The sequence below is a fragment of the Salvelinus alpinus genome, chromosome 1, assembly GCF_045679555.1.
Source record: "Salvelinus alpinus chromosome 1, SLU_Salpinus.1, whole genome shotgun sequence".
Lineage (NCBI taxonomy): Eukaryota > Metazoa > Chordata > Actinopteri > Salmoniformes > Salmonidae > Salvelinus > Salvelinus alpinus.
The window spans coordinates 51168212-51277216 of record NC_092086.1 but is presented as its reverse complement, the minus strand read 5'-3'; the positions used below and the strand labels follow the sequence as shown (position 1 = coordinate 51277216).

Sequence of the window (109005 nt, the reverse complement as noted above, 5' to 3'; positions counted from 1 at the left end):
TAGAATTGTATGAAATTAGTAATACAATTGCAAAATCTTCTCTCCGCCCAATGGCAAAAATGTGAGGAATTGCCGCAAACTTGCTTTAAAACAGCAACATTTTCTCTCCGCTGTCAACAGAGGGGCCGCTAAAATGTTTTGCTCGCAAGGTGATGGGGCCAAATAAAATTTCCCCCCAAAAGCTAGGGCCAGTTCTGACTGTATGTGTGGATATGGACGTGGATATACAGACTGGCAAGCCACTGCGGTCCATCATGATGAGTTCAGATTTTTTGTGGCCTCCAACCTCATCAAAGTTGCTAATCCCTGACCTAAATAATAAGGATAAACAATAAGAAACAAAAAAGGTTGATTGTTAACATTTATTCATTTATTTTTCTTACACTAAGTACCCAGTTGTTATTTTCTAAATATGTATAACACAATGTCACATTGCCTATATAATTACATTATCTTGGCAGAGTTGACTTGGCATGAATGACATTTCAGAAGTGCTCTCTTGTTTTTAAGAAATCCAGAAACCAAACTACTTTACAATTTGGCAAAATCTAGCTTCAGCGTGCCAAATTATAAAAGAAATACAGATATAGGATCTTCATTTGATCACCCTGTTGCAGGATAACTTTCTTGCAATGCAGGACACTTAAAACTTGTCGATAATTTGAGGTGTAAAAAGGCTTCTGAAATTTGTAATTTCCACTTTGAAATTTCCAACTTGATTTTCCCCCATGAAAAATGTATCAACCCCTACAAAAATGTCCATTAATTATAATCCACATAATAATTCAAATTTCCTGTTGCTGCAGGATTATTTTCCTGCTGTAGCAAACTGGCTCAAATTAATATCCTACATCTGTATGTCCTACAATCGATCACATCTTATCAGAATAGAATTGAGTAAAGAGCTAAAACTAGAACAATTTAACAATGTCACAAATGGAACATAAAATAAATAAAATCCTTAACTGAAATAATTTTAGAATTTGGATGTCAACTTGAAATCTGCACGTTCCCTGGATTAAAAACATAATTCTAATACTTCTAAGAAATAAAACATACAACCAAAATCACAAATTCGAAAAACACATAAAATATGTCTACTCCCTTTAATTACCTCTTTCAATTCATCACAATTCATTTGAAGTCCCTTCTTTAATCATTTTGCGCCTCCTCCTTCACGTTTGGTTCAAATGAGGATGAAGAGGCTTTTACTCAGTTCATATTACTTTTAGAAGGGAACCACTCAACCACTTTTCAGGAAATAGCCTGAATACATATGTCTAGAAGCAGACCCCACAAGATTTCTATACCATAATGCAATGCTCGAGTGAATGCACTTCTTAATGACGACCAAACTCTGTCTGCATGCTCTTAGTAGTCTATAACTATATCCCTCTATTACATGCATACGGATAGAACACTATATCTGACTAAATATAAAACATATTAATAAGGCCGCCATCTTTCTGCACATCTTATATTGTAATTGTACAGTTGTGCAATTGTAACAAATAGTTGTCTCTGTGACAAATGTGTATGGAATTAAATGTCCTATATTTCTTGCCAGGTAACTAAATAAAATTAATTCTGTGGTACCATCAATGTTTGCAACCTTACAAACAGGTAACTGCCAAAATAAAGGAAACACCAACATAGTGTCTTAATATGTTGTTGGGCCAACACAACCCAGAACTAGATTCTACAAGTGTCGGGAACTCTATCGAAGGGATGAGACACCATTCTTCCATGAGAAATAATTGTCCAATTGGGTTGAGATCTGGTGACTAAGACAGCCATGGCATATGGTTTATTTTCATGCTTTCATGCTTCAAACCATTCAGTGACCATTCTTGCCCTGTGGATGGGGGCATTGTTATCCTATGGGGGCATTGCCATGGTAGCCAAAATAGTGTTCTATTATGCATTACCCTAAGCATGATAGGTTGTGAATTACCTGCTTTCACTATACTTTGTATCCCTCATTTACTCAAGTGTTTCCATTATTGTAGCAGTTACCTGTATGTCCATGTGACAAGGCAAGAGAATATGCTAAATAGTGAACTGTTTTGGTAGGAATCCTTAAGGTTGTGCCAGTTAACACCAGTCAAACACTATTCTACTGTCATGCAGACAAATATTAATATTTGTGATAATATTGTAATAATATTGAGGTAATGTTGTTTCCAATAACCAATTTGCTGTGTTTACTCTTTTCTGATATTCAACATGAGGTACGGAGGTCTTGTAAAGTAACGGAAAAATAACAAAGACGAAAACATGTCAGTAGGCATTTGAAGAAAAGTGGCTGGGTGATTCATTAGCAAAAGCAAAAACAACTAAATGAGTTACCTGTTGAACACAGTCGTCACAACTGTTTCAAGAGGTGGATTGAGGAGACAAAACAGCTGAATGCGAAAGCGAAGTGCTAGATAGGAGAAAGACAGGAGTGGGTTATGGCTAACATAGAAAAGCAATACACAAATTCAGCACTGTTCAAGGTTAGCTTACTGCGGAGCACAAACGTGTTTTGAGTGGTGATGTGACTTTACAAGACACCGCTTTTAGTGGGAATGAAGTGCACTATGTGAGTTCTAGATACTAGGACAAAGCATAGGCTAATAATCAATAACAATACATTAATTGAAAGTGTGCAGCACTGGCTGCAAATACAATCAGCAACATACATTTTCTACCACTTAAAGCCTTTGAGGTTTTCTACAATGTTTCAATCTTAGGCTGTGTTTACACAGGCAGGCCAATAATATTTGTCCAATAATCAGTTCAGCTTTTGCCAATAATTGGGGAAAAGATCAGAATTGGGCTGCCTGTGTAAACGCAGCCTGAGAGACAAGTCTTTAAAAAAACACTTCAAAATCCTAAATTTGCACATTGGCTACAACCCTGAAGACACGGAGGGAAATTCTCTCTCTCCTTATATTTTACCTTGTGAAAATGTGAAGACGTTGCATGCAATTTCTTTAAATTGGTTACAGTTGAAGATGAGAGGTTGTGTATTAAACCATTTTTTAAATTGTACCCATGTAAACTTTAATGCTGGTTTGACCTGAATAAAAGACCCAAATCTTTTGGAATCCATTGTCTTCTCAGATTCTGATAGAACACATGGTCCTGATACATAGTAATTAAACAATCTACACTTATGTCAAGGACTTACATGAGGCAAAGCACAAGGGAGTGTAAACTAAAATGTAATCTGTGGCTACAATTAACCAAAACACAAAAAGATGGAGAAAAAAAAGAGGAAAAATTCAAAACAGCGTAAGTACGACTACTTTAACAGAAAAAGTCCGTGGGCACTTTTTTATATATTTTTTTACAATGGATTGGGACGTTGCCATGGGTTTCCCGCTCTGGTGTAGAAGTGTGACCTGATATCTTGGAAACAGAGCCACAGAAACAACCTTCCCTGAGGAAGACAAAAAAAATCCTGTGGATTACAGAACCGATTTGAGGATATCTTCCCTCGATTGTTGTTTGAAGTACAGGTACATCTTCAACAATAGGTTACTGGCTTTGCCACAAATAGGTAACATCACCATGTTCTCAATGGTACACAGTATTGCTTGCTATTACATTAATGCTTTGTGCAGAGCGATTAACCATAATTTCAGTTATTTTGACAGATGCTAAAATTGACCGATGGTAAAATTATTTGAATTCCATTTTTTTCTGTGAGCTCAATGTGCACATTGCAACGTTAATCTACAGATCAATCAGATCAAGCCTAAACTGTGCAATATAGTAGGGAGTAGCAGTTTCAAACAGGCCAATATTCTACATTGTTTAGGTGCAGAAAATGTGGTAATTAACTACTATGGCCAAAATACAAAATACATGATCTTAAGTGATTGATAGTTGGTATTTAGCAGTCATAAAATTATACCTTACTTAGAACTACTAAAATATTAATTTTGTCAAACATCTTAGGCAGCAGCTCTATAGAGATTTGAGATGACTTGGAATTAAATAATAAAGCCATCAAATAAAACATGTAATATACACACACAACTGAAATATTTTATTAAAGTAATGTGAATAAATTATGGTTAATAATGGTTAAGTGATAAATGGGCAGTCGCTACCATTATGGGACTTTTATTAATTGTTTTATTCTGTGTTACAGCAATCAACCTACATAATGCATGTAATGTTATTGTCTTCCAACTTAAAACCGTGATTATTTTTTCATAATCGAACCGAAACCGTCCTCAAAAAGCACTAATCACTCAGCACTACAAACTGCAGACGCATCTACAAGAGACAAAGCACAATCAAAATGGGAAGACGCTACGATACTTAAGGAATCTGGCGGAGGGGCGTAAACAGTGTTTGCCTTTCTACAAATATATTTTCGGAGGGAAAGAGCAGTCCTGCAAACACGTGTAAGTCTCCAAAGTTTTTACAACCCTGCCCCTCAACCCCCCACCCCATCCATCCCTTATTTGAATGGCCCATACCTTCAATATTTTATGTTCCAACAAAGTATTCTGTTAGGCATGGCCATATGAGCAGAAACAATATTCCCGATGTCCAATCAGATGCTCCACATCCATTTGACTCATCCGGAGGTCAAACAAGACAAAGCAAACCAAAAAGTGTTTCTCATCAATGTGGTATTTCTCTACTTCGCATGACACTTGAGAATCCAGCCTTCCACAATCAGCACGAGGGCAAGATTCCATTCTCTACCTCACTATCTTCTTAGACTTGTCAGGAATGGTCCTTCCAGGGCAGACAGGATATACACAGACAGGATATACACAGTTTGTGCTAGTCATCAACTAGAGGTCTGCAGACTCTGAATCTGTGGTTCTTTATAAAAACAAAAAAAAGGGCTACCAACGTAACAATACCTTTATCAAACATTATTATTTGAGTGTTTTTAAGGAGGTATTTATGTTGAGTGAAAAATAAAAATACTGCCAAAGTGAGTGAGGACTGTAAATAGTGAATTGCATGAAGGTAAAGAGAAATACCAGGTTATTTCCATCTGTACAGAGATTCACATTCAGAGGTAAGCAAAACAAAGGTATTACATCTGCTATTGACTCCAGCAGTCCATCTCTCTCCCCCTTTACCCTGGGCACATAAGCCCTTTGAAAGTGAGTCACTGCTTGTAGCACCGGAAAAAAGACGAGTTGCGATTCACATTCGACTTGAGACAATGCCTCTGCCACTGAAAGATACAATTCTCACAAATCAGTGTAATGTTTATTGAAATTGCAGTCCACAAAAGCCAAGATTATGGCCTCTGGTATAGCAAATAACCTTGATGTGAAATAATAAACCACAAAGAGACCAGTTTGATATTCCCCCCAAAAATGTAGAAAAGTATACTGGGGAAACTAAAAAGACCACTTAAAAAGGTCACTTCATTGCTTGTTGTGAGCGCCACTGTCCCATGCTATACATAATGTAAAATTGTGATACTAACCACAACTACCAGCCAGATCCAATCTCAAATGATTACAAAGTATTTACCTTGTCGCCACATGTAAGGAATCAAAATGGTGGTAACAAATAAGAAACATACAGCAAAACTGTACCTTCAAATCAGCAACATGAAAAAAAATGCCTCTGATTCCCGACTTGTAAGGTACTTAAAGTGAACTCAAATGTATGAACTCGAATACCGGTGACCATCCTGCTACTAATATGGCTATTTGTGAGATATGGACTGAAGAGCGACTGATTCCAATTCTCTTTTTTTTCTCTTCAATCTTCCAATTCACTTCTCCATCTGCTCAGGACTTTTTCCCGGTGTGAGTTTGTAGGTGCGCCTGTAGCCGGGATGCCTGGGAGAAGCGTTTCCCGCACTCTGAGCAGCAAATCGCTGGCGTCATCGCCATTGCTGTGGTGATATGAGTCTGCTGGTGAGCTTTCAGGAGCGGCGCCCGGCTGAACTTCTTGCCGCATTCTTTACACTCGTGAGCCTTCCTGCCTTTGAGAGGCACGGTCTTCACCTTTGAGTCCAGCGTCATCGTCGCCTTGTCTTCCTTCTCTTCGTCTTCCTCCTCTTCCTCCTCCTCCAGTGAAACAGCAACCTTTTTCTTGGGAGGAGATGGGCAGCTCTGGTTAGGCGATTCTGTGTTTTGCCGTCGCACAGCTGCTCTGCCAGGGGAAGCTTCGGCGGGCAGGGGGATGGTTTCCATTGCGCTCTCATCCTCGTCTTCCTCTAGGAGCTGCGCGGGGAGTGTGAGGAGCCGGTGAAGCATCGACGGAGACCTGAGGGACTCCTCAACTGAAACACAGACAGAGGGATAGAAATAAAAGACAGCAAGTGAAATGAAGATTAAAGGCAATAAAGGCTGACAGAGTTTTTAATAATAGGGAAGGAAATCCAATTGGTCCAGGACGATGTGACAAGGAAGCTACAGCTGTCTTGTTTTGTACTAGACTAAGAGAATACACATTAAGGAGAACACGTATCTAAATATAATACAAAATTAAGCATAAAGAGTCATGGGACTTAAGAGTAAGCATGCACGCAACTGGCCATGTCACGTAGGGACATCAGTTCAGTAGTTCCCATGCACACCTGTAGCTGTGGTGCTTATGGTAGCAGGAGGGTCTTGCGGAGTGTCCAAGGTCGAGGAGAGGACCTCCATGTCCTCCAGAGGCATCCACTGGGGGTCCTGCAGGGGGCTAGTGGGGGAGGGCTCCAGGTTCTCACGGATCAGGGCGTTCAGACTGGGGAAGGAGCCCACAATTCCCAGCCCAGATCCCCCAGTCCTCTCCTCACCCCCCTTCCCTGAAGCCAGCTCTTTGATCTGCCACAGGTCGCTGCACCACTTCTGCCCAAACACCTTGTCCAGGATGGGGACCCAGTCCTGGGCTACGGTCAGGACAGCCTGCTTGTCACTGTCTACACACAGAGAGGGAGAGAGAGCAACAAATCTGAGAAGACAAACCTGAACTAGAAAACAAGTACAATTCATACGGGCTGTGGTCAGGACAGATTTCTTGTCAATGTCTGCCCAGAGAGAGAGAGAGAGAGAGAGAGAGGGAGAAAGAGACGAAACACGCTTGAGTACAAGACAACTGAACTGGAATAAAAGTGCAAAACCTATCCATGATGTGGATACAAAAACTGACAAATATTTATAAAAACAGCATGCGTGCATGTTTGTGTTCCTACATCATTGCACCTGAAGAAGCAGTTAACACATTCAGTGATTATTTCCATCATTATAGCAGTTATTTCTAATGCAGCACATTTTAATACTGATCCATTTTACAAAAATGCTTACATTAAGAGACCCAAGGCAATATACACATAGGAAGTGTTTGCTTATAGTGAACCGGCTTAATAATATCTAAGCAGTATTACCAGCACAAGTATAAGACTGGACTCTTAAGAGTAGAGGGAAACCTATATCTACTGTACATGGCATACCTAACATGGCGCCATATATACGTAACAGATTGCAGGGGTTTAACTGGAGCAACTATTTGGCACTGACACGGTTAATAGTTAACTATAACAGGGGAGCTTCACCATTTTGACAGCTACTAAATAGGTCAATTGACCAGTTCAAGTGATTCAGAGGACTGGTGTGTGAAAGTCATGGCTTACATGGTTATGAAACACATGAACATTTTTATTTTGAAAAATGGGGCCTCGGTGCTCTGGTTAGTCCATACTGACTACTTAGACACAAGCTTATTTTCAGCACCAGAAATGAAGGGAACACTTGATGTGTTTCAACTGATAATTACCATGTTATGTCTGAGTAAACACTTGGCAAATATGTGTACTTTCTGGCAATTCAAAGAATTCCACACAATTGGTAACCAACTGGTATGTACTGGCACTTGTTTCAATATAGAATGACTCCCAAAATAACCTTCATTATTAGGTCATTACCAATCTATCAATCAAGAAAAATAGCAGCTCGTAAAATGAAGTGTGCCCGAGATTAACAATACCCTTCTATTCATTTTAGTATGTTGTGTAAATCCATTTGAATTCAATCACTTTTTGACAGCATCCCTTTTAATTTAAATAAAACTTTCCATACATGTTTGCCCAAGGATGAAGTGGTCAGAAAGTAACTTTTGCGACGTGAATGCCAAAACATTCATGAGATAAAAGGTGCTCAAAGTTGACCCATTTTGCATACCATGAGACATCCATGTCTTCATCACTGGAAAAGATAAATGGTTGAGTTTGATATCATTTAGAACCTTACAAAAAACTATTTTACAATTTCTCGATAACAAATGTCAACAAAAAGAAGTTTTTAAAATGTACCTTTAAAGTCAATTATATAAAAGCGTGTGCCAATTTTTTTCTTCATATTAGCATATGTTGTAACTTAGACCCGACTTTACATTATCTGAGGTTTTTATGTTGTGCCCGCCATCAGTTGAGACACAACATGCTCTGTAATTTCAATCATAGAAATCAGAATGGACATGTCCCTTCAGATCACTGCAATTTAGCTGCTACACCATTGACATTTAAATGGAATGTTTTACTTCTAATTAGTACCAGAAAGACTGCCGCCGGTCCATCCACTGTCAAATTAAATGGTTATGTCTATTAACTATATTTCTATGATTTCAATAGGTCTCCTATGAAGGATTGACAGTATAATTTAAAACAGATATTCCCATTCAAGTCAACATTCTCTGATGTGTGGACCTCCAACCATCTTTGTGGTACCAGTTGCATGTTAGAAATGTCAATTTTATTCCAGTTTTTGTACATTTATCAGCTAAAACATGACACCCATGCTGTATTCAAGAGCATGTTGTGTCTCAACCGATGACGGGCACACTACAAAAACCTCAGATTATGTATAATAGGGTCTAAGATACAACACGAGAATTTGAAGAAAAAAATATATATTTACGTTTAAAGTTACAAAAATATACAACTTTTTCCACAGGGAATTATCAAATTGTTTGACAACCCTGTTTGTAAGCTTTTAAATTAAACTCAACCGTTTATCTTTTCCAGTGATGAAGACATGGATGCCTCATGGTATTTTCTTAGCACATCTACAATGGGCAAATATGTATGGAAGGTTTCATTCAAATCAAAAGGGTTGCTCTCAAAAAGTGATTGAATTCAAATGGATTTACCCTGTGGGATTGAGTTGCAACTTGAAAACATATGAACAGGAAGTTACTGGCCTCTCATGAGTAATTGAATGTATAGGCAGAGGAGGTGCCGTGTCCTGGCACTTTCCATAAGAAAACATAACCTCCAGTGCTGTGGAATTTGACTGGTATCATAGCAAGCATCCCCAATTTCTGTGTGTGTTACATTTGGGACTGTAAATAAATCATGGAGTTGATTATCATGTTGACTAGAACATCATGTTAAGGTTAAAACACAGACCGTTTGTTGTCTCCGTTTGCTCTCTTTGTCCTCGGACAATTTTGACTGTGACGTTTCTGGATTCCTGCCGGGTGTCCTCTGAGCCGCTGGGGAACGCTGTGTTGTTTTCCGACCCACTCCTCCTCGACACCCCGCCCTTCCTGTTCTCCTGGTGCGCCAAGTGGCGCAACTGCTCCTCCAGAGCGATGTGCTCCCGCTCCTTCCCGGTCAGCTCCAGGAGCAGGTCATCGAAACTGGCCTCCACAATTTTGGTCAGCTCGCACACAGCAAACTCCAGCACATGCTCCATGACCATCTTGAGCTGACCTGCAGAGAAGGACATGGAGACAAAATAGTCATCAGAATTTGTCTACTGTCTTTAATGATAAGGAAATAGTTATGTAAATAATGGACAGGAAAGTAGAAATAAAAACCTGTTGTGTGTAAAGAGGAAATAATGAGGCATAGGTCAATGGCTGGTATGTTTGTAGATAAAGTGACACATTTGAAAGCTGCCACTGATCAAGGTTAAAAAATTAATAAATGCGTTGTGCACAATGCTGTCATTACAGGATATTTGTTGAACACAGTAGGCAAAAACAACCCTGTATCCTTACAAGGAAACGTCTCTCCAAACGACTCTTTTTACTATGCAAATGACTAAGGCTGCAATTATTTGTGTAGCGGTTTTAATCAAACACAAAAGTGCATTGAGCAATGAAATTACAAACCACACTATTTCCAAATTTGGTTTGGATAAAATGGTGCCTCATCCATTTAAAATGTTAAGGTCTATTTTAGGCTCAGCCATTAGAATTGGAAAAACAACAGCCATTGAGTCCTTTTGAATGTCCATGCCTGCTTTACACAAATTAGCCCTGAGAGCCCTTGGTTGTACAGCATTGTTATCATAAGCATTTCTCTAGCCTACATATGTTACACATACACAGTGCCCCTTTTTTGGGGGGGCCCAAAACACTAAGAAAAACATTGTCATCCCATAATGAATTTTACTTGGCATCCTTTGAGATGAACCACTTTTTAGCAACCAGCAATGGGCATTAATTTTCGCCTACGCAATACAACGACTCAAAAGTTACAGATCTCAGCCATGGCTCTTGATTGAATTGTTGTAGCACTGCCAGACTGAAAATCACTTGATTGATAACAACCATATGAGACCCAGAAAAGACATATTTGAGCTTTCCTTATAAATGCCAATTTCTCAGTTTGGGACTGGTGTATTTGTAACAGCAACCAATCAAAACAGTTTACAATGTGAGGCAGGTTTTATTAGGCATTTCATCCATGGCGGGAATGACAATAAATTAGTTATATTCAATATGAGTGCATTACTATAATTAAATCTACTTACATAGAGCAGTAAAATATTGAAAGGAATTATTTATAATACCACAAGAAGGCTTTATTGCTCAGATAGCTCTGTCATGTCCCCCTTTGCAATAGGTATAATTTGGGAGTGGTAAACATTTCCCTGAAATAGTCGAGAAAGTTCTCACCGATCCCATAATGGTTTTGAAGCTAAATCAATTACCACACTTGATATTTTCAAACATCTCTAACCAGAGAAAATTATTTATCACATACACTGTAGTGCAAATATCTCCATGATGATACCTGACAAATGAGCCAGGCTACTCTAAGAATTAACACCTGTGTAGTAGAAAGCCTAGGCCTAGCCGACATGCTGAATCACACAATGGCCTACACACACACACACACACACACGATGACTCCCACCCCATTCTTAACCACAAGTTGTAAATGTAGAACAAGTTGTGCAAAACATGGTGAGAAAACATTTTACAAATCTATCGCCACACGTAGATGGTGTTAGGTCTTAGTTACAGATAAAGCTGAGAATAAACTGAACTAAACTACTTAGTCATTAATCACAGTTTCATGCACACAATAATAAGATTGTGGATAGTCAGATTAATAGAATAGATTTTTTAAAGATGCACTATGCAGAAACTGCTCTGCCATTTCCTGGGTGCTGGAGAGAAGAAGAAAAAAAGAAAAACAATTTTTTTGAATAGTTCGCCTAATTTCAGTTTGTGACAAAACAAGCAACCATAGTGTAGAGAATAATTGTATCATCCAAACCGCTGTGAAAGATATTTTCCATAACGCAAAAATATTGTATTTTCAGCTTTTTGAAGCTGGTGTACAAAACCAAAAGACACAAAAATGAAACTTAAGAATGGGAAGCATAGAAATAATGCACATGGAACAGATCTACCACTTTTTTAGGCTTTCAATATGAGTGACAGATAAGTAGCTCACATTTCTATGTGAATTTGGTCGGGACGCACAAGAAGTTAAATATTGCAGCTTTAAAGTGTTTACATGCTTTGCAATGAAGAACAATTTCACTAATAATGTTATTTACATGACATCTGAAATCAGACAACAACAAATCAGCAATCAAAATAAAAGTTCTACCACAGTGACCATGTTACTTTTGTGAAGACTTGTTCTAAGTTTGGACATATAAAGTTTGTATGTGAAAACAATTTCTAAGATGCATACTTTCAGTTTTTCCAAACTCAATTCACTTGCGCATAAAAAGGAGGCTTGCGCTACCGGTGCTGGCAAATGCGTAGCCCAAATACACTGCTGGAACGCCGATTACGCTGTTGACATGTCCTAAATATTCAGATTGCTCAGAAAACCAGGTGTTTTAATCAACGCATGCTTACTTCGATTATGACCGTACACCGATTAAGATAAGTAAAGTAAGGTGTTTACATGATTAATGCTTCTGCCATAAATCAGTTTAATATAAAATTTGTGTGCATGTAAACGTACTCATTGATGTGATTTAACTAGAGTAGGAGTGGGATGGCAACTGCTTGAAAGCTGTTGTGAGCAGCAGAGCACCAAGCTGCTGCAGACAATGACAGCATAGGCCTAGTTGGTTTCTGGCAACCTTAGATCTACAATGTCGTTTTGACAAAGCAAACAGGGTTTTACACACACACACCTGGTTTGTTTTACAAACACACAGGGATTGATAATAATAAGAACTTGTTCTTAACTGACTTGCCTAGTTAAAGGTTAAATAAAAATGTAACTTACATAACTAGAAAAGAGAATGGATTACATGTCCAAATCCCCGAGGAAGAAAACAAATCAAGTTGGAAATCAATAGTGAAAACTGTGTGCAGCATGGTCTCTATAAATGCCCCTTTCGTTAAAACCACAGGATATAAATAGTAATTGAGCCGAGTCAGAGAAGAAGAAGCCTACTAGCCTAATTGTTGTGTAAGTGTGACATCATGCACGGTATGAGGAGCTACCTGTGTGGCTGTCTGAAGTATGAATGTTGCTGCCAGGATTAATTTACCTACATCAAAATGGCCTCCCTGGCCATCACAACCTAAATAAGAGCCACGGCTATATGCTAAGTGGCGAGGCACAGCTCCAGCCTCAGCTTTGTCCAAAATGTGCAAATTGAGTTGAAGGCCTGCCAATGGCCTCAGCATTTTGGGGCACAATGACACACAGCTTGCCCAGTGTCTCCTCCTGCCCCCTTTTATATCTCACACCCCTCCTCTCCCTAAATGTATCCCCTCTAAGAACTGAGTGGGTGTGGTTTGCACTTGTGACTTTCATTGGAGAATTATAGGGGGGGCATCCATTCCTTTGCTGCCAGCACTAAGGAGAGGCTCAACAACAATAACGTCACTGATAGTCCTCTCATCACAACCCATCTTCAATTAGAGAAGAATGTTTTAAGGGGTAGTCAATAATAGTCAATAAAAATCGGTCAATAGTCAATAAAAATGATTGAGGATGGATGTGCTGCCTTTCAGTGAACCGTTTGCTCGACACAACCAGTGACAAGGTTGGTGATGTTGTCACTGGTTGTCATCCCACAACTGTACATTGTAACATTCTCAATGGCAACAATGTCACCACAGATAACAATAATTAAGTGTCAGGAGGCCAATTTTGTCAAATGTACACCTCTTGAGACAAGAGACCATTGTTCACAAGGACACATGCCTGAGTCAAACAGAACTCAAGTGAAACAAAAACACCAAGGTAATAGAACCAAAATAAAAACAGCCGTTTTTCATATCCTGAAGATTTTACCACAGGTCATTGATTCTCAGTGTGTTACAGGCTACTACTGCACGTCATCTTAACATATCAACTCTGCTTATTATCATCATCAAGACTTGCCGCTCTATGCGGAAACCCATATCAAGATTCTGGTGCTTTGTCCTTTTTGTGGTTGACTTCAACACTATGTAAACGAAGTGTGTGGATACGTTGTGCCACAGAAACATAAACAAAAGGTCTACGATCAAACAGACTGTAGGGCTACATAATGGTGTTATTGTCTTGTGTTTCAAACGTATAAAATGAAACCTCTAGGTGCCATGGTAGTAATCTAGCCTAGCTAGTAACCTTACCCACTACTCGACATTTTTGATCCAGTCTTAGAGTGTTTGCGTGCACGCCGCGCTCTGCGCTGTGGCTGGGGGTGTGTGTCTCGGGCTTTGTTTGATCCGTGGCGGCGTTGTCTTCCCTGCCACGGTTGAATTCGGCTCCTTTTTCTACCCCATTAGATTCAAACTCCAGTGATTGAAGCTCTAACTTAAGTCGTTGGTTTTCTTGTTCTTTGACGGCCGTTTTCATTAACATAGAAGTCAAGCTTGACCCAACAGTCTTGGTTATTTCCTGTACTGCGACTTGCACTACTTCCTCTAGTGCAGATTCCAGCTGACCTTGAAAAAACGAAATGTATACGGCGCCGTTCATGATTTCGTCCGTTTTGGTGGAAGACCTCTTTCATTCTTCCCCCAACGCCCCAAAAATATTAAATAGAAGTCAGCACACAATTGATTTACACGAGAAGTAGCTACCTCTATCAACACATCGTGTGTACGCCCCTTGGATGCTACCGTAGTATCACGAGTGCAAACGCAATAAAGTTCCCCCATCTCATTAATACCAATTGTGTTTCCAGTCAGGCGGGGGTATAGGGACACGCCTGGTGCCCACATTTATGACGTAGGATATGTCGTGCACGTGAGAGTGCAGTGTGGAGACGATTCAGTTCAGTCAGTCGTCCTGATAAACCCTTCCCAGCTAGTTTATGCTGGCTAGATGGCAACTGCAGCATGCAGCTATACTGAACAAAAATATAAACGCAACATGTAAGTGGTTAGTCTCATATTTCATGAGCTGAAATAAAATATCCCAGAAATGTTTCATATGCACAAAAAGCTTATTTCTCTCAAATTTTGTGCACAATTGTTTCATATGCACAAAAAGCTTATTTCTCTCAAATGTTGTGCACAAATGTTGTTTACATCCCTGTTAGTGAGCATTTCTCATTTGCCAAAATAATCCACCCACCTGACAGGTGTGGCATATCAAGAAGCTGATTAAACAGCATGATCATTAAACAGCTGCACCTTGTGCTGGGGACAATAAAAGGCTACTAAAATGTGCAGTTTTGTCACACAACACAATGCCACAGATGTCAAGTTTTGAGGGAGTGTACAATTGGCATGATGACTGCAGGAATGTCCACCAGAGCTGTTGCCAGATAATTTAATGTTAATTTCTCTACCATAAGCCGGCGACAATGTCATTTTAGAGAATTTGACAGTACGTTCAACCAGCCTCACAACCTCAGACAGCGTGTAACCATGCCAGCCCAGGACCTCCATATCCGGCTTCTTCACCTGCGGGATCGTCTGAGACCAGCCAACCGGACAGCTGATGAAACGGAGGAATATTTTTGTCTGTAATAAAGCCCTTTTGTGGGGGAAAAGTATTCTGATCGGCTGAGCCTGGCTCCCCCAGTGGGTGGGCCTGGCTCCCAAGTGAGTGGGCCTATGCCCACCCATGGCTGTGACCATGCTCAGTCATGTGAAATCCAGTGCCATTAAGGTCTAATGAATTTATTTCAATTGACTGATTTCCTTATATGAGCTGTAACTCAGTAAAATCGTTGAAATTGTTGCATGTTGCGTTTATATTTTTGTTCAGTATAGTTAAGAAACTAAAAGAAAGTCATGTTTATTTCGATGGGCAAGGATAAATAACATGTAGAAACGTCACCATCTCCAATTTGGTCCATCCCACTTGATTTTATTTCGAGTAGTAGGATAGCAGCCTCCACAACAAGTAACTTGTAATATTGGTCGTAACCATTTGGATGCCACCGTCATACAGTCTACACTGCTCAAATGGGAGTTTGCTCTGCAAGCCAACAGACAACACAACTACACCGGGCACAGTGTCCTTCACTCCCGCAGTAAGGAGACGGAAATAGCTAGATAGTGTACGCAATATCAGGCCAGGTTGACGGCTGAACGTAATTTATTGTTATTTTCACCGAAAAAATATACATCTGTGGGATTAATGAGATTTACATCTAATGTTAATTTTTTTTTAAACACTCTGATATTAAACGAATGATTCGGAACACTCCCAAGTTCCAACTTCGGCTGACAAGTTAAACATTCTCTCTAGAGTTTCTAGCCACAAGCATTATTTTTATGTTTTATAAACTAGAAGGGCTCATCAGAACTACTGACTGAAGTGAACCAAATAGTCATAGCCATCTCGAGACAATTCCGATATAGTGTTATTTTCTTCTCAAAGCTGACGGGATGTCACGTGTCCTACTTATATCAGTACACTAGTGAAACCTGAAGCATTACGAAACTTCATTCGATCAAATAAACCACACGTAGCAAATAAACCATGAATGTATATGTTGACCTAATTCCACATTCTCATTGACGTCCATACGAAAACTCATTGCTTGATGGGCGAAACAACGAAAAAATGCCACCTGCTGGAGGGAGATAGATTTCCCGCCGAGTTGAGCCTCAATTCAAGGGGCTTTATTGGCATGAGAAACATATGTTAACATTGCCAAAGCAAGTGAAGTAGATCATATACAAAAGTGAAATAAACAATAAAATAAAAAGTAAACATTACACTCACAGAAGTTCCAAAAGAATAAAGACATTACAAATGTCATATTATGTATATATACAGTGTTGTAACGATGTGCAAATGGTTAAAGTACAAAAGGGAAAATAAATAAACATAAATATGGGTTGTATTTACAATGGTGTTTGTTCTTCACTGGTTGACCTTTTCTTGTGGCAACAGGTCACAAATCTTGCTGCTGTGATGGTACACTGTGGTATTTCACCCAGTAGATATGGGAGTTTATCAAAATTGGGTTTGTTTTCAAATTCTTTGTGGATCTGTGTAATCTGAGGGAAATATGTTTCTCTAATGTGGTCATACATTTGGCAGGAGGTTAGGAAGTGCAGCTCAGTTTCCACCTCATTCTGTGGGCAGTGTGCACATATCCTGTCTTCTCTTGAGAGCCAGATCTGCCTACGGCTGCCTTTTTCAATAGCAAGGCTATGCTCACTGAGTCTGTACATAGTCAAAGCTTTCCTTATGTTTGGGTCAGTCACAGTGGTCAGGTATTCTGCCACTGTGTACTCTCTGTTTAGGGCCAAATAGCATTCTAGTTTGCTCTGTTTTTTTGTTAATTCTTTCCAATGTGTCAAGTAATTATCTTTTTGTTTTCTCATGATTTGGTTGGGTCTAATTGTGTTGCTGTCCTGGGGCTCTGTGGGGTCTGTTTGTGTTTGTGATCAGAGCCCCAGGACCAGCTTGCTTAGGGGACTATTCTCCAGGTTCATCTCTCTGAAGGTGATGGCTTTGTTAAGGAAGGTTTGCGAATCGCTTCCTTTTAGGTGGTTGTAGAATTTAACGTCACTTTTCTGGATTTGGATAATTAGCGGGTATCGGCCTAACTCTGCTCTGCATGCATTATTTGGTGTTTTACATTGTACACAGAGAATATTTTTGTAAAATCCCATTTTGTGAATTCTTGGTTGGTGAGCGGAGGGCCCAGGTCTAGCAAAATCTGTGCAGAAGATCTAGGTGCTGCTTGAAGCCCTCCTTGGTTGGGGACTGAAGCACCATATCATCAGCAAACAGTAGACATTTGACTTCAAATTCTAGTAGGAAGGGGGCCCGGGTGCTGCAGACTGTTCTAGTGCCCTCGCCAATTCATTGACATATATGTTGAAGAGGGTGGGGCTTAAGCTGCATCCCTGTTTCACCCCACGGCCTTTGTTTTGGTTTGTTTGTTTGTTTGTCAATTAGGGTGTGCAGGGTGAATACGTGGTCTGTTGTACGATAATTTGGTATAAAGCCAAATCTAGAAGACTGATTTTTGAATAGGCCTATTGTCACAAAGTAAGCTGGTCCGGCCAGTCTGTAAGTAAACAAGCAACTTTCCAGCTTCAAATAATGTAAAATGTTTTTCTCTCAAGGAACTTCATTTATATGCTTTTACAGCTACAAATAATGTAAAATGTTTTTCTCTCAAGGAACTTCATTTATATGTGTTTACATAGATGCTATGATAGATCACCTTTAACTTCTTTCCCTGTTCCTATGTCTAACACAATAACTCAATAATGCGTTAAGTCAGTGAAGAAGATATAGGCCTATAGCCTATGTTACTATCATAATTATATCACAATATATTATTATTATTATATAAGGCCTGCACTTAAATGATTCCCTTTTTCTTATTTGAATTATAGATTCCTCATTGCCCTTAAAAGTTACATGGCATTTAATGTGCTAAACTATGGGAATTTTGTAATTAGTCTACTACACTACAGTCCCTGGTTCAAATCCGGGCTGTATCACATCCGGCCGTGATTGGGAGTCCCATAGGGCGGCGCACAATTGGCCCAGCGTCGCCCGGGTTTGGCCGGGGTAGGCCATCATTGTAAATAATAATTTGTTCTTAACTGACTTGCTTAGTTAAATAAAGATTAAATAAAAACATTTAAAACAATTAAATACTAAACGATCCTTGACTGCGTTACATAAGTGCGCGCCACTTGCAACTAGAATTTATCGCGCTCTTCTCTCTACCCTACAGTACAACAAAAAAACGACCATTCACAACCGGAAAACAGGGCTAGGATCATGGTAGATCATTACACTCCCTCGTCTTGGTTTCAATAGGATCTGGCTCCAGCAGATACCTTCTCACGCCACAGACGCTGTGAGACATAATAGATGAGACAGGATGTCGGGTGGTGAAATTACATTCATCATTAGAAGCTAGAGTAATAGCGCTGCAAAATTAACAGTGGATAACATAACAACCTGGACCAGAGCAAATGCGCCGACTGGTATGTGCATAGCACACTAACGCCTTGGAACAAAGCTACAGGCTCACTCGATACAGGGAACCAAAACGTTTACAGGTTGCGTGCGCACATACCGTTTGAAACGCATGCGTATTGTAGACCAAACAGCCTCAGAGCAGACTGCAGCTGGATGCTTCTACTTTAAAGCCGCTGCATGGTCAATCCGACCCAGCATTTATGGTGATATGGCCTCTGCAGAAGTCAGGGCATTCATACTTCTTGTACTTTGTTGAGCAGCGCAGAGCTGTTGTCAAGGAAGTGTGTGTTTATACAGGACCTCCTGCCGCCAACCAATCATGTCAATGCGAAGCTATACGAGCTATATGGAGCACTCCGCATTGTTATACAATTTGGGAGGCGCATGGCGATGCAGTACGGAGCTCAATTTGTGTGTGGTAGTATGACAAAATAACAAGTCACCCTTCCTGAATCAAATCCGTCTGAAGAAGGAGGGGCCAGTAGAGGAAAATGTTCATGCTAGTCTTTAAAAAAATCTTGGTTCTTGCAAAAAGTAGGCATCTCACGTGATGTTGAAAGATTTGATTTGAGTTTTAAAAGGGTGTGTTCACAATTTTTGCCATTTCAAATTGTATTGGTCAAATACACGTGTTTACCAGATGTTATTGCAGGTGTAGCCAAATGCTTGTAAATCTATGTGGTAGTAACTGTATGCTACCAGACGGGCCTTTCCTCATTTGGGCAAAAGTCCTTCCTCTCTCCTCCATGACCTGGAAACTGATAAGTGGCCGAGGAGAGTAAACAAAGATGATCTATTATCTATTGTGATCTATTATAATCGAGTGACCGCTCTAAGGGCTCAGACATACCAATAGGATTTGCTGGCCTCGAGTACTTGGCACCTCTGAATGTAATTTGTGCACCGATTTTACATGTAGAATCATGTTAAAAATGTTGGCAGTCAGACATATACAATACAGCGTGTGATCCCTAGATCACAGGGCACTGAACGATCTCCGGATGAGCTCTAGATCCACATCCGGTGCGATATGTGTGAGCCTTAACAATGGAACTACATGTCCTCAAAGATGGGAGGAGGCGAGATCAGGTGGGACCATTCTAGCCAATGAGAGAGCAGATATGCTTGTGAACAACAGGCAAAACTCCGATATAAAGTTGTTGTTTTTTCAAAGTTGCCGAAATGACACGTTCATCCACCTATCAGTGCATTCATAACAACAATTCATAACAACCTTCATAACAACCTAACCGTAAAATAAGCCTCACGTAGCAAATGAGCAACTACATTTTTTGTTGACCGAATTCGATACACTCATTGACCTCAATGCAAAAATTCCTCACTTTGTGGTCATATTTTGGACGGAGTAAACCCTTACGCTTTGCCACTTCCTCTCTGGTGTAAATGTGTTTGTGGGTGGACCAAAGAGTGTTCTCTCCAATAGCCACATTTCATTAGGATTGTCATGTGTATCCTACCTGAGTCCTTTGTGAAATAATTTTGATATTTGCCACACCCCATTTGAAGCAGATATTGTTTTCTCAAAGTAGAAAGGCATGCAAACATTTTAAAACGATATGCTACTTAACCTATCCTTTTATCTATACAATGTCTTTCACAACTAGCTAAATTAGTTTTATAATTGTACACATTTATTTTGGGATACCACCCCTGTAAACATCATTTGCCTGATGACACGTGAGTGGAGAGGTGTGTCATTTCATACAAGTGCATTTTCATCCACGTTCCTTTTAATCGTTGCCTCTCCTCGATTGCCTTTGACCTTTTTCAAAAGTATGTGAGAGAGGACACAGGAGTTGAGCAAACCAATAGAGAAAAGGCCATTGTTTTTATCCCTCAACATGCCTTTTGTACCAAAACTTTTACTTTCATTCAATCAACTTCACTTTCAAATGTAGCCTGCCTGCCTGCCTGTATACAGTTTGTTTTCAAGAGAAGAAACTGTCTGTTAAGTTGCAGAGTGCACACAGGCCTACCCTACACAAACATTATTGTGCAGATGTGTTTGGCTACTCCCCAGAAATGTCACACAGCACTCCCTCAGCTATACTTTGGAAAGTGCATGAGCAATTAACTATCCAATACAGACTATAGGGGAGGGGGGGTTAACAACAAGGATTATGCAATAGCTTATTTCCTATAATCTGTATCACCAACAAAATGTTTATTACCAACACTGCAGCAAACTGATAAAGAGTCAAATCAATACCAGTGTTGGGGAACTACATAATTTAACAACTTTTTGCAGTAGCTTGGTGGTAGTTTAACTAAATTAAAATACTGGTAGTGTTTTCAGTAGTTAATAACTTTTTTTTGTCATGTAGCTGTGTAGCTAACTACTGGAACTACACATCACTTTTTTTTTCTAAAATAAAATATGCGGGAAGTAGGCAAGAATTTCTCACTTGAAACAGTTTCTATGTTTAATAGACAAAATTCCACATTCTGTTAACATCTGACTCCAGAGTGATCAGTTATTCCAATTTGTAGTCTATGACATTTCAGATTTAGATATGATAATTTATCACGAAGTAGTGTGGATGTGGTGAACTACTTTTTCAAAATAACGCTAGTTAAGTGAACTGCATTTTTCAAAGGGTATCTTTAGTATAGCTTAACTTCCACCAGTGTGAAGTAATTGGTAGCTTGGTAAACTACACCGAGTGTACAAAACATTAGGCACACCTTCCTAATATTGAGTTGCACCCCTATTTGCCCTCAGAACAGCCTCAATTCGCCCGGGCATGGACTCTACAAGATGTCGAAAGCGTTCCACAGGAATGCTGGCCCATGTTGACTCCAATGCATCCCACAGTTGTGTCAAGTTGGTTGGATGTCCTTTGGGCGGTGGACCATTCTTGATAATCTAGAGGCGAAAGAAACGCACACCTATTTAGGCGAGGTGCCGGCTAGCGGAGTGGATCACTTAAAAGGAGAACCGCACACTCTATGAGCTCAGATGCAAAAATATTTATGTCCAACGTTTCGACAGACAAGCTGTTTTCACCATTCTTGATACACAGGGGAAATTGTTGAGCGTGAAAAACCCAGAAGCTTTGCAGTTCTTGACACACTCTAATCGGTGCGCCTGGCACATACTACCATACCCTGTTCAAAGGCACTTAAATCTTTTGCCGTGCCCATTCACCCACTGAATGGCACACGTACACACTGGTGGAAGTTAAGCACACACAATCCATGTCTCAATTGTCTCTAGGCTTAAAAATCCTCTTTAACCTGTCTCCTCCCCTTCATTTACACTGATTGAAGTGGATTTAACAAGTTAAATCAATAAGGGAGCATAGCTTTCACCTGGATTCACCTCGTCAGTCTATGTCAGGGAAAGAACGTTTTGTACACAGTGTGTATATTTTCAGAGTAGCTTCCCCAACACAATACAAACTTGGAATATTTTTAAATTCTCCATCATTAACTAAAACTATTTAGACCCCTTGACTTTTTCCACATTTTGTTACATTACAGCCATATTCTAAAATGTATTAAATGTTTTTTTCCCCTCAATCTACACACAATACCCCAGAATGGCAACGCAAAAACAGGTTTTTAGAAATGTTTGCTATTTTATAAAATAAGAAAAACAGAAATATCACATTTGCATAAGTATGCAGACTCTTTACTCAGTACTTTGTTGAAGCACCTTTGACAGTGATTACAGCATCGAGTCTCCCATTCTTCTCTGCAGATCCTCTCAAGCTCTGTTAGGTTGGATGGGGTGCGTTGCTGAACAGGTATTTTCAAGTCTCTCCAGAAATGTTAGATCGGGTTCAAGTCCAGGCTCTGGCTGGGGAACTCAAGGACATTCAGAGACTTGTCCCAAAGCCACTCCTGTGTTGTCTTGGCTATCTGCTTAGGGTTGTTGTCCAGTTGAAAGGTGTACCTTTACCCCAAACTGAGGTCCTGAGTGCTCTGGAGCAGGCTTTCATCAATCATTTCTTTGTACTTTGCTCCGTTCATCTTTGCCTAGATCCTGACTAGTCTACCAGTCACTGCCGCTGAAAAACATCCCCACAGCATGATGCTGCCACCACCATGCTTCACCGTAGGGATGGTGCTAGGTTTCCTCCAGACATGGCTTGGCATTCAGGCCATGGTCTGAGAATCTTTAGGTGCCTTTTGTCAAACTCCAAGCCGGCTGTCATGTTCCTTTTACTGAGGAGTGGCTTCCGTCTGGCCACTCTACCATAAAGACCTGATTGGTGGAGTGCTGCATAGATGGTTGTCCTTCTGGAAGGTTCTCCCATCTCACCAACCTCATGGCTTGGTTTTTGCTCTGACATGCACTGTCAACTGTGGGACCTTATATAGACAGGTGTGTGCCTTTCCAAATCATGTCCAATCAATTGAATTTACCACAGGTGGACTCCAATCAAGTTGTAGAAACATCTCAAGGATGATCAATGGAAACGGGATGCACCTGAGCTCAATTTCGAGTCTCATAGCAAAGGGTCTGAATACTTATGTAAATAAGGTATTTCTTAATTTTTTTATATAGATTTGCAAACATTTCTAAAAACCTGTTTTCACTTTGTCATTATGGGGTATTGTGTGTAGATTGCTGAGAAAAAAGTAATATTTTATCAATTTTAGAATAAGGCTGTAACGCAACAAAATGTGGAAAAAGTCAAGAGGTCTGAATACTACGACCTGTAGTAGTGTTTAGCTGTTGAATGTGTCATTTGTCTCTATAGAGTTGTCTACAACTTTATACGTTTGTGTGATTTAATTTGATCAAATCTGTCATTTAGGAAATTAGGAGTCACATTTAATGTAGATCCTATAAATATTCAAATGGTCAACTAGATTTTGATTTAATAACATATTTTTTTCAATCAGGCTTGAGGAATGTTTCTTTGACATACCATGGCAACTACTCTGTTTCCTCTTTTGATTAATAGGGTATTACAGCCCCTCATGCAATATACCCATTCCCAATCTAGTATATTTTGTCTCTGTGGTGGACAGATGGCATTTGGCATTTAAATAGTCTCTCAGTAGGCTCAGTGAGAGCAGTGGAGTGACTGCTAAAGAACAATCTGTGACTCAGTGGAGGTCAGATGAGGAAGACCTATTAATATAGTCAGTTTTCTTCATTTACGATAACCACATATTTACATTTTATTGGTTATCCTAAAGTTTCCTCGAAAAAAACCAATTCAAACACAGAGTAACTTTTTTTCATCATGTATTTTAATGTGATTGTTATGTTTTTTTCCCCCACCAGAAGACTTGACCCACTTAGTTTTTAGTATTTTATTAGGATACACATTAGCTGTTGCCAAGGCACCAGCTACTCTTCCTGGGGTTCAAACAGAGATAAAAACATTTAATCAAACAAAGCAAAGAGCATTATACAAATTTACATTGCTCCATTATAATATTACAACACTACATTACATTGCTAAGAATAATGTGTGGGTGTGTGTTTTATAGTGTGTGTTTGTGTGTGTGTAAGTGTGTCTCTTCACAGTCTGCGTTGTGCCGTTTTATCAGTTTTTTCAGTTAAATCAGATTTTACTGCAAGCTTGAGTTACCTGAGGTGGAAGAGAGCTCCATGTAGTCATGGCTCTATATAGTACTGTGCGTTTCCTAGCCTCTGTTCTGGACTTGGGGACTGTAAAGAGACCTTTGGTGGAATGTCTTAGGGGGGTATGTATGACAGTTTGGTACTTTAAACACGTTAATACCTCTCACAAAGACCAGTAGTGATGCAGTCAATATCTCCTCTACTTTGAGCCAAGAGAGATTAATATGCATTCTGTTGATATTATCCCTCTGAGTACATTTAAGGGCTAGATAAAACTACAACCCGCAGGACTTGTTTTGCTGATTGTAATGTCAAGAAAGCAGAACAGAGCTTTGTCACGGGTAGACCTCTCCCCATTTTAGCAACCGTTGAATCTATATGTTTTAACCATGTCAGCTTACAATCTAGGGTTACACCAAGCAGTTTAGTCTCCTCAACTTGCTCAATCGCCACATTATCCATGACTAGATTTAGATGAGGTTTAGGGTTTAGCGAATGATTTGTCCCAAACACAATGTTTTTAATATATTTAGGTCTAGCATATTACTAGCCACCTATTCAAAAACTGACTGCAGCTCTTTGTTAAGGATTTCACTTGCTGGGGTAGTTGTTGTGTACAATGTTGAGTCATCAGCATACATAAACACACAGGCTTTATTCAAGGCTAGTGGTAGGTCATTAGTATTAAAAAAAAGATAACAGTAGCGGGCCAAGGCAGCTGCCTTGAGGTATACCACACTCTACCTGGTTTACGTTAGAGAGGATTCCATTAAATAAACCCCTCTGTGTTCTATTAGATAGGTAGCTCTCAATCATTAATATGGCAGAGGATGTAAATCCATAACATATACATTTTTTCAGCAACAGATTATGATAAAAAATATCAAAAGTCTAACAATACAGCTCCCACAATCTTCTTATTATCAATTTCTTTCAGCCAATCATCAGTTATTTTTGTCAGTGCCGTACATATTGAGTACCATTCACTATAAGCATGCTGAAAGTCTGTTGTTAATCTATTTACAGTGAAATAACATTGTATCTGGTCAAAGAAAATGTCAAAAGTTTACTAAGAAGGCTGATTGGGGCTGTTTGAACCGTTAAAGAGTGCTTTGCTACACTTATGTACACTTATGTAATGTAAGTGCAAAAAGACTAAAGGAATAAGGTAAAGTCCTACGAGATGATGGCAACGGATGAATGGCACAACAATGGGCCTCGGGATCTTATCACAGTATCTCTGTGCATTCAAATTGCCATCAATAAAATGCAATTGTGTTCGTTGTCCTTAGCTTATGCCTGCCTGCCCTTACCAAAACCCTACCGCCACCATGGGGCACTCTGTTCACAACGTTGACATCAGCAAACCGCTCGCCCTCATGACACCGGTTGGTTGGACATACTGCCAAATTGGGGCAAATTCTCTAAAATGACGTTGGAGGCGGGTTATGGTAGAGAAATTAACGTTCAATTCTCTCACAACAGCTCTGGTGGACATTCCTGCGGTCAGCATGCCAATTCCACGCTCCCTCAAAACTTAAGACATCTGTGGCATTGTGTTGTATGAAAAAACATTTTAGAGAGGCCTTTTATTGTCCCCAGCACAAGGTGCACCTGTGTAATGATCTTGTTGTTAAATCAGCTTCTTGATATTCCACACCTGTCAGGTGGATGGATTATCTTGGCAAGGGAGAAATGCTCACTACCGTGGATGTAAACAACCTTTTGCGCAAAATGTTGTGCATATGGAACATTTCTGGGATCTTTTATTTCAGCTCATGAAACATGGGACCATCACTTTACGTTTATATTTTTGTTCAGTTTTAATTGCAATCCACACTGCGCTCACCCACCTAGACAAGAGGGGAAATACCTATGCGAGAATGCTGTTCATTGACTACAGCTCAGTGTTCAACACTATAGTCCCCTCCAAGCTCATCACCAAGATTGGGACCCAGGGACTGAACACCTCCCTCTGCAACTGGATCCTGGACTTGCTGACGGGACGCCCCCAACTGGTGAGGGTAGGTCACAACACCTCCGCCACGCTGACCCACAACTTAGTGTGTACTTAGTGTGTCCTTAGTCCCCTCCTGTACTCCCTTTTCACCCATGACTGGGTGGCCAACTCCATCATCAAGTTTGCTGATGACACGGCGGTAGTGGACCTGATCACCGACAGTGATGAGACAGCCTACAGAGAGGAGGTCAGAGACTCTCCATATTAACGTCAGCAATACCAAGGAGCTGATTGTGAAAAGGAGGCACCACCATCCACACCGACAGAGTGGAATGGAAAGGAGAGGGTCAAGCGCTATAAGTTATTTTGTATCCCCATCACTGATAACTTAACATGTTCCTCTGACATCGGCACAGTCGTGAAGAAGGGGCGACACTGCCTCTTCACCCTCAGGGGGCTAAAGAGATTTGGCAAGGCCCCTCAGATCTTCAACAGATGCACCATTGAGAGCATCTTGACTGGCTGCACCACTTCCTGGTATGGCAACTGCACCACCCTCGTCCACAAGGCCCTACAGAGAGTGGTGCAGAAGACCCCAGCACATCGAGCTCCCACCCATTCAGGACATACACTCCAAGCAGTGTCTGATGAAGGCCTGAAAAATGTCCAACGACTCCAGTCACCCCTGCCATGGACTGTTCTCTCTGCTTCCGTCCGGTAGGCGGAACCAAAGTATCAGGTCTCGGACCAACAGGCTCCGAGACAGCTTCTACCCCCAAGCAATGAGAATTTTAAACAGATAGACAATAGATGCCCACCCCCACCAAGAACTGTATGCATACTCACAGGTCTCCGCCCACACACACCTAAACTGACACTCTTGCACACACACACAGACTCACCCACTCACATACACTCATGTGCCTTCAGAAAGTATTCACACCACTTGACCTTTTACACATTTTGTTATTGTGAATTAAAAAACGATTACATTTAGCTTTTTGTAAATGACCTACACACAATACCCGATAATGTCAAATTGGAATGATGTTTTCGAAATTTTAACAAATTAATAAGAAATTTAAAGCTTTAATGTATTGAGTCAGTATGCAACCCCTTTGTTAGGGCCAGCTAAATAAGTTCAGGAGTAAAAAATATGCTTAACCAGTCACATAATAAGTTGCATCGACTCACTTTGTGTGCAATAATACTGTTGAAACATGATTTTTGAATGACAACCTCATCTCTGTACCCCACACATTTCAAACACAGATTCAACCATTAACACCAGGTAGGTTTTCCAATGCCTTGCAGAAAATGGCACCTGTTGGTAGATGGGTAAAACGTAAAATAAAAGCAGACATTGAACATCCCTTTGAGAATGGTGAAGTTATTTATTACACTTTGGTGTCACGGCTGTTGAAGGAAGTGGACCAAGGTGCAGCGTGGTGAGCGTACATTTTCCTTTATTGAATAAAAATGACGCCGAACAAAACAATAAACACTATAAAAACAAACCATGAAGCTAAAGGCTATGTGCCCTAAACAAAGTCAACTTCCCACAAAGACAGGTGGAAAAAAGGGCAACCTAAGTATGGTTCTCAATCAGAGACAACGATAGACAGCTGCCTCTGATTGAGAACAACACCCAGCCAAACACAAAGAAATAGAAAACATAGAAATAAAGAAACTAGAATGTCCACCCTAGTCACACCCTGGCCTAACCAAAATAGAGAATAAAAGCCTCTCTATGGCCAGGCCGTGACATTTGGTTAGTGTATCAATACACTCAGTCACTACAAAGTTTCAGAGTTTAATGGTGGTAATAGGAGAAAACTGAGGATGGATCAACAGAATAAAAATATTTAAAAACGTCCATCCTGTTTGCCATAAGGCACTAAATAAAGTAGTAAAACTGTAAAACTGCAAAAGGTGTGACAAGGAAATTAATACAAAGTGTTATGTTTGTGGCAAATCCAACACATCACTGAGTACTACTCTTCATATTTTCAAGCATAGTGGTGGCTGCATCATGTTATGGGTATGCTTGGCAAGGACTAGGGAGTTTTTTAATTATAAAAATTAATGGAATAAAGCTAAGCACAGGCAACATCCTAGAGGAACACCTGGTTTAGTCTTCTTTCCAACAGACACTAGGAGACAAATTCACCTTTCTGCAGGACAATAACCCAAAGTCAAATATACTGTACACTGGAGTTGCTTACCAAGATGACATTGAATGTTCCTGAGTGGCCTAGTTACAGTTTTGACTTAATAAATCGTCTTTAAAACCTCTAGCAAGACTTGAAAATGGCTGTCTAGCAATGATCACTAATTTCATAAAGCTTGAATTTTTTTTAAGAATGTGCAAATATTGTATAATCCAGGTGTGCAAAGCTCTTAGAGACTCACAGCTGTAATCACTACCAAATTTAGAATTAGTCTTCCACTTTGACATGAGTATTTTGTGTAGATCGTTGACAAGAAAAAAGACAATTAAATGCATTTTAATCCCACTTTGTAACACAACAAAATGTGGAAAAAGTGTGAATACTATCTAAAGGGACTCACCACCACGCACCCACCCACCCTCCAACCACGTATGCTGCTGCTATAATGTTAACTATATTTGTATTCTTTATCCTGCTAGAACTGTAGCGGAGAGGGAAACTGTGTCAGGCAAGGAAAACAGGCACAACAGGCTCTAAATAGTAACAAACGGCTAGAACTGTAGCCTGACTGAGCAAAGATTACGATCTGGCAGTGTGGAAGTGGCAGGACTGAGTATTTGTAGAGGTCTTGATTATGGAACAGATTGCAGCTGGTGGGGATCTGCTCTGACTCCAGCACACCTGTCTCCGGCCCACACAATCACACACACAGAGGGAGAGGGCACTGGGGGAGTGGCGCAAGGTCAAGGAGTTACAGAATGAGCAGTAGAGGGCGTGGCAGGAGCAGATGTAACATACTTGGGTAAAGGTAAAGATACCTTAAGGGAAAATGACTCAAGTTAAAGTTAAAGTCACCCAGTAAAATACTACTTGAGTAAAAGTCTAAAAGTATTTGGTTTTAGATGTACTTAAGTATCAAAAGTAAAAGTATAAATCACAAAAAAATTCCTTGTGTTAACCAAACCAGACGACACGATTTTCTGGTTTTTTTAATTTACAGACAGCCAGGGCACAGTTCAACACTCAGATATCATTTACAAACAAAGCATTTTGTGTTTAGTGAGTCTGCCAGATAAGAGGCAGTAGCGATAACCAGGGATGTTCTCTCGATAAGTGCGCGAATTAGACAATTTTCCTGTCCTGCTAAGCATTCAAAATATACTTTTGGGTGTCAGGGAAAATGTAAGGAGTAAAAAGTACACTGCTCAAAAAACTAAAGGGAACACTTAAACAACACAATGTAACTCCAAGTCAGTCACACTTCTGTGAAATCAAACTGTCCACTTAGGAAGCAACACTGATTGACAATAAATTTCACATGCTGTTGTGCAAATGGAATAGACAAAAGGTGGAAATTATAGGCAATTAGTAAGACACCCCCAAAAAAGGAATGGTTCTGCAGGTGGTGACCACAGACCACTTCTCAGTTCCTATGCTTCCTGGCTCATGTTTTGGTCACTTTTGAATGCTGGCGGTGCTTTCACTCTAGTGGTAGCATGAGACGGAGTCTACAACCCACACAAGTGGCTCAGGTAGTGCAGTTCATCCAGGATGGCACATCAATGCGAGCTGTGGCAAAAAGGTTTGCTGTGTCTGTCAGCGTAGTGTCCAGAGCATGGAGGCGCTACCAGGAGACAGGCCAGTACATCAGGAGACGTGGAGGAGGCCGTAGGAGGGCAACAACCCAGCAGCAGGACCGCTACCTCCGCCTTTGTGCAAGGAGGTGCACTGCCAGAGCCCTGCAAAATGACCTCCAGCAGGCCACAAATGTGCATGTGTCTGCTCAAACGGTCTCCACGGCGTCTCCAGACTCTGTCACGTCTGTCACATGTGCTCATGTGCTCAGTGTGAACCTGCTTTCATCTGTGAAGAGCACAGGGCGCCAGTGGCGAATTTGCCAATCTTGGTGTTCTCTGGCAAATGCCAAACGTCCTGCACGGTGTTGGGCTGTAAGCACAACCCCCACCTGTGGACGTCGGGCCCTTATACCACCCTCATGGAGTCTGTTTCTGACCGTTTGAGCAGACACATGCACATTTGTGGCCTGCTGGAGGTAATTTTGCAGGGCTCTGGCAGTGCATTGATGTGCCATCCTGGATGAGCTGCACTACCTGAGCCACTTGTGTGGGTTGTAGACTCCGTCTCATGCTACCACTAGAGTGAGAGCACCGCCAGCATTCAAAAGTGACCAAAACATCAGCCAGGAAGCATAGGAAAAGAGAAGTGGTCTGTGGTCACCACCTGCAGAATCACTCCTTTATTGGGGGTGTCTTGCTAATTGCCTATAATTTCCACCTTTTGTCTATTCCATTTGCACAACAGCATGTGCAATTTATTGTCAATCAGTGTTGCTTCCTAAGTGGACAGTTTGATTTCACAGAAGTGTGATTGACTTGGAGTTACATTGTGTTGTTTAAGTGTTCCCTTTATTTTTTTGAGCAGTGTATATATATATATATATACATATAATCTGTATACGTCCAAAAATGGATGTAGCAACTACAGATTGCCCCTTTAAATCTTTCAAACGTGTGCGAGTTTGAGTATATGTCCACTATATATTTCTTTATTTTATCAGCATGAATTAGATTGAGCAATAAAAGCCCCACTTTTTTTCCATAGGCTGGGATCCGCACTATGCAGCTGCCAAGCGTTTATTCATGTTGGACAATCTTTGGATGCCGACAGCAGTCGCAACATTGGAAGACATAGTTTAAATTTGCGCCTTTTTTCAATGCTGATTTGAATGTCATTGAGAAAACAGAGAAGATTTTTTTTTACTCGCAAACATCCTTTCTGAATTTCAAGGTAATCCAACAAGTAATCATCTAGTTTTTCAAAAGTATCTGTAATCTGATTACAATATTTTTGCTGGTAATGTAACAGATTACAGTTACCGTTTTTTTGTATCCCTTACATGTAATCCGTTACTCCCCAGCCCTGACAACAAGCACGGTAGCCGTAGTGGTATTATGTTTAGGTCTGAATCCGGATTGATTAACATTAAGAACACCATTTAAAGATAGATAATAATGTAGCTGTTTGTTGACAAATGATTCTAGGATTTTCGCATGACAAGGGAGATTGGAAATGGCTCGATAATTATCAGATCACTACTATCCCCGCCCTTATGGAGTTGAGTGGCAACACAAAAGCTGCCTTCCACACTTTTGGAATATTTCCTGATACTCAAGTTAAATAAAAAATGTGTGTTACTGAGCCAGCAATGGGGGGTGCTGCATACGTAAGCAAAGACGGATCCAAATTGTCAGCCCCTAATGACTTCTTGGTGTTAATAGCTAATAAGGCAGTAAGAATTTCTGTTTCTGTGAGTTGCCAAAAAGAAAAACCCTGATAAAATGTCCTTGCTAATCAAACATGAGATGGACACCACAATTTCCATCTAAAGCTATCGCCCACTCGTCCTGAACTTAAACCTTCAAACCCAAGGTGAAAATCTCAATTTTTAGCACATGCCAGAGCGTGTCTTTGCCCTCTTTAGCCTCTAGGTGGAGCAGGGCCTGCAGCAGCATGATTTGGATGGACTTTTGACTTGAAGGGCCAGAGGAGTGGAGGGATGGAAAGAATGACTGTGACCAAGGAGGCGTGCCAGGGAGCTGTAATGGGACAATATAACACCATTTCACCCACACATACAATTGGCCCGTTGGTCAGTTAAGCTTAACGTGTTGCAGTGCATTGTGGGTCCAGCTGGCCTGTGACTACACTGTGGAGAGGTGATAAGGGATTAGACAAGTATGTTGACATCGGCCCTAATTTGGTGTTTACAATCACTAATTGTTATTCGGATTTAGATGGGGAGGGCTTAAAAATATATCCTTAATTTCTTCTCATTCTTTTGCATGACAAGTATTATTTTCAAGGCACTGTTCCATCTTGCACTGTCACAAATTAACAGTTTTGAATTCTCCCGTTCTCGTTCCCTTTCTGAAGACGTTTTGGAATAAATCCAATGAGACTAAGGCTTTTTTTATAGCCTCCCATTTCTGCCATGACTATGTCAAATAGTACATCATCATAGCAGTATCAGGGATTTATCTGAACGCATGTTGAAGAACTAAGAATAGAAGTCTCATTCTGGATTTTTCCATTCACTTCCTGGTTTGTTTCCTTGTCTTGGCAGCGTCTTGCGCAGAGTGCTGAGGTGTCAATAAAGTACTGCAGTGGGCACCAGGCCCTGGCCTTTATTTTGGCATTCTGTGACATTGTTTGATGGCTTTGGCTTCCACCTGAAACTGAAACAGTAAATCTATATGTCCGTCATCAGTCCCCTTACGCCTCTGCGTCCTGCCGGTTAGACTGAACATAATTTGATCTCTCAGAGGCCCCGTGTGCTTATGTGTCAGATTCGGATCTCGGTTTAATCTGTAACCAAGTACAATTCCTCACGTTAAACATAGTTTACCTTTAATTACGGCAGATTTAACAAAAATATGTACGTTTATAAATAGACATATTTATCGTAAATCTGCTGAGGTCATATCTCAGGCCATGTAAGCATCTATGATTTCCTCTGGCTGCTCAGACGGTTAGAGGATTCTCCTGTGATAAAACTGTTGCGTTAATTAGTTCCATGACAAGGGCTGCGGTGCATATGTAGTTCATATTTTAAATTGCTTACAACATTGTGGTATGAATTTGAATGTAGCTTATATACTGTACATTTGGAAGTCTTTGAGGTCTTCAATCATCAGTCTTGTATCATCATAGAACGTGACAAGCTTCTCCCCCCACAAAAGGATTGAACAACCCATTTTACTAGGCTACATATCAATAACCACTACTGCAACAGACAGACTACAATAGACGGACATGGAAACATGGAAACCCACACCCTCGTTCAAACCAGGCCAAGCAGACAGCAATACCCAACAGGTATTACAGCATGCTCAGCAAAAACCATGCTGGCAGGCAATTTGTTCGTTGGCTGACAACCCTGAGGCCACTTGGGGTGAAGTGAGAAGTAAAGACAAGCAGATGAAGCTAATTTTGACCGACTTGCCATAAAAAAGGGGAACTAAGTTCCTCTTTCTGTTATAAGAGAAGGTGCTGTCTCGGCAGAGCCATTTGAGAGGTGTGACTTTTCCCAACTTTTCTGCTGAGTCATGTATTTGTCTTCTTCCCTTTCAACACATCTGAGACTGTTCTGTACACACACACACATGCAAATTCTCACACACACAGTTACACTCTTACAAACATACCCAAGCAATGTGTCGACTGTAGTCATTTCTACTACTAGTACAACTAATACTACCACTACTACTTCTTCTACTACAACTACACTACTAGGCCTACTAAATAAATGAAACAACCATTTTGGAACCTAACAATAAAACTCTTATCTCTACTGTACCAGCATCACAGCTGCTGTAATGAGCCGATGGAAACAAGTTGTACCCCATCACTAATGGTGCTTTTCCATTGAAACTTACCCCCACACCAGTGTTTCATGTTAATGTAAGCTCTAGTGTTATTTTGGTTCCATCAGGAGTGTGATCGAGCAGAATCAGCAACTGCATCATGCAAGACTGTTGCTTTCTGAGAAGGTGTTAACATTCACAGTTAGCCATTGTTATGTAATTTTTTTATTTTGTATTTAACCTTTTTTTAACTAGGCAAGTCAGTTAAGAATTTTATTTTATTTACAATGACGGCCTACCCCGGCCAAACCCTAATGACACTGGGCCAATTGTGCGCCGCCCTATTGGACTCCCAATCACAGCCAGTTGTGATACAGCCTGGAATTGAACCAGGGTCTTTAGTGGCACCTCTAGCACTGAGATGCAGTGCCTTAGACAGCTGCGCAACTCGGGAGCCAGCTGAAAAGTAACCAGGGCCTTGCCTTGGCTCCTAGATAGAGCAGGTCCGCAGGAGCCAAGGCCCGGTGAGACACGGATGACATCACGCGTAGACGGAAACAGAAAAGTCTGAGCCTTTTGGGTTAAACACTGGGGAAATGCACCATGAGTGAAAATGACTCAAGGATATATCTGCTGCTCAACAAACCCTGTTTCTGAAATCAATGTTGAGAGCCATATTCAATTCATTTTCTGTATATTAGTTGCGTAATTCATGTAAAACATTTATAATAGTAACACAATTTAATACAAAGTTGTATTACGTGTTTGTGTGTGCGTATTAAACAATGTGTGGAATAATTTGTCACACATACAGGACAATCTGTCTAAAACATCTACAGTATTTACGCAAGTTCACTACAGACACAACATTAAAGTGCCAATATGCAACTTTTTGGGTGACCCAACCAAATTCACATAGATACAGTATGTGCATTATAGATCTATCATTCTACTTGAAAGCAAGTCTAAGAAGCGGTGGATCTGTTCTATGTGCACTATTTCTATGCTTCCTGTTCTTAAGTTTGGTTTTTGTTACTCGTTTTGCACATCAGCTTCAAACAGCCGAAGTAACAATATTTTTGGTTACGGAAAATATATTTTAAATGGAACAATGATTCTCTACACTATACCAGCTTATTTTGTCACATAAACTGAAATTAGGCGAACTATTAGAGGTTTAGCAACCAGGAAACGGTGGAGCGATAGTGCATAGTGCAATGGATTGGAAAGCAACAGTTACTGATGTGCACACTCCAAAGGTATCTTGAAGGATGCAACATTAATGTAAATTTGGCACGTCTGGTTTTATACTGCTGAGCATTCATTTTTCATCAGATAAAAAACCGAGGGTCTGATCGAACTCTCAATGTTCAGGGCTGGGACTGTAATAAAATATGCAGTTAGAGGGAACAAGAAAGAGTGTGTGTCAGAACTATTTTACTGGTCTGTCAATGGGAAATAGTCAAACTAAATAAGGCTAAATAAAGCAGTGAAGTGAACGTTTTTTTTTATTAAGTATGCCTGTTCCCTTGTATTTGCGTTGTGTGAATGGGTATATTTGGGTGTTAGAGAGGTTGTGAGAAAGTGTGTGTGTGTGTGTGAGTGTGTGTGTGTGTGGACGTGTTTAACTATTCTTGTGGGGACCAGAAGTCCCTACAAGAATAGTAAACAAAGTAAAAATTGACCAACTGGGGACATTTTGTTAGTCCCCACAAGGTAAAATGCTATTTCTAGGGGGTTTAGGGTTAAGGTTAGAATTAGTGTTAGGGTTAGAATTAAGTTAAATATTAAGGTTAGTAGCTAGGGTTAGTTGTAGGGTTAGGGTTAGGAGCTAGGGTTAGGTTTAGGGTTAGGATAAAGTTTAGGTTTTTGGGTTAGGGTTAGGGTTAGGGTTAAGGTTAGGGTTAGGGGAAGAGTACGGGTTAGGATTAGGGTTAGGGGTTAGGGAAAATAGGATTTTGAATGGGACTGAATTGTATGTCCCCACAAGGTTAGCTGTACAAGACTGTGTGTGTGTGTGTGTGTGTGTGTGTGTGTGTGTGTGTGTGTGTGTGTGTGTGTGTGTGTGTGTGTGTGTGTGTGTGTGTGTGTGTGTGTGTGTGTGTGTGTGTGTGTGTGTGTGTGTGTGTGTGTGTGTGTGTGTGTGTGTGTGTGTGTGAGTTTGTGCTTAGTTGGTTGTTTGGTTTGTCACAGGCTACTCCATAAATGGGTATATCTCTGTTAGCCACTCCCAATTCACCAATCTGTATGTTGGTATATAAAGATATAAGTAGTTTTACTGTCCAATATATTTCACCTCAAAATACCAACGTCTCTGTGTAAGGTGAGTCCAAATAATTTGATTGCATTCCTCTTGTAGAAAACGCACCATTGTTGTTTCATTGCCACTCAATGTACATATTTTCTGAATCATCACACTTGATATAAAGTATTAGAAATTAAGTAATGTTATTCTGAATTTCAGTTCTATTTTCGTCATCTACATGATGGTCATATAGTCACTATTGTGAACCCTTGAACTATTGCTTAACTCACTTGACTATTTCCAACAGTTAATTAGAGAAATACTCCCAATCCAAAGAATTAAAAGAGCTTGATTGTCCAAAAGGACATACTGCCTAATATAAGGTTTAGTTATTTGGATTCTTAAAGACAGTTCAAATGAGAGAGCCATTCAGTCAGTGAAGAGTATGAATACTGTAATCATTGTTGCACAGTACGGAGAAATTGAGAGATAGAAAAACAATGTTAGAACTAAATCGTTATTTATAAAAAAAATTACGAGAAAGTCCTCTTTAGGATATGATGGAGGCTCAGTAAATCAAATAACAATCCATTTGCTCCTCAAATTAACATGAGTTCTAAAAGAACTTATATTCACTGTGAAACTGATTGTAAGATATACGTTCTCAAAATGATTCTCTCATATGTACAGCAAACTCTTCTCATTAAATGTCAACCTTTGCGTGGCTTTAGATCTGAATCCAAGATCTTTGCATCAGTAACTCCTCTTATATCCAATGTATGATCTATGTTATATTGTTTTCCAATTCATTAACTTGAGTGACCTTTTAAAGGCAATGTGGGAAATACAAATCTTGGAATGCCTGACTTTCCGTGTGGTTTTCAGTGACCTGAGACGTTTGATAGATTTTGTCCTTTAATAATACACCCAAATGTAGTAAATACACCCGTTTTTGTGATGCTGATGTGACGTCTTTGCACAGTGGGATGGCAATTGCAAAATCTTATAATAACTTTATTTCTAAAATCCCTCATGATATTCTTTCTATGTCTATCCCCTGCCTTTGTCACACCACATTTGCCAATTTTCTCTCTTCCCAGCACCTGCCATGCCTGTCAACCTTCTACTCTTCCTCATCCTCTTCCTCCCTGTGTGTCATGGCTGCCACACTGGCTCCTTCACCGACTGCCAGAAGGCTCCGTTCGTCCCCGGCCACAACCTGGCCGGAGAGGGTTTCAACATTGTCAAGATGCAGACCTCCGGCGCCTTTGTGGTGGATGTGCGGAAGTTCATGGTCGGTGGGCACAATGGTAACTGCACCCTGTGCACCAACACTCTGATGGACAACCAGGTCCAGAAATTACCGCTCTCCGTACTGGACTGGCGCACAAAGGTGACGTGTCGTCGGAGCCTCAGCAGCCAGATGTATGACTCGAGCCTCTCCGTTCTGAAGGAGACCGCTAACTCTGCCAGCATCAGCTGGAAGGTTGGCCTGGGAATCAAGGGCATTGCTGGGGTTGCTGTTGGAGGCACACACTCCAAAACTGCCATGTTCGCAAAAGGCCACTCCACCAAAGACAAGTTCTCTTTCACCAGCCATGAATTCAAATGCGAATATTACACGTGAGTCGAGATTTTGATTTTAGTGCCATAGGATGTAAATTAAGGCGGTCTAAAGCAAAAAAAAAGCCAACAGCTATTTATATAAATTGTGTACGGAAAGAAACAGTGTTACCCATGTTGTTGAAGTTGTTTTTATTCATCATACCTCTCTCCCTGTCCTTAGCTTTCGCCTCCGAACCCAACCTCCCCTGAGCCAGGAGTTTCATGACTCCCTAAAAAAACTCCCCTGCACATACACTCAAAAGACCGCCCCTGCCTACAGCCACTTCATCTCCATCTATGGCACCCACTACATCCGCAAGGTGCACCTGGGGGGCCGGGTGCACTCCACCACAGCCATACGCACCTGTGAGATGGCCATGAGCGGCCTCTCCCTCCATTCTGTCAGCAACTGTCTGGGGGTGGAAGCCAGTGGCACCATCAAGGGTGTCACGATCAGCGCCGAGACCGAGTTCTGCAAGTCCCAGAGCAAAAAACTGAAGAAAGGCGCAAGCTTCGGAGCCACCTTCTCGGACCGCGTCACCGAAGTGCAGGGCGGCAACTTCGAGGACGAGGACATCCTCTTCAACCCTGACAAGAAGTCTGGCTATAAAACCTGGCTGAAGTCCCTGACTAAGGTCCCTGGTGTGGTCTCCTACCAGCTCAGCTCCCTGCACTTCCTGGCCAGAGACAACCCCATCCTTAAGACCAACCTGCGCAATGCCATCAGAGACTACATCCAAAAGTACGCTGTGTCCACCTCCTGCCCTTCTGCTTGCAAGACAGGGAGACGCAACAAAGACTGTGCCTGTACGTGTAGCGGTCACAGGAATGTGGACTCCAACTGCTGCCCCAGTAAACCGGGCGTGGCCAGGATGAATGTGACGGTGGTCCGAGCTACGGGGCTCTGGGGCGACTACTTCTCTAAGACAGACGGCTACGTCAAGGTCTTCTACGGAAAGCAAGGCGGTTCCACTCCTGTGATCTGGAACAATGACTTCCCCTACTGGAACTATATGATTCAGTATGGAACGGTGGATTTGAATAGTAAAGAGTGAGTTTTTTTCAATTTTTATGTTAAATAGTCAGATCCGTCTCTTGAGAGTTACTATGTATAGGCTTCCTGTACAAAGGAATAAGTAGAGCAACAAGACATATGATAAGGGTGTTTTGGCCTCTCTGTGTCTTTGTCGGTGGGAACTCCAGGGTAGGTGCCAGTTTGCTAATTATGCTCCCTATTCTATAAAACCTTGTAAGAGTAAAAAAACAAAAAAACATTTCGATTCTTTTTCTCCTTTAGCCAGCATTGTGAATATTTTGTGTATTACCACTGCTCTTACTTAGAGTGCTCTCTCTCATTCACCCACTCTATGTGTTCCCTAACAGAACCTTGTACTTTGAGGTGTGGGACCGCGACAACAGATGGAACGATAACCTGCTAGGAAAGGGCTCCATAACCCCTCAAAGGGGCATGAAAGTCAATCAAGGGTTCAAGTTGAAACACGGCACGCTTTATGTCTCCCTGTCTGTGGTTTGTGGCCCCAGCCTTAAAGGAGCCTTCTGTGATCAGTATGCACCCTCCCCTGGGTCCCAGGGTAGGCTGAGTTACGTCCATGACCGGGACAGAGAGACAGAGACGTTACCCACCCTCTTCCAGGGTTCTCACAGTACCCGGAACAGGACCTTCCTGTGAACGGTGCCCCTCATGTTAAATGACTTACTTAATTATAATAATATAATAACATATGCCGTTTAGCAGATGCTTTTATCCAAAAGGACTTACAGTACAGTGCATATATTTTAGAATATCTGACCCCAAGCGGGAATCAAACCCACAACCTCTAACCAATGCTCTTACCATCTGAGCCTCATAGGACGATTTACTCTTCTCCACTCTCTGTGGAGCATAAGGCCGCAACAACACATGCCATGCCAGACGGTCCTTTGCCGTTTTCTCTCTGCTTCACCTTTGTGACATGAAGCTAATGGTAAATCAGTTTTTAAGAATGCATTAAATCGTTAGGTCAACCAATTAGCTTGCGTTGACAAGCTCAGTCTTTCCTTTCCAAGGCGATAAAATGATTCATTGCTTCAGGGTTGCCTCTACATTCATATCTTTTTTCTTTCTGTCACAAAACTAAATAATTTCTCAATATTGACCTTTTTCTTTGTGTATTTTTTGTTGTACAATTCTATGTAATGTCTGATACATCCAAATAGTTGGGGTTTCAGTATTACTCGTATAACTGTGACACACAAAAAAACTTCTTGAAAGTGATGTGAGAGGAGGGATTTAGGTCTACTTGCGGCCTGCATGAACATTACCCAAGTGCTTTTGCTGATTCATTACCACCCAGATGAAGTGGGTGAGACCACTGACTCTGGATGCGTCGCAAATGGCATCCTATTCCATTTATAGTGCATTACCTTTGACCAGGGCCCATAGAGCTCTGGTCAAATGTAGTGCACTATATAGGGAATAGGGTTCCATTTGGGACCCATGCTCTGCATTAGACCAAGGTAACAGGAACATGACCACATTCCTCAACTGACATGACACTTGGCAATAGCTGAGAAAGCAAATGTGGCTTACATACAGTAGGTCACTTACATTTAGTTTTCACTGTATTTTTTTTGTTGTTGTATGTTTATGTTCCTTTCCTTTCACATTTGTTTAAACATTTTATCATTGCATTTTCTATTTTCTGCTTGTACTGTCATTCAATAAACTGAGTAGACCTATCGTGGTGCCAGTGATTATTTAACTACTCAATAATTTGATACCTGTGGGCTGAATCCTACCTGTGGGCTCAATTTACACGCATTAACCCATACTTTCATGTAAACCATGTATTGGGGTCAATGGTAGATGTGTCTGTATATGGTATGTATGTATGTATGTATGTATGTATGTATGTATGTATGTATGTATGTATGTATGTATGTATGTATGTATGTATGTATGTATGTATGTATGTATGTATGTATGTATGTATGTATGTATGTATGTATGTATGTATGTGTATATATACAGTGTGTATGTATGTATGTATGTATGTACAGTGGGGAGAACAAGTATTTGATACACTGCCGATTTTGCAGGTTTTCCTACTTACAAAGCATGTAGAGGTCTGTAATTTTTATCATAGGTACACTTCAACTGTGAGAGGCGGAATCTAAAACAAAATTCCAGAAAATCACATTGTATGATTTTTAAGTAATTCATTTGCATTTTATTGCATGACATAAGTATTTGATACATCAGAAAAGCAGAACTTAAATATTTGGTACAGAAACCTTTGTTTGCAATTACAGAGATCATACGTTTCCTGTAGTTCTTGACCAGGTTTGCACACACTGCAGCAGGGATTTTGTCCCACTCCTCCATACAGACCTTCTCCAGATCCTTCAGGTTTCGGGGCTGTCGCTGGGCAATACAGACTTTCAGCTCCCTCCAAAGATTTTCTATTGGGTTCAGGTCTGGAGACTGGCTAGGCCACTCCAGGACCTTGAGATGCTTCTTACGGAGCCACTCCTTAGTTGCCCTGGCTGTGTGTTGTTGGCCAAGATCTCGCGATACATGGCCCCATCCATCCTCCCCTCAATACGGTGCAGTCATCCTGTCCCCTTTGCAGAAACGCATCCCCAAACAATGATGTTTCCACCTCCATGCTTCACGGTTGGGATGGTGTTCTTGGGGTTGTACTCATCCTTCTTCTTCCTCCAAACACGGCGAGTGGAGTTTAGACCAAAAAGCTCTATTTTTGTCTCATCAGACCACATGACCTTCTCCCATTCCTCCTCTGGATCATCCAGATGGTCATTGGCAAACTTCAGATGGGCCTGGACATGCGCTGGCTTGAGCAGGGGGACCTTGCGTGCGCTGCAGGATTTTAATCCATGATGGCGTAGTGTGTTACTAATGGTTTTCTTTGAGACTGTGGTCCCAGCTCTCTTCAGGTTCTGGGCTGATCCCTCACCTTCCTCGTGATCATTGATGCCCCACGAGGTGAGATCTTGCATGGAGCTCCAGACCGAGGGTGATTGACCGTCATCTTCAACTTCTTCCATTTTCGAATAATTGCGCCAACAGTTGTTGCCTTCTCACCAAGCTGCTTTCCTATTGTCCTGTAGCCCATCCCAGCCTTGTGCAGGTCTGCAATTTTATCCCTGATGTCCTTACACAGCTCTCTGATCTTGGCCATTGTGGAGAGGTTGGAGTCTGTTTGATTGAGTGTGTGGACAGGTGTCTTTTATACAGCTAATGAGTTCAAACAGGTGCAGTTAATACAGGTATTGAGTGGAGAACAGGAGGGTTTCTTAAAGAAAAACGAACAGGTCTGTGAGAGCCGGAATTCTTACTGGTTGGTAGGTGATCAAATACTTATGTCATGCAATAAAATGCAAATTAATTACTTAAAAATCAAACAATGTGATTTTCTGGATTTTTGTTTTAGATTCCGCCTCTCACAGTTGAAGTGTACCTATGATAAAAATTACAGACCTCTACATGCGTTGTAAGTAGGAAAACCTGCAAAATCGGCAGTGTATCAAATACTTGTTCTCCCCACTGTATGTATGTATGTATGTATGTATGTATGTATGTATGTATGTATGTATGTATGTATGTATGTATGTATGTATGTATGTATGTATGTGTATATATACAGTATGTATGTATGTATGTATGTATGTATGTATGTATGTATGTATGTATGTATGTATGTATGTATGTATGTGTATATATACAGTGTGTATGTATGCACAGTGGCACAAAAAAGTATGTGAACCCTTTGGAATTACCTGGATTTCTGCATACATTTTACATAAAATTTGATCTGATCTTCATCCAAGTCACAACAATAGACAAACACAGTATGCTTAAACTAATAACACACGAATTATTGTATTTTTCTTGTCTTGTCTATATTGAATACATAAGTTAAACATTCACAGTGTAGGTTGGGAAAAGTATGCGAACCCCTAGGCTAATGACTCCAAAAGCTAATTGGAGACAGGAGTCAACTAACCTGGAGAAGAATCAATGAGACGAGATTGGAGATTTTGGTTAGAGCTGCCCTGCCCCATAAAAAACACTCACAAAGTTTGAGTTTTCTATTCACAAGAAGCATTGCCTGATGTGAACCATGCCTTGAACAAAAGAGATGTCAGAAGACCTAAGATTAAGAATTGTTGCCTTGCATAAAGCTGGAAAGGGTACCAAGTATCTCTAAAAGTCAGTCCACGGTAAGACAAATGGTCTATAAATGGAGAAATTTCAGCACTGTTGCTACTCTCCCTAGGAGTGGCCGTCCTTCAAAGTTGACTGCAAGAGCACAGCGCAGAATGCTCAATGAGGTTAAGAAGAATCGTAGAGTGTCAGCTAAAGACTTACAGAAATCTCTGGAAGATGCTAACATCTCTGGTGACGAGTCTACAATACGTAAAACACTTAACAAGAATGGTGTTCATGGGAGGACACCATGGAAGAAGCCACTGCTGTCCAAAAAAAACATTGCTGTGTAACGGATGTGAAATGGCTAGCTAGTTAGCGGGTACGCGCTACTAGCATTTCAATCAGTTACGTCACTTGCTCTGAAACATATTAGTAGTGTTGCCCCTTGCTCTGCAAGGGCCGCGGCCTTTGTGGAGTGATGGGTAACGATGCTTCGTGGGCGACCGTTGATGTGTGCAGAAGGTCCCTGGTTCGCGCCCGTGTCGGGGCGAGGGGACGTACTAAAGTTATACTGTTACAGCTGCACGTCTGAAGTTCGCAAAAGAGCACCTGGATGCTCCACAGCGCTACTGGCAAAATGTTCTGTGGACAGATGAAACTAAAATTGTGTTGTTTAAGGAACACACAACACTATGTGTGGAGAAAAAAAGCACATCAGACCAACATCAAAACATCAGCACACCAACATCATCCGAACTGTAAACTATGGTGGAGGGAGCATCATGGTTTGGGGCATCTTTGCTGTCTCAGGGCCTGGACAGCTTATTATCATTGACAGAAAAATGTATTCCCAAGTTTATCAAGACATTTTGCAGGAGAATGTAAGGCTATCTGTCCGCCAATTGAAGCTCAACAGAAGTTAAGTGATACAACAGGACAACAACCCGAAAGACAGAAGTAAATCAACAACAGAATGGCTTGAACTGTCACGCTCGTCTGAAGAAGAGGACCAAAGTGCAGCGTTGTACGTGTTCATGATAATTTATTCAAACTGAACACTGAAACAAAATAACAAAATAGAACAAAACGAAACAGTTCTGTCTGGTGCAGACACAAAACAGAAAACAACTACCCACAAAACACAGGTGGGAAAAGGCTGCCTAAGTATGATTCCCAATCACAGACAACGATAGACAGCTGCCTCTGATTGGGAACCACACTCGGCCAAAAACAAAGAAATATAACACATAGAATGCCCACCCTAATCACACCCTGGCCTAACCAAAATAGAGAATAAAACCCTCTCTATGGCCAGGGCGTGACATGAACAGAAGAAAATACGCCCACTTGGAGTTTCCCAGTCAGTCCTGACCTCAACCCGATTGAGATGCTGTGGCATGACCTCAAGAGAGCAGTTCACACCAGACATCCCAAGAATATTGTGGAACTGAAAAAGTTTTGTAAAGAGATATGGTCCAAAATTCCTCCTGACAGTTGTGCGGGTCTGATCCGTAACTACAGAAAACGTTTGGTTGAGGTTATTGCTGCCAAAGGAGGGTCAGTCTGTTATTAAATCCAAGGGTTCACATACTTTTCCCAACCTGCACTGTGAATGTTTACACGGTGTGTTCAATAAAGACATGAAAAAGTATCATTGTTTGTGTGTTATTAGTTTAAGCAGACTGTGTTTGTCTATTGTTGTGACTTAGATGAAGATCAGATAACATTTTATGACCAATTTATGCAGAAATCCAGGTAATTCTAAAGGATTCACATACTTTTTCTTCCCACTTTATATATGTTTGTAGATTATTTTACTGCTCTAGGGATGTAGTTATTGTTTGGATAACCTTATTTACTAATATGTATTGATTTTCTTTCTTTCTTTTTTTCTCTCTTTATGCAATGCACAGTGAGTGCAGAGAACACCGGAAGAAGAATGATCATTTAATTATCATAGTAAATGATTGTAATGTTTGTTTATGTGTCAATTAATCCCATAAGGGATGGGTTGCCAGTTGGCGATTTGACACGTAAGAAGAAAAATAATAATAATAATATATATATATATATACTGTAACTTGGTATCCATGAATAAATTGAATTCTCATGGCTACCGAAAGGAAAGTTATATATATACATATATATATATATATATATATATATATATATATATAACTTTCCTTTCGGTAGCCATGAGAATTCAATTTATTCATGGATACCAAGTTACAGTAGGATTTGGCCCTGTAATCCTTTACAGAGAAACTCAAATATTTCACATGTGGAAAATCACATGATTTCACCTGAAATTTCACAAGTGAAATGATGTGAAAACATGTTTTTGGAACACTTCACATGTGATCACGTTTTCACATGTGCAGTTTCATGATATCGCGTTGCTTTACATGTTGTCACATGTTATCACATTAACTTCACATAAGATCATGTGTTCACATGAAATTCATGTTGTTTTTCCATAAGGGTTTTGTGATGACAGTTTAGAATTCTAATTATAACGGCTGATTATTTGGAAAAGGATAATCACCTCTAAAGATGAATTCCTGGAGTGAAATGTTTTTTCGACTTTTTGAAGGGAGCACTTAAACTTCCAGAGATATTTGGGGTGTATACGACAGGTATAATCTCTGACTTAACTTCCTCCAGATCATGGGTTTTTTATTTCAATTGTAGACCTTAACTCCGAGTCCTTTTCAGCAGGCCTGGTTTTGTGAGGACAGCTGGGAACTTGTTAGAAGGGAAAAGAGCAGGTTACCCAGTTACCCAGTTAAAACGGAGCAATGTGCACAATGGATTTCATTACTGTATCTATTTCAGCCTACTCAGACAAACTGAGCAGAGCCAAGCCAAACTGTACTGGGCTGAACTGGTTACACATCCACCATAGTTACTGTAACTCTGCAGGGCAATGTGAAAATAAATGATCCGAGCCGGAGTTGAGGTCTACAATTGAAATAAAAAACCCATGATCAGCAGGGTATAGTTCAGGTCGGCCCTATATAGTGTGTATCAGGCATATGTGACATGGAGACCCTGATAGTCATTACTTCAGGATATATCCCCTTTTTAGTGAGATGGACCCCCACTCTATCGGCTATGTTTTAAACCTGCCTCATCTCTGCTTTTTTCTTTCTACTCTATGCCAGCTAAATGGAAGACATCAAGGTGGGTTATACAGTACAAGACTGTTCGTTACTGGGCATGCTGCCACTTCCAAGGAAAATAGAGTAGAGCGTGAGTTCATCACAATCATAAAATTCTTATTTGAAATGACTCTAGGTCATTTCAAATGACTCTAGGTACTGATTAATTTAAATGACTCTAGGTACTGATTAATTGGTAGATAGTATATGTTTATCCTTTGAATTTCTCACGTGTAATATTGGTAGCCTAACAACTTCGCTCTAACCTCAGTGCTTGCTACTGTACATTGGTTGTAGAGTTAAAACTGAGAAGTATCCAGTATAGTACTGGACCATGCCAAGCCACAGGTCGGGTCATCTGGGCTAGACTAATGACTCCACTGAATGAGGATATCGTGTGCATTATTAGGACATGAAGTCCATACATTGCCTTGAATACAGGCGTTGAATAATGTTAGGAGCTCTTATTGATTCTTCTTTGCAGGAGGCTATGCTCAAACAGGGGCCATTCAGGGATACTGTCAATATGGAATGTGAGTGCACAACTCTGATCAATTGAGTCAACATGTGAGGAAATGGAATTGTAACACAAGGTTGGAGACAATATTCATGTTATGTTTAGTAATATGACCCCTTCTGTTGGTTTGGGGGGAAAGGCCACTGAATACGGTATACAATAAGATAACTTTGACACAAGATGTAGACTCATAAAGAAATCTAACACGGTAGCCTAGTCTGATTGAATTAAACAAAGATATCTGACATGTTGAAACAACTTTGATGTAATTTGCCTCAGGTTATAGGCTATTAGAATGCAGGTGTAGATGTATAACAATCTAATAACTTTTACATTTTTTTTTTTACCGTATACAACTATGTTAAGGTTTTCAAAATCTAGGCCTATCAGTAAAATAGTCTGCTGTAGCCTAATATTAAAACAGAAAGTAAAGTCTGATATTGAATTCTCTAAATCATTAGGCTACATTGCCTTTTAGCCTACAGCTGACTTCTATTCCAGTCATTATGATGGCGTTTGCCAGTTTGTGGTGGACAGCTCATAAATAGAGCTCTTGTGCATTGAAGTGGGTGGCTTCCGATAAAAAAAAAACGTGTTTAATGGGGGTAACATCACCTCATCCTCTGATTATCTCACTTCCTTCTGCCTGCCACTATAGACCACCCTGAGCCCCTTGAGGAAACCGCTCCTTTGGGAAGGGGGGCTGGGGTTTCCGTTGCCCTACCCAGTCTCCATGCGCGTGGATTGAATTCCACCAAATTATTTTAATTCACCTAAAACAAACTACAGTTCACTGGTTGGCTTGGAGCGCCGACCGATTACGCGCTGCGGATAGACACCGAAGGGAAAAAAGGGCGGAGGGGGAGGGGTAGCAGGTAAAGTGATAGAGATGGAGCGAGGGAGACCGCGCGTGCGCACAGAGTTCCATCCCTCCGCATCGCTTCTTTTTTCATCCTTTTTTTTTTTTTTGCAGCATCAGTACCGCGCTCGTATCGCATTCGTTTGCTGGAGTCGGAGCGCGCTGCGGGGCGACACTGCACCGCCAAGGAGGACGCACAAGCACAGTAGAGGGGGGACTAGAAAAAGGAAAAAAGACAGAGAAGGTAGCGCACAGGGGAGACTCATAAGCTACCCCCTCATTTGAATACTGGAAGAAAATATCAAATTGTCGGACCTTTGGACATAAGAAGACAACGAGGCGGAAAAACCCAGGCGATTATATTTTAGCCAGCACGGCGGGGAAACAATGAAGGATCGTACACAAGAACTACGAAGTGTAAGCTTATATATTTATACTATTCCTGCCCTCTTCCCTTGGTTCCACTCTCTCCTCCCTTCCGAATCCTCACCGCAATCGGGCGTCAGCGTCTGACATCTCCTTGCTGGGCGCTACTTCACCGCAAACATAACACATATGTGGGGTTTCGGTTCTTACCAAAAATACAGAGGCGGGTATCTTTAGGCTATTCATTTATATTTTACGCATTCGAATGTGTCTTCCCATCAGTGTCAATAGCCTAGTGGTGCCCGCATGCGTGCACTGATGATCATACACGTAATATGAGCAGGATAAAATATGCCTTCTCTATTAATGGTCCGTTGAAATGCAGTGATTTGAGAAAATAGTATAGGGCTATTAGCATTACAGGCAGGCAGGCAATAATATAAAACAAACACATCTACCATAGATAGTCTACTGCTAGAAATCACCCAAATCAATATAAGTTTATGAATTCTTATTGCTGGCTAATATGGATGGACAGCTACCCTTTAACAGTGGTTAAATACAGTGGATGAAAGCTATCCTAGCCCATAGTCCTCCTAGCCAAGCAATCCCTGCAAACACCGTTAAAGAGTGTTCTTCAACCCTTGGTAGAACGAAATATTTGTTCAGAATTGCCTCAGCCCATCGGATTTATATTTTTCTAGATAGTTGATGGAGAGAGCGTTTTATAGGAGTGGGACGGGGCCGAATAAGGTGGGGGTGGGGGGTCATATTATGAGATTGTACATTTTGTTATAACTGGCCTCTACAATGGGGTATAGTTTACATTATTCCTTGTATTAGACTCAAATTCGATCAAGGAGGACAGAATTGTAGCTCTCTCCCAACTATGCGTCTGTAGGGTTCAATTGGGTTTGCTTTGGCGACACCATGCTATGGCAGGATCTGCACCAGGGTTTCATTTTTTTCCTGCATTGGAAAACCACATTCACACCGGTTTACAACACGTTCGGTGACTAGATATATGCCATGAGGATAGCCACTGTCATATGTTTGTGCAATTTGTCTGTCTAGGTTTAATTGAAAAACAAGGCAATAAAATCGATATGAGGCCCGAAGCGTGCATGGCATTTTTGGCGTAGCCCAACCTCCAACGGCTGGAGATCAATAAAATATCCGAGGAAACGCCTGGACTCACTGCCGCTCTGCACGTATATCTAAAGCGTGTGTGCGTGTGCGTGTGTGTGTGCCTGTGTGTGATTATTATATCCAAATTTAGAGCCAATACAGGCGATACTGCTGTGAACATTATAGCACATGATTGTGATTGTGCCACCGTTCCTGAGATAGCCCATGGTCAGCGGATTCACCTTGCATGAATTCTGTGCCTCCTCTTGTGCCTTCCCACTGAAACGCTGAACACAGCTAGATCCATACTCAGTCAGACACTAGGCACTTGCCTCACTGCCCACTGTAGATTCAACGAGACTAGGCTACAGAAATCTCTCGGCTATGATGCTTTCATGTCCAAACGAACCATAAGAGCGTTTATTAGACGTGTTCATTTAGTAGATTATCTTTCTCTCTGAGACGGATTTTCGTTCTTTCTTTACCTGTAATTTATGGTTTTGTATCCCCAACCCAACCCCCCCCCCCCCCCCACGTTCCCGATATAATGGATGCCATCTGAAGTGAAATGGATAAATAATCACTACCGTCAGTCTAAGTTCTATGAAAATAATATTGTTGATGTTATATTATAATGATCGAATATCACGTAATTCTGGCAACAGATGTTATATGATTGGGTAATAATTACATTTTATGTAATCGTCAACATCACAGTGACGTATACGTCGCGCGCTACATCGTCCTACTCTGAGCAAGCCGTGTCTGCACGGGTTTTACCGAATGTGCTACGTGTGTGAGTGAGCAAAAGATTGGCCGGCTATATTTACCATGTCTATACCGACTATTCCGGTGTAATCCAAAGAGACGGCTGATAGACCTTCGATTGAGGGTGCGCTCGTGCGTTGCTGCACAATATCTGTACCAATTTTATTGATTATAAACTGGGGTAGGTGTTGCTAAGAAGGGACATAATCGAAGCTCAATCGCACTATATATCATATACCTAAGATGAAACTGAAACCTTGAGCCAAATTCTGGGGGTTGAAAAGGCACAGGCATAGTTTTCTTATTCTAAAACATATTTCTAAGCATTATAGGCTACAGATGTCATAAAATTAATATTGCTCTCTGTCATTGACACACACACACACACATTATTGATTTGTTCTCCCAAGACCAAAATATATCACTCACTCAATGTCCTTAACATTTCTGCATGATGACACAATACATTTATTCAGTGCAAAATTGTGTGTGTGCAATTTTATTTTAATTGGTTATTTGGCTGCATTTCGACAGGCACCCCAATTCTGATATTTTTTTTTTACAACTTATTGGTCTTCTGACCAATCACATCATATCTTTTCATGTCAGATCTTTCTCAGGGCTGATCTGATTGGTCAAACGACTAATTAGTGAAATATCATAATTGCGCTGCCTTTCTAAATGCAGCCAGAGTGTCATTTTAGTTGCAAAGTGGATACTCTTCTGGACTGTTTTATGTATAGGCCTATAGCATTGCCAACCGCTCTCATATTGGTAGTCTATAGAGCATTATGTCATTTATACTGTCTTGAATATCAGTAACATTACTTATGGCCTTGACTGGCAGAGCCATAAATTCAACACATGCATCCAATTTGTACCTACTTGGTAAGCTTATTTATAACAGGTTTATAACATATCAGTGACATATTTGTGTCCAATGCAGAATAAGCAAAACATCCTGTTATTCCAGTTACTGTATATTTTGTGTCGTTTTGCTTAAAGCTTTGTGTGCCTCGATTCCCTGTGTTGCTTTATTTAGCCCCACATGTATTTAGCGTTCATATTCACCACATGTATTTAGCGTTCATATTCACCACATGTATTTAGCGTTCATATTCACCACATGTATTTAGCGTTCATATTCACCACATGTATTTAGCGTTCATATTCAACACATGTATTTAGCGTTCATATTCACCACATGTATTTAGCGTTCATATCCACCACATGTATTTAGCGTTCATATTCACCACATGTATTTAGCGTTCATATTCACCACATGTATTTAGCGCTCATATTCACCACATATATGTAGCGTTCATATTCACCACATGTATTTAGCATTCATATTCACCACATATATTTAGCGTTCATATTCACCACATGTATTTAGCGTTCATATCCACCACATGTATTTAGCGTTCATATTCACCACATGTATTTAGCGCTCATATTCACCACATATATTTAGCGTTCATATTCACCACATGTATTTAGCGTTCATATTCACCACATGTATTTAGCGCTCATATTCACCACATATATTTAGCGTTCATATTCACCACATGTATTTAGCGTTCATATTCACCACATGTATTTAGCATTCATATTCACCACATGTATTTAGCGTTCATATTCACCACATGTATGCCATGACGGACGTTTAAGAGTGAGAAAAACAGCATTCACCTCCCTACCATGCAATGTGTCCCGGATAAACAGAGATTTTAGTAAGACACAAGCTGGAACTCCCTGTTTGTGTCAAAGGAAAGGACTGTCTGACTTCTGTGTCCGGCCTAGACAGCACACCTTTATTTACATTGACAGGCTTTGTCATGTAGAGTTCTGTGGTAATGTATATAAAGTGCCGTCAGAAAGCATTCACATCCCTTTACTTTTTCCACATTTAGTTGTTTTACAGCCTAAATTTAAAATGGATTACATTTAGGGTTTGTGTCACTGATCTACACACAATACCCCATAATGTCAAAGTGGAATTTTGTTTGTAAAACATTTTAGAAATGTATAAAAAAAATTAAAAGCTAAAATGTCTGGAGTCAATAAGTATTCACACATACAATTATCTGTAAGGTCCTTCAATCGAGGAGTGAATTTCAAGCACAGGTTTTCAATACCTCGCAAAGAAGGGCACCGAATGGTAGTGTAAAAAACCCCATCTGAGCTGAATATCCCCTTGAGTATGGTGAAGTAATTTATTAGGCTTTGGATGGTGTATCAATACACCCAGTCACTACAAAGATACAGGCGTCCTTCCTAACTCAGTTGCCGGAGAGGAAGGAAACTGCTCAGGGATTTCACCATCAGGCCACTGGTGATTTAAAATCAGCTACAGTGTTTAATGGTTATGATATGAGACAAATGAGGATGGATCAACAACATTGTTGTTACTGTACTCCACAATACTAACCTAAATGACAGAGTGAAAAGAAGGAAGCCTGTACAGAATACAAATATTTAAAAACATGCATTGTTTGCAACAAGGTACTTAAGTAATACTGCAAAAAATGTGGCAAAGAAATTTGCTTTTTGTCCTGAATTCAATGTTTGGTGCAAATTCAGCACAACACATCACTGCGTACCATTCTTCATATTTTCAAGCATGGTGGTGGCTACATCATGTTATGGGTATGCTTGTCATCGGCAAGCACTACAGAGTTTTTTAGGATAAAAATAATATGAATACAGCTAACACAGGCAAAATCTTAGAGGAAAATCTGGTTCAGTCTTCTTTCCAACAGACAATGGGAGACAAATCCACCTTTCAGTAGGACAATTACCTAAAACACAAGGCCAAATCTACACTGGAGTTGCTTACCAAGATGACATTGAATGTTCCTGAGTGGCCTAGTTACAATTTTGACTTAAATCGGGCTTGAAAATCTATGGCAAGACTTGAAAATGGCTTTCTAGCAATGATCAACAACCAACTTGACAGAGCTTGAAGAATTAAAAAAATGCTAATGTGCAAATATTGTACAACCCAGGTGTCGAAGCTCTTAGAGGCTTACCCAGAAGGACTCACACTGTCAAAGGTATCATACATGCTAGAATCTTTCTTCCACTTTGACATTACAGAGTATTTTGTGTAGATCGTTGACCAAAAATGACAATTAAATCAATTTTAATTCCACTTTCTAACACAACAAACTATGGAAAAAGTCAAAGGGGGTGTGAATACATTTTGAAGGAACTGTATATTGAAACATTCACCTGTACAAACATGTCCCACATCTCTCCGTTAGCAACACGGTTAGCTCAGATTATACAGTACCATACTTAAATGTTGCAAAACATTGTTATTGCAATGATATAACAATGAAACAACTTTAAGATTACATTGTTCATATTTTAATCAAGGCTGTTGAGAATTAGGCTGGAAGAGGAGACATTTATAGCCATCTATTCTGAATCAAAAGCCTATGTTTTATGACAATCCATCACCGAAATGGATACAAGCAAACACAGATAGCAGCTGATGAATGAGTGAACCTTCTATAACCTTTTGACCTTTGACAACAAGGGTTAATTAAGGCTCCCTCAGCACAAAATGATACTAAAGCCAATAGGGCTAACGTGGTGTAATGATAGTAGAATACAAATGATAGCAAAGCACAATTTGCCAGCTGTAATAAAGATTATGCCACATGACATTTGCGATATATCTTGCCTCTTTTGTGCCTTAAGCTGTCCTTGAGTCATTGAAGGGCATGGCACAAACCACCACTTAAAAAACGCAGAGCAAAACTGTGTACAGGGGAGTGGACAGAGACACTAACGTATTATACACGCTGAATGAGGTTTGGTCAAAGTGTATGACTGAATTCTGTTGGATGTACTTCAGAAATGATCATATTTAGGTAAATAACGGCATGTTAAAATCTGTGTGAGGGAAGTTCTGTCTCAAAGCCATGGCCTAGCAGTTCTGCTGTACTGAATGCCTTTGACATATTTGCATCTATTTGTAGCGGCTTTTGTAAAGGATTTTATTGGCACATTTGAAGTTGAAATGTTCATCTACTTTTAATGTTGTCTTTTATTTGAAGTATGCATCTTTTATGTTACACAATTCCATATTAGGACATTTCTATAAAGTTTCTCGGAGACAGTAATCGTACCTGACCCTAAAATGTCAACATGCTCACTGCTAAACAAATGATGTCAGAGACCACAGTGGCGATTTGCATTTGATGCAGTTAGTAGATGTATAGGCTATCAATACCCCCTTAACACATTGTTTGAAATGATTCTTATCCTTAAGTGGATTTTCTTTCAAAAGGAATGGGGTCACAAAATGTATAGCAGAGCATCTCCATTTGATGGCCCTCCAATAGTCACTCCCCATGAGTGATTACCGCAGCTAGTAATACATTATGTATGAGCACCACCCCTGACTACATGCCACATCAATGTAATAGCGGATTGCACCAGAGAATACTGGTCGCTCCGTGTTGAGTATTTTCCTTAAGGCATGATGCTTTGTGGATGGAGAGTAGATTCCAGGAGAGGTCAAGGATTTGCATTATCTATTCTAAAGATGTGTTTGTATCAAACGGTGAGTCATAATGGCAGCCATGTTGGAAATTAATAACCCCGGAAAAGGCACAGTTTCCATGGTTTAGCCTAAAGTCTAGCGCGTCTGTGGTAGAGTGGGGGATGATGTGGGACGGACGCAGTGTTCTGTGAGGTCATATGCAACCAAGGGCAGAGACAGCCACTATATTTAAAACCACAGTGCTTTTCAGTGGTACACACAATACAAACACAAACCTAGAACTACCGGTAGATAGGTCCTAAATTGTATTTATTTCCCAATAAACAAGGTTGCGCAGACCGAAGCTGAATGAGTTATGTGTGTTTTGAGTCCTCCAAAGTCATTTAAGCAGAGGGATCTTCATTTGCACTCTGTCAACACAAAAAGTAATTAAGCCTGAAATTGTAGTCGTAGAGACACAAAAGTAAAAAAATGCTAATCAGGATTAAATAGCAGGAGGGAATGTGACGGATTTCTTCCAGCTAGACGTCTTTCATCTGACCTAGGGATCTGTTTGCCCACTGGTACTTACAGACTGGTACACGTGCCCTTGACGTGGTGGACACATTAGACAGTAAAAATACCCCTCCAAGGCATGTTTTAGCATCTATATTCCTCTCAATGGCAATGAACTGGACAATGGAGGGAAAATCACTTGAGGTGGACAACAAATAGCCTTTGCTTCGAGTGTAGTATGTATTTTGTGTGGATTGGGTTTGGGGGTATGGTTAAAGGCTAACCCTAGTCTAGTAGGCCTAGGGTACTCAGGAACAGTCTCTGTCTCTGTCTTTGCGTCTTACTCACCTCACACTGCTGAATCTGTCACACGTTGTTTATCCCCACATATTTGGACTGAAGGATTGTTTATTATATAGAAACTACCTGGATGTCTGCCCCGCCTTTTTGTGATATAGTTAAGTTGACCTCAGTACAGCTAGTCATTTCTCCTAGGAGTTATAACTTCAAATGAGTTCTAGAAAGTCCAAAAACCATCTATATTTCCTACTCCACTTTTACTCAATTGTTTTTACTATGTGCTTTAAAATGAATAGCTTGCGTTTTTTAAATGTCAACGTAGGTTAAAGAAAGACATGCTGACTGGCCATTCCAGACCGGACCACTTTCTCCCGTCAACAATTTTAGCCACTAAATTAACACGCTGAATAATTACTTTCGCTCTGGCATCCATCCTACTTCTCTGAGAATTCTGTGTCCGACTGTGCCCATACAAGTCAGAGAGGAGCGGGTTGATCAGTCAGATGAGATCATGTGGCTGTCTAGCGGAATTCTGTTCATAACCTACCTCACATCCCCTTTCACTCAGACTGAGCTAAACACAGGTGGAGCAGTGAGATCACCACCAACCACATGGAGCCGTCTCAGGATGCGTACAATGTCGTACAGTTGGAATTTATTGTGACTCACACTGCTTTAAGTAGTAAGATGTTCCAAGGACTATCATTCTATCGTTCAAGCTCTGTAGAATGTAAATCTCTTTGGATATTGAATGCCCATGATCCTTCAAGTCCGTTTTTGTACGTTTTGAAACACAGAATCCGAAGTGTTGTGTATTGCCATCTGTTTGCCACAAATGCAGACTTTAATTTAACCATTTACACTTGTGAAAAGGGACCTATATGGATAGGGATGCATTGAAATGTTTCTTACGGAAGAAATATGAAAAGCATATGTATAAGCATGGCTGCCATTGAAAGGGTTTGGAAAATGTAATTATGGGAAAATTATTAGACCAAAGTTTAGGACACAACAGTTCACCTGACACAAGACTGAATCCAAACATTACACTGTTGATTTTATGTACATTTTACATTTACTGTAATTTTTGCAGCATTTGTTGATAACAATATCAGAAAATACTCTGAATACATTCAGTAACATGATAAGAATGTTCTTGGAGAATGTGGGGTAGGTGCAACATAAGATTACAAGGGTTCGAGTGAGCGGACTAACTTGTGTATTCAAGTGGCCAAATCAAATCAAATCAAATTTTATTTGTCACATACACATGGTTAGCAGATGTTAATACGAGTGTAGCGAAATGCTTGTGCTTCTAGTTCCGACAATGCAGTAATAACCAACGAGTAATCTAACCTAACAATTCCACAAATACTACCTTATACACACAAGTGTAAAAGGATAAAGAATATGTTCATAAAGATATATGAATGAGTGATGGTACAGAACGGCATAGGCAAGATGCAGTAGATGGTATAGAGTACAGTATATACATATGAGATGAGTAATGTAGGGTATATAAACATAAAGTGGCATAGTTCAAAGTGGCTAGTGATACATGTATTACATAAAGATGGCAAGATGCAGTAGATGATATAGAGTACAGTATATACATATACATATGAGATGAGTAATGTAGGGTATGTAAACATTATATTAAGTGGCATTGTTTAAAGTGGTTAGTGATACATTTTTACATAAATTTCCATAAATTCCCATTATTAAAGTGGCTGGAGTTGAGTCAGTATGTTGGCAGCGGTCACTAAATGTTAGTGGTGGCTGTTTAACAGTCTGATGGCCTTGAGATAGAAGCTGTTTTTCAGTCTCTCGGTCTCTGCTTTGATGCATCTGTACTGACCTCGCCTTCTGGATGATAGCGGGGTGAACAGGCAGTGGCTCGGGTGGTTGTTGTCCTTGATTATCTTTATGGCCTTCCTGTGACATCGGGTGGTGTAGGTGTCCTGGAGGGCAGGTAGTTTGCCCCCGGTGATGCGTTGTGCAGACCTCACTACCCTCTGGAGAGCCTTACGGTTGTGGGCGGAGCAGTTGCCGTACCAGGCGGTGATACAGCCCGACAGGATGCTCTCGATTGTGCATCTGTAGAAGTTTGTGAGTGCTTTTGGTGACAAGCCGATTTTCTTCAGCCTCCTGAGGTTGAAGAGGCGCTGCTGCGCCTTCTTCACAACGCTGTCTGTGTGGGTGGACCAATTCAGTTTGTCCGGGATGTGTACACCGAGGAACTTAAAACTTACTACCCTCTCCACTACTGTCCCGTCGATGTGGATAGGGGGGTGCTCTCTTTGCTGTTTCCTGAAGTCCACAATCATCTCCTTTGTTTTGTTGACGTTGAGTGTGAGGTTATTTTCCTGACACCACACTCCGAGGGCCCTCACCTCCTCCCTGTAGGCCGTCTCGTTGTTGTTGGTAATCAAGCCTACCACTGTGGTGTCGTCCGCAAACTTGATGATTGAGTTGGAGGCGTGCATGGCCACGCAGTCGTGGGTGAACAGGGAGTACAGGAGAGGGCTCAGAACGCACCCTTGTGGGGCCCCAGTGTTGAGGATCAGCGGGGTGGAGATGTTGTTACCTACCCTCACCACCTGGGGGCGGCCCGTCAGGTGGCCGGCCCGTCTTTATCCTCTCCAAAGTGTGCGCAGTTACTAAGTCAATTCAATGCACTTTAATGACTCGAAGAAGAGTTGTCAACTATAAGGTGCTTTTTTGAGCTCTCCTAGCTGTGTCGTTGAGGAACTAGAGCAAGTACAATTGTAGTTGTTCTGTTTGGAAAACAACCCTGCATCCCCGCCATCAAACAATTACTGTTGTTTACACAATCCAAAAAATTGCCAAGCTAGACTAGATACGTTATAAAATACTATCTTACCGTGTAGGGCTTTCATAAGGCAATTCAGCGAAACAGACAATTTTGGTCTGTTGGGTTCTTGGGAAAAAAAGGGTTCTTCGGTTGTCCCAATAGGAGACCCTTTGAAGAACCCTTTTGGTTCCAGGTAGAACCCTATTGGGTTCCTTGTATAATCCTTTCCCCAGATGGTTCTACATGGAACCCAAAATAGTTCTACATAGAACCAAAAAGGGTTCTACCTGGAATCAAAAAGGGTTCTCCTATGGGGACAGCCAAATAACCCTTTTGGAACCTTTTTTTCTTAGTGTAGAAAGGAGTCATGAGTGCATTCAGGTGCGTGTTCCGCCTTAAAGTTTCTTCACAATAGACAAACATAGGCTCATTCTGTTCAGAACAACACGGGGTATAACACCATGTCATCTTGTAACTGTACATCAAACATAGTGATCAGAAACGTTGACACTATATGACATGAGTTTTATGATTATGGAAATGTGAAGTGCACATTTGGACTCACAGGTGTTTGGCTTGCTTGTATGACATCAAAGCGGTATTCCTTATAATCCTCAATGTCTCATCATTCAAAATACACAGAGTCCTCTTAATTTAAAGCATTTCCCTTACTCAGACAACAAAACATCTGCAAAAGTTTCAACTAGCGGGAGAGATGGGGGAATTTCAGAACAGCTGTCAGTCAAAACCCATACAGCGCTGTGAAGCTAATTTATAGCATGTTACTGTACAGCTACTTTGTTCCAATTTAGGAGCTCATCAGTGCCCAAATCTGCCATTTTCAATCCTGAGTATGATTGTAAAGGACTACATCACGTGATATGGTTTTAATCGAACATCTTTAAATGACTCAGCACAATGATAGGACAAAGAAAGGACAGGAATTCAGCAGCAACATGTTCCTTAAGGACCACTATGTCGGGGAGATGTTATTGAGGTTCGATTATCACCTGCTCTCTCAGTTTGCATGATCACCATGTTATCGGTGCAGAATATTCTTTTGGAAATTGCTAGTTGGGGAATTTGTCTTGGAAACAATCTAGGAATGTCAGATGGTCTGATTGTGTTGTATGATCTTTTAGAGGTCAGAGTTTTGCCATTTTTGGGGTCGAGGAGATACAATGTCGGTTTGGATTGTGAAGGGTAAATGTCAGATCTATTTACTACACTGTGGAGCAATCATACACCCTGATGACAAACACATTTAAAAGGTGCTCCCAGATACAGTGGGGAGAACAAGTATTTGATACACTGCCGATTTTGCAGGTTTTCCTACTTACAAAGCATGTGGAGGTCTGTAATTTTTATCATAGGTACACTTCAACTGTGAGAGACGGAATCTAAAACAAAAATCCAGAAAATCACATTGTATGATTTTTAAGTAATTAATTTGCATTTTATTGCATGACATAAGTATTTGATACATCAGAAAAGCAGACCTTAATATTTGGTACAGAAACCTTTGTTTGCAATTACAGAGATCATACGTTTCCTGTAGTTCTTGACCAGGTTTGCACACACTGCAGCAGGGATTTTGGCCCACTCCTCCATACAGACCTTCTCTAGATCCTTCAGGTTTCGGGGCTGTCGCTGGGCAATACGGACTTTCAGCTCCCTCCAAAGATTTTCTATTGGGTTCAGGTCTGGAGACTGGCTAGGCCACTCCAGGACCTTGAGATGCTTCTTACGGAGCCACTCCTTAGTTGCCCTGGCTGTGTGTTTCGGGTTGTTGTCATGCTGGAAGACTCAGCCACGACCCATCTTCAATGCTCTTACTGAGGGAAGGAGGTTGTTGGCCAAGATCTCGCGATACATGGCCCCATCCATCCTCCCCTCAATACGGTGAAGTCGCCCTGTCCCCTTTGCAGAAAAGCATCCCCAAAGAATGATGTTTCCACCTCCATGCTTCACGGTTGGGATGGTGTTCTTGGTTGTCCTCATCCTTCTTCTTCCTCCAAACACGGCGAGTGGATTTTAGACCAAAAGGCTCTATTTTTGTCTCATCAGACCACATGACCTTCTCCCATTCCTCCTCTGGATCATCCAGATGGTCATTGGCAAACTTCAGACAGGCCTGGACATGCGCTGGCTTGAGCAGGGGGACCTTGCGTGCGCTGCAGGATTTTAATCTGTGACGGCGTAGTGTGTTACTAATGGTTTTCTTTGAGACTGTGGTCCCAGCTCTCTTCAGGTCATTGACCAGGTCCTGCCGGGTAGTTCTGGGCTGATCCCTCACCTTCCTCATGATCATTGATGCCCCACGAGGTGAGATCTTGCATGGAGCCCCAGACCGAGGGTGATTGACCGTCATCTTCAACTTCTTCCATTTTCTAATAATTGCGCCAACAGTTGTTGCCTTCTCCCCAAGCTGCTTGCCTATTGTCCTGTAGCCCATCCCAGCCTTGTGCAGGTCTACAATTTAACCCTGATGTCCTTACACAGCTCTCTGGTCTTGGCCATTGTGGAGAGGTTGGAGTCTGTTTGATTGAGTGTGTGGACAGGTGTCTTTTATACAGGTAACGAGTTCAAACAGGTGCAGTTAATACAGGTAATGAGTGGAGAACAGGAGGGCTTCTTAAAGAAAAACTAACAGGTCTGTGAGAGCCGGAATTCTTACTGGTTGGTAGGTGATCAAATACTTATGTCATGCAATAAAATGCAAATTAATTACTTAAAAATCATACAATGTGATTTTCTGGATTTTTGTTTTAGATTCCGTCTCTCACAGTTGAAGTGTACCTATGATAAAAATTACAGACCTCTACATGCTTTGTAAGTAGGAAAACCTGCAAAATCGGCAGTGTATCAAATACTTGTTCTCCCCACTGTATATCAATCCAACCACTAAAGTGAGTAAAATAGTTTTACAACAGAAGGACAAAGCGTTTATATGATGACCGATTTAGATTGATGTACTGTATATTGGACATCCTCAAGAACCCATGCCTGCAGGTAGCCTAACTATCGATAAAGCTACGGACGTATGATCCCAATACGTAATCAATCTCTCTCTCGACTACAGTACACGAATAAGTTAAGCACTTAAAGCATTTTGATGGGTGAGAAGCTACTTATGGCTGATGTAATGTCCTCATACTACCCTTTATGTAGAAACTATACTATAACAACATTGTAATTGCTGACAATGAAATAATCCAACAACAATTGAATCCTGCATTGAGGGAGGAAATCCAGGGTTGAAAGTACCATTATAACTGTACAATCAAATCCTGATACGAGAAACAGCTTTGAATTTATTTGTCCCACACTGTCACTTTCATTCCGAATATCCATCCTCATTTGTGTGTTTATTTTTCTAAAAGGTGGCATCACTGGTTCTATCGGCACAATGCCCCTCGCATCCTTAAATGACCTAGTTTACAAGTATTGCTGATCTCACATTGGTATGGCGGAAGTAGCAGTACTCTTTGAATCTCCCACCTTACATAATAAGTTGTAGCCGTTGAATTTTAGTCTGGACCTAACTAAGTAAATTACAATGAAACAGCCTTCGGATGCTATACTTAAGTGGGTAAGCTCATTTACATATAGTTCAGACTGTTCTTTTATGTGTAAGTTGAATATGTAATTGATCACCCACTTCCTGTTTCATTCATGAGGCGAGGGATGGAAGGAGGGGGGGGGGGGGGGGGTGAAGAAATATGCAGCTCACTGCTCCCTATAACGTCTTCTGCAAGGGGATTTGGCAAGGCAGCAGAAAACCAATCAATCAATAAGTCAATACAGCTTAAGCTTCCTAATTTGGTTATTTGCTTTTAATACAAGGGGAAAATTGGTGACACTTTACTGTAGGCGTCCTTATGTATACATTCATAAAGCCTTTATAACAACTATATAACACATTATAGCATTTGTCATAATCTGTTATACGTAGCTTTAAATAGTTATGAGTAATGAAATAAGATGTTATAAAACTAGGTATAATGGGCGTTATATAGAGGACTGTTCATCCTGTTGTCATATGCACTCATGTCAATGTTAATAACAACTGGTATTACACAGTCTGCATGACAACTTATGTCATATGTTATTACATGCTACACAAGAGTCTACATACCAGATGATATTACAGGGTGTTATGTCATTTACCAACCTCTGTGCCACATTATTACATTGAACGGAATGATGGGTGTCATAACCATGTCCTTTGCCGTTATAGAGTGTGTGTACAGGCACCTTAAGTAACGTGACATTCATTTGAGGTCTTATAAAACAGTTATGAATGTGCTTATACCACAGGATGAGTTGAGAGTATCACAATGTTGTACCATTCAAAGGATTTTAAAAAACATGGGCAAATGGGAGCACAGATGTACTTAGGATTTTTTTTATTTTGATGAGACAATAAACTGCTCAGAGTTGTACAAATTGGACCACGTCCATATATTAAAAAGGACACATTATATTACCAACAACTTGCCCAAAAAAACACAAAAAAACGACACAGAAGCAAAAAAAATTTACAACAAAATCAAGTTTCTGGGGCACAACAGACAGCTGTGAAAAAAGGAAGATGAGCAGGCTACAATAAAAATGACAGCTATACTATAAAGGAGATTTGTAATTAGTCAGGTTGCCAGCTAGCTAACTGAGTAGTTGATGGTGCAACTGCAACATGTAGCTCTCCAGGAGCAGAGTTGGAGAGCCATGCTTCTCACAATCCAAATATCGCCTGTAGCTAGCTAGCCACAGACGTAGGGCCACGACATGAGAACAAGCAGCCCCACTGTGCCCCCATCTATGCATAGCTAGCTTGCTAGCTACCGGAGGAATTTCAAATTATAAAGCAAATTTTGCAGCACATCACACAATACATTCTCTTTCAGTACACTTTAAACACAATTACTTTTTAATTTCATCGTTTCTCATGTGTTGTTGTTCTGTTGTTAAGTCTTCCGATATCAGCGAAATGATACGCTGATACAAGAGCTAAAGATAAATAACTTTTCATTTGGATCTGCAAACTGTCTTCTTCTTTATGTGGTTTTCCCGGCAGACTAGACGCTTTGTTGTGTATTGCTGCTTTTCACAGTTCAGAAAGTGCATTGACCATTTGTTCACAAAAAAAGAAAAAAGGAAATTGTACCACCATCTAACCCTACATACATACCACTATCCCCACCACACCTTTCCACTACAATTGCCCTAACAGATCATACACCAGGGCATTGGCCTGGGAGGCTGGAACCCCTTCTCTCAAAAACCCCTGTAGTTCTTCTGAATTAAAATCTATGACACCCAAAAACTCTGCTGCTGATACTACCAATTCAATCTTCTGGGATTCCTTTTCCATCTGTGCAGTACAATTATTGTCCATAGCAATAAACGCCAAGAAGCCAACCTTACTAAAGTGCAAACTGTTTGGGTCACTCTGTACTGGCCTACTACCTAACACTCTCAGGCTCCCTCACCCTTTGCCCACAATCCTCTACTTTCCTCACTGCCTCAGCATATAACACTTTCTGCACTACCCTCACCCTGGAAACTTAAAAACGGTCTCACTCGCACAGGACATTTCTAATCCCCAGCTACATGGCCACCCCCACAATTGAAGCACTCCACTTTGTCTCATGTCCACCTGCACACTTCTCACACCTCGGAATCTCCCTCCTACACACTGCTGCATCATGACCATAAACTTGGCACCGAAACACTGTGGTGTGTTCAGAACAAAAGTTCTCATGGGATAACTTATATACCCTAGCATGACTTTATCCGGCAAACACTCTGCATCTAAACAGACAGAGTCTCCCCAGTCTCGTGCTCGCCACTGGGTCTGTGTTGTACCAAACGGCGTGCATCGCAGACACAGGGGATCCTCAACTTCAGTGGATCTACCTCAACACTCAGGAAGATCACTCCTTTCAGCGGCACTCTGTTCCGGAACGCAAAGCAGGACACAGCTACGAAACGCGTAGCACCCTCTCCCTCTGGGCAGCAAACACACAAAAAATCAACACAAATCCACTTCTGGATACATTAACCGAATTTACAAAACCCAACTCCTTCTTCACCCAGCTTGATACTATCACATTTCAGGTATGACTCAGATGCAGAGAGTGTCGAAGAAACAAACGTTTATTTCTAATACAGGGGCAGGCAAACGGCAGGTCAGGGCAGGCAGGGGTCAATAATCCAGAGAGGGTGCAAAGGGTCCAGAACGACAGGCAGTCTCAGGGTCAGGGCAGGCAGGGGTCAATAATCCAGTTAGGTGGGGCAAGGTACAGAACGGCAGGCCGGGTCAGGGTCAGGGCAGGCAGAACGGTCAAAACTGGGAAGGACTAGAAAACAAGAGCAAGAAACAGGCAGGTGCAGGGGAACAAAACAAAACAATTCTGGAATTTTCCAAGCTGTTTAAAGGCACAGTCAACTTAGTGTATGTACATTTCTGACCCACTGGAATTGTGGTACAGTGAATTATAAGTGAAATAATCTGTCTGTAAACAATTGTTGGAAAAATTACTTGTGTCATGCACAAAGTAGATGTCCTAACTGACTTGCCAAAACTATAGTTTGTTAACAAGAAATTTGTGGAGTGGTTGAAAAACGAGTTTTAATGACTCCAACCTAAGTGTATGTAAACTTCTGACATCAACTGTATGTAGGGAATACGGAGCCATTTGGATGCATCCCATGTCAGGCAAAGGCCACCATCTCTCTGAAAAAAAGCAGTGAGGGTTTCACAAACAAAACGAACTGGCAACAGGAGACAAAGGGCAGTGAGACATGGATTATCTCTGGACACATGAAAGGTCAAATTAAATCAAAGTGTATTTGTCACGTGCGCCGAATACAACAGGTGTAGAGTTTACAGTGAAATGCTTACTTACAGGCTCTAAACAATAGTGCAAAAAAGGTATTAGGTGAACAATAGGTAGGTAAAGAAATAAAAACACCAGTAAAAAGATAGGCTATATACAGTAGCGAGGCTATAAAAGTAGCGAGGCTACATACAGACACCGGTTAGTCGGGCTGATTGAGGTAGTATGTACATGTAGATATGGTTAAAGTGACTATGCATATATGATGAACAGAGAGTAGCAGTAGCATAAAAGAGGGGTTGGTGGGTGGTGGGAGGGACACAATGCAGATAGCCCGGTTAGCCAATGTGCTGGAGCAGTGGTTGGTCGGCCCAATTGAGGTAGTATGTACATGAGTGTATAGTTATAGTGACTATGCATATATGATAAACAGAGAGTAGCAGCAGCGTAAAAAGAGGGGTTGGGGGGGCTCACAATATAAATAGTCCAGGTAGCCATTTGATTACCTGTTCAGGAGTCTTATGGCTTGGGGGTAAAAACTGTTGAGAAGCCTTTTTGTTCTAGACTTGGCACTCTGGTACCGCTTGCCATGCGGTAGTAGAGAGAACAGTCTATGACTGGGGTGGCTGGGGGAATGTATACGGATGTATACGAAGGGTACGGAGCAACAGAAGACGAACAGCAGAGGGGCTAATGACTTTGGAGATAGGAAACAGGCTGATAAAGCAGGGGGAGAGTTTGCGGGATTCCACCCGGAGGGACAGATTCCGGGTGGACAGCCATACCTTCTGCCCGAGACGATACCGGGTTGCCGGGGTCCGGTGGCGATCCGCTTGTCGTCGATACCTGGAGGTGTTCTTGAGGATGGCCGAGCGGGCTCTCCTCCAGGTACGACGACAGAGGTGGACAAACATCTCGGTAGAAGGTATGCCAACCTCTTCCTCCTGCTCAGGGAAGAGCGGGGGCTGATACCCCAGGGAACACTCAAAAGGTGATAGGCCCATGGCAGAGCAGGGAAGGGTGTTGTGGGCGTGTTCGACTCACACAAGCTGCTGGCTCCAGGTAGTGGGGTTGGCGGAGCCCAGTCAGCGTAGAGTAGTCTCAAGGTCCTGGTTAGCTCGCTCCGACTGGCCACTGGACTGTTTCTTTTGTATATCAATATATAACAAAAATGTATAATCCTAAATACATCTGTGCTCCCATTTGCCACAGTTTCTTGGAGATCCTTTGAATGGTAACATTTTGTGATTCTCAATTTATCCTGGGGAGCAACCACATGCATAACTATTTTATAACACCTCAAATGAGGCTCACTTTACTTAAGGTGTCTGTGAACACTCTATAACGGCATATGACATGGTTATGACGCCCATCATTCCATTCAATGTAACAATGTGACACAGAGGTTAGTAAATGACATAACACCCTGTAATATCATCTGGTATGTAGACTCTTATGAAGCATGTAATAACATATGACAGAAGTGGTCATGCAGTTGTTATTAACAGTTGACAGAGCATTTGACAACAGGATGGAGTATAATCTAGGTAGACACTAGTTGTACGATGGAACACTCCTATGGGTTCCTAGGCTACGTGATGCAAGATCATTTAAAACACGCAATCATAGATTTGTTAAACCCTCCCATCATTCACCGTTTTATATATTGATTACATGGCTCATTGAATTCTGGGAATTGGTCATGTACAATGCCCCAAAAACGTCCTGGCAGCCTCACGAACCTGTTTCCATTTCTCAGCTGTGATTCCCTGAGGGAGACCACAGACTTGGTTAAATGGTGATGAAGTGAATTTAAGTAAGTCTGAATGTATTTTGGGGGCTTTGCGTGCAGTTCAGAGAGGGTCTAAATTGAGTTTGAACTTAGCACCGTGCCACATGTTTCCAAAAACACCTCTGGCAATATTTCTACTCCTCTTATCATACTTGTTGATAACACAAACTTCTGATAAAAACTGATAGTGGTAGTCATTAAGGTTTTATCAATTATTTTAAAGGGGAATTAGAAGATTGTCATTTTGTGTTAGGGTTTTAGAGATAAGGCCTAGCCAACACTCAACCTTTCGATTAACCCTCTTTCATTAGTTACTTTAACCCCTAACCCGTTCCACAAAGTAAATTATTAACTGGGTGGTTCGAGCCCTGAATGCTGACGGCTGACAGCCGTGGTATATCAGACTGTATACCACGGGTATGACAAAACGTTTATTTGTACTGCTCTAATTACGTTGGTAACCAGTTTATACTAGCAATAAGGCACCTTTGGGGTTTGTGGTACACTACACGACCAAAAGTATGTGGACACGTGCTCGTCGAACATCTCATTCAAAAGAATGGGCATTAAACGGAGTTGGTTCCCACATTGCTGCTACAACAGCCTCCACTCTTCTGGGAAGGCTTTCCACTAGATGTTTGAACATTGCTGCAGGGACTTGATTCCGTTCAGTCACAAGAGCATTAGTGAGGTTGGGCACTGATGTTGGGCGATTAGGCCTGGCTTGCAGTTGGCATTCCAATTAATCCCAAAGGTGTTTCATGGGGTTGAGGTCAGGACTCTGTGCAGGCCAGTCAAGTTATTCCACACTGATCTCAACAAACCATTTCTGTATGGACCTCGCTTTGTGCACGGTGGCATTGTCATGGTGAAACAGGAAAGCGGCTTCCCAAACTGTTGCCACAGCATAAAGATTTCCCTTCACTGGAACTAAGGGGCCTGGCCAGAACCATGAAAAACAGCCACATACCATTGTTCCTATTCCACCAAACTTTACAGTTGGCACTATGCCGAGGGGCAGGTAGCGTTCTCCTGGAATCCGCCAAACCCAGATTTGTTGGTCAGACAGCCAGATGGTGAAGCTTGATACACCACTCCAGCCAGCGCTTTGCATTGCGCATGTTGATTCTTAGGCTTGTATGCGGCTGCTCGGCCACAGAAATTTGACGAACTGACTTGTTGAAAGTCACTGAGTTCTTCATAAAGGCCATTCTACTGTCAATGTTTGTATATGGAGATTGCATGGCTGTGTGCAAGATTTTATACACTTGTCAAAAACGGGTGTGGCTGAAATAGCCCAATCCCCTAATTTGAAGGGCTGTCCACATACTTTTGTATATATAGTGTGTATTGCCAATATACCATGGCTAAGGGCTATATCCAGGCACTCCACGTTGCGTCGTGCTTAAGAACAGTCCTTAGCCATGATATATTGGCCATATACCACACCCCCTCGAGCCTTATTGCTTAAATATAAGATTAATACTTTCCCATTTGTCACTAATTATATTTCAGGATTTTGGGGGGATGCGCAGTACAGTGGATCTTACAGTGCAAAATACTCTGGGAAGAGCGGTTGATATGACTGTGCATAGTATTGATGGATTAGTGATGTGCGTCCCGATTCTCCACACTTCTCCCAAAGTGTGCACTTCCTGTCATGGATTTAAAAGCATTGGAGTGGTGTAAACGCAGACTGGCGGGAGTGTCTACCGTGGTGAGTGTGAAGTGCACACTTTGGAAGAAGGGTGGAGAATCGGGACGAAACCTGTGTCTCTCTATTGGAGCCTCCCTCTCTCTCTCTGTGAGCCTGTGGGTGCTGCCTGTAGCCCAGGTTTGGCAGCCAGTGCAGTTCGCTCATCACATCCTGACCTTGTTTGTTACTTCACTTAAGACACTCCCCTGAGTTTTCGCTGAGTCAGTCTGGAAGCCACAGCATCTATTTCTATCTAAACATCCCCTCCTCCATCCTCCACCCCTCCCCCCCCCCTCCATTATGAGCCATAAAAAAGACGGCTCGCTTCCATTTTCTCCCTTGGCCCCCTCAAAGCATCAGAATGACGGTTGATAAAGGAACATGGACACTGACAATGTATGCTTTTTATAGCCCCGCAAGTGGAAAAGCGAACATGGATTGACAAAAGATGGACATGAAGTGGATGAGGGTTGACGTGTGTATACATCAGGGCTCTTTATTTAATCTCTCTCCTCTCCATGCCCTCTACCTCTCCTGCCACCACTCAAACCCCCCAAGTCTAACCCTAACCCCTGTGTACTACATAGGGACATTAGTTAATGTTGTTCCCAGGCCCAAAATACATGGGCAGTAACGGCGGTGGCTTCTTCCTCTCCCAGTACAGATGGACTAAGGGTTGGGCAAGGCGCTCATGGCATTTGTATTCACCCCCACACCTGAGGTCACCCAGGCTTATGTAATTCTCCCTGACAGGGAGTTGTGTGTCGTGGATGCAGAGGGATGGCGTTGGGGGTGGAGGACGTATGGAATGGGGGACCCCTGGTTGGGTCACAACGGCTGTTTGATCCCCTGTGCTGGGAGCAATGGGATTTTTTGTAGGTAACAGATGCTGTTTAACCTGCATCATGTGTGTTAGCTAGCTACAGACTCTCTCCTCTCTTCCCCTCCCCCCTTTTCCAATTTTTTTCCCTCCCTCTTACCATCTCCCTCTCCTCTCTCCCTGGATCTCTCTCTCTCCCTGGATCTCTCTCTCTCTCTCTCTCTCTCTCTCTCTCTCTCTCTCTCTCTCTCTCTCTCTCTCTCTCTCTCTCTCTCTCTCTCTCTCTCTCTCTCCTCTGTCCCCTCCCCCACAGCCGCTCTCTCTCTTTTCTCTTGAGCCTTTCTCTCGATCTCTCTCTCACATTCTGCCTCACTCTATCTTTCTCATCCCATCCCCTCTGCTCCTCCTCCTCCTCCTCCACACTCACCATAGCTCCATCTTTGCCACAGGGCTTTAGCTGTCAACGTGCAGTCAGTCAAATTAATCCAGTTAATATGCACATAAACACACTCATATACACATATGTGTACACATTTGCACAAATAGGTTTATAAGCTGTATGACCAAGCATCTGCACATACATGGGCCCTATCAATCCATCCATCCTCCCAGCAGCCCATTTGTTATAGCATCAGCAGCAGGGATCGCAGCAGCATGCATCCTTCCTCTGTGGTTGAACTGATACACTCACTGCCTCTGTTTGGTAGCTGTCCGGATGCTACTCACGTTATTCCTGGTGGATCCAATGCTGTCCGCAGGCTAGCAGGCGATCACGGATGATGTTTGCTGCAATATCTCCCATAAAAGTCTCAGTTGTTGTTTTTTGAGCTGCTAAATATGATTTACTCAATATGATCGTTTTGCGAGCCTTCAGTTTCAAATGGTTTTCAAGAACGTTGCAAGAATATAATTCTGCATTTCAAATGTGCTTGGGCTGTTTTCTAGGGTGTGTGTTTATAGGAGATAGTCAATACTTGTGTGTTTAGGCTATCTCAGAGATCCAGACTGGAGTTTTGTGAATAACACTTCATACAAATACACATCCACATAAATATACACTTACAATGCTACACATACGCACGTACATACACATCAAAGGTACACATATACACACATACATAATATTCACATTCTATGCATCCATACTCTCTTCCCCCATCCATCCACATATCCATCCACTCATTAATCCACTAATCCATCCACTCACAAAAGCAACGCAGAGAGTGGTATTGCATGTTATATTATATGTAGACATTTTTACTGCAGGGCCAATGTCATAGCTTCATGTGAGTCCATGGACAACGGCATTGTAACTTCCCTTCTCCTCCACCAATAAAACAATATACATAGAGGAAGCTCCCCTGCCACTAGATCCAAAACAGCTGGTTAGGCTGTCAACGGCTTGATGAATAAGCGATAAATTCAATATTTGCTTATGTAATAGCGAGTGAGATGGTGTACATTTTTCAGCGTTTACGTTCGACCAAAATGTGTATTGGTGTTCTAATGAGGCGAGGATAATTTATTACACAATACGTATTGGAGGTAATTAGTTGTACTGTTTAAAATGTTTTAGTATACATTTCAGATTATTTGCCTTTAGTATCACTATAGTGCTCCATAAGGGTAACATTGCCTGTAGTACAACATACTGTACAGTACATAGTCATTTCTCTGGTGGGAAGGATAGGCCTATTGAAGGTTTTTAAATTACTACATTTTCATTGAAGGCTAGCTTTTTCTTTTTTACACGACATCCAGAGATACAACATTCGAATTCATGCTTCCTGCCTAGCATTGTATCTCCATGAATATAATGAATGAACTACTTGAAAAGGCGTGTTACAGTCTGCGAGCAGATAACCCCCGCGGCTAGCTTTGTGGTCGCTAGAAGTTTCATTGTGTCGCGAGTCGCTGGCATGCATCTGGACGGGGCTGGTTATTTAAAGGGGGTGAGACGGACACAGACAGGGCTTCTTCATGTGGGTTACCCAGTTGAAATGCGATTGTGTATGTCTTTGGATCACATGCAGAGTACACACACTTTTAACTAGGGCGATTTCATAGATCCCTAAACAGTTTAGAACCGTGTACTGTTCTATATTCTATAGCCAGACTAACTGAGACTCACATGGCAGGTGTATTAGGTCTGCCCTACATTGCTCAGAGCGACACACCAGCATTTCCCTGTGGTGCCCTCAAGAGGCCTATCTCCCAGATGTGCAATGTTTGATGTACTGCTCTGTACACTATGAGGTTGCATTCACACCTAGCAATGAATGTGTTTTTGAATGTTCTGGTAAATCTGAAGGGAGGGCAATGGTGGAAGTACTGTGCATCCATTACATTGCTATCAAATCCTTTTTGCTGCTTGTTGTAACTCAGAATAATGTGTACAGTGAAGATTAGGTTGTCTGGGGTTAGCTTCAGCTAAAGGGTCTACATTAGTTATAGGCCCTACTTAACATTAGATTAAATATGATTTGGTTCAAGCCCTGATTAGCCAGTCTAGCCATTTAGCCTGTCCAGTGTAACCTGAATCCTAGCGTGATGGTTTGTTTAGTCCAGCTGTTACAACAATCCATTGCCACAAGCAAGTGAGCGGTACACTTGGTACAGCATTGGTTATGCTAAACTGTGTATGACTGCATTTCTGTGGATCGTTCTGGAACCCCATCTGATTCCACCAACCATGTCTAACCGTATTCAACCATATTTTACCTCACAGCATCTTTTGATGTCTATTCTCTGCTAAATAATTAGCATTTCATTTCCTCAAAAACCCTTCAAACAAACCAGTGTCTATGTTGTACCATTGTTGTCCATATGAATTTGAATACTAGATTGATCAATCTAGTACCAGTTGTAACACAATCTAAAGATATGAATTCTTTATATAGATCCTGTTGCTGGTGTTACTGCAGCTAACCTCTCTCAAACCTTATCTCTGCAGCCCAGACATGTTATGCACTATTGTAGTCACATTCCTATCGTCAGTTGAATTCCATCTAAACTCCATTCCATTAAACATAGTCCAAGCAGATTTACCTGCTCATATATGCAACTATTCATACCATACCTACCTACGTGCTCTCTCTCCTCACGAATATCTGTTGTCGTGGAATGTTTTGCCCCTTGGCCACTTTTCATTAGTATGCGCATACCTCTCATATGGAAGATATGAGCTGTGAACTAGCTTATCTGCCCATTGGCAAGCAAGGGCTAGAGAGGCTGCCATTCCCCCGTCGGGTGAAACCGGATGCAGGTGGAGTGCTGGGAGAGCCTGGGAGGAGTAAAGGAAGAAAACAGCCAAATATAGCTACATTGAGTAGACAACACACACACACAGAAGTGGAAATGTAAAAATGTTGACCAGTTCAAGATGAGATAGCTGCAGCCTAGCCGACATAGCTGCAGCTTGTGATGAGGTTCCCCCCAGAGGCATCTGGCAACAGAGCTAGCGACGAGTTAGCATTAGCCCTGCTGCTCGTTTCACTACACATTTTAATACACATTTCACTACACATTTTAATACACATTTCACTACACGTTTTAATACACATTTTAATAGACATTTTAATACACAAGTTGGGTGCTTTCTGTCTGACTTTAGGTAGGCGCCAAGAGTAGTAATTGCAGATTGTATCTACCTTGTAGTGACACCAGGGGGTGAATGAGGTACATATGCTACTCACATCGTAACATAATACTTCTGCATAACATTTGCCATATTTAATGAATAATTGTTACGGGGTCAAACAGAGGTGCTGCCTGACCTCGAGTCATGAAAGGCTGCTGGTTTTCATTCTTGCTTTTTTTAATCAGTGGCAGATTTAGACCTGTGTTACTAGGTGTGTGGACTCTCCGGGAAATCAGTGACATTAACTGATCAATTAGGGCCAAGGGCGAAATGGAAAACCTGCAGCACTGCTGTCCTAGAGGACTGTTCTACACCCCTGGGTGAAAAGCATGATTGGTATCCTTCTCTTTTCTTGGCTAAACACATAGTTCAAAGCCAGCACGTATGCACACACACATACGCAAACAATGCATAGTGTTGTAGGGTGATCGCTAGCAAACAAATGCAGCTATTCAAGCGCAGCTATTTATGGCTGTATTGATTTAGCAGGGGTCTGTGTTAGTGTGTAGGTAAGATGCTAATGTGATAAGAGATGGTGAAAAGACTCCAAGTTGTAATACAACACTGACATTGTGAAATATGTGAAGACATTGCCTCTCTGAAGAGGTCAGCTATCTTGGACATTCTGAATATCTTTGTTGTTACCTGACTCCTTTACAATCAAAGCTACTTGTCATATAAACATATAAACAAGTCCAGAAATATAAATTTCTCACTAATCTCTGTCACATATCAGGATTAAGGTGCCTTTATCCATTTATCCATTTTCAAATAAAGCCGACATGCTTTTGTGTGATGCTGCAAGTGTGTGTGCATTTGCATATTTGTTTGTGGCTTACCATATACAGTGCATTCGGAAAGTATTCAGACCCCTTCCCTTTTTCCACTCCATTTTGTTTTGTTACAGCCTTTTTCTAAATTTGACGAAATAAACATTTTCCTCGTCAATCTATACACAATACCCCATAATGACAAAGTAAAAACAGGTTTTTAGAAATTGTGGTCGCTAAAATAAAAAACTGAAATACCTTATTTACATAAGTATTCAGACCCTTTGCTATGAGACTCGAAATTGAGCTCTGGTGCATCCTGTTTCCATTGATCATGCTTGAGATGTTTCTACAACTTGATTAGAGTCCACCTGTGGTAAATTCAATTGAGTGTACATGATTTGGTAAGGCACACACCTGTCTATATAAGGTCTTACAGTTGACAGTACATGTCAGAGCAAAAACCAAGTCATGAGGTTGAAGGAATTGTCTATACAGCTCTGAGACAGGATTGTGTCGAGGCACAGATCTGGGGATGGGTACCAAAACATTTATGCAGCATTGAATGTCCCCAAGAACACAGTGGCCTCATTCTAAAATTGAAGAAGTTCGGAACCACCAAGACTCTTTCTAGAGCTGACCAAACTGAGCAATCGGGGGAGAAGAGCCTTGGTCAGGGAGGTGACCAAGTTTCCGATGGTCACTCTGACAGAGCTCTAGAGATGCTCTGTGGAGATGGGAGAACCTTCCAGAAGGACAACCATCTCTGCAGCACTCTACCAATCAAGTATTTCTGGTAGAGTGGCCAGAAGGAAGCCACTCCTCAGTAAAAGGCACATGACAGCCCACTTGGTGTTTGCCAAAAGGCACCTAAAGGACTCTCAGACCATGAGAAGCAAGATTATCTAGTCTGATGAAACCAAGATGATTGAACTCTTTGACCTGAATGCCAAGCGTTACGTATGGAGGAAACCTGGCACCATCCATACGGTGAAGCCTGGTGGTGGCAGCATCATGCAGTGGGGATGTTTTTCAGTGGCAAGGACTGGGAGACTAGTCAGGATCGAGGGAAAGATGAATGGAGCAAAGTACAGAGAGATCCTTGATGATAACCTGCTCCAGAGCACACAGGACCTCAGACTGGGGCAAAGGTTCACCTTCCAACAGGACAACGATCCTAAGCACACAGCCAAGACAATGCAGGAGTGGCTTCGGGACGAGTCTCCGAATGTCCTTGTGTGGCCCAGCCAGAGCCCGGATTTGAACCCGATCGGACATCTCTAAAGAGACCTGAAAATGCCTGTGAAGCAAATCCAACCTGACAGAGCATGAGAGGATCTGCAGAGAAGAATGGGAGAAACTCCCCAAATACAGGTGTGCCAAGCTTGTAGTGTCATACCCAAGAAGACTCAAGGCTGTAATTGCTGCCAAAGGTGCTTCAACAAAGTAGTGAGTAAAGTGTCTGAATACTTATGTAAATATGATATTTCAGTTTTTTGCAAAAGTTTGCAACATTTCAAAAAAACAGTTTTTTTCTTTGACATTATGGGGTATTGTGTGTAGATTGATGCGTTTAAAAACATTCACCTTTTGTGCAATACGTAGGTGTAGGCTATATGCTTAGGATTTAACACACATTGATACCGCTTACAACATCATGATCTATATCAAATAAGCCCAGCTAAGATTGTGTGCATCTGTGCAGTGTAACAGTCAGGCAGCCATGAAGATGGTGGGCTGGGCAATATGCAGCAAAAGCTGCTCCATCATTCCATGAATAATACATAGAAAATGGACAGAATATTTCAGCTCTGGGAAGGAGGAAATCTGAGCAGTTGATCGTGAACAAACCATTGGGGGATCCCTGAAAGTAATGGTAGAGTTTTTGGTAGTTTCAACATGGATTAAAATATTAAATCTGCATCAGCTATCTTAATTGGAAATGATCTAGGAATAGGCCACTATCTCTTATCAAATGAATTATTTACTTGCAGTTATATCGCAAGCATAGTATATTACTATGTCTGCTATATGGTTTTTACTTGCTACTTTACACCTATAAAAACATCTACCACATTATCCAGCTTGGTGGTATCTGTAGTCCTATTATAATCAATACTTTGATTGATTGTATATTGTAACCATACCCTTTTACAATGAACGCTTGGAGGACAACACAATGCACGTATGACCACAGTCACTTGATTGGACACAATCAGTCGTGTTCATATCTTACTCCAACATGCTCCAGTCCAAGGCCTTTTGAGTGAAACGGACCAGACAGATGAACCACAGTTCCAGATCTGTAGCCTTTGATAAAAACCAAGGGAACCTAAACTGATTCAGGCGAGTCTGTCAGAATCGTGGTTCTCTGTGGAAGCCTGTCGGGTGGTTATTCTGATTGAACATTCTATGTATCTTTCTCTTCGATGATCATATGGAGATCTGAAACCAATTACTCATTAACCCAAATTTGAGCAACATCTCATTCAATCAAATAATCGCAGCAATTTTTTTTTGCATCGCAATGACCATTTAAATTGAGCTGGTACTAAAAGCTTCAGAAAATAATTGCTAGAAATTGATACGAATATGGTAGGCCATTGATATTGCCTGTGTGGATGTTAGCACAAATGTGAGTCACCGCTCATTAGCCTGAAAGCTACTGCGAAAACTCAACACATTATAGTCTCTATTATGTGCTTAAATGGAGCAAAAAATTAACAAAAGGTCCATTTGTCATGGAATGTTTTTCAGAAAAGTATTTAAATGACAAAAAATCTATACAATGAGGTGAGAGAAAAAAACAAAACAAAAAGTGGCTAAATGGCGCTGTGTCCTCCAATAACTGCAGCGTGTATCAATATCAAAGCTCCGTGCACTGAAGTTATATTAATCCTTTGTCACACACTCCATATACACTAGCATCACATTACATTGGAGAGTGAGTGATCCAACCAGGAACCGTCTCTCATCATACCATACAAGGCAGAGTGGGAGACTGTCACCCGAGGGCACAGAGGGCAGGAACATGAACTGCACATCCTCGATGTGGAGCTAGCTAGTTAGAGGTGGGCACTGGAGGGAAATGTTTCAAACCCTAACCAAGACAAAGCCAGCCCCAACCGCTGGAGACATAGTTAACGGTCAGTTAGTTCAAAACCTAGCAACTCGACTAGGCCTCCCAACGCATCCAGCCTCTTCTTTGGAGCTATTTTTCCCTCCCGTATGCCCTTATGAAAAAGCATTGTCTCCCTGACACACTTGTCTGCTGCTGTTTCTTTTGGCATGAGATGCGATTTAGTGGACTTAACTCTCCTGTATTTTTCTGGCCAAAAGACAAACAGGAAGCAATGAAGAGTGAAGGGAAAATGTTGACTAGAGTGTGCCCAAGTAGATGGCTGCCATTTTGTAAATTTCTCTGTTTGCCAACAGTTATAGATAGGTGTCCACTAGCTGTGTTTATGACTAAGCTGTTCAGCAATGACTGTTCTTGTGGTGTGGACTTAGCAGACGACACTATAGAGGTCTTGTCGATTTGTTGTTTTTCTCCAGGTGAAATGGATTTGTCAACCCCTCTCTCCCTCACAATGTGATTCAACATGACTGCCATTAGCTTACAAAACACTCTAGGGGCTCGATTGAATCCGTATCGTTGAGGTTTAGCGTTATAGCGTGATTGAAATGTAAAGGTCATTTCAGATTGAGCCGACATATGTAGCGCTTTCTGTGAATGCAGTCCTAGCTAACGCGGGAACATTGCCTTTAAATGTCTATCGCGCTATATTGCAGCTCTTCAGCGCTACGGATTAAATAGAGCCCTATCCATCGATTCTCCTGCCAGTTAATTGAACATAAATACTATGCCCTTCTCTGACGCAAATAGGCAAAATACCCATCAAGCTATTGCCTAAACAGTTCATCAATTTGACCATACAGCATACACATGCGGTGATCTATCTCTGCCGTATCTATTGCCTGGTGTCACCTTTTTCGTTGGGTGCATAATTTGTAGTGCCCATAATACTGTATCAGCAACAGAATGAGCTGTGTGCTGCCCTATGGCAGACGGCCCACGCTCCACCTTGCCAACACTGCACACCTCAGCCCCTCTCCATGGGCCTCTGGCAATTCATCAACGCTAAGCGCGACAAGAAGCCGAGTGCACATCTTTATTATTTTAGCGCAAATGTAAGGTGTTCCATCGATTCTCCTGCCATTTTCAACAGCTTCGTATACAGCTTCTCTTTCTCATTGTCTCTTAGTCCTTGACCCCTTTGAGGTCGGTTCACACAGCTCGCATCACTTTAAGTCGAAGAGGGTTTATGTAAGGGTGTGTATTATTTAAAAAAATATATATATAATTTAGAATTTAACCTTTATTTAAGCAAGTCAGTTAAGAACAAATTCTAATTTACTATGATGGCCTACCCAGGCCAAACCCCGACGATGCTGGGCCAATTGTGCGCCGCCCTATGGGACTCCCAATCACGGCCGGATGTGATACAGCCTGGATTCGAACCAGGTACTTAGACCGCAGCGCCACTCGGGAGCCACTGAGGGTCACTCCCTTGAAGGGTCACTCCCTTCATATCATGAACTGTTTGAAGTGACAGCGCAAATATAATACATATTTCAAAGCCTTTTTTGTGGCTTTATCTAAAATGGTTGCCATGCAGTATGGATACACGGGTTTTCCTTTTTATTCTCTACCCCTTACCCCCTTCCATCCTTACTCCTTACTCCTTACCCTTCCATCCTTGCTCATTACCCTCCCAACAGTTAGGAGAGATCTATAGCCAAGTGTGGTACTGTGTTATCTGCGGTTTGCACAGGTCACAAATACGCAATCAGCAATAAATAGCAATATGCCAGTGCAGTGCATGGGGGACTGATTTTGTGTTTCACCTCTTCTGTTTCAGGCTAAGGACAGCGATGACGATGAAGAAGTTGTCCAGGTTGACCGGGATCACTTCATGGATGAGTTCTTCGAACAGGTCAGTGCAACAAAACAACTGTAATACACGCCATTGAATGGCATAAGAAATATCTTAATTACCGTTATTACAAACGTAACCTGGTAGTTCCTGTATCCACACATCTACGGGTCATGTTTAATAAAAGGGGGCAAAGGGCTAATTAAGGTCTATGCATAGTGTCATAATTGGCGATTAACTGGTCGTAAATGCCTTATAAGTGTCATATCTCTAAAGCTAAGGTGTTACTGTTTTATGTGTTCCCCATTTAATACTGTTTCCAAGTGCAGTACATATTAATGCCATATCATTAAGGGTGAAATCAGGCCACATAATGTAAAAACAAGAAAATAAAATAGGCCACATAATGTAAAAACAAGAAAATAAAATAGGCCACATAATGTAAAAACGAGAAAATAAAATAGGCCACATAATGTAAAAACAAGAAAATAAAATAGGCCTACTGGCTACATTATCTCCAGGTCATGTTCCCTTCAGCTTTCTCTTTCAAAATTGAAAGTGATTGAGAATAATTTCTTTCAACAGTCATCCTATGCAACCAGGAACATGCTATGAGAGAAAAAGGAGGAGGGGCATGATAATGCAAATAGAGCGACATTATGTTTGGTGTGTTCAAACACAAGAAATTGGAATGATTTGCATACTAATTGATGATCCAATGACGGGGGAAAGCTAATAAGAGACCAAGGTGTGGAGGATGTAACAGCTTTTATGTCCCTCCCCTGGGTTTCATGTGATTTATTTGGACTAATATGCCAAAATTGAGTGACCTTACTCTTCTTCCTACCATAACAAGACTGCAGTGAATCAATCAACTCTATCAGTGGTATCTTTTATACGTTGGAGATGCTGCCAGAACTCTTTATCGCTGAGTGTTAAGTCTTAACGAAGACATTAACACCCTGGATGTCTGACAATATGGCTACAGAATGTCCCAGCATTTATGGGAGTACAGTCAATCTGTGGCTTAAAATGTCCAGTAGTTGATTTTTTGTGCAAGACGCTCAGAACGCGGCCTCCATTTTTTTACACAGAGGAATTGTTTTCTCTCTTTGAAAAGGCTGTTAAAGCAAAAACCTTGAACAGATACACAGTTATCTGCAGTACAGCACCAGGAATCGCAAACAAAATCCACAACTCTGGTCCTTGTCTTTTGATCAGCATCTTATCAAGCCTGGAAGACCAGGTAAGCAGACTCTCTGGCCCATCTAGAAGCAGTAGACACTGTTAGTGGGGCCCTGAGGGGCTGGCTGGGATTGAGGACACCTGCCTTTGAAGAGCTCTGCTGCTGCAGGCAGGGTGCAGTTATTGAGCCTGGCTTAGCTGTGCTCCTCACTATCCTATGGGCCGTGGCTCAGCTCCTCCGTCCTAACGAAGACGAATCTGTCTGCTTTACAAAGCTCTCCTCTAAAACTATTAAGTGAACACTACAGGGGAAGGGGAATTGGCTCAATCTGGGCTAAACAATGATTCACTATAAAGAATGAGTTGATTCGGTATGCCTTAGCTTCGTTGAGGAAGTAGCTCACAAGCCATTGTCATTGAACTCTCTGTCCCCTAGAAAGAAAAATAGGAAGAGCTTTTACTAATTGAGTAGAGAATGAATAGGAATGCATATATGCTCATATCCATACAGTCAATGCAAAAGGATCCGCATATCCACAAACAGTGCCAAGACACGTCTGTATTGGGAATTGGATTACATAACACATTCAGATGGAGAAGTGGAATGAATGCAGAATGTGTGGTTAGGCTGCTGAGTCTGACTTTGCACAGGCTTTTAGGGGATAGTCAGAAGTTCTTGGAAATGTATTATCTGCAGGCGCCTCTGCACATTCTGTGGGGTTGGAGGAGTTTGAACACCCACCATTAAAACAGTGGCCATCTTGTATCATACAAATGTTAGATAGAGATATTGATCCACAACGAGTGACGATATATAGCTAATACTGTAATAAGGTATTAACAATCAAATCAAATCAAATGTTACTTGTCACATACACGTGTTTAGCAGATGTTACTGCGGGTGGATGTATGTAAACAGGTCTCGCTGTGATGTCTCAGTGTGAAAACCATTTATAACATACAATTCCCCCAACGATGGCTAAGAATCAAGCCTCCAAACCCTAAGGCAGCAGAGATGATAATTATCAGTCAGTAATTGACTTATGTGGTCTTATGCTGATTCCCCTGCTCTCCCACCCATCAGAAAGTGCTTCTATTGGGTCGTCATGTCAGTCGATGATTGAGTATGTGAGGTAATCCTGTCCATGATGAGGTTCAGAGGCCTCAGCTCTCCCATGATGTACACACATGCTCTCCATGGGTGGCTGCGGTTGGTCGATTCCATAGAAATAGAATTACTAGAACGGAGAAGCTCCTTAGACCACGGCCATTTGACAGTACACTCATTTAAAGAGTACAGGAATTAAGCCCTCATGTATGTTGCCTCTGCCCCCTCCTTCTCACTCCCTGTGCAGGTGGAAGAGATCCGAGTCTGTATAGATAAGCTGTCAGAAGATGTGGAGCAGGTCAAGAAGCAGCATAGCGCCATCCTGGCAGCGCCCAACCCTGACGAAAGTAAGTCTCGGTGCCCACGAGCCACATCCATGAGCCCGAATGGATACTTTTAAGATGGGGCCCAATTCCATACCAGTTCCATACTGCTTTCCCTCAGTCCTTATGGACTCCACCTTGCAGCACTGACAGGACTGGATAGGTAGAAGTGATATGCCAGAAAATTCAATATTGCTTTCCGGTTTACTATCTGTATCAAATCCTTTCAGGTCTCTGTGAGGGGGAGTCAGTAAGGGCCTGAGGATAGCGGAGACAGATTGGTTTAAGTGTGTGTGTGACCCTGGCTATATACCTGTGGGAGGCACTCCACCCACGCACCCAGTGAATGTGACCCCACCCACGCATCTCTTACTGAGTCACACCCGGCCCACGCACACACACCCGGCCAACACACACGACTCAACAAATTCATTTGCAAGGGTGGGACTCCACCCACTGGTTGCCGAGGGTTCACCACCACACTCATTGAATACTCAATGAAAAGTTTTTTTTGTGTTTATTGTGACAATATTATCACTATTATAACATATTTTAATCTTACGGTCAATGAAGACAGCACTTACATTTGCCCTAATATGAAATTAAGTTGGTTTGAGGCAGGCTTTCAAAAAAAGAAGAGCACTAAGGTATTACCTGGCATAGCACTTATAAGTGTGCAATAAAACAGACATGAAGATGTGTATAAATATTTAAATAATATTGTATTTTCTCCAATAATTTGATTGATATCCAATCTTGTTAACCTTCAACCACTGCTTTTAGGCCCTGATGACTGTCTGGCATTTTGTCAAAACCTCAATAGGGCCCAAAATATGCCACAATCAATCAGTCAAAAACATACAGTGGAAGATGTTTCAGAAAATGGCTCCTTCATTGTTGCCGTGCTGCTGTAGGGCCGTGCGGTTGTTATGAGATGAGTGTAGTGTGTTCTTTAGAGTTCACAGTGACCCAGGCTGCTAGTGACTCAACTGGAGTGAATGAATGTTTCATTGCTAATATTAGGCCTTGTCAGACAACCTCTAGTCTGTGTTAACCCAGAGTCTCAGGGCAGGCAGTGGCACAATACCTACTGTACCCTCATCACGGAATCCTTCAGATTTCACTTCCTTTTCTCACACGTTCACATCACTTTTATTTTAGCTCCTCAATGTGTTTTTGCACATCATTTTTTTTGGCCTTATGATTTCAATATTTGATTTGAATTTCTACACATGCATGTTTTATCTTATGTAATGTTGTTGGACTGTTTCTGTCTTTTTCTGTCTGTCTTTTGTTCCTTTTTTCCCCCCTTTCCCTTCCTTTTTTTTCTTGTCATGCATGCTTCATGAAGGACTTGCTCCAGGGGACTAGTTGTCGGAGTTCAGTTTTTGTGAGTGAGCTAGCTGGTTACTAGTTATCTACCCAGGTGGTTTAACTAGTAAGTATGTGGTTGCTATGCTATGTGTGTGTGTGTTGTCTGATTTCTTTATTTGATAAATGTGGGGAATCTGGCCATTTGGAACATTTCTTTGTAACTAAAGTGTCTGAGTAGGAAGATCATTGCTTACATATACAGTTGAAGTCAGAAGTTTACATACACCTTAGCCAAATACATTTAAACTCAGTTTTTCACAATTCCTGACATTTAATCCTAGTAAAAATTCCCTGTCTTAGGTCAGTTAGGATCGCCACTTTATTTTATGAATGTGAAATGTCAGAATAATTTTAGAGAGAATGATTTTATTTCAGCTTTTATTTCTTTCATCATATTCTCAGTGGGTCAGAAGTTTACATACACTCAATTAGTATTTGGTAGCATTGCCTTTACATTTTTTAACTTGGATCAAACGTTTCAGATAGACTTCCACAAGCGTCCCACAATAAGTTGGGTGAATTTTGGCCCAGTCCTCCTGACAGAGCTGGTGTAACTGAGTCAGGTTTGTAGGCCTCCTAGCTCGCACACGCTTTTTCAGTTCTGCCCACAAATTTTCTATAGGATTGAGGTCAGGGCTTTGTGATGGCCACTCCAATACCTTGACTTTGTTGTCCGTAAGCCAATTTGCAACAACTTTGAAAGTATGCTTGGGGTCATTGTCCATTTGGAAGACCCATTTGCAACCAAGCTTTAACTTCCTGACTGATGTCTTGAGATGTTCAATATAGCCACATAATTTTCCTGCCTCATGATGCCATCTATTTTGTGAAGTGCACCAGTCCCTCCTGCAGCAAAGCACCCCCACAACATGATGCTGCCACCCCCAAGCTTCATGGTTGGGATGGTGTTCTTCGGCTTGCAAGCATCCCCCTTTTTCCTCCAAACCTAACGATGCTCATTATGGCCAAACAGTTCTATTTTTGTTTCATCAGACCAGAGGACATTTCTCCAAAAAGTGCGATCTTTGTCCCCATGTGCAGTTGCAAACTGTAGTCTGGCTTTTTTATGGCGGTTTTAAAGCAGTGGCTTCTTCCTTGCTGAGCGGCCTTTCAGGTTTTGTCGATATAGGACTCATTTTACTGTGGATATAGATACTTTTGTACCTGTTTCCTCCAACATCTTCACAAGGTCCTTTGCTGTTGTTCTGGAATTGATTTGCACTTTTCGCACCAAAGTACGTTCATCTCTAGGAGACAGAACGCGTCTCCTATGACGGCTGCGTGGTCCCATGGTGTTTATACTTACGTACTATTGTTTGTAAAGATGAACGTGGTACCTTCAGGTGTTTGGAAATTTCTCCCAAGGATGACCCTGACTTCTGGAGGTCTACAATTGTTTTTCTGAGTTCTTGGCTGATTTCTTTTGATTTTCCCATGATGTCAAGCAAAGAGGCACTGAGTTTGAAGGTAGGCCTTGAAATACATCCACAGGTACACCTCCAATTGACTCAAATGATGTCAATTAGCCTATCAGAAGCTTGATTTTGTGGAGTTTCCCAAGCTGTTTCCCAAGCTGCACAGTCAACTTAGTGTATGTAAACATCTGACCCACTGGAATTGTGATACAGTGAATTATAAGTGAAATAATCTGTCTGTAAACAATTGTTGGAAAAATTACTTGTGTCATGCACAAAGTAGTTGCCCTAACCGACTTGCCAAAACTATAGGGTATTCACATAAACATAATATCTTTAGATTCGCTGTAATTTTTGATTATATTACATATTCCAACTCAGACAGTAAGTATGTTGTCCCTACAGAATTGCTGGCATATTTCTATTTCTGTTATGTTTTTTATTATATTCATATGTTCTAGCTCAATATTACATATATGTCCTCAAATTGAAACAAAAGCTTAAATTTGGCCTCTCCCTATGTCAAGCCATTCCAAATCATGTTTGGCAGTCAGTGGACGATACAAAATGCATTCCAGTGTACTCTCGTGAATAATGCATGCTGGGAAGTGTAGTTGCTTACTGAAGAAATCCGTGGAGAGAAATCATCTTCATTTATCATCAGTTGGAAACCCAACGCTGTAGCCTGTAGTTATTCAGATTGCACTGTCACACGTTGCTATTTTCAAATGAATTGTGAATCGTACAGTGAAGAATCATTCTTGGACTTGGCAACGGGACATGTTTAAATCTCATGCCTCTCCAATCATGGCCGAAGGCCATCTCCATAATGTATGGTGAAATCCCGAGGAATCACTCCATTTGAGTTGAGCACAGAATTCACTTATCACGTCACACACAGGGTGTACACAAGGACAGGGCGGACCCGTCAACAGAAGGCAATACACAGCAGAATATTTAGTAAGCTATTTAGTTGTAGTCTATATCCAGTTACACGTACACACATAAAATGCCTTATAGGTAAGGGTTCAGGGCAAAAGCTAAATCTTTCAACTGAAATGGCTTTGTGTTGTAGCCAGCTCATGTGTTTTGAAATATAAATCACGGATGCTAGTCCCAGACAACAGTATTGACCCACAAGGAGGTGTCGTTGTGTGCAAATATGAGTTGCCAGTTCAGTAACATAGGACACCTTTTTGCTTTTGGACAATCGATAGACAGGTAAAGTGCAGAGGCATAGAGTAGCTACAGGACACATGTAATACACAAACATTTAGTTCAAAAACAGCACAGGATTCAAAACAAAACACAACCCAGCAAGCAAGGCTTCCAGTGTTTACCTACTGTATGAAGTACCAGACAGGCGCTTGTTAGCATCTGATTGGCTTGTTGATAGCACCTAAACATTGCCCAGTAATTACAGGCTAATTGGCACTAACTAACTCTAAATATACCCCAATCAAATATCACAAAACTACAATGGCTTTCTTTGCTGATACAGTACTTTGAAAGGTAATTGACCTATCTGTGTTTTCTGGATACAAATGACTGGTTATCTTAATTTTCCTGTAAATATATAATTGACTTACTTGTGATGGACAGAACAGTCCCTACATTTCAATGCATATAATAACGCCGTAGAGCAGTGGTAGAATACTGTATGACTGTAGCCGCCTACTGTTGTCTATATGATGAATATCCTTTTCTACCACAAAACTGTGATTTTAAATGATATTATTTTAGCGTGTTGAATGATTCATTGTAAACATTTCCAACTCATTCCCGACTTTTTGGTTACAGGTAGAACACTTTTGGGTTCCATGTAGAACCCTCTACATGGAACCAAAAAGGTTCTACCTGCAACCAAAAAGGGTTCTCCTATGGGGACAGCCGAAGAACCCCTGTAGGTTCTAGATGGCACCTTTTTTTCTAAGAGTGTACTCCCTGGCTTCACAGAATTAGATATGTTGTTGCTTTATGGTTCATGAGGTACGAGGCTACAAGGCCCATGTTTTAAGATTAACCAGAGGATTTAGGTGCTGCACTCTTGTGAAAACTCTTGTCTTAGGTAAAGCGCAAACTATCTTATTGAGCCGACCGCCAAATTACAACACGAGAGAAACATGCCGGCAATTAACTCATTAGTTATGTATAATCATGGGTAGACGTTATAAATGTGTTGTAGATAAACAAATTATGCATATGAGTTTCTATTACCAGTTAATGATGTGTTAGGAGATAGTCTTCTTGTTAAGTGGAGTGCTCTGGAAAACAGACTTTTGCACTAGACTAGATGAGAGTGTTGGGGTGTTTGCGGAGGTGGGCGATAGAGAAGGGAGTGATTGAGGGAATTACGGGTGCGAAGGAAGGAGAGGATGAGGTACTGTAGGAAGTGAAGTGTGTGGGTGGAAGGGAGGGAGGGAGGGAGGAAGAAAGGCGAGGAAGAGAGGAGAGACAGAAAGGGTTGAGCTGGTTTCCAGTGACTGAATGAATGGCACTGCAGCGGTAATAAATCAGCCCAAACACTGCAGCTGAGTCCCCCCCCCCCCCCCCCACACACACACACACACACACACACACACACACACACACACACACACACACACACACACACACACACACACACACACACACACACACACACACACACACACACACACACACACGCACACAGTGTGCACTGTTGCATGCATGAGTGCATTCTCATATAGACGCTAACACACACACACACACACAGGCTTATTAACACACTGACTTTAAAACACTGTCACACACACTCATCCACTCCAACCTAGACAATCCCATATTCTTAGTCAAGATAATACAACTGATGAATAAACCGATTTACACATACAATATCTCTTCTCAATTCGCCCACTTGTATGTTTGCATACTGTTACATACATGAGAGCATTTGCAATATCACTCACATATGGTACATTCATTTACTGACAACCTAAGTTGTTTTATAAGTGGTACTGTAATTGACACAGGTTGTGAATTGCGATAACTGAATATTGTTGCCATAATGTTATAACATGGCACACAATGTTGAGCGTGGCATAATTCTGTCTCTCTTTCTGTATCTCAGAGACCAAGCAGGAGTTGGAGGACCTCACAGCTGACATCAAGAAGACAGCCAATAAAGTCCGCTCAAAATTAAAAGGTAAGTATAAAATGAAAATGGAAAATGTTGTGTGAAACACTAGAAAACATTGCGTCTGAAAAACACCATGTCAACCAATACCGCACGGTGTTAAGTGGTCCACGCCTCAGCTAGATGTTGAACACAAGATTAGAACCTCTTGGCTAGGAAGGAAATGATGTCAACCCGACCCTATATATTTTTTCCATTTTCAATCTGAACTACTAAAACACTTGCTCAGAGCCAGAACACTTGCTTCATTAGATTACCTGACTAGAACACTGATGGTCAGATAAAGCCATTTATGTAACGGCAACACAGCAGATTTCTAGAGCGCAAATAAAAACACAAGACAATGTTTAGTCTTTATCGGCCCCTTAAATCAGAGAGCGTTTGGCCTCAAGGGAGTCCCCATGATTTCAGGCCCAACATACTAAAACAAAATGGTTACGATGGACAAAAATAAAGATATTTGTTACATCTAGTGGCCCCCTGCAATAACGTCAAATGAGCGTCTCAGGGACTTTAGTTAAGGACAAGAGTCAACTGGGGTCAGAGGATCATTTCCAACAATTGTGTTTTTAATGAGGGGAGAATTATAGCTAAGAGCAAAGCTGAGGCGGCTAAATGTTAACTGCATCGAGAGTTAACAGTTCAAGGACATTCCTGCATTAATGTGTGGCGGTCGAGCAGTGAATTCATCTATCTGGGAGTTCCAACCAACCATTCGCCCCAACACACATCCCATTCACACTCGCACATGCACACTGAAAACTGCTTTGATGGTGTATATCGGTCTATAATTGCAATCCCCACAATGTCTTTCTGTTTTTGTCCTTTAACGAACGTCGATCAGCTTTTCATGTTTTAATTTTCCATATGTATCTCGAACGTACAGAAAAATATTTGCGTACGTTGAGTATACGGAACGTTCTGCAGTCTCGCGAGCGTGTGTTTGTTTGAACCTTATCCGTGATATTGTTTGTAAACACAATAGTCTCTCTCATGTGGTAGATGTATAATATAAGTGAGTAGTAAAGATCAAAACAGAGAGCATACAAAAATCTTGGATACTCTTTGATTTGACGCGACACTGAAAAAAATGCAGAATTTGTCAAATTATATATTTTTTTACAGTATCATTGCTGTACATTTCAACCCTACCCACTGTGAACACGTGAATACATGCAAATCATTTGGCAATTAAATCAGCTCGTCAGCCGCCTAGTTAAACATACAGTAGAGAGCAGAGAAAATACTTCAGGGTTGCTGTAGAAAATAGGTTGTCTCTGGTGATCCCCCCCCCAAGGGGCATATTATAAAAAGCAAAGCCGCAATGGAGTAGACATCACTTTTGTCATCCAAACGCCTTCTGCCTCCAGCCTCTGCCCTCAGACTGCCAGCATGTCAGGTCGCATATCAGTTGACGCCGGGATCTAGGAGCAATATGTTGCTTTGCTCAACATTTCCTAATAACTACTAAAGTGAGAATTGACAAATGTCCTTTAAAAACTGTACTAGGACTTGATGGTGTAGCAATTGATATTTTCTTCTTCTTAGGAATACTGTCTTGTGCCTCATAACGTTTTATTGAAAATGCTTTTTTACAAATGTAAGAACTACCATTTACAGTTGCTCACCAGTCTAGTTTGTAAATTAAGAAGCAACCTCTTTAGACTCCCAATACACTGAATAGTGCATTCAACCACCATCAGTACAGCAAAAGTAATAACATTCAGATGAATTGAATGCCAAGCTGCATTATACACTGCGCTCCAAAAATGCACCGTTTTCCATCAGACCTCGTGTGAAAGATCAACTTAGGTTGACAGGCGACCGCTACACTACGCTATGCTACTACTCTGCTTCCTTGTAGAGTATGTCATGCGGTAGCTTTGCAGTCCAGGAGAGAGAAGCAGAACAACAATGATCAATGACCTTTCAACCAGCCAAGTAGAGTGTTGATATTTACTGAAAGACAAGTAAAGCCCTTGTTTAAGACCACATTAAGGAGACATTATTGGCATTATTTTGCAAATCAGCTGAGTCATGACACAGTGAAAATTGAAAAGGCAGCAAGCCAGAGGAAGTGCCTCACCGGGGAGCGCTGTTGTACTGTAGCTAGGTAGCTGACCAACCGTAGATCCACCACTAAAGATAGATGCTCAACTATACTGGAGCTTCTCTGGATTGGTCAGGATGTTATGCGACGATAGGGAAGCCATCATAGAGAGATACTGTATGACCTCATAGATGCTGTGGGTAAGTACTCTATAGATTCCCTGCGTTATCCACATTACCACAGGTGCACTACACAAGATACAAGACCAAAGATAGGTCAAGAATACGTAACATAAAATCGATCATTTCAGAGACACAAACTAAAACAAATCATACTTATTATATGTAGTTGATACCAATATACCTGAAGCACCACGAGTTAAACATCTCAACCATCTCAAACATCTCAGTGTACAACCCACTCGCTGCTGATAGACCACTACTAAGATACTATACAAACGTGCACAAGAGGTCTGATTTTGGGACGTGAATTCAAAATACCGGTAGGAGTTTCAGACTAATCTCCTTTGATGTATAAGCTCCCTCTGAAGACAGATAGGAAACCGCTCACTCAAAGGTGCTGAGTTGCATTCCTCTAGCTTCGTTCTATATTTTAGACCAATAATCTAGAAGACTCCCACTCATCTGGTTGTTTCTTCTAAATTGCATCACAAAATACTTTGATGCTGAGAGAGAGCTTCCTCTATCAAAGTTAATGAACGGTGATGGGACATTGGCATCTGGGCACCATGCAGCAGCAGCAAAGCATCCAATCAGCAATATGGAAATCTCCTTTGTTATTGATCTAAGGTGGGTTCAAAGTCGGCCTAGCTTATAGGAAGAGTATGCGCCATACGGTGAGACAATTCATCTGGAATATAACAGGGGAACTCTTTGTTATTTATTTTTATTGAACCTTTATTTAACTAGGCAAGTCAGTTAAGAACAAATTCTTATTTTACCATGATGGCCTACCTCTAACCCTCCCCTAACCCGGATGACGCTGGGCCAATTGTGTGCCGCCCTATGGGACTCCTGATCACGGCCGGTTGTGATACAGCCGGGATCGAACCAGGGTCTGTAGTGACGCCTCTAGCACTGAGATACTTTGCCTTAGACCGCTGCGCCACTCGGGAGCCTAAAAGAGGTTAAGAGGTTAAGAGGTGGAGATATTGTGAGGTGGGTTGTGCAGTTATATTGACAATCTTACGAAGCTTAATGAAGCCTTTATGAATCCTACATAGATGATTCACAAATGCAAATGTTATACTATGGGTGATATAATAGGTCCTTACATCTGGTGCTTTCTTTTGACATTTTTTTATTTCTCAATTTTCTCTTTATTGTTTTAGATGTTTGAATAATCACATACAATACACAATATTGGTAATCACATTATCTCGTAGTTGTGAGAAACCCAACATTTGTCCATAAATATGTATCAGGAATTACCTTTTTTTCCCAAAAGCTTTTTAAGGACACTGCCTCTATTTAAAAGGGTCTTGTCAGAATCCCCCAGAATCCCCCGAATGTGTTATTTGGGATCAATATTTTATAGTTTTGGGAACATTGTATTTGTTCAAAAGGAGATGGTATGTCACAGCGGAGTCAATCACCACCTTCCGGAGACACCTGAAACCCCACCTCTTCAAGGAATACCTAGGATAGGATAAAGTAATCCTTCTGACCCCCCCCCCCCTTAAAAGATTTAGATGCACTATTGTAAAGTGGCTGTTCCACTGGATGTCATAAGGTGAATGCACCAATTTGTAAGTCGCTCTGGATAAGAGCGTCTGCTAAATGACTTAAATGTAAATGTAAATGTAATAAACTGACAGTTTGACATCCCAAAATACTGCTATTTCTCTGTTTTGCTGATCCAAATGAAATGCATCAAGGGCATTTTACACAGTTACATCACATTTAGAACACAACTGGAAAATAATGTTTGGTTTGTGGTCAGCAACACTATGGGCCCGATGCACACTTAGGAAATCTATTCCTTTTTGACGCATTTTGATTTAAAGAGCAACTGCCCCTAAAAAGCAACTTCTCGTTTTGAAAATGATCTACAGTGCCTTCAGAAAGTATTCACACCCCTTGAATTGTTCCACATTTTGTTGTGTTACAGTCTGAATTTGAAATGGACTACATTCAGATTTTGTGTCACTGATCTACACACAATACCCGTAATGTCAAAGTGGAATAATGTTTTTAGAAATGTTTACAAAACAGCATACTTTTATCATTAGGCCTGGGTCTATTTGTAATTGTAGCATTAGCACATTGCCCATGACATACTAATTGCTCCACCCAAGATGGCGAAATGTTAGCATATTAGCATGCTAGCTATATTACCTGACTGTGATGGGGAGATAATTGACTGAAGTTCAGTGGAAGATGTGCAATCTCCTTTTCGTTTTGGCGGTTCCATTGTTCATTTCTCACAATTTCTTGCCTCTTTCGCAGCAATCGAGCAGAGCATTGAGCAGGAGGAGGGGCTGAACAGATCATCTGCAGACCTGCGAATTCGTAAGACACAGGTGAGTCACTCACTCTATCTGCTGCACATCCACTGTGGAGATGCCAAGTACCAAAAATGTGTTGATCAAACATAAAGCTGCTGGTGTATCATAAAGACAGAGAATACACGGCTTCACCACAACTTTAGCCTACTGCCAACCACACTTTTGCAGACCTGGCTTTGAAAAAGAAATGAAAACAAATACTATTTGAATTCAGGTCTGGATTTAAAGCCATATTGCTATTGTACCATGTGGCCTGATGCCTACCCATAACACCACTACTTAGGCCTAGAGTATAAATCTTCATATAGTAGGAGACTTAAGGGATACCTCTATGAAGCGGGAATTCCTAAGGCCTTCATGACCATGGACTGTCATGCACCACTGAATGTAAACGCTCATTGACATCCATTTATCTTTTGACATGGTAGAAAAGGTGTTAAATTGATCATGTCATTTCAATGACTGATGAACTAAGTGATTATGTAGCACATAAGAAAGATATATTCAAATGTACTTGCTAAAAAACGAAGGATTAAAGATTAGGATAAATGTTCTGCTGGCTTGGGGTAGGTCCTCCCCCTTAGGTTCAAACCTGTTCTCGAATTAACCGGTGATGGTGAATGAAGCTTATTCTCATATAAAGATTCATTAGGTTATGACGTCTGTATGAGGACTAATTATCTTTCACATAGAAACACATTTAAAAGCCTTTGTTTGGAGTAACACAAAAACCAAAGGTATGTTCTTTGAATATGAAGTGAAATTATGATGGCACCGCATTCTCTGAATGGAATTGTGAAAGATTGTCAGACTGCTCAATGACAAACAGTTATCAATTGTGGCAGGAGGGAGAGTCCTTTTTACCTTTTACTGCGGTGGGCTAAATTAGGGTCACACAGAGTGTTTCTTGGTAGTTTAAACAAATCTACTTTGAAACCAAATTATACACCTCACAAACACATGTTATGGGCTTAAAAGAGAAGACACATGTACCATGTCAGATATAGAGTTGAAATGTATTCAATTTTGAGTTTGCACCCCAATATTACACAGTTTATATACTGAACAAAAATATAAACGCAACATGCAACAATTTCAAAGATTTTACTGAGTTACAGTTCATATAAGGAAATCGGTCAATTGAAATAAATTCATTAGGCCCTAATCTATCGATTTCACATGACTGGGCAGGGGCCACCCGCTTGGGAGCCAGGCCCACCCAATGGGGAGCCAGGCCCAGCCAATCAGAAGGGGTTTTTCCCCACAAAAGGGCTTTATCACAGACAGAAATACTCCTCAGTACCCGTGCCCCTCCCCTCAGGCGATCCCGCTTGTGTAGGACACAAATGTGGAGGTCCTGGGCTGGCGTGATTACACATGGTCTGCAGTTGAGGCCTGTTAGACATACTGCCCAATTCTCTAAAACGACGTGGTAGAGCAATGAACATTGACTTCTCTAGCAACAGCTCTGGTGGACATTCCTGCAGTCATCGTGACAATTGCACACTCCCTCAAAACTTGAGATATCTGTGGCATTGTGTTGTGTGACAAAACTGCACATTTTAGAGTGGCCTTTTATTGTCTCCAGCACAATGTGCACCTGTGTAATGATCATGCTGTTTAATCAGCTTCTTGATATGTCATACCTGTCAGGTGGATGGATTATCTTGACAAATGCTACAATGCTCACTAACAGGGGTGTAAACAAACATTTTAGAGAAATAAACTTTTTGTGCGTATCGAACATTTCTAGGATCTTTTATTTCAGCTCACGAAACATGGGACCAACACTTTGCATGTTGCGTTTATATTTTTGTTCAGTGTACATCACAGAAGACAGAACTATAACAAAACCGTTTGACATAGAAACACCTGATTTTTCAGCAGGTAAAGATTTTTTTATTTTTAGGAATGATGAATTAATGAAAAATAGTATTAACATTTCACCCACGAGGCCACTAGTCATTTGACTGCAGGAAAGGGCTATGGGGCCTTTGAATAAGCCGCACCACTGCCCTGCAGTATGAAGAGGAGCGACACAGAAACAGTACCAACATTATTCACATACAGTGGGGTCTGAAATGATTGACACCCTTGATAAAGATGAGCAATAATGACTGTATAAAATAAAACATTCAAATACTAAGCTATACTGTGTGTTCAAAACATTTGGAAAATATGTTATTTTATACTAATACAATTGCTCTAAAAGGTAAGGGTTAAAATTATTGACACCCCTAAAGATTCTTATAAATAAAGTAGTCAAAAGTTTAGTATTTGGTCCAATATTCCTAGCACGCAATAACTACATCAAACTTGTGACTCTACAAACTTGTTGGATGCATTTGCAGTTCCTTTTGGTTGTGTTTCAGATAATTTTGTGCCTAATAGAAATGAATGGTAAATAATGTATTGTGTCATTTTGGACTCACTTTTTTTTTTATATAAATAAGAATAGAATAGGTTTCTAAACACTTCTTCATTAATGTGGATGCTACCATGATTATGGATAATCCTGAATTAATTGAGAATAACGATGAGTGAAAAAGTCACAGAGGGTCAAAAATCATACACCTAAGACATCTCTCACCGTTACCAATAACAGAGGAGTATGATTTTTGACCCTCTGTGACATCCTTATTCACGATTCGTTCGAGATTATCCATAATGTAGTCGTTGCATGCTAGGAATATGGGACCATATACTACACGTTTGACTGCTATATTTATAAGAATCTTTAGGGGTGTCACTAATTTTGACCCCTACCTTTTTGAGTAAAAATAATGTTACTTGTTAAACAAAGTCATCTCTTTCTCTGAGCAATTGTATTAGTATAAAATAATATAATCCCCCCTAGTTTTGAGCATATAATATAGTTCAATATTTGAATTATTATCAAGGGGTGTCAATCATTTCAGAACCCACAGTGTACCAATACAAGTACAATGGCAAAGGTGACATTTCCCATATCAAATCACATGAACAACTCTACATACTCAGTATAGCCCACCTAAACATTCAATCAAGCTGTGCACTGAATTGTGCCTTTTTCAAAACAACACCACTTTCCTTTAAACCACCCAAATGTTTATTCATTTGAAATTCAGATCATCTCACTCTGAACCAATGTTCTTCAGAGGTGGCCAGAAAGGACATCTGTCATTGTAGGCTCTTGACTCTCTCAACCACCTGATCCTCTGACTCACTGCCACTAATCCAGCCTCTCTTCCATCCTCACCATAGCTACACTTAGAAAGAACGGGTTCCAAAAGGGTTCGTCGGCCGTCCCATTAGGATAGCCCTTTTTGGTTTGAGGTAGAACCCTTCTTTGTTCCAGGTAGAACTATTTTGGGTTCCTTGTAGAACCATCTCTGTAAAGGGTTCTACCTGGAACCAAAAGGGTTCTACCTGGAACCAAAAAGGGTTCTTCAGAGAGTTCTACTATGGGGACAGCCGAAATAACCCTTTTAGGTTCTAGATAGCACCTTTTTTTCTAAGAGGGTACCTCGCCCTTATTCTCTGCCTTGCATTGTTAGTGGGTTGTTCAGGCAAGCGGAGAAGGAGACACTGCTGGGCTGAATCTCAGGCCTTCCCTCCAGCACACAGAATTTAGCCATCCTTGCTTTGACCCCTGCCTGTATTATTTTCAGCAGTAATTCAATGCACAAGGCTCAGTGATACTCAATGATCCCCTCTGGTGGTCGGAACATTCAACTGCCACTGTCATTGACTTTGCAGCATCAGCAAAATCTCTAACGCAGCAGCCATTATTTGAATGGAGGTGCATGTGTCTATACATATGAAGGCGTTTCTGCCATTTTCTTCAAGGCTATGATTGATGTGCACTGCAAATGGCCAATTAGGCATCATCACAGTATCAGATGGTGTTGATCGACCTTATTTGTGATTTTCTTTGCTCCAGTGGCCACTCCCTAACCCCCCTCCCATCTGATCTCCCTGTGTCTGTCCTTTTAGCACTCGACGCTGTCACGCAAGTTTGTAGAGGTGATGACCGAGTACAACACCACGCAGTCCAAATACAGGGACCGCTGCAAGGACCGTATCCAGAGACAGCTGGAGATCAGTGAGTATCTGTAGCCCACCACCATCATACGGCACAGTTAATACACCACTGACATTAGATACTATACTCTATATCAGGGATCATCAACGAGATTCAGCCACGGGCCGATTTTCTGTTGAGTGGATGGTCGGGGGGCCGGAACATAATTACAAATAATTTGTGGACTGCAGATTGATCTCATGAAGCCCAAACATATATAATGTTTGACTACAACATTCTAATTTCAAGCCTTGCTTACACTTGTATACAATCACGTGTCTCTCTATTATGCGTGGGAATATTTGGGAATAGATTTCTTCAATTAAAATCAATTGGAGCTGATTTCTTGGTGTTTTTACAGTCTTTTATATCCAACAATTATTTATTATTTATTTTTTATGCAAACTTTTTGGGGGGCGGGGAGGGGGCAGAAAAATTTGGGGGACAAATGTTTCCACCCGCGGGCCAAATTCGGTCCGTGGGCCGCCAGGTGGGGAACCCTGCTCTATATAGTATCTATGTATGGAGACACTATACAAGTACAGTTCATAGTGAATAGAACCATACACAGACATTACAGTATATTGACATTATCAACATTATCAGCGTTCTTTGTCAATTACTTTGTTAAAATGGCTGCACAAATACAATACAATTGATTGGTTGATTGATTTAGTGATTGGTAATAAATCAACAAGACTAATGCCATACACACACATGCCGACAGCAGACAGGGTAACACTGACTGACAAGGAAGTACGTTAGTATCTTACACAAGAAATAGCCAGAGTTCTTACTAAATATACACTGGTACCCAACAGCGCAGACACAAAAATGGGCTTTGCAGACGTAAGGATATTTTCAAGGCAGCCCCACTGACCTTCATATGAGACAGACTGGAATTCACAGACAGTGAGTATCCTTTTAATACTGAAGTATTAGATAATACTGAAGTACACAGATACAGACACTGGCAAGTGTTTCATACACAACTCACAGCCACAGTGACATCTGAGATCCAGACATCAACTAATATTATGCACAGACACAGTATTTTTCATAGACTGGGGCAGACTAAACAGAATAGATGCATTTTAAGTTTATTGAGACGATACTAAGTAGACAGGGGATTTGAATGGCCACATATGACCACATATTAGCCAATAATAAGTTGTATAGTCATGTAGTTTCCAAAACAGAAGACTTTCCTTATAGTACAGGGAGAACTTCATTGTAATTCAGCTCGCACATTTCATTTAAAAGCTGTATTTTCTTTCATATTATTTCATTTTGAATAATATTTTTAGGATACCTTAGAGCTTTAAATTGATCTAGATTATTCTAGACATCTGGTTAGAGATACATGCTCTTTTTTAATTACTGCCCAGAATATGTGCTGTGCCTCAAATTGGCACTAAAACGGTGGAAATGTGTTGATTTAAATAACTAAACTGTAAGTGCATCAGGCAAAGTAGTATGATAATTTGTTGGCAATATATTTCATTGTGTGTGTGTGTGTGTGTGTGTGTTTGTGTGTGTGTGTGTGTGTGTGTGTGTGTGCGTGCGACTGTGTCTGCTCTGCAGCTGGGAGAACAACCACCAACGAGGAGCTGGAGGATATGCTGGAGAGTGGCAAGCTTGCCATTTTCACTGATGATGTGAGTACAACACCTGAGCCTGGCCATTCCCCATAGCAGACATATATCCACAGTGAAGGCACGGGGACCACACACACTAATAACCTGTGTTGCTGGTCCTAGCTAACTCGCTACATCTGTCACGTTTGCATTCAATAAACTACTGCTATGTTGACTATTAGTAGTCCTGATATGGATTTTAACAGAAGATGAATGTTGATTATTACAGGTGGCAAAAGAACACATTCAAATCCTCATCCTCGGTCTCCTTCTCAACCCTCTGTTTTGGGTCCTTAGATCAAGATGGACTCTCAGATAGACAAGCAGGCCCTGAATGAGATTGAGACCCGACACACCGAGATCATCAAGCTGGAGAACAGCATTCGTGAGCTGCACGACATGTTTGTGGACATGGCCATGCTGGTCGAGAGCCAGGTAAAGTTTTGTTTTTATTTGAAATGTTTTTAAAAGACGAATGAATTAATAAAAGCCCAGCTTTATGCCATTGGCCTTATGTTGAGCACATACTAGATTTGAATCGGCCTAACTCACACCAATGTCAAGGGTGTGGTTGAATTCTGCACCAATGGTATCAGAGTCATTTTGTGATGTTAAAATGAAAACATTGGAGCATCTATGTATCTTCAAAAAAGATGAGCCTTACATCTTTCATAATGAAATCCGTCGAACTGCGATTTGGTTTTTGCCACGATTGACTGAGAACGGGGCAGATATTTGGAACTGAGAGTTGAACATATGACATTTAGCCTCAGGCGTGTGGGTTCACGGGCGTATTTGAGTAATTGTGCTTTGAGACTAGAGAAGTGTTGCATGCAGTACATGTTTAGATTGAGACTGTGAGTAAACACACTGTTGCCTAAACTAGTTCCACACCAATGAGCAATGCTGTGTAGCCATTCAGATAAACTCAGGCTACAGCTGTAGCCTTTTTACATCCGGGTTTCATCAGTGTAGGCAGCTCTCTGCTGCTAGTGTTCAGTTATCTTAATTAATGGGTTCTTACCGTATGTTCAGGGTTGTGGCTGTACGCAGTGGTTGCACTTAAGTTGAAATGGTATAGCAAAGACTTGCACTTTAAAAATGCATTACAAAATACCTCACATGAGTACTGGATGATATTCTAGATTTTTTGTCTTAAATGTGTTGGTAACATACTACAGTTTATCCCCAAAATTATGACAACATAATTAAGTTCTATTTTCAAATATTTTCATATTTACAGAACATTTGTCAATATGACATAGAATCTCTATATGTGAGATACAATATGAGAATATTACATTGCCAATTTTGATTCTCACTGTGAAGAAATGACCGTTGACTTCCACTAAGAGCCTATGAATCTCATCAGGACGACCTAAATTAGAAAATTGCTTCTGGGTAACAGGGAAATATGGTTTCTAAGTTTAGCTCATGCACTGTAAACCGTTTGTGAGTTGGATTATTTCATCCAAACTACAATAGGGAGGAAAAACGCTTTTGAGTGACAATTCTTCTCTTTCGCTGGGGGCTTTTCCTCGTGGACAATAATGCAATTGTGTGTGATGAATAAACATAGGTACTTAGCTACGCTCATCTCATTTATGTATCAATACTGTTGTTTCCTTTGGCAACATTATGCAGCACACAATGTTAAAAATCCATCCTTTAGATGGAAGACAACATGTAGATGATAAGTGGCTTCATCAATATCACTTACAGTACTTTGTAACTGGAATAAAAAGGAATAGAAAACAGCTGATATTTGTGCTAGAAGCTTTGTTTGGATTCGAAAGAACAGAAATACGATACCACACATGGGCCTTAAAAAATATGATGCTGAAATGCATACAATGTGGTTGAGGCTGACTTAAAGTGGTAATAGACAAGGTATACTCCTCAGTCCGCTTGCATTTTGATGACGGTGCTTTTTCCTGTTTACAGGGAGAGATGATTGACAGAATTGAGTACAACGTGGAACACTCCGTGGACTTTGTGGAGCGGGCGGTGTCTGACACCAAGAAGGCTGTCAAATACCAGAGCCAGGCTCGCAAGGTAAGTCACAGGCTCTCCATATAACAGGGCTAACGCATATATTGTGTATACGCATAAATTCTTCCACATGTTTTATCACTGTTACGTTGCTGTAACCCACATCCCCCACCTACACGAGGATGTATACATACTGTACATTCTAATATACATACTATACGTATGACATAATATAAACACACAGACACACATACTAAAATAGACACAGCATCCTCCTACAGTCAATCATATCACGAAAGATTCATGTCCACCACCCCCTCATACTATATTATTAAAGAGTACACACACACACACACACTCACACACACACTCGAATAATAATAATATCCACCACCTCTTCATGTACAGCGCATTCCACCCTCACTCACACAGTACCTCAGTGATTACCAAGCGACCAACCTCCACAGACACATGGCAGCTTTGGGCACAATGTACACACTAATGTGTTGTATAGATAAATTATATTGTCCTTTACCATAAAACTGTCCCTGTGTCTTGCTAACACCATCACCGCCTTGTCCCCCCCCCATGCAGAAGAAGCTCATGATCATCGTCTGCTGTACTATTTTGGGAGTCGTCTTGGCATCTACTATCGGCGGATACCTGGGCTTTTAATGACGACAACGACGAAAGGCGGCCACAAGAGAAGAAAAAAAACACACAGAGAGAAAAATATCATATACAATATCAGATAAGGAAAATGTTCTAAAAGGGGTGGGGTGGAAAAAACAAAGACAAAAAAACGAAACCGACATTATAGCTGACTAAATACATAACATATACAAAAAAAAGAGGGTACAAATAAACAAACAATTTGCAATGTACATGTAAATGTATTGAACATAAGAAACAGCACATGGGTTAGCTACCTGGAGAGAAATATGACGTAAAACATTTTATTTTTACGTTTCTTTCTTTTTTGGCGGGGGGGGGGGGGGGTCTCCAGGACAGTGCCAATGACTGCTAAATTGTGTGTTGTTCCAGCAAAGGTAGTTCACATGGATGCGATTTTAGAACATAATGCACAAAACTGGAGAAGGATTAGGATGATCGGTGTAGCTTATTTCATAGATACAATAATCACGTTTTGTTGGGAGAGACTGACTTTGGTTTTGCTTGAACCGTGTCTTTTAGAGACTTCTCATGGGTTGATTGTTCCTGTCAATCACGTTAATCAGCCGGACAAATTAGTGTAGTCAACTTGAGTAACCCGGCAATAGGCTAATCAAATCTCCTAGATAGGCAACAATGTCTTTACTTCGACCAATAGGGACAAGAGCTTACACCCATGGAGCTGTTACAACGGCAGATGAAAGGCCCTGGCTGACAGACAGATGGAGGCGTGTACTTTAGGGCGTGGCACTGCAGTAGCAGGTTTGAAAAACAACTGACAGTTTGCAGGTGCTCCATCAAGGCCCTTCTCTGCTCTTATCCATACAGTAGGAGCTTGGAGAGAGGAACGTCTCCGGCTCTTCAGCTAATTCCATATGCCTGCGGCAGAAACCAAATTCAGAGAGAGATTAGAGAGGTAAGACGGGAGGGGCTGGGGTAAACCGACGGTCGAACTATGCAGTTTTGACAAAGAAAGCCGACCAGCTCGAGTTTTCCCAAGGATGTTAAGAGAGAACAGACAGAGAAAAAAAATGATATTATGAAAGGTTGCACGATACACCAGAGAGGGAAGGAAGAGAGGGCGGTGAAAGAGAGAGAGAGAGACATATAGCCGTCAATCATGTTCTACAGATTAAGAACATATTAAGAAGTAAAGATGAAAATTGAACAACGGAATCTCAAAACTTGAAATGCTGGTGAGCCCTGGTGTAGAGTCTCATGTCTTGCTTTGGAAGCTGTTAGTTCTACTGTGGTCGTGTAGTGTGTGACGTGTCCTGTGACAAATAGTCTGGCCTCATATTTCCTTTATGGACCTTTAGCTATATTTTGCATTTTGCCGTTTGCTTTATTTTATTTTCAAAGATACAAAACATATAAGCAAATGGGTACTGTGAATGGAACACGTTTGTGTGCCCCTCTTGTGAAATTTTATTTTTTACTAAGCAAAGATATAATCTTAAAAAACACACAACTATAGAATCTATTCATAAAACATGTTAGGTATTAATAATTTAGCAATCGGTAGGTCATGTTGAGTTTTTAGGGAACCTATTCAACCCTTCGCTTGAGTTGTTTGGGTGCTATTTCATGAAGATGGGCATTTTCCTCTTGATATTCCACTGATGGTGCTGAACTATTACCAGTTCAGAATGGCAAGGTTAGGAGAGAATACTGTGCTCTATGATTGAATTCAGGCTAAGAACAGATATGAATGCTGCTACATGTATCTGAAAGAGACAGCTCTACCTTGCCAAGGAAATATGCATGGCAACATGATACCCATGTCATAGTGACTCTGTTGAAGCCAGCACTGTAATGTCGCAGATTAAGATCCAATCGCGGGAGTAACTGAATCAAAATCATGACTCATGAGCCTTGCCCTCAAAGTCCCAATTCCCCGGCTTGCGTTGACGGTGTTGGCCCCGACTAGATGAACTAAAGCGTTCTGACTGTTTGGGGTCACCTTCATGGAATAGTGTCCCGGTGTAGTCCATATGACAAGGCCTTGCCCCCTGTGATCTAGATTGGACGTGGACATAATCAGAATGTAGAATATACTCTACGATCAATAGATGTTGAAAAAGCAATAACTTTATTGCTGGTGTATTGATTTGATTTGAATATAGTCAATTTAAAGATGAACCCAATTATCCTTTGACGTTAGCTTCCTATATGTAGGAACTTCATAGGATATAAGTTGTAGCCTAGGGGTTAAGGACGTTGGGCCAGTAACTGAAAGGTTGCTGGTTCGAATACCTGAGCTGACTAGGTGAACAATCTGTTTATGTGCTCTTGAGCATGGCACTTAACCCTAATGCGCCTGTACTACGCTCTGGATAAGAGTGTCTGTTAAATGTAAGTCAGAAGTGGTACTTTTCTTAATTTCAAGTGCCCAAACAGACTATGCTAGTTACCGCAAGATTAAACCGTTTTTTCTTGTAATTGATACTTTGACTGTATATGTAATAATTGTAAGGAAAATACGATGTTGTCAAATGTTTTCGGGAAAATACAAATTTTGTGTTGAAAATGTCCTTAATATTGTATATTCAAAGGGAGGAGCCAGCTCTCAGTTTTCTGAACTTGGATTTTAAGATGGAAATGTAGCTAAATTCACCATTTCCAAATGCCAAAAGTGACTCTGCTCAGTGTAAAACCAAAGGTGCATGATTTTACTCCATGAGTGCCCCAACACAGAGAATCACGTTAGGTTAACCTTCTGACACAGAATTGTCTATTAATGCAAATCTCACAGGACATTGGATAGGATATTTCAGAGTTAGCATACCTAATTCATCTTACCTATTGGCTGCTGCAAAGTCAATACACACCCACCCACCCTTCACAGTTACATGGTCGTTCCCCTGTCATTGTCATCAGCAAGGAACATTATTTTCTAAGTCACCGGTTTCTTGGTGAATTTCTAAGTCAAGTGGCCCTATGACGGTCATCCCTGACTGACTGTCATTGAACTGTCTCTGTTGTTGTCCAAACTTTAAACTATAGTAACTACATTGGTCCACTTTCAGCTCGGTGGCCAACCAAATCATGGCCCTTTCAAGTGCTAAGTAGTAGTTAGCTGATGCTTTGTGCTAAAGTCTGCCATATCATCATAAGGACAATACTTGCAATAAATAGGAAGCTGAAACCTTAAATGAAATGTTCAGTCGTATCACATATCCAATGCAAAAGGCTTTGGTTCTTTGGTTCTGAGTGTGAAACAGTGGCCTTTGATAGTGGGCTGTCCTTACAGAATGGGAGTTTGCGTTGCTGACTTTTTTCATGAACAACCACATAACTTTGGGAGATTGGCACTCACACATTGGAACACAGTGAGCAAGAAACAACAAAAAATGGCCTCTATTTAAACATGATTTAACTTCAGGACTAACCCATGTCACTGTTTTCTACGTGCATACCGGTAACCACTTTTGAGTTCTGTACAATCTCGATCACCACGAGACGTGATATTTCAGTCCCACCATGACTTAAAGGCTCTTATATTACTTCGGTGAGCCTCTGAAGTCCAATTTGTATCTTTCCATGGCAAGAATGTCTCGCTGCAGCAAGAGATATTGAGGGCATTGGAATGGCAAACGGGAAATGTAGGTTAGTTCGACCAACATCTCCACCCACAGATCCAGGACGGAATCTGACTGTAGTCCTCAAGTCATTCCAGCACTGGCCAGCATGTTATTTTTAAAGCTTCTGTGTATTTAATTGTGTCCAACCACTTACATGTACAGTTAAAATGGGGTTATATTGATGTCGTTGTTGTTTTTTAAAAGGAATATGGCTAGGGAGCCCTTATTCTTATTAAGGCATGCAACTTTCGGCTTTGTGAGTTTGCATGGTGATTTCTGCTCTCAATCATGTGCGCACTTTACACTCTAAGAAAACACTGTCTATCACGTTCACGGTTTATTTATCGATCGATTATTTATATATACTCACTGGGGACGGGGTGAGGGGTTGTAGTTATATCGCTGCTGGTGTCTGTTTTATCGCAAGTCTACAGAGACCATATTTACAGTGGTACGTCCAGAGGGGTGATCTACGTATGTACGAGTGTGTGTAAACCTCTGGGTACTGTTTGGTGCAAAATGTCGTCCCTCCCTTCCTCCAGAGTACTGCAGTGTGCGGTTTTCCCCCACCATGGCAGAACCCCTAGTAGTAATTCTGATACATTCCATCCTGTACCCCCATTTCTCTCCCATGGCGTCTATCCCACTTTGCTTCGTGTGCTTCTATGGTGGCGTATGCGTCCTTTGTGAGGAAACGTTAATCGTGAGTCTTTAAGCCGCGACTGCAACTTGTGAGCTCCTAGGCCTTGTGTGCATGCCCCTCGTCCCTGGCAACAACAAAAAAAGATGGTGCGTGTGTGTGTGTTTGTGTGTGAGCATGAACGTTTGTTTGTGTACAGTATGTGTGTGCACGTCTGCGATCGACGCAGACCAGTTGCATCACACTCTGAGCACGCGACTAGGCGTAAGGGCTGATCGGGTTTAGCAGGTCCATGGGTTGTAGCTGTTGAGTTCCAGTTTTATGTTGAAAACAGAACAACAACAAAAAATACACTATTTATATATGTTACCAAATTCAAACCAAAGCATTTTGCCCCACGTGTTCTCAGTCACCTGATCAAAGAGCACAAAGAAAGTCAAGTTTACAAAAAAAATGCTTATAATATAATAATAGTAATCTAGAGTTATCATCCAGATTATTCCCCCCCCCCCCTTCAAATCATTGTATGTTGTCAGCTAATTGATTCAAACTTCTGAGTTGACTTGTTGAAAAGACTTTACAAATAGTCTTTTAATCATTTGTAGTTTGTAGTCATTGTGGTTGTAATAGTGAGAAGAGATGCAAAGTCGTATGATGTACACAGAGTCCTCTTACACGTGAGTCCAAAGGAGACAACAGTGGAGATTATTATTTGGTGAGATACATATCCCTATCCAAATTTCTGTGTAGTCTATACACCTGTCTTTATGCACACAATATCTACATGTTTTTTGTTATGGCCTCTTTAACACCCAATTCAACGTTCACTTGCTTCGCTTTCTCTGTGCTGGCAACACACCTGAACGGAGCGTACCCAGATAAACTTTGGTGAATATAAGGGCACTGACCTGGATGAACCAAAGTATTCTGTTTTTATTCCTGTATTGTTTTGAAATTAAAAGATGTATCGGGTGTGCGGAACATCGGAATGACCTCCAAACATAGTGAGCATAGAGAAAGCATTCTGTAAATGAGTGGCGAATGAATGACGGTAATGACCTCGCCATCTAGCTTCTGTCCGTGCAAAGCCTTATCAGTGCAGCCAATGGAAAGGAAAACCTCTTCTGGAAATGGTTTGAATATGGTCTTGAACTGCAAATATAACCAGTTAGATCTTTCAAAACTAAATATCTGTTTTATATTATCATGGTTCATATTTGGGGTTTCCCTGGCTATATATGGGCACCCTTACATATTTGCTTGTTATAGCCACAAGAAATTCAAGGCCCTATGCAATGGCCACTGGCTTTATCCTCACCGTTATGTCAATATTCAAAACTGCTTTCACAGAAGAGGTTGTTCAACCAACTAAACCCTCTTCGGAGATGCTACTTTCTATTGTGGCTTACTAATGTGCTACTGTTATTTGCCACAACTACACCGGTTGTTGTTTTCTTTGCTTTATGGTCCTATTCTGGAACATACTCACCATATCTCACAACAGTATTCCTTTGTATCAGTGTTCTAATTGGGAGGGAGGTTGGTGGTGTAGGAATATGGTTCCCCGAAATTGTGACTTCAGAAAGTTGATTATTATCTGAATGGTCATAACAGTAGGTTAACAGAAAACGGAATAGATATTAAATATATTATTATAATGAAAAGAAAATGCAGTAACATTTGCAAACTGAGGGAGATAGAATGGCAAAATGATCAAATGCTGAACTAAAAAAGTGAGTGATTATGTTATAGCAATGATTTAAAGAAATAAAGGAGTTATGTTAACAAAAATAATAATAGTAATATTGAATGCTCGCAATTTTGTCAAACTGAACTGGATCTTTGTGTCTTGTAATTATTGTAAATACTTCAAAGAGAGAAAAAATGACTTGCATGTCCATGTATACAACTACTGAGAAACTTGTTCCTGTCAAAGTTGTGAAGTGGTTCGATCTCTGCCCTATCCCCACTGTCCCCCCTCTTTGGACTGACTGTCTGTACATATATGTTCTTTCAGTTTTAATGCGTGTTTGGAGAGTGTTTGGACAAAAGAAAGAATAATTTGTGTGACCAACCATATCAGTCAAAAACCAACCAGTTTGATTTCGTTCAGAGGCATCCTTCTCTGATGAATAGTGCTTCCCTCCATCCGTAGTAAGAAGGGAGTGGCAATGTACATATTGCCATGTTGTCTCGGTTTCCTGCTTCCAGGCCAAATATGAACCCAAACACTCTCTTTGTCTCCAATTATTAGCCGGTAGTCAGCCAAAAACAGCCCTGTCATTATGATTGGTATTGTCTCGTATAATGACAATGTCAACCTTGTCACTTGGCTTTGGGCATCTTCTCATGGGCCCAGGGTCTCTCATCGCTGTGGAAAGTATACTGTGGTGAAAAAAATAAGTCCTTCTCTTAATTGAACCCGCCATTACGTAGTGGTCATGACATTTAGAGTCATTAAGTACTAATTTGTGTGATCTGTCTGGCAAGTGTTGCAACTCTCCTATGTTCATGTGCATAGGAGAGGAAATGATTTCCATTGTCAAAATTGTAAGAAGAATTTCAATTTTTGAAATGAGTTAGGCTCTGCGTTGAGTTTTGTCCTCTTTTGTGTTGATATCTTAGCGCGTCAGATGCGAACACCTGAATCACCTTCTTAGGAGTATGAGAGGATTTTGTCCTAATTGTGAGGCAACCCAAGGAGGTCTGATCCTCAAAGGGAAAGCTGTGGATCATACTGAAAGACTGGCCTGTGACAATATAGAAATCCACTTTTATGTGCAATACAAAAGAAAAAGGGCTTTCTCTAACATGCAGAAGTGAGACAAAATGATTCCAGACCTCGGTCGAGCACAACACAGTTTTGGTTGCAGATCGAAAGCCACAGGTGGTGGAAGTGATTTGAAATGTGTAACAACACAGGCAGAAGAGAACAACTCCATCTTGTTCAGTGAAAGTCAGTTAGAGGGGGTTGTCAGGGTGGGAGAGATCGGAGTGAAACAAGAAAATGATACTGAGAGAGACTGAAAAAAAGAGGACAGTTGGATCGTTTGCTGCAACTTTGACTGGAAATGCAACTTGTGTCCCGTTTTTTTTGTGTGTGTGTGTGTGTATGTGTGCGTACCGTAATGTAAAAAACTATCTGTCCCTCTCTCTCCCTCTCTTGTACTGCTGTTTGCTGTTCTGTTTAGTTAGTGTGATGTGCCAGTATTTCCCCTCCCCACCCTTCGCTATCTCCCCTCCTCTCGCTCCCTTTTCTCCATGGATCTTTAAGATGACAACTCTATGCAGATGCTGTCTTTTATAAGTGTGTCAAATTTTAATTTAAAATAAAAACGATAAAAAAAATAAAAACTAACCCGACAGACATATTGAAATGATAATAAAAAATGAATAAAGAAAAGGATTGTTCAGTGTACCCTCGCAGTGGTTGGTCTTCATTACTGTTGTCAGTCTCCATTGCTATAGTACACAATGGCTCAAATTCAATTGTATTATTTGCCAATTATGTTCTTAGATCATAATCTACCAAACATATGGCAATGTAATGTTATTTCATGTTATTTTGATTTAGGAATATGGGATATTAGTTTGTGTTAAGCATCCTCATGTTATCCTATCAACACCTTGTCATGAAGCATTAATTGGGTCTGAAGCCCCTGGGGCCTATTCACTGGATTTTGGAGGAAGTCACAGTGAGTATCTCTGTAGACCCTGATCGCCCTCCACTGGGTTAGCAACATCTCAGACAACTCTTCACTGTGATATGCGAGACTTGGCAAGCATTCGGACACAAAAATGGCTGCTGTGCGTCACTCCGGTAAGTCAAGTGTTACAAATTGGTAGTGGGTGAGGTGACTGAGTTCACTCCTTACAATTTAACATATTTTGACACCTAGTGAAATGCACAATATAAATGGCATCCATCATTATTGTATTATGTCAGTGTTTTTCCTTGAAAGGACCCACTGCCATCCAGTGTGTTTTTAAAGGTGGACTAGGCCATATTGAAGAAGCATCTCAGAGCAGCAGTGCGGATCTATGATCCGGCCCTGTCCATATATTATTCATTAATATCCAATAGACAAAACTGATCCTATATCAGCACTCCTGCTCAGACCCTTTGAACAAAGGACTTTGAACAGCTGCTCAGCCATGTTGTGTGGGTTAGCTCCTCCAGCACTCTGCCCATCTGGTTCCCAGCCTCCCAAAAGGACCATTAGGAATCCATGACTCACGGTCCAGTCTACACATTATGACCTCATCATTAAGGCATGCAAGACATCCCCACTTTGATCACTCACCCTGGTGCAAATTCTATCCCCATCACCTCATTATGGCTACTTACCATTGAGGTGGGATGAATGTTATGTACAGTACGCTGCTGTTAATCTGTCCTGTGCTATGTGCTGATTCTAATGAGTTAGTATGGGCATCTGTTAAATGACACAGCACATACTTTAACATTTGAATGTACAATCCTTTACACAAGGTTTTGGTGAAAGACTGACACAAAACCACAATGAAATGAGCTGAATGGGGAATCTGGAGAAGTAGGAAATTCAAGATGGCGATAAAAGGAAATGCAAATAAAAAGGCCTGTTTTTGATTAACTAAACCATTCCCATCTGTGTCAGCCACACTAATCTAGCTCCACCAATCAACAAAGGAAAAGGGCAACAACCAATTTGAACATTACTGAAAAAACACCTAAATAAACACAGTACTCCATTTTGTGCAGGGATTCAATAGTCTGTTAGCTCCACATCCACATGCTGTACTCCCCCACTACCCCCTCATGGCTGTACACCCAGACTCTGTCGATATCCCAAATGGCACCCTATTCCCTACACACTGGGCAAAATCTGGTTGAATCAATGTTGTTTCCACATCATTAAATTCACGTTAGTTGACAACTCAACCAAATGTAAATTAAAACTGGATGTTGAACTGATGTCTGTGCCCAGTGGGATGGACCCTCATCGAAAGTAGTGCACTGTAGGGAATAGGGTGCCATTTGGTAATCTGTAGTGCCCCCCTCACTGCCCCCTCATGGCATCAACAAAACACCAGGGACACAAGGCCCTAGACAGTGATGAATGGCTTCCTCTGACTGGACTCTCAGGACAGTCACAGTCCTTGTTCCCCAGGGGGATTTGCCTTGATGCTAGA

At 41.1% G+C, this 109005-nt stretch overlaps 3 protein-coding genes across 3 annotated transcripts; 2 read left to right on the top strand and 1 right to left on the bottom strand.

Moving 5' to 3' along the window:
• Nucleotides 1-5217: 5217 nt before the first annotated feature.
• Nucleotides 5218-14301, bottom strand: LOC139579461 (uncharacterized). Its single transcript, XM_071408153.1, has 4 exons — nt 13795-14301; nt 9371-9676; nt 6560-6886; nt 5218-6262 (listed from the first exon to the last, which is right to left on the bottom strand). Exons 1-4 carry the CDS (start codon nt 14141-14143, stop codon nt 5766-5768), a joined length of 1479 nt encoding a protein of 492 aa, XP_071264254.1. The 5' UTR covers nt 14144-14301; the 3' UTR covers nt 5218-5765.
• Nucleotides 14302-37010: 22709 nt separating this feature from the next.
• On the top strand, nt 37011-40251 carry prf1.3 (perforin 1.3). Its single transcript, XM_071408138.1, has 3 exons — nt 37011-37529; nt 37693-38562; nt 38895-40251. Exons 1-3 carry the CDS (start codon nt 37015-37017, stop codon nt 39199-39201), a joined length of 1692 nt encoding a protein of 563 aa, XP_071264239.1. The 5' UTR covers nt 37011-37014; the 3' UTR covers nt 39202-40251.
• Nucleotides 40252-47270: 7019 nt separating this feature from the next.
• Nucleotides 47271-100764, top strand: LOC139579582 (syntaxin-1B). The gene is made up of 10 exons (XM_071408339.1): nt 47271-47638; nt 78092-78166; nt 80647-80746; nt 86603-86677; nt 91187-91260; nt 95221-95329; nt 96893-96966; nt 97243-97380; nt 98890-99000; nt 99532-100764. Exons 1-10 carry the CDS (start codon nt 47609-47611, stop codon nt 99610-99612), a joined length of 867 nt encoding a protein of 288 aa, XP_071264440.1. The 5' UTR covers nt 47271-47608; the 3' UTR covers nt 99613-100764.
• Nucleotides 100765-109005: the final 8241 nt, after the last annotated feature.

What these genes read in the sequence shown, in the direction of transcription:
- LOC139579461 (XM_071408153.1), bottom strand. Translation starts at nt 14,143, where the DNA reads ATGAACGGCGCCGTATACATTTCGTTTTTTCAAGGTCAGCTGGAATCT. An exon ending in TCAAAAATGTCGAGTAGTGG is followed by an intron (nt 9,677 to 13,794) that starts GTAAGGTTACTA and finishes CCTTCTCTGCAG; the next exon opens with GTCAGCTCAAGATGGTCATG. An exon ending in GCAAACGGAGACAACAAACG is followed by an intron (nt 6,887 to 9,370) that starts GTCTGTGTTTTA and finishes CTCTGTGTGTAG; the next exon opens with ACAGTGACAAGCAGGCTGTC.
- prf1.3 (XM_071408138.1), top strand. Translation starts at nt 37,015, where the DNA reads ATGCCTGTCAACCTTCTACTCTTCCTCATCCTCTTCCTCCCTGTGTGT. An exon ending in TTCAAATGCGAATATTACAC is followed by an intron (nt 37,530 to 37,692) that starts GTGAGTCGAGAT and finishes CCCTGTCCTTAG; the next exon opens with CTTTCGCCTCCGAACCCAAC. An exon ending in GTGGATTTGAATAGTAAAGA is followed by an intron (nt 38,563 to 38,894) that starts GTGAGTTTTTTT and finishes GTTCCCTAACAG; the next exon opens with AACCTTGTACTTTGAGGTGT.
- LOC139579582 (XM_071408339.1), top strand. Translation starts at nt 47,609, where the DNA reads ATGAAGGATCGTACACAAGAACTACGAAGT. An exon ending in GTACACAAGAACTACGAAGT is followed by an intron (nt 47,639 to 78,091) that starts GTAAGCTTATAT and finishes CTTCTGTTTCAG; the next exon opens with GCTAAGGACAGCGATGACGA. An exon ending in AGCGCCCAACCCTGACGAAA is followed by an intron (nt 80,747 to 86,602) that starts GTAAGTCTCGGT and finishes TCTGTATCTCAG; the next exon opens with AGACCAAGCAGGAGTTGGAG.